We start from the raw sequence: 139,678 nt of genomic DNA on the forward strand, positions 1-139,678 counted from the left end.
CACGGAAACTGCAGGATCCCTGGAGCTTCAGGATTGGGGGCCTATGATACAGGTGGAAAGATGTCAGGCCTGATTTTTTTTATATTAAAACCACAGAAAAACAGGGCTGGCAGGAGGTCACATCACACCACAGCAAGATCAGCCCTATCTAAACCGTCTGACCCTGGGCACCGGTTTTGGCACTGACACCAGCCCTGCTCCCAGCCTCTGTTGGAGGCACGTCTGGCTCCGTCTGCACTACAGCAATTCCTCTTGGATGCGCAGCATCCATTAGAGCAGCCTCAAGGTTGCTTTAACATACCCCATTGTCCAGGTAGCTGCTGCATGACAGTATAATGGATCGTTGACCATCAACCTCTCCACTGCAATCATTTCTGGGCGGCCCCCAACCAAGGACAGAGCTGGGTGTCGCGTCGTTTCAGTGCCATGAATTCCTTCAGCCTTTGAAGCCTGGATTGCTTGAGTAAGAGTATTTATGACGCACTTTCCAAGCAAGGGAAATCGGCTTTCAGAACGTGTTCGCTTTGAAAGATGACAATAACCTCCCCCCACCCACCCGCCCACTCAGTCCCACGTAAATTAGAGCAAAGCAAGAGATGCACAATAAAAAAACACCATCGCAAACACTGGGAACGAGACAAGGGGGAAACAAGTGAGCGTATCCCTCAGAGATATGCTCTAAATCTCGTTACACAGTCGCTGTCGGCCTTTTGTAATTAGCAGACGCAGTCAAATCTGCATTTGCAGGGGAATGACAGCCAATATAACAGGCAAGAAGTGGTTGAGAGCCCACATGCGGCTCTCCCGTGACTGCTGGCAACACCAGACAGCCCCCTGCGAGATTCACAAGCAATGCAGGGTGACTGGATCGCTTCCCACGGTTATCCCTGGGGATGCTGCAGCAACCCCAGCTTGGGATCTCAAAGAGATTTAGGGATGTTTCCCAACCTGTGCTGGGAAAGAAGGAAGGACAGATCCTTTGGCTAGGTCAGCACTGGCAGACTCAGGAGATCTGTGGTCTTAACTTGGGTCTGCCACTCACCTCCCATATGACCTTGGGCAACTCACTTTGCCTCACTTTGCTTGGACCGTAAGCGCATCAGGGCAGAGACCCCGTAGCTGCCATGTGTAGTCACAGCATGGGTCTGAACGGGGCCCTGATCTCAGCACGAGTCTAGGGATGCCGGCAATGGTAATACCGGTAATAATAAAAGAAAGATTGTTTCACCCACAGCTACCGTGAGGCTGCCCCTGGGGTGAACGGCAACCATGGCACAACCATCCGTTGTGTCCGGGGTAGGCAACATGCTAAGTGGTGTCGTTTGGTGAGGATGCTGGGGGGCTTCTTTAGCACCTTTTTCGGACACAAAGCACTAGTGGTACTCTGCAAGTAGCCTTGCAGGGTATAGGTACTGCGGAGTCACAGCTGCTTTGCTGTAACTACCTGTGTGCATGCCCTTCCCCTGTGACGTGTAGAAGCTAAATGAAGGTAACTTACCCCGGTTCCACTTACCCCAGGATAAGAGTGTGCACATGGGCTGCTGATGCATGGGAAAGCCCCACTTGCTTTTCCCCACTGTACCTTGTTTGATCGCCCATGCTCTGGGGCACCAGAGGGAAGAACAACACAGGGCACAAGGCAGTGGGGAATCATGACAGCTATGCTGTCACAGGGGGTGCCACGGGGGCAGGATGGTCCAGCCACTGCTTTATTTCTCAGCTAGGAAACGAGCTCTGAAAACCTAGCCCGGCTTGCTGCCTGCTCAAGGGAACCCACGTGGGTCTGAACGGACGTCCTTCTGCTTGATCCTGGAACGAACCCGCTGCAGAGCAACCAACGTGATTGGGGCCTGGAAAGCAAGACGTATGAGGAAAGGCTGAAAGAACAAGGGTCATTTAGTCTGGAGAAGAGGGGACGGAGGGCGGATTCGGTCGTTTGAAGGGAGATCACAGAAAGGATGGAGATGGGCTGTAGGGGACAGGACTAAGAGCCGTGGCATCAAGTTGCAGCAGGGGAAATTGAGGTTGGAGATGAGGAGGGACTTTCTGACCAGGAAGGTGGTCAGGCATTGCAACAGGCTGCCCAGAGAAGTGGTGGCATCTCCACCCCTGGATGTTTCCAGGAGCAGGTTGGATAGACACTTGGCTGGGATGGTTTAGTCGATGATGAACCTGCTTTGATCCAGGCTGGACTAGATGACCTGGTGAGGTCCCTTCTTTTCTCGGATCCTCCATTTGCCGGGGTGGCTACAAGCCGTGACACCTGGTTTGGAGGCCTCCTAGGAGCCAGGTCTTGCATTTTCCAGGAGACTCTCTGTACATGGGGGGTGCAGTCTGGGACGATGGTGCTGGCTGCCTTGTTCCCAAGCAGTAAAAAAGCAGCGGAGGGGAAGAGGCGCCGAGGCACCGAGGCTGTGTCTTGGGATAGGACACTGTCCTACGGGCCAGGAAACGTTTTGCCACTAATGGAGTCAAGTGGAGAGTGTCAGGTCTGCCAAAGAAATTGCAAGATTAGCTTAAAAATCGTAAGATTTTAAAATGATGCCGGGGGGGGTGGTACTTCCGATTGGCCTCCTGGGAACTGAGCCTTTGGAAGAGATTTTCAAGTCTTTCTGTGCGGTCAGGAGTGCGAGCAGCTCCCTTGCTCGGGAAAGGGAGGCTGGAGGCCTGCTGCTGGCATACGCATTTGTGGCCTCTCTAAAGGGAGAAGAATCCCGTGCAAGAGCGTGAGGCTTGTGACCAAACTGGTGTCACTGCCCTGTGCCTCGGTTTCCCCTCTCGGCAGCGTGCGCGTGGCGGAGGCACGTGCGTGCAGCGCACAGCTGGCCGTGATCTCAGAGTTCCCCTGAACGGCAGCTGGGATCGGATGCAGGGTTGCGAGCTGCCAGATGTGCGCGTGCATGCGAGTGAGGTGGAAGCGTGCAGCAGCTGTACGGGCGGGGGCACGCGAGTCCCTAGCCTGGCATGACTGTGCAAAAACCAGGGGCGTACGCGTCAAGCGTGAGTGTGTGCAGGGAGGGAGGTCAGGGAGGGCTGCGTCAGAGGTATGCAGTGCTTGTGCGGTGCACATGCGTGTGCGGCAGCAGGGGTGTGTATCTGCATGGCAGAGGCGGTGAAGTGTCTGCGTGCCTGGCAGGTGCATGTGCGTGTGTGTGCACACAGCAGGTGCATGCGTGTGCGCGTGCATGTGTGTACGGCACTGTGGATACAGGCACACGAGCAGATGGGTGCGCACGGCAGGTGTGCCGTTGCGTGTGCAGCGCTGGGTCTATGCACAGAAGCAGATGCGCGTGTCTGCGCGTGCATGGCAGGTGCGCGAATGCGTGTGGCGCTGGGGGTATACGCGCATAGCAGACGTGCGTGTGGCAGGGCGGATGCGAGCACAGCCCAGCAGCCCCCTGCGCGCCCGCGCGTGTGCAAGGTGTGCATGTGCTCGCGCGCGGCCCCTTTAAAGGCGCGGCCGGGCCCAGCTGACGCGGCGGCTCCAACCAGGCGGGGAGGGGCGCGGAGCCGGCGCGCGCGGGGGCGGGGCACGCAGGGGCGGGGCGGGGCGCGGCGAGCAGGGGCGGGGCCTGCGCGGGGAGCGGAGCGGAGCGGAGCGGAGCGGGCGCAGCGCCTGGCGGCCCCGCGCGGCCCTTCATGGAGAGCGCGGAGCCCCGGCCCCGGCCCCGGCCCCGGCCCCGCGCCGCCGGGCTCCAAAATGGTACCGCGCCGGCGCGCGCGCGCGCGTGCAAGCCGGGCGTGGGGGCTTGCACGCCCGTGCCAAGGGAGCGCTGCTCTGTGTGCGCGCGCGCGCATGTCTGAGTGGATGTGCGTGCAAAGCAGGGGCTGGGGGGTTGCACACCCATGTCAAGGAAGCAGTGTGTGTGTGTGTGTGTGTGTGTGTGTGTGTGTGCGGGGAGGGGGGCACTGGGGGTTGTGTCGATGCCACAAGGCAGGAAGGTGTGCATGCTGGGCGGGGTTTGCACGCCGATGCCAAGGAAGTGGGCTGTGTGTGTGTGTGTGCGTGCGCGTGTGGTGTACAGTGTGTGTGTGCACACGTGGGGGGGGGCGTTGGGGGTTGTACAGATCCATGGCAAGGAAGGAGCGAGAGTGTGCGCGCACGTAGGCTGGGGGCTTGCAGATCATGCCAAGGATGCGGGGGGGGTGCGCTGGGGGTTGTGTAGGTGCCAGGGAAGGGCGGTGCGTGGTGTGCGTGCTGGGGGCATTGGTGGGTTTGCAGACCGATGTCAAGGAGGTAGGGTGCGTGTGTGCATGTGGGGGCGGGGGGGGCCTTGGGGTTGTATAGATCCATGCCAAGGAAGAAGCGTGTGCGTGTGCGTACACGTGCCTGCTTGGAGCACTGGGGGGGTTTGCGGATCATGCCAAGAAAGCAGGGTGGTATTTGCATGTTTTGTGTGTGTCCACACATGCTGTAGTGGGGGGGGGTTGCAGCTCCATGCCAAGGATGGGTTGTGTGTGTGCAGGGGGTGGAGCTTAGGGGTTGTATACATCAATGCCAAGGAGGGAGGGCGGGCACTGGTTCAATGCCAAAGAAGGTGTGTGTGGGGGGGGCAGGGTTGTGTGTGTGTGTGTACATGCAGGGGAAGGGCACTGGGGGGGTTGATGCCAAGGAAGGTGTGTGTGTGTGTGGTGGGGGGAGGCACTGGGGGAAGTGGTCTGGGCCTGTGTGTGTGTGCGCGTGTATATGTATTTCTGGTGTGTGCATGCTAGGGGGCACTGGGGCTTTATAGAGGGATGCCAAGGAAGGGGGTTGGGTTGGGTTGGTCTGTGCGCGGGTCCGTGACTTTGTGTGTTCTTGTGCGTGCCCGCTGCGTGTGCGTGTCTCGCGGGCTGGCCGGGCAGGAATGCGGGCGCAACAATAGCCGGCTTGTTGCGTGCAAAGAGTTAAATTCCTTCATACCAGGCTGATGCCTTGGCTGGTGGGTTAGGTCACAATCCAGGCATTTTAATTGCAAGTTGGTATGGTGTGTGCATGTGTGTGCGCCACTTCCCCCGTCTGCAGCCGTAAGATTTCTGCTTATCAGCCGTGCAGTGGCGATGGTGCCTGAATCCTGCCCCTCCGGAGCCGGGGGCGGGGGCAGGAAGGCCGGGCAGCGGGTCTTGGCAGTCCAGACTTGTAGCCCCTCCTTCCCCCCAGCCCCTTCCTGGCTGCCCCGGCTCTTGCACCAGTTTGGATGGTGGGATCCTGCTTTCCTCCCCAGCTGCTGCAGGGGCAGAGGTGCTGGTGGGACGGAGTTAGGGGCTTGCATTACAGATGTGAGGTATGTGCGTGTGGCGTAGGGGTTGGGGGCTTGCATTACAGATGTGAGTTGGAGGCTTGCAGATGTGAAATGTGTTTGAGGGGGGTTGGAGGCTTGCGTTGCAGATGTGAGGTGGAGGGTTGGGGGCTTACAGGTGCGGGGGGCCGTTGGGGGCTTGCAGCGCAGATGCGACGCGTGTTGGAGGGGGTCAGGCTCTGTGCACAAAGGTATCCAGGACAGGAACAGCGAAACCCCTGGGTGGGGGCGGGATGTGGAAGTGGCTGCTCGGCGTTTGTGTCCGGGGGTGGCTTGGCAGGCGGGGACGGTGTGCGAGGTGCACGGGGAGAGCTGGGAAGCACCCCCGTGCTGGGCCCTGCGTCTTTCCCCTCCGCCCCTTGTGCACATAACGCTGGATCCGGCATGTCGTGTCTCAGCAGCCGTCCTCCGCCCTGTCTCCTTGCTGTTTCCCTTAGTTAACTTCCTTCCCTCCCTGCCTCATTTCATTTCTTCTTTTTTTTAGCGTCTTCCTTTCTGAATCCTTGGTGCTCGGGGAGCGTCCCTGTGTCTCGCAGGGGTTTTATATAGAAACCGCGGATCCCCGAGGGGGTGTCGCTCGGGGTTGGATGACGAGAGAGGCCTGCTCCAGCACAGGCCAAATGAACAGCGAGTTGAATGAGGGGCAGAGGCGTTGCGCGCTCTGCTTTTGGTGGCGAAGGATGGGAGCGTGCACCTCTATCCCAAGTCGTGGGTGCAGGACGCAGCTGGGGGGCTGCCGCTGCCTTCGCGGGGGGATGCAACTGCAGCGAAGCGAGTGGCATCGGGCAGCATCGATATGCCGAGGGCTGAGTTGTAGATGCACGTGAATGTGCCCGCGTGTTTATCATGGAAGCGGTGGTGTGTGGCTCTGGGGTGGCACGTTGCACGGAGGCATTTACTTTATGCCCTGACTTGCTGGCAGGGCAGATCGGGTTGGAGCCTAGCAGCAGCAAGCTCCTTTTTCTGAAGGCGGCTGCGGTTTAAGGGTCCCAAGGCCGGGCAGTTCCTGTCCCGCAGCAAGTCGCTTTCCTCCAGGTCGCAGCCATGCAGCAGGACAGTCGATCCACCCGGCGAGCAGGCCTTAAACCAGACGCGGCAACATGTCGACAGAAAATTCCCCTTATGTAATAAGCGGCTGGGCAGCGTATTCCCCAGGAAATCTGCCGCAAAGGAGGCCGGTAATCCGTGGGTCTCACTAGAGAAATCCTGCCCGGCTCCCTTTTTCTGTCCCCTCGGTAAAAGCGTGCTATTATGTTATTGCCGGAGCGATGGCACTCTGCCCATAATAACACAGTGAGTAATTTGAGTCGCTTTTAGGAAATGGCAATAAAGTGCTAGGTTGGAAAATAATAACAACGTGGGCATATTAGCACGGCATTGACCTGGAGCGCGCGCGTGTGAGACGATGATTGGGATCCGTGTCTCCTGCTTCCTTCAGCAAATCTGCCTGCTGGGCGTGCTTCGATGACCCCCTACCCCAGCAAAGACCCGGCTCCCACTGTGGGGCCTGCATGCTGCGGGGTAGAGGGTCTCTGTCTGTCCCATTGTTATCCACTTCCTAGCAGACAAGGATGTGGGGGGCACGGTGCGGTGGAGGAAAAGACAGCCTTGCGCATGATCCTGTGGGCTGGGAGATGTCTGGACAGAGAGAAATAACCTTTAGTGTTGCTTTGGTGACCTGGGATGGGAGAAGGCTTGCATTGTGTCCTGACTCCAGAGGGGATGTGTGTGAGCCTGGATGGGATGGCAAGGTCTGTTTGGAGCTGTAGTGTTTTCCCTCTCTAGACAGGACGGAGTCCCTCAAAGTGGATCCTGGAAGTGAAATGGAGGGGTTGAGTGTCGCTGGCCAAGTGGACTCAGAGCCGAAGAGTAAGTGGAGGGTGAACCCTGAACGAGGGGGGGAAAACATCTGCTTTACCACCAAGTGTGTGGAATAGCATAGCCCGGCTTCGTAGGGGCGGCTCTTTCTTCCTTAATGTCCTTTCTGGACCTGAAATAAGGTTTTCCTTCGGGCACGCGGTCCGGGTGCTCGTACCGTCTTACTCATTTGGAGTCAGCGTTGAGCTGTGCTGACGGCAGTGGCATGGGCGTTTTGGTTGATGGACTCCACCGTACAGACATGCGTAAGCTTGTGGTTCCATTAAAGCTTAGCGCTGCAGCTTATCTTTGTTCTCCTGGCGAGAAATTATTGCATATTTGAATATTGTGAACCATGTGCTGGACTCATAAAAGTTAAACAGCCTTCGTATTTCCATTTCCCTGAATATGGGCACGGCAAGTAATGGGAGTTCATAAAAATAACATGATGCTGCCTTTTGAAATGTTTCATGCATTGGGTGGGGGGGCAGCAAGGGATGGAGTGGTGGGAGGGGGGAAGTTGCTTGTGAGCTGGTTAAATATTGGTTATTTTTAAGGTACAGAATCAACGGCCGGGAGATCTGCTTCAGGGAAATAAGAATAACCTTTTTGCATATGAACTGAATGTGTCAAAATATCCGCCGTGCTTTGAACACCCCACATGAAATGCCTTCTGAATGCGCCGCGGACGTGATCTGCCTTATCACGTTGGAGGATAAAGCTAATCGCTCTCTGGAGCGGGTGCCTTTCGCTTTTTCGGCGTCAGTGCGTGTACGGGGCGGGCACGTCAGCCATTCTGCCCTATACCTGTATAGAGACTCTCTTTATTTTTTTCCAAATACAGTTGTGCCAGAAATCAATGCGATACCTCCCTGCCTCTGTTATCTGTGTCCCGAGCGAGTCGCATCTCCTGATCCTCCAGAGGCTGCGTGCAGAAAGCGAAATGGCCTGCATGGCTAGTTCCTCTGATTTTGGGAGTGAAGCTAAGTCCGCATCGGGGCTTGAGAAACTACCCTGACCAGCACAAGCTTCTAGGGTTGCTTCTGCATCCAGCCCCACCTCTAATGGGGCTCCCATTGACTGCCTAGTGTGGCATCGGACCTGCCATCTTCCTGTGGTAGTTACGGCTGAAATGCTGCGTGTGGTAGGAGGAAAGGTGGGGGGAGGTATGCGTGTTAGGGGAATAATATTTGTTTCTTCGCTCCCTCATCTGTAGGGTTTTCTCCTGCCTCCCAGAAGTTCGGTCTAGGTGGCGAGGCTTTTTCTCCCACCTCAACGTATCTGGTGATTAATGGGCTGTGCTGGCGTAGCCTTCGGGAGGTGCGATGCTCGTGTGGAGTGATGGGAGTGTGGGAAGGCAAAGCGCTCCAAGGACTTTGAAAATTCACTGACTTCAAAGGCAGGTTGATGGGAGCGTGCTGAGGCCTTGGGGAAAGCCTGCCCCTATCCCTGCTCAGAATCAAAGGTACCACTTGTGAGGCTCTGACCCACCCTTGGGTCAATACTTACATAGCAGGCATGATCAGCAAGGTAGTAAGAGTGGTGGGGACTGCGACCCCAGCCCGTGGAAGGTCTCGCCCGGCTCCCAGTACCTCCTGTTGCATTGACCGAATCAAGGCTTTGGAGCTTGCCAGCGATGCCACTGGAGTGAACAGGGCTTCTGGACTACAAGCAAAGTGCACGCTTAACCTTGTTGACCAAAACGCTGGCTTGCATCCATAGATGCTTCTCGAGCAAATCCCGGGACGTCATTCTCCCCTTGTACTCGGCCTTGGTGAGGCTGCAGCTGGAGTACTGCGTCCAGTTTTGGGCTCCACAATTCAAAAAGGATGTGGAGAAGCTTGAGAGAGTCCAGAGGAGAGCCACGCGCATGATCAGAGGTCAGGAAAACAGACCTTACGACGACAGGCTGAGAGCCATGGGACTCTTTAGCCTGGAAAAGCTCAGGCTCAGGGGTGATCTGGTGGCCACCTATAAGTTTATCAGGGGTGACCACCAGGATCTGGGGGACCGTCTGTTCACCAGAGCGCCCTGAGGGATGACGAGGTCGAACGGTCACAAACTCCTGCAAGACCGTTTCAGGCTGGACATAAGGAAGAATTTCTTTCCTGTCCGAGCCCCCAAGGTCTGGAACAGTCTGCCAGCGGAGGTGGTTCAAGCACCTACATTGAACACCTTCAAGAGTAAATTGGATGCCTATCTTGCTGGGATCCTATGACCCCAGCTGACTTCCTGCCCTTTGGGCAGGGGGCTGGACTCGATGATCTCCCGAGGTCCCTTCCAGCCCTGATGTCTATGAAATCTTGTTGGACTGGAGCCGGACCGGTCGTATCTACCTCCAAGCAGGCTTGGTGGGTTGGTTAGACTAGTTAAGCAGCATGTGTGAATGCAAGCAGCATTGTACCTATGATGCACTGTGCTGTATGGTGCATTTGCTCTGTCTGGCGTGCAGTGTGATGCCCAGACGCCAGGGGAGATGGAAAGAAGCGGAGAGCAGATGTTCTGTTAGCAGTAGCAGGTGCGGTCCGCAGCAACTTCCTACCCTTGAGCTAGGGGTGAAGGAAGCACCCATCTTTGCAGCACGGGTGATTGTCAGGAGCTTGCTGGGCAGATGCATGTGTGACGATCCTCTGGGATGAATGCGCCGTGTCACTGGTTTGAGTCAATAATGCCATCCATTTTTTATTAGGTGTCTCTTCCAGTTCTGTGCAGCGATCTGTCCCTTTCCGATGGAGTGAGGACTATTAATAACCGATCTGATTTAAAAGTCTGTTTCAAAGTTGCTGAATTTGCTGGACAGTGGCAATAAAAATAAGTTACTCAATTTTTATGTGCATTCATAAAATTCTTTAAATTGTTGGGTGCAGGGGCTGGAAGCAGGACCAGGCTATTTTTTTTTTTTTTCCTAGCATGAGGGGGAATTTGACTTGCGTAGCTTAATAGAAAGCTACGGTTGAGGCTTGTTTTAGGATTTCAGCAGGAAGGGAGGGCGGTATTAGGAAAAGACCGATTAGATCAGTCCCATTGCACTCCAGAGGCAGGCACTGCCTCCGTATTAAAGGAAGTAATTGCTCCTGAATGAATACAATGGTTGATCTTTGCAAATGAGTGAGTTGGTGCTTTTAAAAGCCGGGCCAAGGTGAAATGAAAAGGCTGCATGGGGCAAAGGGCTGTGACAGGTTCCCGGCTGGGACAGGAGCTCCTGAAGCCTGTGTGTAGCTTGGTGGAAACTGAGCAGGCCAGCGAGGGTCCAGTTCTGTCCTGGAGCTGAATTCCTGGGAAAGGGCATGCTGAGTCTTTCCCCGCTATAACAATTTTGTGGTCTGGAGCTGAGTTAGGAAATGTAATATATTTTTAGCCACCGAGTAGCAAATCTTGACATTAACTGGCTCCTGACACTAATCAGCACTAGGTTTGGACAAACCTTGGAGGTGCTGAAACGGAAACCGTGGCTGGGTTTTACTCTTCGTTGGTATTAAAGGACTTAATGCTGAGTTGTCTTCGTGGCGATGATGATGAGGATCGGCAGCAAGTTTAGAAGCGGCTAACAATTATCCTTCTGTACTCAGGAGCAGAAGGAAGAGGGAGTCATGTTAAAGACACGTCTGTTTGTTGGGCTGGATATATCACCATTAGAAATCCAGTGTAGATGCTTGGGTAAAGAAGGACTTGACCTCATTTCCCGGAGGGATCAAAGCAGCGTTCCCTCTCCCAGAGCCCGAGGGTCGCTGCGTGGTCCCTAGCTAGGGGCTTGGATTCTGCTCCTGCCGAGCTCTGGGAGTTGGTCCAAATTGCTCCCAATGCCTAACAAAGGGTGTTTGTGCCCAAAAGCTTGCAAAGAACTTTTTTTTCCAACTATTTAGTTGGTCTAATGAAAGATATCACATCTACCCAAAGAACCTGGCCTGCCTGTGTCCTTAGACCAACACGGCTACAGCCAACAACCCCGGTACAACTTCTGCATTTGACTCTTCTGCGCATGTACGTTCCTTGGGGAAAAGGTGCCATGACTTTGATCCTTGTGCTCCCGGTCAGCCTGGCTTTAACTAGTCCGATGGACTGGTAAGACACAGCTGGCCAGATGTGTTCCTTGTGTGTTGCTGACCGCAGAAATGGGCCTGCCTTCCCCGTGCTCACCTGGTGGGCCAACCAATTTTGGATAGACTTTGGATGTCTAGAGCCAGATGGGAGGGGGATAGAGACCCTGATTGTCTTCTCTCTCTCTCTCTCTCTTTTTTATGTCATTTTTCTTTTCTTGGTAAGAGGGAAACTAGCTTATGAGAAAGAGAAACAGATGCAGAAGAGAGATGGGAAGGACGGCTGGTGGCAAACCTGGGCTAGCCAGTCAGTTTAGGACTACGTCTGATGTATACAGCAAGCGCTTCTCTGCAGCACTCCCCCTGCTTGATCTATTCAGGCATTAGAGGGCCAAGCTATGATTAGAAACACCATTGACATTTATCGCATGTATTCAAATCCCTCTCCCTGATTGATGAGCAGAGCTGGCTGGAAATCCAAAGCCTTAAAACTGTCTGCACAAAAATGGTGACCTTGATTCTTTATTTATTTGGGTTTTTTCCCCATTTTGTGGGGGGGGGAAGTTGATTTTTTTTTTTTTTTTTTGCCCCCTGTAGTTTTTCCCCTCCACCAGCAGAGCGTTGCTGCCAGAAAACGCGGTAGGATTGTCAAGAATGCATTTGAAACAGCCACCCTCCACCTTGTGGTTTTTCTATTTCAGGGTCTAAATACAAGGCAAGACCCTCCTTTTTTTAATTTAATTTTATTTTTTTAACAAGGCTTTGGGTGTGTTTGTGTGGGGGGCATCAGCCCAGATATCTTTCACATCTTAAGCCCCTGTGCTGGGCAGGGGGTAGCACTGACCTTTCTCAAACCATTGTTGCCACCCTTGTAGTGAGGACGTTTTCTCAAATAGGAGGTGGATGCTGGCAAAGCCAGTGGCCTCGCTCCTTGCCAGGAGAAGCGTCGTCTCCCAGTGGGATTTTTCTAGCCTTTTATCACCCGTAATACATATCCTACACCCTGAAAGAGCTGGTGACATAGCTGCGTGAATCGGAACAAATGGTGGCTCATGCGATGCGAACTGGAGTGAAACCGGGTTTGTTTCGGCTTGGAGGAGAGAGGAAGTTGACTAACCCTGCCCTGTTGTCCTAATGTAGCCAGGCCCTGAGCGAGATGGGAGCTGCCGCAAGCAAGGGTCTTGCAGGGACTGGTCCCTTGGGAGGTAACAAGCACATGCCTCTTCTCTCCAGCTGCCAGGCATGCAGGGCTCTGGGTCTCTGGCCGGTCCCTGAGATCAGGGGCGCTCATGGCACCCATTGCTTTGGTTCACTAAGGCGCCATCTGCTCATCAGCTTCACTGGCGTCGTGATGTGCAATTGGTTTCTTCCCCTGAATCACCTACACGCTGGTAGTATCAGCACTTGTCCCTGGGCTGGCTGGCCCCAGGCTAAAGGGTTGTGCCGGTGTGGCTCGCTTGGCCAAGCCCAGCCAGCCTAACCCTTCTGGTGCAGGTAGGGCTGCGTGCCTGAGTCATCCGAAATAGCATCGCCTCCTCTGGGGAGGTGACCTGTGCTGCCTTTCCCTTCTGGGTCCAGTGGCTTTTCCAGCTGGCCTGTGACACAGCCTGGTCCGGCCTCTGTCTCCATTTGGAGCAGCGTCCAGAGTGGAACCAGTGCCAAGCCTCTATGGACAGGTCTGGAGCTAGGGCGGAGCGTCGCATTGCTGTCTGCAGGCAAAGGAGTTTCCCCCGGCACGTGTGCACGATGCGGCAGTCGCCCTGTCTGGAGGATAGCGCAGGTCTCCTGCATGGGCTGGTCACCCCAGTTCTCTCCGCTGGGGTCAGGAGGCAAGTTGTTGCCACCCTTGTTGTTTCAGTGGGGCACTGGTAGAGTGCGAGAGAGTTGCTTATTACTGCTTGTCCCTTCTTTTGCTCCCCTCATTGATCTTGTCTAGTTTCTGCATGTGCTGTTTGGACCCCAAAGCTCTGAGGCTGCAGGCGGGAGGCCTGGCCCCTGTGACTTGGAGGGAAAAATGCTGGAATATAAATAGAGAAGGCAAGCGGCGAACGGAGAAGACCCAAAGCAGAGGGAGATCAATCACCTCTCGGTGTCTGGCTCCAGCTAACGCTGGCAACGAGCCCCGCCTGGTTTCAATTACAGCCCGATCCAGGAGCTCTCATCCCTGTTTCCCCCTTGTCCCACAGGCGTGGGCACTGGAAACCGCTGCTCCTTTGCCAGCTCTGGGCAGGGGGCCCAGGATTTTGCATTCTCCCCACATAAGTATCTTGTCATCTCCTTGCCTAGCGCAGGTGCCCCTTCTAGCGCAGCAGCTTTCTTGTGCAGGTGAGGGAGGTGCCTAAACACCCTGGCCTTTCACGTGGACACATCTGTGCCTACGAAGCCTGCGCTGAGCCACTGGGACAGCTCAGGGGAGACGGCTGCAATGAGCCACCGTCTCTGGAGCCTGCAAGTAGCCAGATTTGCCCATCTGAGACTTGTCCAGGCCTTTCGTGGAGATGGAAAGTCACCCCCCGCAAGCACTGGGCAGGTGGGTAGTACGTCGGGACTTCCTTCTGTTTGCTGACAGCCCTTGGTTTGGATAGCTGCTTCTCTCTCCTGCCTGGCCTGGGATTTGAGCATGGCACAGAGCAGGTGTGCTTCTCTGGGCTCCCTTGGTGTCCTTGGAGAGAACGTGGCCCAGTGGCTGTTCCTAGAGGGACGTGGCACTTCGCTGGGCTGTTATCGTGCAGCTTATTAGCCATCGTCCAGCGCTTGGGTTGCTATGGGGTGATGCGCTGCGGGCATGCAATGCTCGGGGAGCATTGGGGGAATCTGGCCTCGCTGCTCTCTGAGCTCCCTGGGTAAGAAAATCCAGGCGAGAGTAGGGAGGAGGCTTCTGCTTCTGCTGCTGGGCTCATGGGCTCTGTTGTAGCGGGTAGGGAGATGCATAGAGGTTGCTTTTTTTTTTTTTTAATATGTGGCATTGCATGGGGTCATCGGACCCTGGAGATCCCGGGCTGCTGGGCAGTTTGCTAGGAGAAGAGGAGCTCCTGTAAGCAACCCCTATATCTGTCATTCCTGAGCTAGGATTGCGTATAGCTGCCTTTGCCCGCGTCCTGCAAAGCTGCCCGTGCTTTGCCACCCGTCTGGCAGGCACGGCCCCAAATCCCAGCCTCTGCCACCTTCCGCCTTGCCGTGGGAGGCCAGGTTTGTTTTAAATGAGCCGTGACACGTGCAGGCCTCTGTGTTTGCCCTGTACGTGGGAGCTGTCTCGTGCCTACGCGCTGGCGCCTGTTGCTTTGCAGCCCGGACCCTGCCAAAAGCGGGGTGCTGTCGTTGTCCTCCTCCTCTCCTACCTCCCTCCAGTCTCTCCCTGCCTAGCCAAGTGAGCTGCTAGCCTTGGCCTCCACCCCCGGAGCCCTCCCGCTGCTTGGATGTCTGGCTTGCAGCCCAGGCCCAGGGGTTAGAGCTGGGTTTTGTCCTTGCTTCCTCCCTCGCTCTTGCTGTGCTCGAGGGCAAGGATGTCCTGGGCCCTTTCGTCAGCTTGTGGAGCCTGTAGCACTCCGAGCAGGGATCGCTGGGTCTACCCTGTGAAGACGCAGGATGTGGCTGCCAAGGTCAAGTCCATGCATGTCACTTGGAGGGGGAACTCAAGGCCTGCGGCTCTGGGTGGCTCTGGGGATACTAATGGTGCCGCTGCTGACTGCGGGGAGATGGGCCTGTCCTGTGGCTGAGCCGGCCACGTGCGCACCTCGCGTCCACGGCGGTTCAGAGCCGGTGCGGTGCCCCGTAAAGGCTGCGCGGTGTTGGCCAGGGAGGATGGCGCTGGGGCGAGGGTCTCGGGAGGGGCTGGGTTCACGTCTCCATCACAGGATCCCTGTGTAGTCTTAGTTTTCCCTTCATACCCTGTGGGTAAAAGCACCCTTGTTCTCACAGAGATGGGGGTAAAGAGGGGCATCTCCGTGCCCGCTTGGGGTCGTGGTACCAAGGACAGACAGCTCCAGTACGTACCTCCAGGCTGCATTTCACTGCCTCCTGTGGCGCTCCAGCACGTCCGGTCCCGGACTGAGCCTGCAGCCGGAGGTTTCTACCCCCCAGGGGGTGGGGATGGAGGCTCCTGTGGGTGGGAGGCGAGGGTCGTCCTATAGCTCTGCTCCTTGCAGGTGTCTGCAACGTGCAGTGTTGCTGCAGCAGCCGTGGACCTTGCGGGGCCAGCGCGGCACTCGCTCCCTTGCCTTCTGCACTGTCCTCTCGGAGATGGCCTGAGCTGGTCCTTAGCACTGGTGATGAACTGATGCTCGCTCTCCAGGAGCGGTCAGGCCTCAACGCAAGCCTGGGGGTGATTCCCGCCAGCTGCCGGGGGCTTTGGGGTCAGACCTTTAGGCCCCTTGGGCTGGGAGTCCTCACGTGGCAGTGATAACCTCCAAGAAATACGAGTTTGTTCTGCATTTAAACAGACAGAGGCTGTCCGTCTGTCTGAGCAGACTCGGTTCTGAACTGGTGGGGCTGACTGCGTCCCTTGAGGTCCCTCCCGAGCAGGTGCTTCTAGGATTTTGCCTTTATTTTCCTTTTTAAACCAGGATTTTGATTTTTTTTTGGTGTTTATTTTATGATCCCAATCATCCTGAGGGCCTCTCAGTCTTTGGATTTATCCTCCTAGCTCCCCTTGGAGGCAGGTCCCTGCTGTTCTCCCCTTCAAACAGAGCTGTGCTGCAGAGGGGCAAAGTGATGTGCCCAAGGTCATGCCTGCTGTCTGTGGCGGAGTAGAGGAACTGGGGTATCCAGAGTGCCCTGTAGGAAGAGCTGCCCTGCCTAGGGCGCATTTAAGGCTGTGGATGCTGGTTGCTTCCTTCGTGAGGCGGACTGTCTCTCCGGCAGCAGCTCGGGGGCTGCTTCTCAGCCCCGGGTGTGCCTGGTCCGGAGGCAGAGGCTCTCCGTTTGGGACCTGCAGGCGTTGTTTTGTGATCTGGGCTGAATAGGGAGTCTGGTCTTCCCCCTGCTGAGTGCGTTCACGGTCAGCTGGCTTCATCTGTTCCCTGGCCCAGGCTGGGAGGGTTTGTTCCCTGTGCCCATGCACATGTGGGATGGGAAGCGCTTCCTGCAGCTCCTCCCTGCTTGCGGCTCGATCCCAGCTCTGCCAGGGGTTGGCTTCCTCTCCAGGCCCAGGGTGAACTGCACGCTCCCCAGCCCCTGTTTCTTTGGTCGGGGCTTCTGCATCCCTGGTTCCTCTCCGGGAAGGGGAAGGTAGCGTAAGCCCTGGCAGAGCGGTGCATTTTTGGAAACATGCCCTTTGTGGGGGGGATATCCAGTACTACATTGGGACTAAGGAGCTTGGAGAGATGCAGTTCTTCCCTTCCTCGTGCCCTTCCCAAGGCGGTCGGCACCAGGTGACACGCTCCAGGCCTCCCCCTGGCAACCCTGGTGTTATCCAGGGTGAGGAGCATAGGGCCCTCTTGAACAAATGTGCTAAAAAAGCCTCCGCAGGCAGGTCGCTCTGAGACGGCTGCAGTAGCAACTGCTGTCATTCCCCGTGATGAACGATTCCCAAATGAGAGCCCCGTGCCAGTCGCTCCCTATTCTTCCTGCCTCTTGGAAAAGTCCCCTGAAAAATGGCTCTTGGAGGGGGGGTTCAGGAGATAAGTGCTTCACCGCCGCAGTCAGGAGCAGCATGACTTCACTCTGCGGCCTCCCAGGGGGATGCCCTGCCCTGCTTTACGTGTGTCGGGGACCGGCTGACCGCGCGGCCCCGTCTCTGGTCTTGCAGGAGGAACGTTGTTCTGGTGCATGCTCCAGTGGTCGGTAGAGGCTACAACTCGGGTCTTTTTGTGCTGGGAGCTGCATGCACTCATAGTAAAAGGGTAGTCCCTTGTTTCTGGCATTGCAGTTGTGCCTGCAAATGTCCATCGTGAGCCAGGATGCCCGGTGCTGTTGAAAGCACGAGGGGGCAGGGGCAGAAAGACGGTGCCTGTCTCATTCGCTCACAAACTAAGCCGGAGAAAGCATGGGAGAAATAAGCCCGCAGTGGTTAGCAGATTGCGTTCGAGAAAGTCCTCCCTGAATGCGGCCTGATCGGTCTGATCCCACGGCCTCGAGGGGGTTACGCGGAGCATGTCGTAACCCTCCTCTGCAGGCAGACAGCCGAGGCTTTTGCTGCCAGCTGCCTCTGCCGGAGGACGGCACCACGCGGGAGCGGCAGGAGCAGGCTGGGCTGGATGCTGCCCTGCATCTCTGAGCTCGGATGCCCCAGTTCCCATGGGGAGAGACGGCGTTGGGCGTGCCGGGCTGTTTGCCTCGGAGGCATGCAAACCTGCGGTCGTTGGAGCCAGCCCAGGGGAGGAGCCGTGCGGCTGGCGGGTTTTCTGTGCTGGCACTTAGGAGTGGGAATGACTGCCCATCTCTGCACCCGCTCCAGACATGTCAACCGTGGCTCCTCACCTCTTCCAGCTCCAGGCGCGTCTCGCACGGCAGAATAATAATTTTAGGGGCCTGGCGCTAGCCGTAATCCAGGCTAGTAGACGTGTTGGTCGCCTCACCTCTCGACAGGTACTCTTGATTGCTCTCACCTCCGCTAGGAGTTCGCTGGTTGGGATGCTCTCTCGAGCAGCATTGCTAGGGAGGGTTAACTGTTGCGTGCAAGACTTCTCCACTCTCGTATTCCCCTGCGTTCTTGCATTGTGGAGTTTGCCCGGGCCTCCTAATTATTGTGCATGTGATAAAGGCTTTCCCATGAGTCTGGAATTGCCCTAACCAGGAGAGTTAAGCCGATCACCCCCTGCAAGGAGGCATGCTAGAGGGAGGACCCACATGGACAGCTTGGAGATTGCAGTCTCCTATTAGTAGTGCAGGTACAGTACATGCAAGGGTAGCATCTGTCCACCAAGCCATTGCATGCTAGTCCTGCTCTGCAGGTAAGTGAGATCAGACTCTAATTTGCAGACTTTTGGCCGCTGCTCCAGAGGGGGAGCATTGGTTTTATACCACGAACAAGACAAACTTGGTGCGTTTATCTAGCGCAGGATGGAGATTGTTGTACGTAGGGTATTGCTTGTGTGACTGTGCTGGATAAATATACTGGGACAGGAGTCGTTCCTGCTGATGTGATTTTGGTGGTAGACCAAAGCACCGAGGCATAGCAGGGAGGCTACCGAGCGCAGGATGCAGAAGCCAGTCTGCCTGCATACCCATTTCGCAGTCTAACATCCCTAGGGTACAGTGCCGTAAAATAACTGGCGCGAGGCATTTGGGGCACTTTTCAAGTATGTCCGTGTCCCCCCGCCCCGAGACGATGCAATAATAAGATGACCATCATTGGTTTAGGTTGGATATCAAGAAAAACTTCTTCCCTAGGTGTCTCTTCCACTGGCTCGCTGCTCTAGCAGTGAAGTTGTGGGCTCTCCGTCACTGGAGACGCTCCAGTGGCATTTGGACAGCCGCTGGTCTGGGATGATGCAGGCATAGCTATACCTATTTTCTGTTATGGGTGTTTCCCAGGCTTCGGGGCTTTGCTGGTCTCCTCTCTTCCCCTTTCTCCTCCATGTGTCTGGGTGTTTCTAAGCCTTCTTCAGAGGGTGTTGGCTGCAGCCAAGGCTGGGGATTTTGGCTGGGCTGGGACTTAAAGCCCGTGTGGTTCCTGGCTGGAGGGTCTTGCCCCTCTGCTCAGGGTCGGACCCATCCCCATCTTTGTGGTGAGGAAAGGACTTTACCCCATGGTCAGACTGCTGTGGACAAGGGGGGATTTTGCCTTCCTCTGTAGCAGGGAGTCTGGCCTTTCCTTGGGATCTCTTGAGTCTGTGTTGACAACGTTTTGCAGAAGCTGGACCTTGGCTCCCCCCGCTTTCCCTGTGCCCGGTTGGGGCGTTGTCGTGTTGCGTCAGGGTTGACGGTAGTTTTCCAACGAGTTTAGACTGTGGGGTTGTACGGGATGGTTTGGATCGGGATGATGCATGACCTCCGCTTTTCTACGATGATTTGATAATCTAGCGGTCTAGTTCCCCATGCTTTGCACAGAAAGCTTCTCCTTCATTTCCCGGGGTATGGGCAGGATTGGCCCCCCAGTTCTAGGGGTCATGTCTCGGGCTCCCCAGATGAAGAGCGGAGGACGGGGCCCTCGTATTTGTCTCCCTGCTCTTAGGACGTTCGTGACGGCCATCGTTTCCCTCCGGGCTGCTGCGGAGAAGCTGGAGCTGAGAGCCATCCTGCTGTCCTCGCCACCCCGGCTCGTAACACCATCTCCAAGCACAACAAAGTGTTATTGTGGGCTGTCCCAGCAAAGAAAAGGAGAAGGATACACAGAGGAGCTGGCAAGGAAGCGGGGGTTTGGAGAAAAAAACAACCCGTCGCAGTTAACTCTCAGCAGCCTGCGCCATCGGCGCGTCCCCCTGCTGCTTCCTGCTCTCCGGGGCAGCGGGAAGGCTTTTGTCCTTGTTCCTGCCTCCGAGACCCTTTGCCCGTGGGGATGTGGCGTGCCGAGCTGTGTTGCCCTGGGCTTTTCCCAGTTTGGAGAGGCAGCAGTGGCTTCCCTCTCGCGGACCCCCTTGGAGGCCTCCTGGTTGCACGGAGATGGATTGCAGGAGGTCTGTCCGTCGGCATGGGTGAAGTTCAGGGCCTGGTGTGCTTCTGCCTTGCAGGGTACAGGCGTGTGGAGTTGAGGGTGGGGGGGGACGTGTCTTTTATCCCTCTCCTTGGAGCCGGTCCTGCCAGGCTCTCTCAAAAATCAAAATCAAAATCTGGCGTCTGTGGAAGGCTTGGACCGACTGAGCCGGGGACATTCGAGTCCCATCGGAGCTCGGTTTGTTCCTGCTGTGGCACCCGCATAATTCGTGATCTTGTGCAGAGGAGCAGACCTCGCCTACCTCGTGCAGACCTAGGGGACTGTATAGTGGCATGTCAGGCCCCCGCCCTCCGTGCTGCAGCTTTGGGAGCCGGTGCATCAGATACCCCAGGAGTTTGCCTCGCTGGGAATCTCCTGTTTCGTCCCCAATCCTCTCGGCATCTTTTTTTTTTTTTTGATGCTCATTAACCTGCTGCAGCCCAGCTGCAGCGAGAGAGCCCCAAGTCCCTTTTGCCATTCCCTCTGCCTGCGATGGGCTCCTTACCACCGTCCAGCAGCACAGGGGGGCTTGCAAATCTGCCCAGCGGATCTTTGCCCCGAGAGGGCATGGGGAGGTGACCACAGGTCTGTGCGACTTCAGCGGGGGGTGGGCTGAGGCTCTGGGAAAAGGGTGGGATGTGGGACGAGGAGGGATGTTTTGGACTTGCTGCCCCCGGCAAACGGTGTGCAAGCCTTCTGCAGTAACTGGAGAGTAGATCTGACATAGTAAAAGGGGGGATATGTGAGGCAGTGCCTGTGACGCCTAGGGACTGGCCTCCCTATCCTTTCTGGTCCTGCTACTCCTGTTCCCATCACTTGCTTATGTCCCTGGCTTGGTGAGCGCGGCAGCATCCACAGACAGCCTGACCTCTCTCCATCCTCCTCCTCTGGAGGGCATTGGAGCAAGACGTGGGGCTTCTGTGCTAGCAGCGTCGCTCTGGTCACGAGCCAGGACGATCAGGGCCTTCTCCCCCTCTGGGCTGGGCAAGCCCTGAAAGCAGGTCTTTGCGACCATGTGCCTGCTTTGCAGCGTCCGTAAGGAGACCCCACGTCTTCGTGCTGTGTGCATGGGCATGCTTGACCTTCCTAGTGAATACAGAGGGTAAGCTTCCTGGGCGTGCACCCAGCAGGCTCGTGCCCCTGCATCCCCGCTGGCTCCCTTGGTGGGCTGGCCGCAGCGGGCCAGGCTCGCCGAGGAGCAGGAGCTGCCTCCCCGACCCTGCGAGCTGCCAGCGCTCTCCCTCCCCCGCGCTCCCTTGATTTGCTGCGAGTCTGGCAGGGGCTGAGGAGCAGGAGCTGCCAAGTGCTCTGAAGCGATGTCTGGCTTGTCGCCACCTGCAAATGCTTTGTGCGAGGGAGCAGCCCCAGGGTGAGGGGCTGGGCTTTGTGGAGCAAAGGCTGTGCAGGGCTCTCTGCTGCGGGCTTCCCGGAGCGGCGGAGGAGCCTCCAGCCTTCCCAGCGTGGACCAGTCGTTAGCCGTTTCCACCAGGCCTTGCTCGGCCGGTGGATCAGCATCAAAGGCAGTGCTAGGCTGGGCTTGCCGGGTCATGCCACGTCGCTTATTCTCTCTGTGCCTCAGTTTCCCCCTCGCTGAGACTGGGGAGAGCGTGGCACAGCACCTGCACAGCGCCAGGCTGCCTGGCTGGTGCCAAGGCAAGCTCCGTGCTCAGCGACACGGATGTTGCTCTGGCAAACGCAAGCGTTCCTCTTGATCGGCTGCCAGCACCGACGAGACCGTGCGGCTCAACGGGCTGCACTGCTCCGGAGACACCCCTGCCCTGCCGGGGGGTGCTCTGTCCCTGCGACCCCCCAGGAAGATGAGCGCCTGGCTGGCCTGCTGGAGTCCGCGGTGGCCCTGCTAGGCCTGGCTTTTCCCCGTAGTGTCTCTTGGATCAAAACGAGGATTCCTGGTTTTCAGTCTGCTGAAAAGGCGTCCTTGCAAAAACCCAGGGGTCTGCAGATACTGTATTCCAGTGAAAAGGAGCCGGTTGTCTCCGTCATTCCCGGATTGCTCACCTCTCCCTTGCCTCTTAACTCCTTCACCCTCCCTGGCCAAGCAGCAGCAGGATGGGACCCCCCGTCCTGGGCCTAGCCCCCGTGGCTTGGGGTCTGTGCACGTGGCGCTGCTTTTGGTTTGTTTTGGCGCTGAGCAGCTTAGGGAAAACGCACCCTTTGGCTGTGCTGGGGTTGGATTAAATGGATCTGGAGGTCCCATCCCTTTCCCCACTATGGCTGTGAGCGTGCAGCCACCGTGGAGAGGCCTGGGGGTGAACCGGTGAGCCCCGTGGTGTCCTGTGCTCTCCGCGGGGCCAGTGGCTCTGCCCAGTCCTTCCATAAAACAAAGTTGCAGAAATGGAGCCGTGAGAGTTTTTATCCAACTAGATGGCTTTTTTTTCCCCACACCACCTATTGGAAGATGCAGATTTGTTGAAAGTGAAGCATTTTGCAGGAATGTGTGGGTCCGGATGAGCCGTCCAACTGAGGGCAGGTGGTTTTTCAGCACCTGTTTCTCAGATTTGCCCTGGAGCCAGGGACCTAAGGGCTTCCAAGATCTCTTGAAGGCTGGGGCGATGGAACAGTATGTTACGAGGTTTGATGAGCTAAAATATTTCCACGTGTCATGAGACAGCTGGCTGGGTAATAGGACTAGGAGGAACAGGATTTTCATAATGGAAACGCGGAGGGATCAAGCAGGGTCAGGCCTCTCTTGCTCTCATTTATGGTTTCATTCGAGTTGTTGGTCCTGTTTGTGTGTGAAGGGCCTGCAGGATATGACGCAGCCTCTTTTTTTTTTTTTTTTTCCCCTCCCTGGCAGGGGCACATGGCTCAGAGTTGGAGCTAAGGTTGCAGACACATGGCATGCTTACTTCAGAGTACTGGTTTTTATTCCAGGGTAAAAGTGGAGCAGACCCCCGGTGTAAAGCGTTACAGCACTGTAAATCACTCTACTCTGCAATCAAGTTAGCTCTCACAGTGAGAAGTAGCTGTAGACCAGAGTAAGTACAGTGTGTCTGCTCCCCTGGTCAACTTGAGTGGAGCAGGTGTTGTCTTGCTTGGTGCTAGCTGACCCCTGTCACCCTTGGCCAGGGACTGTGATAGCACCTCTCGCTAGCGGCCAGCTTGTGGGAGCTGGTTGTGTCCTCCCCCTACTACAGAGTAAATGTGTAGCTAAGTAAAATCTGGGGTAAATTGCTGCCTAGTAATAGTGTTGTGTGTCGACCCCAATTCCTTTCCTGCAGAACACCGTAAGCCATTTCTCCTTAAATACATCCACCCATGACACCTTGGGGTCCCTTGGGTGGCTAGTCCATTGCCTGGCTGGACCTCGGGGACCCTTGGGTGGCTAGTCCATTGCCTGGCTGGACCTCACTGTAGGGAAAGACTGTCTTAATCTAGATTGTCCCTCTTTTTGCAGCCTCGGGGCCATTGTTTCCCATCTTGCACCAGGCCCCATCGCTGTCCATTCTTCATCCCTTTCTCCTCTTCCCTTCTGCTTTGCAGAAGAGCCGCAGCTCCATGTGCTTGCGTACGCAGGGTCTGATTTTTATGGTATTCCTCAGCGGCTAAATGCTCCCTGCTCTCGCTTACCTCGCCCAGTGCTGTGTGCGCCAAGCGCTCAAGCCCTTAGCTCATCATGCCCAGCCTCATCCAAGGATGTCTTTGCTGTATCACAGTAAAATCCAGACCCTGCCAAAACCCAAAGGTAGTCAGTAATGTGCTTGGTATGTAACTACACCCCAAAAGTTGCTGACCTTGGAGGACCTCCAGAAACAATGAGCTGTCCTACTTTAATGGGTGCCCCTTTGGCATTAAATCACACTTATTGCTTGCTAGTTTTAATGCGTTTTCCAATCATGGCATTTATAATTTACCTCCAGACACATCAATCAATTCCTAAAGCCTCCCAGTTTGGAGCTTCACCTTCAGCCCGGGCATGATCTTTCTCAGATGGGCACATGCATCTCTTCCCTGCCACACGCACGTTTCCCACCAGACCTGAGAACTCCCTCGTCTTGCTGTGAAAAAGTTGTCTTCTCACATCTTCCTGCTCCTGCATGCTCTGTGGAGGGCTTGGGCCGGGAGGGGAACAGGGTTCGCAGACACAGACTTGCCCCTGTGCTTGGTAATCAGTGCCTGGAGCAGGTGAAGAAATTGGGGTGCTCTGCTCTGTTACACTGGGGTAGGAAGTAGGTAGCGGGAAGGAGGGCAGAGCTACTCGCTCTGCAGAAGAGCAATGGGGCAGAGCCCTCCTGTGGACAACAAGGGCTCTGTTGGACTTGCAGGTTTGAGTTTCTAGGAAGATCAGCGGGACTAGGTGAGGGGAGCCTGGCTATGGGCAAGCTGGAAGGCCCGAGAGATGAAGCCCTCCCAGCAGGGAGAACAGGGCTCTGGGCAAGAAGGGGCACAGTTGGCTGCCAGTGGGCTGAGAGCTTATGTTGCAACTGGACGGCATGCACGTTTTGTTGGAGTTGATTCCAGAGGAACAGTTTGAGCTGAGATACTGTGGGCCAAGGGTTAATCGGCAACACCTGTAAGGCATGAGCATGGTTTAAGGGAAGGTTAGAGCCACACAGGACCCCCAAGGTCCCATGTTGCCAGTGCGTTAATTGGCAGGGAGACGGTGAGCGTCCAGGGCAGCCTCCTGTTCTCCAGTGAATCGGTAGGAGCGAAGCAGGCGAGAGCAGACGGAGGAGTGACGGGGAGCCCCGAGGGGAGCAGACGGCTCCTCTTCGCTGACATGCGGATGGAGCTGCTGCAGCCTTCTCTACACTAGAGCGGCCACTACAGGTGCTCCTGGATCTGGCTGAACCGGTGGGGTGGGAAGTGCCTGTGAGCCTTTACGACAGGCCTTTGCTTTGCTCTGTAATCCCTGCAGTGGTGCATGTGCGTGTGGCCTCGCTGCAGGAAGCCTGAGTCTGCGGGGTCTCGTCTGACTCTCCTAATGCTGCCATTACCTGGGTGGAGGGAGGCTGCTCGTGCTGCTGAATTTCTGACAAGGTCCTTAATTTCTCCATGCCTCAGTTTCCCCAGGAGTTCCCCGCGTGCCCTGTCTGCCTCGGTGCGTAGCTGCGATGACCTCCTAGGTGATGTGTGTACGAAAGCTAAGGCATTTTGTCGCGGATATTTGCAGGTAATCGTGATTACTGTAGTTTTGGCGTCCCCTGTGCTAGGCGCTGTATGTGCTGCTTGTGAGATGCAGTCCCTGCCTCAAAGGGCTGACCGTCTGAATAGACCCAAGTGCTGGAGGGCTGCTAGTCAGTGATGGAGCAAGTGACATGCCCAGGGCCAGCTGGGGAGTCTGTAGCACGGCTAGCAGAGACGCCCAGGCTTCTTGCATCCAGCTGCAGTGACTTAAGCGCATGTTCCCCCTACCTCTTTGGGGAGAAATTATTATCTTGGCCTGTGCATCGCTCCAAAGCCATTAGCTGGCACAGTTTGGTGGGAAGGCAGCCCCATCTGTAGCAGAAACGGCCAGAGTAAGACCAGCATAGCCTTTATAATTGCTGCAGTTGGGCCTGTCTCTGAGTAGATGTCCCTTGGCATAAAAGAAAGGGCAGGAAGAGGTGGAAACGGCTGCAGCATAGCTGGGGGAGGCCTGGCATGCTCCCACCTGCACTGGAGGATGTCTTTTGGGGAGGGGGTGGCGAGCGTGCTTGTGTGTGTGTGGTCGGGGAGGAGGATACAGTTCACTTCCCAGCAATAGAAACCGCGCTAATTAGCAGAGTTTCCACAGCTCTTCACACTGGTAACTGTTCAGGCCTGACAATGGTTTTCCCGGGGGAGGCGGGGGAGGCGGGCTGGGCTGGAAGTGACCTTGAATGGCACAAGAATAACGCGAGGCACTGCCAGGGCTCGGCCGAAGCCGAGCTTTCAGCTGCCTTTGTGGCTTTGCTGCTTGTTCTCCGGGCCCGGCGGGGGGCGGGGAGGCCCTGAGCAGCAGAGATGAAGTCATTGCTCTTGGAGAGGGATGGTGGAAAGGGGCTGGGATGCTCCTTGTCTGTCAGACTCGACGTCCTTCAATCCCTAGCAGGCCAGGGCTAAAGAGCAGGGAAGGTCATCAGACCCGAAATGACTTTGGAGCCTGCCTCCCACTTTCAGGAGTGATTTGGGCACCCAGGGGCTCCTCACAGACCTCGGCCCGTGCAACTTTTATGTATAACGCCTCCTGTTTTGAGCATCTGGACGTGCTCTGGAGCACGAATGATCCTCTCCGTGCGTCCGGCAGTGGTGGGCAGGAATCGTCACCAGGTTTCTGATGACGGGGGGAAACTGAGGCATGGGCAGGCATCGGGATTCCCCTGGGATTTCACAGCCTGGCTCCCCCTCCAAAGGCTGGTTGTCTTCTGGGGTCCTGATGGATCCTTCTTGTCTGACTTGCTGTTCATACCTAGTATCTTATTGCATCTTTGCTCTGTGCCTGGCCTCGGTTAGTGCTTTGCACCCTTATAGCCCAGCTTCAGACCTCTAAGATCTGCTCTCTCGCAGTGTCCAGCTCTGGGTATATCCTCCCTTTCATTTGGGTACTATCCTTCAGTGTAACAGCACTTATACCACTCCTTTGATTTTTCTTGCTTAGTGGGCTGTGGGTGGAGGGCAGGCAGGAGCTGCTGGGAGCAGAGGAAGCAGCTGGGGTAGCACAAACTGGGAACCTGGTGTTTTTAATCCCAGCTCTGCTACTGGCTTGCTGAGCCATCCTGGGGGAGTCTCATGCCCCCAGGCCTCAGTTTCTCCATCCGCGGAGACGGGGATACCGAGCTGCTTGGGTAAAGCACTTTGAGAAGCAGCCCTGTGAGAGCTAGGGGATCTACGCAAGCTGTGCAGACCCTGCAAAGGGTAAAGGGTAGAGACTGATTTTTCACGCTCTGCTTTGTACAGCAGCATGAAGCCCGGATCTCCGTCGGGGCTGCATGCTGTAATGCGGCTCGCTGCCGGTGAGAACAGAAAGCCTCGGACAGAGGGCGTGCAGGGTTGGACTCCCTGGGGTGTACCCCTTCCTGTGCAAATGCACCCAGAGACCACTTCTTCTGTACCGTTGAAGCCAGACCGGCGATTGCAATGCCCCGTCCGCTCCGGTGTCTCAGCAGAACCGATTTTAACTTGGTTTGCTCGGGCCAGGCCCGGCCTTGACCTCTCCTGGCTGCGGTGGGGTGTGGGTGCCATCTGAAATGAGGGTGTGGAGGAGGCTCTCAACCCTGAGAACAAGCGGGCTGCCCCTCGGTAGGGGCTTCCTTCCATTGTATGCTGCTGTGTCGCTGCCCTTCCTTTCCTACCCCTGCCCACCCCGGGATGCTCTTTGTGCTAAGCATGGACAAAGCACGCGCAGGGGCTTTGGGGAGGCAGAATCGGGCCTTTGGTTCCTCCTGGTGACCGACCGTGCAGGCTCAGGGGAACCCGCTGCAGCCTCGGTCGTCTCCACCTCTTCCTTCGGGGCCCCAGGGCATCCGTGTGGCTTAGGCGCAGAGCCCTGGGATCCCTTCGTAATCCCTGCAGATAATGCACAATGGGTCCAGATGCACATTTTTAAAGGACAAAATGAAGCGTTTGTTTTTCAGGGCCGCCGCGATTATTTTTAGGGAACCGCGTTTCTCTCTCCGTGGACACCAGTCTATGCACGAGGGCCGTCTGTAGGCATTTGCCTGAGGGGGAGCTGAAGCCAAGGGGCAGCACATGCTCGAATGGGAATACCCTTGCTCAAGGTTGCTGTGAAGGAGGAATCGCAGCTGGAGGGACAGCCGCGGTGGAAGGAAACGGGGCCGGGCAGCTGGCTGTTCGCTGGGGACACAGAAAGCCTGTGGGAGATCCCATGTGGAGATCCCAGTCCAGCAGGGGCTCGGAAAGCCCACTGGACATCGTCCTTTCGTCATCCCTGTAAGCCTTGCTGCCATCTCGCTCCGGCCAGCTTTTCGGCTTCCTTTGTGCTAGTGACCAGGCACGTGGGCATCGGGTGACGCTCCTCGCTCTGAGCAGGGCCGAGGCTTGGAGAGCGGGGGACGCACGGCCGCGAAAGCAGGCTGGCTTGAAGCACCTGTCTTGTTAGCAGGAGGGAAAACGCACGCTTCGGTTTGGTGTAATTGTGTAGACAGGATGATGCGAGGCCTGGGCAAGGAGGCCTGGACTTGGCTCGGGGCACGGTCTCCATCCAGGCACTTCACCTCGCCTCGATTGTCTTCCCACCGGCTGCGTGGGTCCAATCAGACCCGTATTCCTCGCAGAGGAGTGCAGCTATAACTCTTGGGACAAGCGGCAAAATGCTGGCAAGGTGGGAAGGGGCTTCCTGGGACCAAAAAGATGTCGCTGAAACCTAGCGCTGAGACCTTGGAGTGAGCAGCCTGCCTGCCAGCTGTGCCAGAGGTTGGCCTCGCTGCCGTGACGGTGCTGGTTGATGTCCTGCTGGAACGGGACCAGCTTTGTTTCCGTGGCTGGTTCAGGCCCTCAGGCTTGGGTGGGAGATGATCTAGACTCGCTGCCCGGGAGGGTCCCTTAGGGTGGGCTGCTTTATCGGTCCCAGCTGGCCTGCGTGCCTCGAGCCTCCTGCATCCTCGCTGTCCTGGCTTCAGCATGGTTTGGAATAACCAACGAAGAGCGCCTGGCCTGCCGTGGGCTTAGGTGATCCCAGGCCTAGATAATCCTTCTCTGAGGGATTTCCAGGGTGGAGGTTGCCTGCCTCTCCCCTCCCGCTCTCCACCGGGCCTTTTTCACCCCTCCCTCCTCTCTCTCGTGTAATCAGATTATTCCTCCCTGACCTGCTGTAGCTAAATTCAACTGTAACCTCCACATTTCTCCCTCCTGACTCTCTTTTTCTGAAGGCAGGCCAGCACTGTGATGGCTGGGCCATCTTGGCTCCCCCCTCTCTCTGTCTTCATGGTCATTGAGGTTACAGATGCAAAGCTCTGTAGGAGGTGGGAAGGGACCTCTGTGCTCTGGCGTGCCTGTTTTTTTCTCGGTCGTACTGAAATAGCTGAAGCCAGAAGCTGCTTTATGTATATTCTCATTGTTCCCAAGGCGTCGCAAGCATCCTCGCTGCAAGGGCAGGCTCCATGTAAATCAGCTATAGTCTCCCCTTGGGCTTCCAGCCCGTGCGTTGGTCTTGGCTCGTGTCTTTTGTGTTTCGTGATTGCTCTGATCCTTGAAAGACTTAAAAAAAATTAAAGTGCTCTGCAGCACTTAATAAGGTCTCAGAGGTCATTGAAGACCTAGTGATTTCAGATCCTCTCCTGTGCCTTGTTTGCTGCAGTATCCAGAGCCAGCACTGTGGCTTGGAGGGACCTAACGTGAGAGTATGCCTGTTGGAAGAGTGTGATGCCTAGTGGGTAGGGCCATAGACTGGGAGTCGGATGTGGGTCCTGACTTTGTCACCGAGCTGCTACGAGACTGGGTGAGTTGCTTAGCTTCTCTGCTTCTGCTTCCCCTTCTCTCCTCTTGCATGTTCGTATTCAGGCCAGATGCTCTGAGTATTTAGACAAGACTTAATGGGATTTTGGTTTGAGTTGGAGACACTCAGATGTTCATTCCTATAATGTCTTCTGTCTCGGCTCGGGGATCACCACCCCCTCTCCTCTCCACTGTCAGTCCTCGTGCCTGTGTTTCTCCAAGGCAGCGCTCCTTCTCCCGACCCGGGCCCGGGACTGCAGCACTGTCTGGATCCGCCACGCTTCGCTAGCAAGTCGAACGGTTTGGGCTGTGCCTGACAGTGGACTCCATGGCCAGGCAGCTTCTTGAAACCAAAGCATCGCTCACTTTGCAGTAGGAAAGAGCATTTGGAGGAAAACAGAAAGAGCGCAGAGCATCGAGTTTGCCACCCCCAGCTGGTAGCATCGATGCCCCCATCTCCTGTGTGTGCCCAGTGGGGCCTGCACGTAACCTGGTCCCCCTGAACAACTCCCCCATCTTGAGAGCATGCTCCCCAGGTCACTGCTGTGACCTGTCGGGTTCCCCAGCTCGACCCTGCTCCTCTAAGCCCGTTTTCTGCAAACGGACGGGAGCCAGGAGGTGCAATCCTCCAAAAACGCAAGGGTTTGAGCATCGTCTCTTTATGACCCCTAAGGGTTTCACTGGGGGGGCAGCTTCTTTTGAGCCATTGCTTCCCTTCCTGCTCACTTTCCCTGGTGACCCCCTAATTAACCTGAAAGAACCATAAACATCGCAGCCTCCAGGTTGACTGAACCGGGGTGAGAGATTATTAACGAGCTGCTCTGCATCCATCACATCTCTCTCCAGTGAACTTGGAGGCATTTCCCACACTGCTATCGAATGGCCGGTGCCTCTCGTTACCCCTGGGCCAATGTCAGAAACCAACATTAGGCTGCATAGGGAGTAGCCGGGAACGTGGCGACAGCAGGATAAAGTACGGCCGTAAATCCGCGGCATGCCCTCTCTGGGATTATTATAAACCCTTGGTTTTTCCATCTCCATTGAGAGAGGGTTCATAGGCAAGGGATGAGCATGGAAAAACTCTCCTATGAAAACAGTGTGACATCCTGGGGAAGGAGACCCGTGCCTGGGAAGTGGTAATGGACCATCTGTGGGAGTTGATCCAGGCACCGCTGTGCTCAAGAACAAGGTGACCCTTTTATGACGGATCTCCAACAGCTAGAAGGCCGCATCTACACTGTGCAGTCATTCATGCATAGTCATCTAGTACTTGCATAACCAAGTACTTCATGCGCAATAACCGGTGTGACCACGGTAGTGTCCCCGCGCGGCTTCCAGGTGATGCCGACTGCGCAGTAGCGTCCCGTCACAGTTCGTGCCCTGCACCGTTACTGCGTGGTACTGCCGAGCCACTGCGCAGTAAACGTCTCCTGTAGACGTGGCCAGGATGTACTTTCCTGTTTAGCTTGCAGCCATCCTCTACTTGCCTGAGATCAGGGTTTTTTTTTTGAAAGGACGTGTCCATTTTGCTTGTAGGTGTCAAACCAAGGGAAAGAAATTGTGTGAGGAAATGGTACATCTCGCATGGGGAATTTGTAGGGTTGGAAGGGATCATCAGGGTCACCTGCATGAATACAGGGACACCTCTCCTAAACCGTTCCTGTCCAGTACCTGTCCAACCTCTCCGAAGGTTATAGCAGTAACTGTTGGAGCTGCTGCAAACTTTTCAACAGAGCAATTCCTTGTGGGGTGGGGGTAGCCGGTTTTTTGAAAATCTGCCAGTTTTGACAAATATTCCTCCATTTTTAATGAGACTTTTTTATGAGGCTTCCTGCAGTATTTCATTTTGAACGATATCAGATGCAACCAGGATTTTTGGGGGTGATACCTTATACTGGACCAACTGCACGTTTGGGACGTAGACCAGCTTTTGGGTACCACGGCGCCGTTCCTTGGATCTCACCGAGAGCCTTTCTAGACCATTGTGGTTACAGCATCACTTCAACAATACCACACCAGGGGACATGACATCCAAGTCATGTAACAGCATCAGTTCTTCAACATTTTTTAGGTTCAAATAAAACATTTGAATTACCATTTGGGAATTTTTGCTATGTGGGAAGATTTGGCTTTTTGTTCCGGCTTAGAAAGAAATTTTTCAGGAGTTGCTGGAGCTTTTCATGGAATGGAAATTGGGCTTCCCCACCAGCTCCGTGGACAGACGTCATCCATGTCGCCGGCGGAAGTGAAGAGCAGTCTGAGCTCGTGCTTTCTGCAGTATATTTTAAAGTTGTTGCTGGTTGTTCCCTTTTGTACTTGGTGTACTTTGAAGGTCCACCCAGCTGTTTCATTTCCATACCAGGTATCCTGCAGGCCCTCCCGTTGCAGGCTGCAGGGAAGGTCGTACTGTATTTTAATGCGGAAGGTGATCTTTTTCCACTCGCCAGGCAGTGATGTCTGCGATGGTCCATTAACTCAGTGTCAAGTGGTATTAACGATCTTAAATGCTACGGTGACGAGTGTAATAGGCATGGCTATAAATAAATAAATATGCAAGTCTTCGAGAGGCAAGCTAATGTCAGAGTTGGTCTTTAATAGAGTTGCTGGAACTGTGTGCATATAGGATGGGTTTTTTTCAGGAGGACCTGTGATTGCTTGAACTCTGCTCCCATTGGGTTTGGTGGGAGCTGACCTGTATTGGAGCAGGCTCCTGCCAATTTTGAAGGGCTTTGAAACTCTGGCTCGTAAGGGCAAAGCTGTACTTTCTCTCTGCAAAGTGTTCTGTGAATTCTCGTACTCGCGGTGAGGCACCTATGTATGGCTGTAGGACCGGTGGGGAAGCTGAGGCATGGGCAGAGAGACTGATATGGCTGCGGGTGGATTGGGAGCTGGTGTTAGAGTTGGGATGCTGCCAGGGGAGGTCCTGGCTCCCAGTACAGTGCTCAGAACCTGTCCGAAGCCCTGCTCATGTAGTTGGAGGTATCCCTCGCTAACCTGGCTTCTCCCCCTGGCTGCCAGCCTGGTCCCTTCTACGTTGTGCTCTCCCTGCACATTTAATCTATCAGCAAAGGAGGAAGCCTGGACCTGGGGCCAGTAAACCCTTGCAGAGCTTCGGGATGCTCTTTCCACTCTTTCAACATCTTTTGGGGGTTGGACTAGATGACCTCCTGAGGTCCCTTCCAACTCTAATTTTCTAGGATCATAATTTTGTATGATTCCCTTCTCCAGGCTCTATCTCATCCACCCCTGCTGTCAACGCAGGCCCGGGCAGTCAATTCGTCCCATGCTCTGATGGAATTTAAATTGATCGACTGCTTCCGCTCCCTCCAGGGCCGAACCCGCCATGGTTTGGTAACACCTGCCTCTTTGACGGTGCTTTGTAGCAGCATCCCTCCGAGCACGGTACAGAGGATGTCGGCATCACTGATTCTGCCTCGCAGAGGCACTGATTTTGCTTAAAGCCACCCGGCCGGCCAGTGGTGGAGCTGAGTTGAGTCCAGGTCTCCATGAAAAGGCATCACCCTACTAGATCGCTCCTTTTCCTCATGCTCGGTGCAAACTATCCCATCGCTCTTAGGCTCTTCTCCTTCCCGAACCGTGCACAGCAGTAGGTTTCCTTATGCGTGGAAGCGAGGGAAGTGGGGAGGGGAGGAGAGGGAAAAAAAACTAGGGCAGCAGAAATGTGAGTCAAGGCTGCGCTCAGCAGCCTGGTGACAGGGTCATGGGGAGGTTGTGGCCTTAACTCACCCCATCTCCAGCTCGGGGAAAACCGTATTGGACTTTCCACCCTGCTGTTTCGATGCATCTCTCTCCTGTACTATTACCAGCCCTTATATAACTGCATGCAGCCAACCGGCCGTTCTTCCCACTCCTGGGAGCCTTGTGCAAGGTTGCAGGTCGCTCTCCTCCAGGTGTTGCCCAAGGTGGTACCCAGCTCCTAGCGTGCAAGGGCACGGGACCTTCCTGTCTGTGTAAGAAGCCTCTTTCTTACGCAGGAAGCTGCTGCTCAGGTTTCTGCTGATCAAAGAGCTTTGGTCTCCTTCCCTGGGCTGGGTCGAAGCCTCCTACCGGTCCTAGGAACCGCTGCTTCTCCAGGTGCAACAAGCTAGGAATACCCTGGGTTTTCCTGCTATGTGGGGAAGGAGGGGAGAGTCCTGCAGTGGTTTGAAACCGAGGTGCAAGCCTTGACCTTCTCGGAGAGCTGTAGTTTCTTTAGTTTGCCCCGTGTGACTAACAGCCACCGTCATAACAGCAGTGTTGTGTGTGCTCTGGTGGCATTTGCTGCATGCATACGTTGAGCCGCTTCAGTAGCAGGTTGATCAGGAAATGCAGGCAGGCGGCAGCTAAAAGAGCACCTTCTCAGCCCTTCTAGACAACAGGAAGGCAGTTAAAAGAGGGGTGTTTCTTGGCTTGCCCATGAGGAAATATAAGTGCCTCTGAATTTTGGCTTGGATCCATGACCTGAGGAGCTCATCAGATGGGTTCTTCATTGTCCAAATTGTTTTTCATGGGATCAGGTGTCTGTGCACTAAGAGCGCAGAGGTTTTTGGCTGCGCAGAAGTGACCCAGGAAGCCAGGGACACTGATGCACAGATATGGAGGGTCTCAGATAATAGAGGCCTGCCTGTGCCTGTAGTAAGAGAGGCTTGTCATATGCCTTTATTTCTGTTGGCATTTTCTGTGGTGTGTGGCTGGCTGTGCAGCTTTTGTTAAGGGGACGCAACGCTTGGGTTGACGAAGCTGTTGGATATCAGTAGATTTGCCTCTGGTCCTGAGCTCCTGAAGGGAAGGCCAACCAGTATGCAATCGGAGTTGGCCTCTGGTCCTGAGCTCCTGAAGGGAAGGCCAACCAGTATGCAATCGGAGTCGGACCTGTCAGTGCAGGAAGCTGTAGCTCAGGATATGGTCTAAAAATGGGGAAAACAGGATGATTTTTCACTTCAGGGAGGTTGAGGCAGGAGAATGGGTGAGGGGTTCAGCAGCCTGGACATCGGCTTGCATGGAGGAAGGTGGTTTGGCTGGCTGTCTCCTGACCCTGCTAAAGCTATGCCGATGGTCAGAGGAAGATCAACGGGGTCCCTTGTCTTAGCTGTCATCCATTTTTGCTCACCCTTATCTTGCACAGGCCTTTTGGTCGTCTCTGTTTTATGGGGGGCAGGGGGGACTGAGGCATGGAGCAGTGAGGTGACCTGCCTGAGGTCACGTGGAGGGGGAACCCAGGTCACCAGCCCATAGCACTCGCTGTCAGGCCGTGCTGCCTAATGTGATCCAAGAAGTCCACTGGCCTCCAGTGCTTCCCACCTCCACCCCATGTCTTCTCTTCCCTCTCTCCAGCTGTCTGAGCAGACTGCCTTTGGCCTCTAAGATCCTCTTTCCCTTCTAGTGGGCTTCCTCAGCAAAGACCGCTCTTGAAAGGGATGTCTGTAAACCAGGATCCTGCCAGCTCCTTCCCAGTGTATCCCAGTTGCATGCCTTGGTGCTTCCTGCCTTCCCTCCGAAGCAGTAGGAGACATGCTGGGCATGCACTGCATGCTCTTTCTTTCCTCCTGGGATCAACCTGGGCAGTGGGGAAGGATGCTGTGTCCTCTTATCAAACTGATTCCCACTGAAGAAGAGGCAGAGCAGGGGAGGAAGAAGAGGCTGGGGGTGAACCTGGGACAGGGAGATGGGAAAGCTGGGTTCCCACCTCCATCGAGTACCTGCCAGGCAATGTTTAGACAGGTCTGTGGAGGCTCTGGCTGCAATACAGCCGCGGCAGGGGCTGCTGCTAGCGGCGTAGCCACCACAGTAGGCTCTTGGGGCCTTTGCAAAGTGCTGCAGGGGGCAGATACAGTAAGGGCTTGCCTCCATAAGGAGAGTGCTATTCCAGGACCGCCCCCGCGTACGGACACTCCTATTGCAGGACAACTGCCCTTTCAGTTCACTCCTTATCTTTTACCTGGAACAACTTGAGACGAGTCTGTATGTAGGGCATCAATGAGAGGGAAATTCTCAAGGGCCCTGGTGAAATGGCAGCAGAAGGGGATCTACATGCATTGCCCCGGGTTCTCCATGGTCGAAAATTGGCCTGGCACTATAGAAACTGCCAGCACTCCAATGGCTTATCAGTCCCTAAGGACCCAAAGATGATGCAGCAGTGCAATTTGTCCATTGTTACAGGGAGGAAAAGAAGCAGAGGGATGGAGTGCAGGAAGGAGGGACCTGACCTGCGAGTAGAAGGAGGGGGAGACGCTCGGTCCAGCTGGGTCAGAGGCTGGAGGTGGAGGAGAAGGCATGTGGGGTTGTATGGGGGTGATGAGCTGGGTTTCAGTTCCATCGCAAGGACGAGGTGCCTGGAGGTAGAGACCAAGTGGCCTGGATGGAGTTGGAGAGTGGCTCTTGAGATGCTCTGGGAAGTGAAGTAACAAGCCATAATTGCACACAGACAGCCTAGTGCAGGTTGGTCCTGTGGTTATGCATGCTTGCATTGAGCCTGGGGAAGTGCACTGCCATTCTCAAGTCCTCCAGGTCAGATCCATGGCAGGTGCAAGTCGGCACAGGCCCCGGGCATCAGTGGAGTTGCGCATGTCTATAGGGGACATAAACCAGGCACTTTTTATTAGGACCCCCTTGTCATCATGCCTGACTTGCAGACCAGACTCCTTGTCTCTTTGCCTCTGGATCCACCTTGGTGAAAGCTGCTTTCTCCTTGCTGCCTCCTGCACAAGCCTTGCTTGCTGTGCTCCAGAAAAGCAAGCTGCTCTCCTGCGAATGAGAACACCCTTGACCTCCTCTCCTGGCTTCAGTGCCTCTGAGCCCACTGCTTTGCCTGAGGAAGGACAGTTGCCTACTACCAGCCCCCACCCTAGCGATACAGAGCTGGTCTAGGAAGGGGTCAGCAGAAAGCGATGCTTACTGCTTGGGCTCTACTATATTGGTATCTACCATATAGATTCGAATTTAAGACCACCCTGAATTTAAGATGCCCTCCATAAATAGGTTCTACACGTGGAAAATGTATAATGTTGTTCATTTTCCGTGTATAGAAACAAATGACTAGAGGGTCATCTCTTATTCATCCCTCCCACCACTGCAGGGGGCCAGGCAGTGGGGAGGCAGGTGGTATGGGGAGGTCAAACAGCTTGCTCCCAGCTTTGTGCCTGCCCTCCTGCCACCTCTGTTCCCATTTGTCCCTCAGCCTCTGCTCTTCCTCTGCTCTGCTGTGCCGGATCCAGCAGGCTCCCTCCCTCCCTGTTCTAGCTCGGGGCACTGGGCCCTGCCCTGCAGCAGCCATGTAGGCTGCACACCACCGCTGCAGCGCTGTGCACAGTACCCTAGGCTAACGTGTGCGTGGAGCAAAGGTAAGGGGGAGAAGGAGAGGGGCAGGCAGGGGAGCAGAGGGTACGTGTGGGGGAGGTAGCGGGGTGCAGAGGTCTGCTCTCCTGGAGTACAGCCCAGCGTGGGAGGGAAGGAAGCAGTATTTCAGGTCTGGATAAGGGAGCTGCGAGGCTGCCCCAGGGCCCGTCTGTGTCAGGCTGAGTCTTGCAAGTTCTTGGCTCCTTTCTCGTGCTCCAACCACATCAGATCTCTGAAGGGGAGAAGAGTTCAGAGCTCCCTGAGCCGCCGTGTCGTACCTCCTAACTAGCTGGGGCATCGACCCCCCCCCCCCAGAAGTGTCCCTTGTCACCGTGCAGGGAAGACAGTACCTCGCTGTGCATCAGGGGTGGACTATGGTGAATACCCCCAGAGGCATGGGCCTCTGATCCAGTGAGCTGATCAAGCAGCCAGTCCAACCCTAGCAGGCGATTACAGCCACAGGAACTGGGCTGATGTTCATCTAGCCTATACCGGTCCATATCGGGACTTTTTTTTAAAAAAATATATAAATCTCTAATTAGACCCCAGTTTGCTGCACCATCGCTGTAACAACAGAGGCTCCTCAAAGAGGCTGCCCACCCTCCTTGTTAGAGCAAATGGCTTTTCTAGTCATAGGGGACTTTGGTTGAAATCCTTTTCCCTGGTCATTTAGCAGTGCCCTTAGCACCACCAGCCCACGGTGGTCTCCGTAAGTGAGCAAGGAGCCAGTGGTTTCTTGGCCGAAGAAGGCAGGGTGTAGCAGGTCTCTCTGATCATGTATTTGAATGTCTGTTCTGTATTTTAATACTCTTTTGGTGTAGTCTAATTGCCCATTGGTCTTCCGTGGGATCCAGCGCGGTGTCCTAGAGGATCTGGCTCTGCTTTTTTCATAACAATTCTTGGTAGTCTTTTGCAGAGCATGAGTAATACCCTAAAAAGGAGGAGGCTGAGAGGCCTAGGATAGAGTAGAGGGAGGTGTGTGCTGAGCTCAAGTTGTGGGAACACGTTCCAGCCGCTGTGCAGGGTGCAGAGGTGTCTGGAGCTGCATCCTGCCTGCCCATCCGGTGCCAGATCACAATCGTAGAAAATGAGGGTGGAAGGCACCTCGGGAGGTCGCATCTAGTCCAATCCCCTGCTCAAAGCAGGGCCAGCCCCAACTTCATCATCTCAGCCGAGGCTTTGTCCAGCCCGGTGTTAAAAAACCTCCAAGGATGCAGACTCCACAGCTTCTCTGGGTAACTTGTTCCAGCGCTTTGTGATCACTTATGGCAGGAGTTCGCTTACCGTTAGACGCTCTGGGGACGTTGTGGGACTTTCACATAACCACAGACGGGGTCTGAACCCTTAATCCTGAGCACCCCGGGCTCTGCAGGGCTCCTGTGGGTCCTCTTTGGGATTAGGGGACTTCGGTATTTCACCTCCTGGGTCTATTATAAGAAGTTCTCGCTGGGCCATAGGGTGCCCCAGACCCATGCACCCTGGCACCCAACAGGGCTCGCAGGTCCTTGCCCCATCTCTTCCCATCCCATGCACTTAACGAGTTGCAGTCGCGTCTCTGCGGTTTAATTGCTGTTTCATAATGCTCACTGGCAGCTGCTCTTTCTTTCAGCAGATGGCTTTAATAACTCCCTCCCCTTTCCCCCTGGTTGAATGCGTTAAATTCTTCCCTCCCTCCCTCCAACTATTTAAAGTATAACATAGTTACCCAACATAATAGAGTTATTAAGATTCCTGTTAACTTCTCTGCCGATCTGGGCATGCTGTAGCGTTTCAACGGCCGAGTCAACTCAGGCCAATGGCTGGATAGGGAGAAAGTCTGGCATCGGTCCCACCAGCAGAAATGCCAGCAGGGCTGTTGGATCAAACGCAGGACGTGCAGCAATCTCGGGGGTCCTCAACTTGTAGGAAAGAGCGCCAGGAACATGCTTGCTCTTACTCTTTCTTGCTTTGTCTTCGTGTAGAGTTGAGCCAAAGCCAAACGTTGGGCTTGGATGCTGATTTAGTGTTTCTCGTTCCTTCCCCATCACCTGTACTTACCTACAAGCAGAGCACGCCTGCGTTCATCCTTTGGCAGCGATTTGGGCTTGGCTCGGTGCTGGTAGCTTGGGACTTGCACCAGAGCAAAGAGGGAGAGCGAGTGTCAGCAATAAAACTGGCGATGCTGATGTTCTGGGATGAATTAAGTTGAGTGACAACAGCTGGATTTCTAACAATAAATAAGTTAAAAGTAGCCTCTCTCCACTTCGTTGCTATGCACTGCAGGACTGGAACGAGCCGCTCCCGAGTCTTTCCAAGTCGTGATGAGGCATGCCGGCAGGGACTTGCGGGCTGAAGGTCACCGCTCCTTTCTGAGCTCAGGATTTTGGTCTCGGAGGCTGTCATTTCCGAGAGCGGTTTTGCGTTGGTGGAGCCCGGTGCAGTGGAAATCTGGGCAGGTGCTCGTGGCATGGAGCGGAGAAATAGTCTCCCCCCTGCTGAAGACGGGGCCAGCCAGCTTCTACTTCGCAAGGGCTGTTGCTGCCAGATGTTTGCTTTATGGCCCAGATGGAGGGCCCTCCATGCCAGGGCTGCTTTTGTTCCTGCCGAGCGAGAGACTAAACAAAAGGAGCAGACAAGATGTGTAACAGCAGCGCTGGCCAGGACTTGGATGTCAGCAGAGTCCCAACCAGGCCCAGGCCCATTGTGTTACCGGGAGGGAGCAGGTTATTGGGCCGTCTCATAGACATTCGGGCTGGAAGGGACCTTGGAAGATCGAGTCCAGCTCCCTGCCCGAGAAATCAGCAGGGGTCATAGGATCCCAGCAAGATTAGCATCCACTTTGCTCTTGACGGTGTTCAAAGCAGGTGCTTGAACCACCTCTTTCTGTTGAGATTCAGCATCTTCCTGGAAGATGGGCTTCAGTTCAGGGATCAAATGTCCAGCCCAGAGCTGGATGCCCAGGGTGGAGTTGGGAGGACATGTTTTTATTGTGGTTGGTCAACACGGGGATAAAACCCATCTCTTTTGGCCTCCAAGCCAAGGAGCTTGCAGGGGGACTGCATAGGGCATCACTTGTCTGCCATGGGTGCCTTGAATCCAGCCAGCCCAAGGGTCTCATTCTGCAAAGCATTGGGACATGAAGCCAATGAGGGGGGGTTCCAAACCTTGGGTGGATGTGGCCATCATAGCCCTGTCATGGCGTTGGCTCGATGCAGAGGAATAAGGAGTGAGAGAGGAAAGCGCCAGACAGCCATAAAGAGCAGCCCTCCTGCTGCAAAATAAACCTTAAGACCCCAGCAAGATGCAGCCAAGACATGGCTAGGGCTGGGATTGATTAGTGCAGCCAGGCGGGGGTGAAGTGTGGGCGAAAGGTTGCAGATTTAGCACATGCAGAATGAATTGATTTGAGCTTTTCAGATGCAGCCTCTGACTCGAAGCAGGCGCTTTGGGGAACATGGGCATCATGAATAGCCTGGCGAGCAAGGGGGCATCGGGAGAGGAGAGGAACCCGGCCGGCGGCAAGGGGGAGGTTAGTCGTGCTTGAGGAATGAGTTTAGCTCGTGCCAGATCATCGACTGTAGAAACGCCCTGGGAGATGAGGCTGTGAGATGAGGACTTGCTCCAAGAACAGAAGGGCATGTCATGCCCCACAGGGTAGGCTAGCAGCGGGACGATGCTGTTGAAGGAAATGGGCAGATGACGAGGGAATGGCCATCAGGACTCCTGGGTTCTCAGCTGGGTGATCTTGGGCAAGTTATGCATGTGTGCATGGCCTCTTGGAGTCTGCCGGTGGGAGCCAGGAGCTCAGTCCTTGGCTTTTTGAAGATTTCTTGTTATAATACAAACCTGCTTTGCCCTTGCAGACCTGGGAACCCTTGCTCGCACCTGACGGGGCTCCGTGGGAATGGGTGATAGGTGTCCAGGGGGGTCTTGTTGCTGGCTTTTCCATTCCCCCTTCCAACCCTGATCTTTGCCCAGTCCTTACCAGCTCCTGCTTGCTAATAGATACGGGCTCATCCAGTACCGTTTCAGGGGCCTGTGGTTTGCGCAGCACCTCGAATCCTAATAGCAGAGCACGCGCAGCAGCGCTACAGCCACCACGCTGCATTTGCTGCATCCAGTAGGGTCAGCCCCGGGCATCAGAAGTCATGAGTTGGGCCCTGTACCAGTAGGAGATTCTTAATCATTAGTTTGGGGTTTTGTTCGGGTTCAGACTTTGAATCGTTTTGGTGCTCTTGGTGCTTTCTAAAGGAAAGCAGAGGTGCTTGGGCATTAGCTGGACGCCAGGGCTTTTTAGCAGGACTCCAAACAGTTGGAGAGTCATGATTAGACGGCCTGACCTGCAGTGCTATGCCTAGTTATGGGTACCACGGGTGATGGCGGACATGGATGAGTGGGCGAAAGCCCAGAAGGGAGCAATAGTAGTGATTTAGAGGTGCAGAAACATACCCCGGGAGGAAAGCCTGGAAAAATCGGGATGCTTTAGCTTGAGGAAAGGAAGCCTGGGGGGTGGAGGAGACTTGATCACAGTCTTTCAATAATGAAGATGATCAAGCATTCTCTTTATTCACTGGGGACAGAAGAAGTAATGGGGATTTAGCACTGTGCACGTCGAAAACAGGGCCAGGAGTGTAACAGCCCAGGAAATCGGTGAGCCTTTGGTCTGTAACGTGACGTTCTCCTTCCCCCCTTTGCAAACTGCCCGGGCAGAGCATGTGGCTGGGAGCGTGCCCTGCTCTTCACGCTGGAGGTTGCTGTGTTGACCTACCTTATAAGGGCCGGATCCCTAATGGGGTTAGATGGGCTGAGCCTCCTGGGCGTCAATGGAGCAAGGCTGATTTACGTTGGTAGAGGACTGAGGAGCACGAGTGCCGAGAAGCACGCGCGTGATGGCAGCTCAGAGGAGTAGAAAAAAAAAAAGAGGTGGAAAAGAGATCTTGATGGAGTCGTGAAGGGTGAGGAGACCTCCCTCTCTACCAACAAGTCATGTCTAGTTGTTCCTACTCGCACATGCCCATCCCTGGCCTGTGGATAGAGCAGATGGTCCTGGGACCACACGCAGGGAGCCTCTATGCCATTTTTGCTCTCGAGGGGCTGTGCATGGGGCCAGACTCTCAAGAGCAGTTCCCACCTTGGCAAGCAGGTAATACAAGCACGACCCGCCCTGGGGGTGCCAGAGCGGTGGTTGCAAGAAGCCGGGCAGCCCTGAGATGGCAGCAGCATGAGGGCAGCTTCTGCATATTGTTTCCTTCCCAGTGTGCCAGAGATGGGTTTAATTTCTCAGTGAGGTTTTTTTTATTTATGCAGGGACATTCATTCAGGTAGATGGTCTTTCTCCAAACTGACCTAGCCTCCCAGGTGCCTTCCTGGCAAGCCATCTGTATCCCAGATTCTCCCAGCGGGCAAACAGATGCATATTTTAATAATGACGCAGCACCACGTACATTGGCAGCACTCGGCTACTTAAGAAATTACCCGTGTAGCTTTTCAGCGGAGAGCGATCCGCGCGTCCCACCTGCTCGTAACCCTGGAGTTGAAACTGGAGTCGTCCATCAGCAGCAAGAAGATTTGACATCTTCTAAAAATGTCTTGCCGGTCTGGTTGTCTTCGCCACTGTTGCAGGTGGCCGGATCGCGCCAGGCAGTGTGATCTACACGTGCTCCAGAGCAGCAGGATCTTTAAATGTCCCCTGTGAAAACTGGTATTCCCCTAAGTTCTGGCATTATCAACAAAGCACGGGAATTTCATGCCTCCTGCACCTCTTCTTGTCCCCTTGCATCCTTCCAGTAAACGCAGCGGAGAGATGGTAACGAAGAGCAGAGTGTTGTTCTTGCCCAGTGACTTTGTGCACAGATCCAGTGCATGGACATCTTCCAAGTCCCTTTTGCACGGAGCGGAGTGGAGAAAGCAGACACGGAGTACTGGCTCTCTTCCCCCATCTTCAGGGACAGATCCTCGTCTTCAAACTACAGCTGGTGAGAAGGGATTATTTTTGTTCCCGTCAGGAATTTTTTTTTTTTTTTTTAAATTAAAAAAGGGTTTTAGTCTGAACACTGACTTTTTTTTTTTTGAGTTTTCTTTCTCTTTGGCAAAAGAACAAAGCGATTTCCTGCTGAAATGTCTGTTTGGATGGAAAAGTCATTTTTGTATTTAAAGATGAAATGAGAAACACCAGCCAGCTCTACTTAGCCTTGTGTCTCTTTGACAAAAGAAGGACTAGGGGTAGATGGAGGAGGCACTAGACTGCGAGTCTGGACTCCTGGTTCCCATCCCAGCTCCGCCGTGGAGCTGCCGTGTGAACTTCGCCCCTCTGCACTTCTGTTTCTGCTTCTCCCACTCTCTACCTGTCCAGCTTTTTTAAAGAGTGTGCTGCGTGGGGTGGAGACTGTTAATCCATACAGCCCCTTGCACAAGCACCTCTAGGCACTGCTGTAACGCCAGGAAAATACATAGTAAAAGGCCCTCGGTTCTGGCCCAGGGAGCTGTTCCTGAGCTGAAGTAGGAGAGGCCTCGTAGAGGTTTTTACTGTCTGAGGTGCTGCTGTAGATTAAAACGTGCTGAGATGGGCACGTTTCACAGAGAAGGATTTGCTGTAGAAGAACAGGCGTGTGGCACCCAGGAGCTGGAAGGCACACTCGGGTTAGGAATAAGAGGCAAATATTTAATAGCAAAGAGAGCAGAGCTTTAAAATCGCTTTTAGCTCGGTCTGCGGTGGCTGCAGTCATGTCACCAAGGGGAGAGGACAGATACAGCAGCAGCCGGTGGCATCCCGGTGCTCGGCACTGTGGCAGCCAGCGCTGCCCCAGGGGTCCCACGGCTGCCCCAGGCACGGAGTTGGCAGGTTGCACGTCTGGGCGATTTTGCACTGTGGCTTGCAGGTTTTTAAGCCAAGACTGGCTGCCTTTCTATAAGACGTGGTATTACTCGAACAAAAGGGATGGATCTGGAGCCAGAATGATGGAGGTGAGGGTCTCTGACCGCAGGCTGCGCAGGGCAGAGGATCATAGTCCAATAACTTTTTATTCCTAGTATTTTTTTTTATTCCCTTCTGTGCTGCCCTGGCTCTGCGCTCTGTCAAATGGCAGACTCTTAGGACGGGGCTCTTTCTTGCTGGGCACAAATAATTGCAGGCCCTGCCCCAAAGCTGTAAGGCTCTTCCTCAGCTCTCTTGACCTTTACTGCTCAAGGAGACGGTCAGCGCAGATGGCCCTCTCATCTTTTGAGATAAGGACAGTTTGCTCTGTTCTCCTGCCTGGGGCTGCTACACCAGAGCAGCTACGCCACTTAAATTTTTCCAGGTGATGCCTCTCCCCTTAGCAATTAAAAAAAAAAAAAAAAAAAAAAAAAAAAGGAATAACTTAAGTCACCATGATCAAGCCAAACAGCTTCATGTAGCGTAATGCACTAATTGCCTTCAAAAGGCACGTGAGTTGGATTGGCAGCATTGAGCGCTTGGAAGAGACGGCTGCAAGGACCAGCTCTGTCCGAGAGCGGAGAGGAAGTCAGGCCTGATGCGCTTCCAATTAGCAGCAGAGCACCCGCTGACCTTAATGGATACGGGAGCCCACGCCATCCAGACGGGCGGCTCGGGGAACCAGACTTGACTCGTGCAGCTGAGTAACATCTGCCACGTTCTCCATTAGCGGGAGAAGCAGCTATTGATTTGTTCCGATGTTTTGCTGACCCTGCTGAAGAGAGAAGCTGAGTTATCCTGATCTATGGAAATGCAAGAAAACCACCCCGCTTGCTGCCTTTTACCTTCCACGCTGTTATTTCCGTCGGTGCCAAACCAGAACCTTCTTGCTAAGGGCCATCTCATCTCATTCTTCATGGTGGCACGAGTTGGGAGGAAATGCTGCTCGCTGGGCATCGTGGTTGGTTTGTACTATCTGAAGCTTCTAGCGTTCCCACTGTTGGGAGCTGGGATGGGAGTGCCTCCGTGAAAGCAGACCCACCTCAGTGTCTTTGGACTGGGAGAAGGTGGCAGGACCTTCTGGAAGGGTTTTTTTGGGAACCCTGATACTGCGCTGCTGGAGTAAAAGCTCAAATTGACCAAGCTGGATTAGGACCCGGGCCCACCCAGTCCAGTACCTTGTCCCCGACAGCGACCAGCCTATTCAGAGAAACCTTTTCCAAACACCGCCATCTGCGAGGGGATGAAGCCTGGAGGGTTGGTTATGCTCCTTGGTGGCTTAGTGGGGCTCTAATAAACCTACCCGGTACGACCTGTACCACCCACAATGTCCACTTCCTAAACCAGATGGAAACCCACAATTTTGCATGGGTTTTCAATGTCCTTTGTTTGAAGAAGTACAGAGTATTGGGTATACAGGGTCCAGGGCTGTGTGAAATGGTTATGTTTCATTTTGGATTCGGTGTTTCGACTCACTGTCCCGTTCCGATTTGGCTGAATCTTGTTTCCAAGTTTTGAAAGTGTTTCGGCCATAGGCTGTAATGGGGAATCACTAAAATGCCTATAACTTTGTCATTTCTTGCCTGATTCAGATGAAAATTGCAGGGATGGTAGCCCCTTCTGAGGGCACGACAACTGGCAAGTTTCAAGGAGGTAGATGTAGGGTTTTTTGGGAAACTGCATCTCAAACTGTTCAGAGCAAAACAAATATCAGTTTTGGCAGCGGCCACATGTTGTCATCCTGCACGTAGATCCGGGGGCCCAACCCCCCTGGCGGGAGTTTGGCACAGCCCCGCAGCCCTCCTGGGGGATGTGGGCCCCTGGACCTGTGCGTGGGATGACAGCATGCTGCCAGCTGGGGCCAGCGCCAGCACTGGACTCTTCCCAGGTCTGTGCTGGGCAGACTCAGGTGCTGGCACTGTCCAGCTGTCATTGGCAGCATGCTGCCATCCACAGAAAAAAAAAAGCCCCACACTCACTGGCTGTAGCAGCAGTGATTTGTGGGCTTGTGGCAGTGGGGATTGTCGCACCCAGCACAGCAGCTGCCCTGTGGCATGGGTGCAGCACAGCTCGGTGGGGCACTGTGCACTGTATGGGACCTGGGGCAGCTCCACCTGTCAGCCCTAGTTCGATTCCCCAGCTCTCTGGTATCCCACCAGCTGTTCAAAGGGGGGTGTGGGCTCCTGGATCTGCATGCAGGGTTTCAGCAGGCTGCTGCTGCGGGCTGGGGAAAAACTCAGAGCCGCCGCCATCCCCAGCTGGCTTTGGCAGTCTGCTGTCATCCTGTGTGCAGATCCGGGGGCCTGCGTCCCCTGGGGAGAGCTGGAGGAAGCAATCGGAGAGCCGGGGAATCGAACCAGGAGCTAGATGTCAATATGAGCGCAGTTCTTCCTGCCCTCTTCCCCCTCTCTCTCCTTAGTCTTTTGTTTCCCTGCAAGCCTGGCTCCGAAATTCTCCGAAACGTTTCAGAGCCTTCCGTTTCGAGTCGGATTCGGTGTTTCGGGCCCCAAACTACTGCTGAAGTTTCGCAAAGTCCTAATAGGGAGGTATTCAGAAAATACCCTGGTTTGTGTTGGCAGGGGGCCAGGAGCTAGCTATGCATTTTATCCCATGACTGTTACATACAAAATGCAGAAACACCTTTGGAGCAGAACCCAGCACCCCTTTCCCTTCCCTTTCAAGGCAGCACCGCTGAAACGCAGCCCCTCTGCCTTGCTCTTGTGTCTGAGGCTGCTGGGCCAGCTTTACAGTATGCCAGCTGCCTTAGTCATCCAGCAGGCTTAGGTTTTGTCCCTTCGGGCTGAAAAGACTTAGAGACTCAGACAAAAGAGACCTCTGTTTTCCCAGTCCCTCTTTTAACAGGCTGCAGTGTCAGCTGCTGGGCAGCCTTCTTGAGTCATAGCCTCCTTCCTCCCTCCGTGCCGGCCTGGCCCCGGGAGATGTTCCTAAACCAGGTTCCCGAAGCCCCATCCGAGTTTTAACCATGTTATAGCCCCACATTGGCCAGACGGGTGAATAGGATTTCCGTTCCTTACAGGGGTGTTGTAAGCTTAAAGACTAAAATGCTCAAATGCCCTGCCAGTCTGGGCCAAAAAGGTATCCATGGACTTAGTTACCCAGAAAAGCTTTGCCAGTCGTACTAGCATAACAACGATTGACCTTGTTGGACCGATTTGGAAGGGTTAAATCGAGAAAGACGCGGCGTGAGGTTGATTTGGGGATGAGCTGCATCTCTGCAGGTGGGGCAACTGCTACACCTGATGAGGGAGGCTTGATATATGGCTGGAAAGAATTAGGGAGGTTTGGAGACGCCAGGCAGACATGGCTTAGTTTGGGCAGGATACCAGGACTGCAAGAAGCAAGTTTAAAGTGATGGCGTACCATGATTTAGGACGCAAAGATAATGTAGGTACCTAATACCACATAATTAGGAGGCAAGTTTGACATGGCTGGTGCATTGATTAGTTTGTAAATGCATGATCGGGCCCTTGCTTATGTAAGTAACTGCGCAACAGTTTATGGTTGGCTCGGTGTGTACTTACTTACACGTGTATAAAAGATGCGTGATATAGGACGACTTTGCATGCGCATACCCTTGCACCTGTCTCTTCTGTTGGCCAGCCTGATGACCTGACTGCCAAGGCACAGAGCTAATCTCATTGTACTTGCTGTGGTTTTTTGATCCGTGTTGCAGTAGGAGTTGAGAGCCCCTTGGGTGCAACAGCAGCCCACCTCTTTGTCCTAAACTGAAACAAGGCTCCCTTATACCAGATTAACGGTGCAGATGCACCTACCCAGCAAAAATGTCATCAGAGAGGTGACAGGTGACTGGCTACCCAGTAAAAGTGTAATGTACAGCACCGTTCACAGTAGATTACCTCAATCCAGAGCCAAGTTACCCCGTGAAAATTATGTAGTAATCTTTCTCTGTGGGGGAGTTACTTGGGCTATGTCACCTGGCTGGGCTGGTTTAGCCAGGGATGGTCCTGCCTTGAGCAGGGGGTTGGACCAGATGCCCTCGTGAGGTCCCTTCCAGCCCTGCTTCCCCGTTATCTTATGATTTGTCTGCTCCCTTGATCTGCTTGATTCTGGGATAGGGATCTGCCCAAAGTAATCTGGTTTTCTCACCATCTCGTGGCTCCGTGCTGCAATAGTGCCTACTGCAGGCAGGGAATTTTGGATGGCGCGTTGTGCTGGCTCCTTATGACAGGCTAAATTTACTGCAGGGTAAAGTCCAGGGTTAACGACTGCCTAGTAATCACGTCTGTACCCTCAGCAAGTGCCTGCAGGTGAGTTTTTACAGGTGTCGCCAGTTTTTGCTTTGGTTCCACCCGAGGTTATATTGAAAGAGTTTTTTTCCCAGGCATACAAAGCAAATTCTCAGTGAGGGCAGACCCATAGCTGTCTTTTCCCTGGAAGCAATGGGCCCAGGGATCTAGCTCCAGCTCCTTGTGCAGCCTGCCCTTCCTGCTGCCCACCACGCGGCGCGCGGCTGAGGTTTCGATGATGTTAAGCTAAGAGATGCTAAGTAGCAGCTGAAATCATTACAAGCTGACATGCTAATTTAGGTCCTTTTGTGGTTTGAGGCACGAAGCCAAATTGACTGCCAGGGTTTTTCTTCTCCCCCCTAACTGAGAATTCCAGTTCTTGGCTTTTAATGTGCCTGTTGGTCCCTGCCGACGGTCTGGTGATCGATATGGTCTGCACGCCGGCTCTCTGGTGACTGGATGCAAGATGTGTGCAATGTGCTGAACCCCAAAATCCCACGGGGGAGCCATTCGTTCCTCGCTGGGGAGAAAACGGCACCTGCAGAGCCTGGCACCTCTGACGTCCAGGTGGTTGTAGACTGGGGTGGGGGTTTGCCTTCCTCTGAAGTGGGGGGGCATATTTTAACAACCCTTGTAGCAGCAGGACACTGACCCTTGCATCTCTCTGCTTTACATGTGGCCGGCTAGGTGCCATCCCATGTGGGTTTGTGATCAGGTTGATTGTGTAGTTTTAGTTCATAGGTTAAACCTGGATTTATATGGGTGGTGATGACAGGGGTCTGGACTAGCTGTGTTTTCCAGCAGTGTCTTCCAGCCCTGCATCCCTCTGACTCTGTAATCAGCCTGGTCCCAATTCCCACGTGCCTCTCGTGGCCCCTTGGCACCACTTGGGCGATTTTAAAATAATGGCCTCTGGGTTGATTTTTGGAAGCTCTTACCCTGAGCTTGTCACGGACACGTGCGGTGCCTTGCAGCAGTGAGGCAGCACGGGTTGCGCCCGTCACGAGCTCTGTCCTCCGAGAAGGGTCACGTGCAGCGGGGCGGCTTGTAGGGCTGCTTCACGGGTTTTTTGCAAGTATTTGGGTTACTGTGTTACGCAGGCTGGAGAAGGCACGTGCCTCGGACTTGAAGCGGAAAGGAGTCCCATGGTCCAGGGTGCAGCGAGAGCTGGGCCTGCGGTCTGCAGCGGGTTTGGCCTATGCCTCGAAGGGTGAACCCAGAGAGCAGGCCCCGTTCTCCTCGGTGTGCCCCAGTGATGCCTGGTAACTCCCAGCGGTAGGGACCTGTGCTATGAGATCACTCTCTTCCCTCCCCAAAAGGTGCAATCAGCCCAGATGGAGGATGAGAGCCCGGTCTGTTTTGTTTTCTCACCTTGCCCCTTTCCTCTTCTCCTGTGTCCACGTCCCCTCCGCCGTACACGAGTGGCATGGCCGGACACGGGGCGAACGGTTCCCAGGGTGCCGTGCCAGGAGACATGCCCTCGCTCTGATCTGAAGGGGTTGGATGAAAAGGGAGGATCCACTTTTGGGGACGGGGCGGTTCTCCGAGCCTGTTTCCCCCTCCCCTTTCCCCTTTTATAGTGCAGGCTGGGCATGGAGCTACCGACGTGATGTGCTGCTGTCCAACCAGCAGCGTGTTTTCCTGTTTCCTGTGACCCTTTCGGTGTCAGCACTTCGTTGACCTAGTGCCTGGGAAGGCTTGTCGCCCTTGGAGTAGTTCAGCGGGGATGTGCCAGCTCCTGGAGTCTGTAAATGAGGATTTGACATCCCTCTAAAAGATGGACACTAGCTTAGCCAAAGTCCACGGGGACTGAGGCAGGGATTGCGGGGCAGAGTTGTGGGGTCTGTGTGTTTTTAGGCAGCAGCTGAAAACATGATCGCTAAGTTACAAAGCCTCCCCCAGGAAAGGATGCTGACAGCCGGTACCCATGGGATGCAAACCATTGGTCCTCTGGGAAGTATGGAGGTGCCTGTAAGCCACTTTCCTCCACAGGTCTGAAACGTTGAGCTGTGGCAGGTTGCTTGTGGGTGACTGGGGGGCCTGGGAGGCAGAGGGTTGCAGGGATTTGATGGGGGCTGTTGCAGAGCAGGGTGTGAATTCCCCCCAGGGACCCACCGCCAAACCATGCAGCTCTGGTCCTGCCTTTGTCGGCGCAGCTAGCGCCTAGGCTCTCGGGTCCCACAGGGCAGAAAGCCAGCACCGAGTGCCAAGAGAGGCATTGAAACGTGTCATCCCCTTGCTGATTTCTGCCCTTCTCCAACCAGATGCTCAGCACCCTGCAGGGCAAGGTGCGTTGTCTGGTCCCTGTGAGTTTGTCTGCCCCGAGAGGGATCTGCCACTGGTCCTGGCAAACCTGGGCAGCTGTAGCTGCCGGCGTTGTTACAGCACGTCGCCTAGACGTATGCAAATACTGGAAAAACAGGGAACTTCATTGCAGGCTCATTTACAGAGGGAAACGGCCCAGAAAAGTTGCTGGGAAATGAACCGTGCTGCAGCAGCAATTCTTGAATAGCTTCTCATGTGGATGCTTTTGTTCCAGATTAAAAGTATGGATTCACACCTTTGTCTTATTCCAGAGTTGCTGCTGCCTCGTGCGGAGAGGTTTTAAGCTTTTCAGCATAGGAGGGTGCTTGATGAGGTTATAAGGGCAGAAAAGGGGTAATATGGTAGCATTGTGCCTGAAAGCAGGGACGTGTGTGAGATCTTTGCGGCTTTGCTTTGACCTCCTTGCATGACCGTGTACAAGTCGCGTAGTTGTCTGCACCTGAGTTTTCCCCACCACTGACATGAGATCCTAGCATTAAAATGGGATTCTGGCTTTCTGGTGTAATTCAGTCAGATCGGTAAATGGTAGCAGAAAAGGAGTGCACCGACAGGTTGCCTATTTGCATCGTGCAGTGACAGTCTGCCTGACTGGCATGTGGGTGGTCACCAAAACGCACATAAAGAACTTGCTGAAACAGTAAGGAGATATCTACCTTTCCTCTGTGCTACCTGGATAGTAAAGCTGGAAAGAATAGCTTTCCTTGCTGGCATTTTTTTTGCCAATGAAGTCTTTACTTAAACACTGATTTCTGGAGCGGGTACCCATGTGATCTTAGGGAGGGTTTTTGTATTCTGGAGTGTGCGCGCGCCTGTACGCGGGGTATATAACCAGACCCTAAAACACAGATCTTGCTATTTAGTTTGCACAAACAAAGGAGAAGGCTTGAAGGCTGCTGGATCGGTCTTGCACTGCATGTGATGGCTCCCTGTCCCTTTCCGGTCTCATTCTGGATTTATTCTTTCGGTACTTTGCACATCAGTTTTGAGTGATCATTCGAGCCTTTCCCGCTCTGATCAAATCCAGCCACGCGGCATAGCAGCTGGAAGCTTTCCCCTGTATTTGCATTGCTCAATGTCCATGGAGATGGAGGGTTGGTGGTTTCAACCCGGCTAACCTGATGCACCAACACCGTGCGTGTCGCTTGTAGTGAGCATCTATATAGGTAGGCCCACTCCTGAACTCCTCTCGAGGTGAATGGTGTAGGTTGGTGATGGTGTAGAACGGTGGTTCCCATCTTGCCCCAAGCTTGTTGGGGGGAGGTCACAGCATTGGCAAATGGAGGGTGTGAGACCTGGGGAAATTCAGGTGTAAAAGTCAGGCTTCTATGGAAAGATTGGGAGCTGCAGGTATAGCTGAGATTCGCCTCCTTGACTTCTTGTCAGCAGCTGAATTGTGTAAGGAGCTGGGAGTCAGCCGGGGCTTTTCACCTCGTGGTACCTAGTCTTCGACATTGAGCAAGAGCTGGTGCTTTTAGGTCCAAGGGCTTCAGGTCCACCCCATAGAAATGACCCAGCTGAGTCCAGGGTCATCCTGTTGTTTCAGGTCAAAGACCACCGGCGGGGGGGAATAAAAGGGAAACGGTGATAAAATTTAGGCATGGGAACTTGGTTTGAGATCCCTGCATGGAAGTAGGCAAATATTGTCTCCTCTGCCCGGTTGTGAGAAGGAAGTGGCTGGCTCCAGGACCCGAGCCGAGGAAGGTCACCAGCCACTGTGGGTCCTGCCACTAGATCAAGTGCTGTGACTACTAGGTCAGACAGCCTCCCTTGGTGTCTGGGTGGGGCGCTGCGCCAGACGAGACGGAGGCTTTTGGTTCTGAATTCTCGTCTCCTCTCTCTCCCCACAGCTGATAGTTGAAAAGACGACTGACTACCCTTCCACTGAATACTCCTTGGTGGAGGATGTAGCACTCCACTTTACCTGTTTGATGGACAGACTGAACGAGCAGCGCCTGTTTCAGCCAGACCTGTGCGACGTGGACATCGTCCTGGTGCAGCAGAAGAGCATCTTCCCTGCCCACAAAGGGGTCCTTGCCGCCTACAGCCAGTTCTTCCACTCCCTCTTCACCCAGAACAAGCAGCTGCAGCGGGTCGAGCTCTCGCTGGAGGCCCTCACCTCCCAGGGCTTCCAGCAGATCCTCAACTTCATCTACACCTCCAAGCTCCTGGTGAACTCCTGCAATGTGCAGGACGTCCTGAATGCCGCCGCCGTGCTGCAGATGAATAACATCGCTTCCTCTTGCCAGGATCTCATCAACACCAGGTCCCTCAGCTTGGCCATGGCCAGCGACATGGCCCTGCCCCCCGACAGCTGCAGCAGCACTGTCCCCCCTCAGTACTACTGCGAGATCAAGCAAGAGGTGGATTCCCCGCACCCCAAGATCTATGCCCGGGAAGGCAACGATCCCTACTCCGTGCGCGTAGAGGACCGGGCTGGCAGCGGCAGCAACCAGCACCTCCCCGCCATGCCCCCCAAACAGTACTACAAGGAGGAGAACGATGGAGGCCCAGCTGCCATTTGCAAGATGGAGGGGGAGGACTCTGAGGAGGACCCAGACAGCCAGGGCTACAACCGGGAGCAGATCATTGTGGAGGTGAACCTCAACAACCAGACTCTCAACGTCTCCAAGGGGCTGGAAGGGAAGCCGAGCCCCAGTGAAGCCGCTGCAGTGATCAGCCGGCCTGATGGGGATGGGCATGACACCGAGGAGGATGGGGAGGAGGAGAATGAGGAAGGGGAGGAGGAAGAGGAAGAGGAGGAGGATGCCGAAGTGGGGGAGGAGGAGGAGGAAGAGCATAGCGAGGAGGAAGACTTGGAGGAAACCACAGAAGAAGAGGAGGAAGAGGACGACGAAGAGGAGGCGCCCGAAGTAAAAAGGGAAAAGACTGTGCCGCCCCGCCGGGGGAGCAGGGCATCCAAAGCCACCAAACCGGCCGTGTCTGCCTCCTCCCAAGAGGTGACCAAGGTGGAAGACGAAGAGGAGGAAGAGGAGGAGGGCCAGCGTGGGAGGAAGAGGAAAAAGGAGCAGGACGGGCTGGGCCAGAAGGTCAAGCTGGAAGAGAAGCAGCACTACCCCTGCAAGAAATGCCCGCGGGTCTTCAACAACCGCTGGTACCTGGAGAAGCACATGAACGTGACCCACAGCCGGATGCAGATTTGCGACAAGTGTGGCAAACGCTTCCTGCTGGAGAGCGAGCTGCTGCTGCACCACCAGACGGACTGCGAGAAAAACATCCAGGTGAGCTGGGCATTGCCGACGGCAACGGGGCGCACTGGGCCGCCCGGTATCCTGCCCATGGGACTCGGGCCTGGGGGCTTCTTGTGGGCCTGGGTGACGCTGTTAGTGGGGTTGGGGCTCTCCGTGCAGAGCCAGATGTGAGGCTGGGGGTACTTGGGGGCCTGGGAGAGCGCTGTGTGGGATGCTGAGTTATGCAGACCTTGGATGTGGGGCTGGTCCGTCAGAGCTAGGCGGGGTGCTACAGGTACCTTGCAGTGGTGGCTGCTTAGGGGAGCAGGGTCCGTGAGCAGCTCCCTGGTGCTCAAGGGGAAGCAGCTCTTGCTTCACCTTCCCGCACCCCGAAGCATCTTGATCCTCTGAATGCAGAGGGGAGAGATAATGAGGCTGTCTGATGCCTTGAGGCAACAACAAGAAACAGCGCAGAGCTGGAAGGGATCCGCAGACGTCATCTAGCCCAACCCCCTGCCTGAAGCAGGACCGTCCCTGTCTAAACCACCCCCTACAAGTGCATTGTCTAACCTCGTAGCAAAACCACGCTGTCGACCCTGACACGACCGCACGACATAACAGTGTAATCGGTCACAGGTCAAGCCAGGGGACCGCGGTGGCTAATGTCCTGCCACTGTGCGGGTCGTTAAAATACAGGCGAGAGATCCTTAGTAGAGCGCCATGCCCCGCCCTACAGAGGAAGGCAAAACTCCCCGCTGTCTGTACCACTCTGGCCATAGAGAAAAATTCCTTCCTGACCCCAAATGTAGCGATGGGCCTGGCCCTGAGCAGAAGGGCAAGGCTCTCTACCCAGCAACCTCTGATTTTTTAAGTCCCAGTAGGAGCACTAGCATGCTTCGGTCATGATCCCCAGCCTTGGCTGTAGCCAACACCTAATGCCTCCGAGGGATGGCTTAAACCCCTTGACACACGTCGCAGCAGAAGGGGGAAGACTTCCCTCCTGGATCCATGTCATGAGCAGCAAAGCCCAGATCCGCGGGAAATACTCACAGAAAAACAAACAGATGCAGCTCCTCCTAGATCATCCCTGCCCAGTGGCTGTCCAGCCTCTTCTCAAACACCTCCAGTCGTGGAGAGTGCACCATTCCCTGGGTGTCTGTTCCACTGCCTCTCTGCTCGAACGGGGCAGAAATTGTTCTTGATACCGAATCTAAATCTTGCTGCAACTTCAGGCTGTTCATCTGCATCCTCCTCGCTTTTAAGCAAGAGAGAAATGGTGTTGTGATGCACGCCTGGTAAGGTTACTGCAGTGTGCAGAGCTACTGCTCTGGGGCAGTGGTCAGCAGCCTTTTGAGGTCCCAGTGGGGGCACGGGCAGATGCTAGACGCCAATGCTGCTTCTCTCTGCAAGTGCCACTGAGTGCCCCCAGAGTCCCTTGTCTACGGCAGGGCTTGGAAACCTACCACTTGCAGAGCCATGTGTCTGCACCAAGAGCAGGCTGAGCTGGGTGCTGTCCAGGCATCCCAGACTGAAGGCCAGCGCGAGGGGTTGTCCCTGCAATTCTGGACTCGCCAGTGGGAGCGGCTGGAAAAAAACCTGAATCAGGGGGTTGGAAGAGGGGCATCTTGGGAGCTCCATGCCTCGAAGCATCGCTGAAAAGAGGTTTGTAGTGGAGAGGAAAAGACTGGCCCTCGGGTGGAGAGCATTGTCACGGCACCTGAAGCCAGGTGGGCACAGAGAGGGCATTGCAGAGGGAGCTGGGGGATCAACGTAAGGCTGTGCGATGCCTAACAGATGGGCTAGTTTAAAGTCCGGTCCAGCGGTGGCTCTGCAGGCCCATGGCTGTGCCATTAGACAGCTCAGGGGCGCTGGTCTGACGTTTCCTGTGCCACGGTGAAGCTGCAGTGCCAGCTGCTGGGGGAGGCGCAAGTGCAGCCCGGCGGTCGCCGTGTCCGTCCACGGGCTGCTGTTCAAAATGGAAGTGGAGCCGGCAGGAGTCAAGGGACCTGGGTTTCTTGCTTCAGGGCGCTGCTCTCCTGAGAGCACAAGGCATGTGCCCTCCCCGTCCCCGATCCTGCACACCGTGGCCAAGTCTGCATAGCAAGGGGCTTGGGTGGCAGCATCGTAACGGTGAGCAAAGCTGACCAGGGAGTTCAGTTATTAAATGGAGGACAGAAAAATCCAGGCTAACTTCTTCCAGTCTGTCGACCCAGCTCATAACCGGGTTCATCCTCAGTTTTACCCAAACGCACACAGTTTGGAAAATCCACGATGCCGCTGTAGGTATGCGCTTGTCGAGTGTTTCCAGTTCGAGGTAGTCCTAGATCTCGAGTATGGTAGGAAAGTTGCACCATTTGAACTGAATCAATGTTAACAACTGATCTGCCTAAAGCAGTGCAAACTCCTCATACAGATTTGTGTCAGATGGGTTAGAATCATAGAAAAATCACAGAAAATGCAGGTTGAAGGGACCTCTGGAGGTCACATCTAGTCCATCCCCCTACTCAAAGCAGGACCAGCCCCAGCTACATCATCCCAGCCAGGGCTTTGTGTAGCTGGGCCTTAAACACCTCCAAGGATGGAGAGTCTACCACGTCTCTGGGTAACCTGCACCAGTGTTTTACTACCCTCCTGGTGAGAGAGTTCTTCCTAATCTCTAACCTAAATTTCTCTTGCTGCAACTTGAGACCATTGCTCCTCATTTAACAGGTTTAGGGCTCACTTAAATCGGTTTAGCTTAAGTTGGGGATTTGCTGATGCGAGCCGAGATAGTTTTGATCTTGGCTCTCCCTCATTTAATTTTGTCAGCAAACTTCCAAATTAAGCTTAATCCAAATTAAATTAATCCTCGCTTCCATCGGTTTAGAGTCTGCTCATCTTCAGGGGTTTGTGCTAGTTTAATGAGACCTGATTTGAATCGTAAAATGAATTCAGTTAAACCAATGCAACTTTCCTACTAAAGACGAGTCTTTCATTGGCTGAATCAGAATCAGAGTCATTTATTGGCCGGCTGCCGCTTTCTGACATTCCAAGGTGACCTGAACCAATCGGGAGCCAGGAAGAGATTCGTTCGTTGAGTATGCTGCAGTCTCATTGGCTAAGCCATAAAACGGCACGTTCTTTTAAAATCCTCCAGCTAATCTTCTAATCTTCACTGGACTGATTTGTATGATGCTGTCATTGCCAATAAAATAATAACAATTTTCTAGATGGCCTCAAATTATCCTTCCGGTGCTGCAGCATTTTTTTTTTTTTTTTTTAATTAATCCAGCTCTGATCTTTTGTGGCGTATTCCTAAAATTATAGCTGCAGGAGCTAAGGGTGGCGAAGCCATTTATAATTGGTGCTCTTGGCCTCCTGCGACGAAGGCTAATGAGGGAGTTGGCGCGAAAGATGCAGGAAGTACAGGAGCGCAGGGAACTTCAGATGAGACTGGCTCGCCAGAAGCATAAATAGGATATTGGTGATAAGCAGTGTTATGTCGGTGGCTCTGCAAGTGATGAATGAAGGATGCAGGTTTGAGCATGGGTCATTTGGGATTTAAAAAACGAGGGGCTGTTCTTGGTGAAGATCTTCCACTGTTGTAGCCCACAATTTGGGCCCGTCTTCGGATGCAGTTCCTCTGTTTCCTATTCCGAACGTGTGATGTTACTGAGCTGCGTCTGCTGCTCTAAATGGTTATATGTCTCCACTGGAGTCGCATCAGTTTATATCGGCTGGGGATGAGACCCAATGGGACCACTCGTGGCATACGATGGTACTCAGCATGAATTTGAATATTCAGATCTGTTCACTTAACGGACAGATTAAACCTCTCTTCTTCTGGAGATCTAATTACACCGAAAAAATTAAATTAAAGGGACAAACTAGCTTGAAATCAAGCTCTTTTAAAGGTTAAGAAAAACAAGAATTAAAGTTTCATGTGCATGGGCCTAATTTGTCACCAGGCAAGATTTTCTTGTGCATCAGAGGAGGGAGAGGCCTGTGCGGATTTTTTGTTTTATTTTTAATAGTATGCGATCCTGTAATTAAAGCCCGTGCTATAATCCACATGCATAAAAACACTGAATTAAGGTTGTGTGGGCAACCTTGCTTCTGACACAGCCTAAGTCTCAAATGCTTGACCTCGACCTAAATGTCAGTGACTTTTTTTTGAGAGTTTTTTTCAAGCAACTACCTTGATTGGGTAGAGTTAAATTGAAGTTATGATTAAATATGAAACGCTGTGCCCATCCAAGATTTTTGTTTGGCATTATTTTATTGTCTAATCAAACAGATGTCAGGGTTTTTTTGTTTTTTTTGTTTTTTGCAGTTTGTAATCTGCATTGATGAGATTTAGGAAGAATCTGTATAAAGTTTATGATCATTTATTTTTTCATAGGATGAGTAAGTTTGAGTATATGATCCAGTGTCTTTTCCTGTGTTTTACAGTGGTGCTGTCCTTGGACCTTTGGGAATAATAATAGCGGTTTGCTATTGCCATGTGTCTGAAGGGCAGGCGTTGGGTTTGGAGGTGTTGGGCTCTTTGGTCCCTGCATGTTGTGGTTCTGCCATCTCGTGGCAAGTGCAGGTATCTTGCAAGAAGTAAGACCAAGAGAGGAGCTGGTTGGCAAAAATTTATCCTTTATTCATTTTTTTTAATGAAACATGTTTTCTTGAATAGCAGGAGGAGTTTGGCTGGTGCTCAGGGAGTGAATTAGAATTGAGTGGCTGAGGATGCTCTTGTCTCTAAGAAAGCCGGAAGTCAGGAGGTACGACGTGAACGAGGTAGGGGCTTGCAGGAAGAGGAAAGGATCGTCTCACGATTAAAGCAGCTGGAAGTTGCCAGGTTTCTGTCCTTCCTTCTGCCCCAGGGTTTCTGCGTGTTGCTGGACAAGTTGCTGACGGCTGCATTTTTCCAGGTGACCACTGCGCAGCCTCACGTTGCAGGCGTCCCTCTTCAGACACCTGAGGCATGACTTGCCCAAGGGTCTTGCAAGCCGAGAGCTGTGTTTTTGAATGCATGTGCTGGTACGTGATGCTAAGGACACAGAAGAATTAGGCTCCATGCGTCTCGAATCGGACACCCAAAAGTCATCAGTGTTTTTTGCACAATTTTAAGCTTAATTTCTCTGTGTTGTTTTCTCGGCTATATAATGTGGATGGTGCCACTCTGCCTCACTGCGCTATTGTGGCTGAACGTTGATACCGGTGACGTGCCACAGATTATCCACGAGGACATGTACACCGTGGGTCCCTCCGCCACGTTACTTCTGTGGGAGGTGCCAGGAGGAGAAGAGACTGGTGAGAGCTGGGAGCTGCAGATTGGGGAAGGGCCAAGATCTGCACTGGCCAGCCTGTGACGGTCAGGGAGCTCTCGAAGGAGGGTTTGTATTCAGGAAGGGAACCAAAACCTCAGTGGTCAGGCAGGTGAGTTTGGTGTCAGCATGTAGTATAAGACCACTACTGTGGGCTACAAGCTTGGGGAGGGTATCGGGAAAGGGAGCTGAAGCAGTGCGTGTGTCGGATGCCAAACCCAAATTGACCCCGGAGTTATAGCAGTGACCATAGCAATGGTCTCAGTGGCTCGGGTGGAAAACGGGGCGCAGTTCTCCACCGACTGCTCAAGCAAGACCCGGACTTGGTAGAACAAGATCGGCATTGCTGAGCGGTACTTGGGCTCCTTGATTTAACCAGCCCATCGTTACAGCAAGTGCCAGGGGATGATCTGCACTGCCCGCGTTCCCTTCGGACCAGCACAGCATCCCGATGTCGAGGCTTTGGCTTAGGCTGTAATGTGTAGAGCTGAGAAGAAGAAAACTTCCCCCCAGGTTTCTTTTTTTCAGAGGAAAATGCAGTTCTGGCAACCCCCACATCTCTGTCTTTGTGCTGTTTTCCCTCCAATACGAACATTTTCTGGAAAAACCACAAAACAAAATTTGAAAAAAACAGACAAGTTTTTAATCCAAACAGCTTTTTTTTTTTTGTAAGAAACTTCCTTTTTTTTTTTTTTGCTCTAAATTTCCCTTTGATTTCATTTTAAGAGGTTAAAAAAAAAAACACCCCAAAATTTGAGCTCCTTTGGTGGAAACAAAATGTGATGCTTCAGAGTTGCTGTTCTCCATTGTTCACCCTCCTCTAGTAAGACGTTGCTCCCTTCAGCATCCGCAGCTAGCCTTGGAGGTCTTCCCCTGCGTGTACTGGCTAAATCGGATCCCATTCATCTTCTGGCCCATCCAAGCCTTGAATGGGGAAGTGGGAAGTGGAGGGATCTGATCAACTAAGAAGCAGAGGCGATGTTCATCACAGCAGCCCTGACCTCTCTTAGATTTCATAGACATCAGGGCTGGAAGGGACCTCGGGAGATCATTGAGTCCAGCCCCCTGCCCAAGGGCAGGAAGTCAGCTGGGGTCATAGGATCCCAGCAAGAGAAGCATCCAATTTACTCTTGAAGGTGTTCAATGTAGGTGCTTGAACCACCTCTGCTGGCAGACTGTTCCAGACCTCGGGGGCTCGGACAGTAAAGAAATTCTTCCTTATGTCCAGCCTGAAACGGTCTTGCAGGAGTTTGTGACCGTTCGACCTCATCATCCCTCGGGGCGCTCTGGTGAACAAACATTTCCCCAGATCCTGGTGGTCACCCCTGATAAACTTATAGGTGGCCATCAGATCACCCCTGAGCCTGCGCTTTTCCAGGCTAAAGAGTCCCGTGGCTCTCAGCCTGTCATCGTAAGATCTGTTTTCCTGACCTCTGATCATGCGCGTGGCTCTCCTCTGGACTCTCTCAAGCTTCTCCACATCCTTTTTGAATTGTGGAGCCCAAAACTGGATGCAGGACTCCAGCTGCGGCCTCACCAAGGCCGAGTACAAGGGGAGAAGGACATCCTTGGATTTGCTTGAGAAGCATCTATGGATGCACGCCAGCATTTTGGTCGCTTTACTAGCCGCAGCATCGCATTGCAGGCTCATGTTCATCTTGTGGTCAATGATGACCCCCAAGTCTCTTTCTTCTGTAGTGCTATCCAACGTAGCACTGCCAAGCCTATAAGGGTGCTGCAGGTTTTTCCTCCCAAGGTGGAGACCCTTGCATTTTTCAGTGTTAAACACCATGAGGTTCTCATCTGCCCATTTGCTGAGCTTGTCCAGGTCAGCCTGGATCACCCGCCTATCTTCTGGCGTGGATGCTTTGCCCCAAAGTTTGGTGTCATCAGTGAACTTGGCCAGTCCACTCCTGACTCCAATGTCCACATCGTTAATGAAGATGTTGAACAGGATGGGTCCCAGGACAGAGCCTTGAGGGACCCCACTGGTCACAGGGCACCACAATGAGTGACTGCCATCAATCACAACCCTCTGGGTCCGACCACGGAGCCAGTTTCCCAGCCAGCGGATCGTGGTGGAGCCAAGGCCACAACTGGGCAGTTTGGCCAAGAGGTTATCATGGGATACCAGATCAAAAGCTTTTTTGAAGTCGAGATATATGACATCAATCTCTTCTCCCTTGTCCAGGTGATAGGTCACCTGGTCGTAGAAGGAAATGAGATTGGTCAAACAAGACCTACCCGCAACAAACCCGTGCTGGCTGTCCCTTAGGATGTTAGCCTGGGCCAGTCCCTCAAGGATGGCCTCCTTAATAAACTTTTCTAAGATCTTCCCCAGGATAGAAGTCAGGCTAATGGGCCTGTAGTTAGCCGGATCCACTCTCCTCCCTTTCTTGAAGGGCGGCACCACGTTGGCCTTCTTCCAGTCTTCAGGCACTACACCAGAGCGCCAGGAGCTCTTGAAGACTCGTGCCAGGGGCTGGGCTATGACGCTCGCCAGCTCCTTGAGTACCCTGGGGTGCAGGTTGTCAGGGCCGGCTGACTTGAAGGTATCCAGCTTCTCAAGGTGTTCCTTCACGAGGTCAGCATTGATGGAGGGTAGGGGATCCCCCTCACCCAGATTTCCCTGTCCCATAGCAGGCATGGGCATCCCATGTGACTGATGAAAGACTGACGCAAAGTACCTATTTAATAGGTTGGCTTTTTCCTGGGCGTCAGTTGTCAGTTGCCCCGTCTGGTTTAGCAGGGGTCCAACATTGCCCTTGCTTTTCCTCTGGCTCCCCACATATCTGAAAAAGGACATTTTGTTGTCCTTGATGCCTGAAGCTAGTTGGAGTTCAGTTGCAGCCTTGGCTTTCCTGGTTTGGTCCCTCTTGATCTGTGCTAGCTTCCATGAATCTTGAATCTGTGCTTAATTTTGTCACTGAATAAGACGGATACAAATTTTAGGCATGCTGATGAGATGCAAGGGAACTGGGGTGGCCACTGATGGATGACACTGCCTGCAGGATGTGACGGGAGGTGGTGTCCTCGTGTCGCAGTGAATCTCTGCTGCTGGCAAAGCAGGGCAAAGACAGCTGGCCGGTGTCTTGCTCTTTGTGGCGGAGCTCTCCCGACTTTAATGCCTTCCTGGTAACAGGAATCAAAACTCGTGGAAGAGGTGATGTCTTTTATTAGCCCAACTAGATCTTTGCAAACAAATAATTTTTTTCATTTGCAAGCTTTCAGGTACGCTCACCCTTCATCAGGCATAGGAGGGAGCAGAGATCGTAAAAGTCCTCCTAGGTAGAAATGAGGATTCACCTTGCACAGGAGAGCTGAAGGTGTGGTATAATCTCCTAGTTGGAATAGCTCATTTAGTTCCAGGTTAGGCGCAGAGAAAGGCTGACAAAGTCTTGTTGACCTCAAAGTTGTCTGGTGGCAAGCAGGATGTAGAAGCGTATTTCTTTCAGGTTATGATGTTTCAGAGACGTGCTTCTGCATCCCGGTGTGATTTGGTGAGGGGGCAGAGCATCCTCGTGCAAGCCGCAGCCTGCAGGACTGAAAGGTGCCAGCGGTGTCAGGTTATTAGGAAATTCTGTGAACTCCTCTCTTTGCTCGCTCTTGTGCTCTGTCATGGGGTGGCTCCTTTGAGCTGTCATTTCCCTTCATGGTCACTGCTCTCAGCAAGAGCATCTGAGTCAGAGCAAGAGGGAACATTGCTTTGTCAAAAAAAAAAATGGTATTGATTTTAATTGCAATGCAGCAGCACATGCATATCAATGATGTTAACTCATCCATCTGAGAGGCACGTGTCTATAATAAGTAGTGGGAAAGGAAAGATAGAGAGGGAGGGATAGCAGAGGACAGGAGAAGCATGTAAAGAGCAGTAACCTCCTAAAACTAGAGTCTAGTTTTGTTGTTGAAATAGTCTAGAAAATCTTTCGAAATCGCATGAAATGGTTCAAAACTGTTATGCCTGCAAAGCGTGATGTTAGCTCTGCCATTTCATTATAGCAGGTTTCAATTTTGGGGGCTGTCCTACTTTTCCAGCGGAGTCGTAAGTCCTGCGTGTCACTAATAAGGCCCATTGCAGGAATGCAGTCTGGGAAGTTTGAGTGCCTGTATACCCCCAAATCCACATTTTTGCCAGGAGTGGACATCACTGTTGGTGCCTGTCCTCCACTTTTGACACCCTGGTTCTCGATGAGTCCCTCAGCTAGTGAAATCCTGACTGCTGTGCTTGCCTCTGGGCAGGGCGGGAACCTGCCGGCTGCCGTATGGTAAGATTATAGAGGTAATCGCTCTCTGCTCGCTTGCAACGCAGAGACGAGCCTAGGCAGACACTAAGCAGTTACACCGCATTGGCAGTGGACAGTCATAAGACCGCGAACCTTTTCAGAAGGGAGGAAGGAGGAGATGTATCATTTGGGGTCACGCGTCAGCTGAACTATTGTAATCGTGCTGGGTCCCTGCTCCTAAACCAATATAGCAGAGATAATCTTCTGTAACTTTAAACTTGAGTGGAACAGGTTTAAAGCAACCAGTGTTTGACCTTGGTGTAGAGCAGACAGATGAAAGTTACAGTCGGTCATCTGCTAAGCATCGTTATTTTGAAGTACTTGTTCATCTGAGCACGTCCAGGATCACTTTTGGTCACTTTGCGTTAGTTTAAGAGCCTCGGTCGGGGGTCGCAACTGTACGATGGGAAGCGCCGTAGGACTGGGGAATGCAGACGGTCTTGGTGATTCCCTTCCCCGTGTGATTCTGCTCCTGTATTGGGTCTGACACCAATGCCTTGGTGCCCATCTTTGGGATGCTGCTGCTGTGATGGTAGGTCTTGAGCCAGGGTGAGAGCTGATGTATTCCTGAAGTCCTGTAATGTGCGCCGAGAGGGAAGATGGCGTTATCCAGAAGCTGCAGGATCCAGCCAGATTTGCTTCTCTCTGGGATTTGCTCAGTCCTCGTGAGCTCAAAGCAAGGATGACGGCAGTGAAGCTCCAGTCAGCCCTGGACAAGAGGGTTTGGGTGTTCCCCTGCAGATAGAGGCCAGTGAGTTTTGGGTTGATTTGGCCCTACATGACCGATGGCTGGAAGACGCTTCCCGGCACAGCTGGTTTCCAGGCATGAACAGATGACACACTTGGCATAGAAAAAGAAAAAAGCAGCTGGCAGACGTTGCAAACCCCCTAATCAGAGGTGATTTTGCCAAATCTGGCAGAGGCCTTTCCCATGAAAGAACTGGGTTCACATTGGTGTACAGAAACAGCCTAAATTACACTGTACTGAGACGTGTCCATCTGTCTGTCCCCTTAGAGGCCATCACAGGCTTGCTAGGCTGTGGGATACCAGGTCCCCGGCTACATGGGTTGCTGTATGGGTTATTATAACCAGCTGCTTCTAAGTCTGAGTAAAAGAGACAGTGCCCTTTTTCTAGGGTGTAGAAAGACAGGATCGTCACAGCCCGGCCACCACTCATCCACTTCTCTCTGTACCCCCACCCTTGGTCTTGTTCACCGCAACCGTGCCAGGGTTGCAAGCGGGTCTGTCGAAGCTGAACCGTAGTGTGCAAGCAGCCCGTGTTGCCTGCTCCGAAGCCAGGCTGGTGCAAAACTGGAGGGTTCACGATGGCAAATGGGGTTAACTGAGTCAAGTATTTGGCCACTAACTTGTTAAGTGAACAAAAATCAAAATGTTACATGGAAAATCACGACCTTTTCCTCGTTTGCATCAACATTTTCCATGGAGGTGGGAGGGGGGCAGCGTGTGGGACATCCCTTGCTCCAGATCCTCCTATGACGATGCAAGCCCTGTGGGGGCCAGCCAGCTGTGGGGGCTGGTGTAAAGGAGCAGGGCTTTGTCTTCTCCGTGCTTTGCCCTTCCCCATCGGTAGCACTGGCCTTCTGTAGTCTTGTGCGCAGGTGTATGATGCTTGCCTGGTCATTGTGTGTGCACCTCGCTTCCCATGATACTGTCCCAGGGGAGGTGTCAGTGTATCCCATGGTGCTGCTTGTCCTTCATCCCAAGTCCTGCTCCCAGGCCCTTTCCCCGCTTCTCCACCGTTCTCGCCTTTCTTATCCCATTCCTTGCCTTGCAGTGTGTGACCTGCGGGAAAGGGTTTAAGAAGCTCTGGTCGCTCCACGAACACAATAAGATCGTCCACGGCTATGCCGAGAAGAAGTTCTCCTGCGAGATCTGCGAGAAGAAATTCTACACCATGGCTCATGTGCGGAAACACATGGTCGGTGAGTGTGGTGGGGGCATTTTGTCCTGGGGCTGGGGGCTGTGGGGCCGTCACTCTTACCAGATACGCCACCTAAGGGCATGCCTAGAAAGGACTTTCAGTGTCCTTTCTACGGCTGATGTAGGGAGGCCGGTGCGGTGTCCCTTATTCTCATAAAGCTTCTTGTTCAGCATCAGAAGAAAGATGACTCTTTACTGCAGACAGGTGACGAGCTAGCACTTTTTTTTTGGTCTCCAATGTAGCTTTTGATGCAGCTGTCTAATGGCTTGCGGCCGGGTTTACGTGCTCTGAAAAGCAACCCTGCCGAAATAACTTTCTTAGCTATGGCTCTTTAGCTGGAGTTAGTCAACTAAGGAAGACCTGAGTTTTCTGTGCAGTGCTCAACACAGCCAACAGCTGCGAGCGGAGGCCGTAGGATCTTTCCCTTCTCACGCTGCTTCGACCGGAGTGTCAATTCAGTGACGTTTCCAGGGTCCGGGTCTGCTCTTCCGTCACTGAGGAAGGACAGCAGGGGTTGAAACTACGGGGGGGAAGGGAGAGGAAGCCAGGTTTGATTTGTTGGTTTTAACATATGAGAAAGAAAGACGCAGATGGACCTTGGAGTCCGGGCTGAGGTTGCAAAGCAGATAATTAGTAAAAACCCCCTCTTCATTATTGAGCAGTTTTGACCTGGGTCTATGGAGAGAGGATAGCTAAAGCACCTTCTCTTTCTCACTAGTACAGGGAAGCAGCATTGTAGACAGCTCTGGTACTTTTTTGAGCAGCACTAAAACAGGGTGATGAATGCAAACAGTAAGAGAACAGAGGAGCAGCAAGGTGACACGATGATGACTTCTAGACGGTGCGTGCATTGGTTAAAAAAAATCTCCGTTTTATTTTGATCAGTCTGTCTCCCTTGCCCCATCTCTTCTCAGCTCGCTCGCTCTAACACCATGCAGAAAGTAGCTCCGTTCCTCCTCACCCATGCGGGGCACCTGCATTTTTCTGCCACCGGTAGTTGGTACTTGCCATGGCAATATACATTTGCCGGCTGCAGTGGTGAGAATGTGTTAAAAGGGTGTTCGTTTTGTCTTTTTAGCAATTAAGGGCAATTTTCCCCAGTGCCTACTGCTGCTCTAGGGGGAATTGGAGGCTGGAATAATTTAGGGTCAATTTTTTTAACTTCAAAGCAGAAGCGTTTCAATTTGGGATGATTCCAGCAGCATACGAAGAGGACTTTCCATGCTGTTGTATGTGGGCTAGAATATGAATGTCCTTCGTGTCTCTGTTTTGCAATGACGCTGTTCTGGAGTCCATCTCAATATAGAGCAGCCCTTTGTGTTTTGACACGGGTGATTTCTTTCTTTGGAAAAACAAAAGCCAGCAGAAATGATCGAAGGATGTAGAAAAACAGCAGGCTGGAAGGTTCTTTGTATTGTAATAGCGCACGGGGACTTTAATTGGGCTAGAGCATCGTGTGCCAGGTGCTGTACATGCAAGGAGCAAGACGGTCCCTACTTCTCAAGGAGCTTCCTGATGAGGGGGAGAGGCGGCAGCAAAACTCGGCTGGGGGAGCCGAAGGCAACAAACAGCAAGAGGGCTCTGATTTGTGTGATAATTGTGATGGCAAACCTAGTCGGCACGGAGGGTTGTGTGAGCATCGTGCCAGAGGGGTGTCCTAAGGAGAGGTGTGAGGGAGGAGGAGAAATTGGTTACTCAGTTAGCAAGCTGTCAGTACTCAGCTGCCCTGGCACACTGGAGCCTAAGCCGTCACTGTGCTTACGTGTGTTGTTTTGCAACTTGTGTACTGCCATTGGGGTCCTGACCAGGTACAAACACAGCCCCCTGCAGTGCCAAGTCTGGACAGCCTGGCCTTGCAGTGGTGGGGATGAGCCCCACCACCATTACAGGGTATATACCACAGCTGTATTGCCCCCCTGGCCAGCCCAGCACTGGTGTTGAGAATCAAGCCCAGCCACAGGTCCCAGAGAGTTTCAGAGCTGCAGCGGGGACCCCTGTAAGCCATCTCGTCTTTTTGGGCTTGGGCTTCATGTAGCACGAGTGAGCATGTGGTGCCTCATTCCTGGCGGCACCCCAGACCCGACACATGGCCACGGCCTCTGCCTCGATCCCTGCCCGTCCTGCCTTAATGCCCTTCTGCCTTTTCAGCTCACACCAAGGACATGCCTTTCACTTGCGAGACGTGTGGGAAGTCCTTCAAACGCAGCATGTCCCTGAAAGTCCATTCTCTTCAGCACTCTGGGGAAAAGCCTTTTAAATGTGAGGTAAGACCCTTCCCCCTCTTCGTTGTTCACAGGGGTGACCACATCTCTGCCTGAGCCTCCCCTTGATTGCACTTGATCCCCTTGCTTGTACCCGCTCATGACAAGCCTTCCTCCACTTCACCCTTTCCTGCCCACCTCCTCAGTTCTTATAACCAGTCTTTCTTTGAGGCCAAGGGCCCCAAACCCAAATACAAGCCAAGCCTGAAACAAAGCCCTGAGAAATAATGATAATTAATAGATGTTGCTACCTAGCAGACACCACTCCCCTGTACTGGAGGGGTTTTGAATGAGCAGCAGCTTTTGGCTGGAGCATGCTATGGTCCCTGAGTAGCTGGGGTGGGTCACAGATCATTTACCCACTCTACAGACAGGGAAGCTGAGGTCCCAGATGCTGACCGACTTGGCCAGGCTTGCATGAGGACGTGGCTGCACTGTGGAAGAAATACATGAGTCCTGCATCTCGGTCCTTGTTTGTAACCCAGCTGTCTGTTACCAACTTTTCTTTTGAGGCCTTAAGGGCATAGGCCAACTTGTAAATAGGGCTCATGAGTATCCTGGGGGTGTTTTATTCCATAACTGCTTAATCTCGGGGTCCTTGAAGAGAGCTGGCCGTTCCTGGAGTCCCTACATGGCCCACAGCCACGGTCCAGTACGATTTGGTGCATCTCTGCCCCATTCTTAGTGGACAGGCGTCTGCGCCGCAGAATGAGCAGCTCTAGTCCCTACCTGTACTGCGTCTGTGAGACGAGGCGCCCCAGGCGTGAACAAGCAAGAAGAGCAAACAACTGTCTCGCCGGCTGAGGCGGCCTTCCAGCTTTGCGGGTGAAGCAGGTTGATAAGGGAACCCGAGGGTAATTCGCACTGCTTCTGCCCGTGGCAGTGTTGATCGCTATGGTTTTGGAAGCCCTGAAGCAACGAACACTGCTACCACTCCCCTGCCACTAACTTTTTGGATCCATGGGGAGCCCTTGGGCTTCACGTGTTGGATCAAACCAGCACATGGGGTTGGACTTGGTGCATGCAGTCTGACTTGATGCGTGACCCCAGACCTGGTGCATGGGGCTGGACCCGGCGTGTGGCTCTGGATGCATGGGGCTGGCTTGTGGGCTTTTATTTTGTCCTGTTGTTGTTCTGATCCAGGCATTGGTGCTCAGATAAAATCCCATCCGGGGGAACAATCTGAGTATTATATTTGTATTCCCATAGCGTGAGGACTTTGGGCCTAACCAGCATCCATCCCAGGGTGTTTGTTTCCCTCCCATGGTCGGGTGATAGAGAATTAGAACCTTCCACTTCCTTCAAGTTCATGAACTTTTGTCTCATCCTCTGGAGCTCTGGCCCTAATCCCTGGTGAGGACCCTCCCAAAGGGGGATGGTTGGAGTTTGATTGACGGTGTCAGTAAACAGGCCAAAATTTCCTTTTATTACATCTAGAGACCAGTGGCGACTATACATGTAGCTTGCATAAATGTGCTAAAATACTATAACAAATACCAACCATGGATGAGCTGGCAGCGCTCCTGCATTTATTAATGACTGTGCCCACACAGCACCTACACTGACAAGCATTTGATGAAAATACTTGCAACTGGGCTAGAGAGAGAGATTCTAGCTCTCCCTTGCTGGTTGGCTTTGCAAATCCAGCTCACGCCAGCAAAGGACCCTTCTCTCTTGCTCTATTTGAATCCCTTTAGATTTCTCATCCAGGAATGGATTAAATTTAGCCCCCCTGACTCCCAGGCAGCCTCTCTTATTTTTTTCCCAAAATAAACCACCTACTCATAGTTTACCCATAATCCATTCTCAATGGAGCTTCACTGACTCCTGTCTGTCACCTTCCCTGCCACCTTAAGGTATCTATAGCAACTCCTTTCCTTTGTGGAGGGGTTAGCACCTTCCACCTTGATAATGCTGGCACTTTTAACTGTCTCTCTGTCTCTGCTGAAAACCATGGTTACCTAAAGATTTGATCCATGCTTGTACAGAAGAATATAGTCAAACATCCCATTGCCTGTTACATGTAAACTTCCTTAACGTATAACATGAGTTAGTCTGTAAAGCTAAAAGCAGAGGACCAGCTTAATCCAGAGGTAATTAGTCCAAGATTTGACTCCTCTCAAAACAGACATTTATGTGTGATCCTTAAAGGGCAGTTAACTCGAACTAGTGATTGCTTCAGGACAAAGTGTTAATTCAGATGCTTCACAGGTACTTAAATGTGGGACCATGGACTTGTTCATCTCTAAAGTTTGCTGCCAGACAAAATGCTCGCATCTGAATCCAACAGGTTGTCTGTTTCTAGCTTAAGCTGCTGCACTGCTTTGCCTTCTGTCTGTGAATCCTATAGGCACTGTACAGCTAATGGGTCCTTATCTCAGTAATACAGCGCTTCTCAGGTCCTGATGAATTTGCAGATCGCTGACTAGCAAACTTGGGGGCTTTGCTATTTGGATATCAGTGTCAGGTGGAAGTGAGGTCACACCCTGTAGGAGTTGAAGAGATTCTTCCTAAAAGCGTGAAGGAGAAGACGGGCTTTAGAGACTGCCTAAAGCCGTGGTTTTCAACCTTCTTCATTTGCAGACCCCTCTGGAAATTTTGAATGGAGCTGCAGCTCCCTTTGAACGGTCAGTGTAGGCATTCACATACTTTTGATTGATCATGGTTATCTTTCATGACCCCCTTGGACATTATACGTGGACCCCCCAGGGGCCTGTGGACCACCGGTTAAACATCACTGGCCTAGATGATCATAGAAGCGGATCCAGTATTTTGTGGGAGCAGCGACTGGTGCTGTTGGGGTGTCTGCACCTCACCCCCTCTGCTCCCTGCTTTCTTCCACACCCCTCTCTCTATCCTCCTTGCATCAGGGTGGGCAGACCACATTGCAAGAACAGTAGTTGGGGCCTGTTTTAAACAATTGCCCCTTCCCCTCCATGCTCAGAGGCTTGTCCCCTTCCCTCCCTATCTCCCCTCACCTGCCGCTGCCTCTATACCCAAGGACAAACGGCACTCCAGTTGCCCCTGCCTGCTCTTGGGTTTCAGGGAGGGTGAACGAGCCTGCCCTTGCTGCTGTCCCAGGCTGAGCCTGCCCCTGTCCAGCCCAGCTAGAGGGGCAGGGGTAAAAGCGGCAACTGGGGAGGAAGACGAGAGAGAGGGAATTAAAAAGTTGAGGAGTGAATTCTGCTCTCGTAACGTGCCGTTGGTTTGGGGGCCTGGTGAGCACGCACAGAGGAGAGAAAGTGTGGACCACTGGTTACGGCACCAGTATAACTGGCCTTTACAGCACCAGAAATGAGAGGGCCCACACAGTACAGCTGTATGCTGGTATAACTTAGAAGAGTTCAGTTTTGCATTTGAAACTCTTTTGGCCAGACACTGCAAAGGTGAAGGATTGAGATAACAATGGCAGTTGTTTTAAATAATTCCTGCAGAATGCCCAGGTTTTGGAATGGGCGGTAGGTCGGTAAGCAGCTCTCTTAACCACAAGAATACAGGTGGTAGCTTATCTTTATGTTGCGTTCTCCCCTCCCGTGTCATCACCCCGATCTGTTTGCTCCTCCGTCGTCTGCGGTCACTTCTCGACCTCTTTCCTGGCAGGGGAACTACCACGACCACGATGGTGGCAGGGCTAATACCCTGACCAAGGGAATGCAATTAAAATGGGGCTGTGTAGTGGAGGGTGCACCCTCGTCTGCTTGCAGACGACTCCCTGTGAGAGCTTCATGGTTAGCTCCCACTGGCCGGCTTCCAGCAGGAGGATCTTGGCTGCATGCTGACTTTATGGAAATGGGAGACTCCTCCCTAGCTTGCTCCTGCTGACATAGGGCTGAAGGCAAGCCAAACTCGGGGGCACCCAAACCTCAAGCCTCTGAGCTTGGGCTTGCACCTAGGATGACTGTTCAAAGGATTTGGAAGTATCTGAAGCCGCAGGGTGGGGTGGAGGATACTTGCCAGTAGCAGGGCCACATATGGTTCTTGAATGATTCAAATGGATTTGGACCTGATCTGGCTAATTTGACCTGGAGCATGAAAAAAATTCCTTAAAAAAAAAACCCAAAGCAAAACAAATAAATAAACCCCTCTTTCAGTCCCATAAAGGCAGGTCTTGGTGTCCTTGTTTCTAGAGACACTTTGGTGCCCCCCAGGCACCATGCAAGGATTCAGAGATACATTTGCTTTATCCTGAATGTCACATTGCTCAGTCCTGGAGAAAAATGCTAGGAAGCTGTAGCCCACTAGAACCATCCACAGGGTTTATGGATTATGATGTGGTCTCAATTCTGCTGTCTCTAGGTCAGCACCTCTATAGCACCCTGTGGTCAGTACATATTAAACACGCTTGAGTTCAGTATCGGACAGATGCAGAAGTCCGGATCGTCAAGCTCAAGCAATTAGTTTATTAACAGAAGGCAAAAATTACACTTCTATAAAGAAGGCAAATTACCTCCTGGGGGAGCAGCGTCACAGAGTTTGCCTCATGTCAAAAATCTGCCCCAAAGGAGATGCTCAGAGGCACTTATTTAGGACCTGGTTTCACCAGACGGACTAGCAGAAGTTTCCCACGTTGGCTGTGATCTGCCTCTGTGCTTTACCCACGGTATCTCAAACTCAGCATGCAGTTTATTTGCTGGAGCTCAATGCACTCTGGTACACGGTCTGCAGCTGGAACATCAGTAGAGCCGTGATTTGTCCGAGATACGCTGTCATCTCAAGACTAGCTTAGCCCAAGTGAAATGCATTCTGGGATTATAGTTCATAGTTATTTACTTAAGTACAAACTTACTGGCAATATAATGGATTGACTAACCAAGGCCATATTGAAAGTGGAATAAGAGCTAGATGAAGCCAGGTAAAACCTTGACGCCTTAGACTGAGTCAGGTTCCCTGAATTAGTTCAGGATAGCTTTGATTTGGAGGGGTCACAGCCCTGCCACTGACTCTTTTTGGGACCTTGGGCAAGTTGTTGGTGCTCTTGGCATCTCAGCCCCCCATGTGCCCACAGCAGCTGCTACCTGCCATCGAGACTAAGTGAACCAGTGTGTGCTAGAGAAACTCCCTCCTTTCTACTTGCTCCTGCTCCCAGCCGTGTCCCTGCCCTCGTCTCACCTCGCCCTCTCCATTTCAGAATTGCAACGAGCGGTTCCAGTACAAGTACCAGCTGCGCTCTCACATGAGCATCCACATCGGACACAAGCAGTTCATGTGCCAGTGGTGCGGGAAGGACTTCAACATGAAGCAGTATTTCGATGAGCACATGAAAACGCACACAGGTGAGACCTCCTATAATGCCTGCCCCAGCGATGAAGTACCAGGGGCGTCGTGCTGTAGCTTGCGATCTCCCCAATGTACCTCCTAGGGACATGCAGCACCGACCGTCTCTGCTGCTCCAGACTTGTGCGTGGCTCCCTGCCTCATTCCAGCGTTTTGGGGCAGATTTGGATTCTGCTACAAACTGCTTGAAAACGGTAGCATGACTAGGGTGGGCAAGGAGGGCATGAGGTCCCGGGGTTGACTAAGGGAGGTGGGGGGGCACCCAACTGCAGGGCGCCTGTAGGGGGGTTCAAGGCCTATAGTAACTTTAGGCTGTGGCTGCATTGAACAGGGGAAGGTGTCTCCCAGCCAAGTAGCTAACCCCATTGACTGTCCCCTTACAGCTGCCGCCAGGTTAAAGGGTTTTACATCGTTGCTCAGCATGGGATTCTGTGGGGCAGGCAAGAGACTCAACTCTGCCAGGGGGATGCTTCCTCTTGCTCCATGCAGCTGGACCCTGCAGCTGCCAGGAGCCTCGAGCCCCACACCTCTACCCATCGAGTCCTAAAAACAGCTGCCTAGGGCACAAACCCTGCCTGGAGCACCTCTGACTGGACAGTGGGTTGATTTGGCAGGTTAGCAGGGTCTAAGAGACATAGAGGATAACTGCAGAGAGGAGTGGCTTGAAGTTGCAGCAAAGTAGGTTTAGACTGGATATCAGGAACAACATCTTCGGTGTTAGAGCAGTGAGGCTGGGGAATAGACACATAAGAAGCTATGGCGTCTCCGTCATTGGGGGTCTTCAAGTTGAGGTCGGACAGCCACTGGTCAGGGGATGATCCAGGTGACCCGTTGTCTTCTATGGGTATTTCCCATGCTGCTGGGCTTTGCTGATTGCCACCTGGCACCAAAAAGGATTTTTCCCCCTCTGTTGCTACATGAGGCAAGGTTTTGTTTCACTTTCCTTGGAGGCATTGGGCATTGGCTGCAGCTGAGGCTGGGGATTTTGTGCTGTCCAGTGCTCCTCCTGGGACTTAACCCTGGAGGGTCTTGGCTAGAGGGTCTTACATCTCTGTTCAGGGTCAGATAGATCACCACATTTGGGGTCAAGAAGCAGTTTTACCCCATGGTCAGATTGGTATGGGCGGTGGGGGGGTTTGCCTTCATTTGCAGTGGGGGACACGGCCCCTTTCCTGAGATCTTTAGAGTGTATATTAGCAACCTTTACAGCAGCAGGATGTTGGCTGCTGTGGTCCCCCTGCTTTACCTGTAGCAGGTTAAGGTGTTGTATTGTGTCAGAGTTGACCATAGTTTTGCTAATAGGTTAGATAATGGTTTGATTAGGGATGATCCTGTCTCAGGCAGGGGGTTGGACTAGATGTGACCATTGGAGGTCCCTTCCAGCTCTACTTAGCTCTGAGTTTCTCTGATAAGGTCTCAGTGTGGCCCTGCTGAATTTTATTTTATTTTATTTTATTTTATTTTTTGGAGCACAGGCTAATCTTCAACAGGATCTCCAGCTCTGCCTACTGTGCCCATGCTTGGGGAGGGGTTTTATGGCAGAGCATATAAGACATTTTACTATGACTCCACCTGGGTGAATCATAGGATCAGAGAAGGGAGCTCAGGAGGTCACATCTAGTCCAGCCCCCTGCTCAAAGCAGGACCAGCCCCAACTACATCATCCCAGCCAAGGCTTTGTGAAGCGGGGTCTTAAAACCTCCAAGGATGGAGATGCCACCACCCCTCTGGGTAACCTGTTCCAGTGCTTTACTGAAACTCTTGTGCCTTTACCTCCACTAAGCCTAGTGAGCCACTAGGTGTAGCTCAGGTTGTCCAAACAGTGGCCTACGGACTACATCCAGGGTTAACACACTGCCCGTAGGCTCCTGGCCAGCAGCTGTTTCCCCCATTGCTCTGGCTGCTGGGGTGCCCGGGGTCTTTGCAGCAGGGCAGCATGGTGGGAAGGGGCCCTGGGAGCCGACTGCCTGCATGGCAAGGAAGCTGCTCGGTATGGCATGTGAGCCCATGGCTGTGCAGCACGCAGCTCTAAGCCACACAGGCCACGGACAGCGTTTGGTTAGGTGAACCTTGATTCCTGGACATGTTTTTTCCCGGGTCTGAGCTGAGAGCCACAGCAGAGACGGTCCTACGAGAGCGGTGCATTGGCTCTATGGGGCTAAAACCCCTGGCTTACAGGGGAAGAGATGAGGGAAGGGCCCAGGCCTTTGTTGGGGGTGGGAGTGGACTACCCACAGGCGGAGGCAAGAGAGGTCTGTAACTCCCCCCTCCCTCGTCTCCTCGCTCCCCTAGGCGAGAAGCCCTACATCTGCGAGATCTGCGGCAAGAGCTTCACCAGCCGCCCCAACATGAAGCGCCACCGCCGGACACACACGGGCGAGAAGCCGTACCCCTGCGACGTCTGCGGCCAGCGCTTCCGCTTCTCCAACATGCTCAAGGCCCACAAGGAGAAGTGCTTCCGCGTCAGCAACCCCCTGGCTCCGGACACCAACAGCACTGGCGGCGGTGGCCTGGCCCTTCCCCAGAGCACCGTCTCGCCTCACCTGCCCTCGGGCGCTGGCATCTCTCATGCGACACAGCACCCCCATTCGCTCTCCTTGCCGCTGCTTCACCCTCTCCCTCAGACCCTCCCTCCTCCTCCTCACCTACCGCCACCGCCTCCCCTCTTCCCAGCCGGGCGGATCAACTCGAACAACAATTAGGCCCTGCACGGGTGCACACAAACTGGTCTGCCCGTCGGCGAGTGCCCAGCAGGCGTTTCGTTCCCATTGCTTGGGATGGGAGGGAGGAGAAGGGGGCTCGTTCCCTCTCTTCCCCCACTCCTCCTTTCTCATTGTTTTTCTTTTGATTTATGGGGGGGATTTTTGCTCGTAAGCTTTCCACCGAGGGGACGGGCTCTCTGGGCCAGAGCTCATGTAGCAGGAACAAGCTCCCAAGCAGCTTGGAGTGCACTAAAACTGGGGGGAAACACGGTGTTTAAATAACAGTGTAGACAAAAGGCCCTTTCTTCCCCTCCTCTTCTCCATGGTTTCATCTCTTGTGCTTCCCAGCCCGACCTGTCCTCATGCCCAGCTTGCTCAAGGGTTTTCCTGAGGTGACTCCCCTACGCGGCAGTGCTTAGTACCAGGGTGGCTTTGGCCCCTACCTATTCTCAACCACAGCTGCTGCTTGTTTCCATGCATTTGTCCATGTTCCCTGCCATGATATTAGACGATCAGAGCTTTGGATTTACAACGCACGCCCCCTCCGTCAAGCCGTTCCCACTCACTCCTCCTAGTAGTGGATGTTTTCAAGTCTCCATCTGGTTAACAGCCGTTTTACCTTGTCCGAGCTCTGCAAAAGGGTTGGTAGCAATCGCTCTCCACTTTAATATGCACGCAGGGCTCTGTTTTAGTCTGAAGGGCTTTCTGCTGGGAAGAATACTGCATCCTGTGGCCTGTTGACTTCATGGGCTGCCCCGATAACAACTGCTACCTTGCGGCCTTTGGCAGTAGCTGCTTATAAGTGAAAAGCGTACGAGACAGATGCACACGGGTGCAAATGTGCAAGAGAATTAGAAACACTTTTTGAGACCTGGTGAGGGACACTGAGGCCTTTTTTTTTTTTTGCACTGGAGGGAGCTACGAAAATAGGCACAAGGAAGGAAATAGATACAGGTAGGGGGGTCACCAAGTGATGGGCTCTGAAAATGGGGTACCGTTTATTCCCGTTTCAGAAAAGCTCCATTGGTCAAAGCAGCAGTGGGAGTTTCTAGGTGTAATCTAGGCATGTCCTGTGCTGGAGTCATTCTGCTTGAAGGCTGGCGCAGCACAGAGGATCTTGGTGTGCGTTCATCATTTCGTGCATGTGTGTCAGCTACTGGGCATGGCTTTGCACTAACGCAGTCAGTATGGAGAGGGTGTTGCCATTACCGGGAATCTCCAGTGCCCACAACAGGGATGACCTGTCTGAGGGCTTCACAGTGCGCTACTATGCTTAACAATAGCTGTTGAGGGAGCTGTTGCATTTTATCCTGCCTTCTTCCCACCCATAGCCTGTGACACACGCTCACAGTTTGGTAATCTAAAGCACAAGCCCCAGGCACACCTGCATCCCGTGGAAGCGGTCACTGGCTGTGGTTCAAATACCAATTCTTCGGAGGAGAAGAAACCACCTAGGCTAGGAATTTGGGTAGTTTTTTGTGGAGGAGGGGGCGGTTACCAACCAGGGTGTGCAAAACAGTTAGATTCCCTACTGGCCAAAGCCAGCAGTGAGTCTTTATATGCAGGAGCTGAGCTGGAGCTGTGTGTCCCATCACACAGTTGTCCTCCAGGTGAGTACTTGGTCGGCTTTTGGTTTTAAGACAGGTTAGAAGGTGGCTCCACCAGTCCCAGCCTAGTCCCACACATCCTCCTAGTGCCTTATGGGGGTGGACAATAAATCTAACTGGCTTGTAAGCTCCTGGCTGTATGCACAGGGCTCTGGGGGTCCTGAACTCTGCAAATCAGACCTGCTAACCTGGATTGTGCACTCAGCGAGGGCAATAATTTGACCCTTTCCATTCTCTTCTGTGAGGTCTCCTGCCCCAATTTGTTGCTGTCCTTGAAGAGTCCAGGTTATTCCCTCCCCTTCGTGGCACCGAGTTGTTGTCTTTGTACAGAGGGAGTGAGCTTGGCTGTCTGGCTCGCGCTGCTAGTATTCAGTTGCCTTATTGCCATGGGCTTTCTTATGGGAGAAGGAGCCTTAAGAAAATGGACATGCACCTTATGAAACATTGAAAGCCCACGTGTACTTCCAGTTGGGTAGAAAGTTGGCGTTGGCAAGCATAATCCCCTACCCCTGGTGCTGTGTTGCTGTTTGCCGGAGGTGAGCCTCTTCCCCGTAACGAGTGGCCTGTTGAGCTAAGGAGAGTTAGGGAGGCCTTTGGAGCATACGCTGAGTCGGTGGTATTAGTCAGTGGTGGTGTCTCTGTGCATTGCCTACAGTTTCTTTGTTCCTTTGCACAAATTGTGTTGAAAACTCCTTGTTTGGCATTTTGCTCGTTGAAGGAGTCTTTGGTGCAGGGGGTGCTCAGTCCATGACCCTGATGTCATGCGACTTGCACTACAGCGAGTGACTCATAGTAGCTGGTTCAAGGAAGACCGCTCAGGCCCTGTTTTTTGCTAGCCCCTGATGGCAGGAGATGAGTTTTCTTCCTGCAAAGCCCTGTTTCACAGCAGCGGTGTTTACATGTCAGCAAGGTTGCAATGGTGTAACTACTGTAGTGATGCTATAGCTTCCCTCCTCTAGGCAAGGAGGAGGACATCCACGCAAGCACCCTCACTTCCCATCGACGGTAAGGAGGGACTTGGCTGCATTAGGTTGCCGCAGGAGCTGCTTCATCCCTTGCCGAGTGGCACAAAAGCAGCACCAGCCGCAGGGCACGGAGATTGTCCTGCTGTTGATCGCTTCGTGGTGTGCATCTAGGATCTAGAGTGTGCTAGGCATGAGGACAGGAGCCAGGTTCGTAGGGATGAAGCAGTCGTGGTAGAGGTGGCCATTGGGTATGAGAGAGGGTGCCAGAAGGAGGAGGAAAGCACACGTGGCTGGCTACAGAAGCCATTTTCCATTAGACTGTAAGGGCTTAAGTTGTGGCATCTGTGTGCTGGTTTAGGAAGGAGCCCTGATGCTCTTACCTCTATGGCTTCAGCTCAGAAAAGCATCCAAGCGCATGTGAAGCCTGTCTGTGTTCAGCGAGGCATTGCATCTCATGGAAGGCAACGGGGTTTAACCAGGTGCTTAAAAGTTAAGCACATGCTTCAGTGCCTTGCTAAAGGTGGGTAGGGTAGGATGCTGTGTGAGAAGTTAAAGGGACGAGGAGACTGATACGCAGGGGAGCCCCTTCCCTTTGCATTAAGGGGATTTAAATGACTGATGACTTCACTCCCACTTTAAACACCAGGTGCTGGCTTCTTGTCCCTAAAGCTCCAGCTTGTCTTTGGGCTTATGCATCTTTCACCTCCCTCGCATCCACAGCTTCTGTATTGAAGTCAGTCAACGTGTTGCAGGGCCTGGCTTCATTCATGCCGTGGAGAGAGGAAGGCCACTGCAGAAATGGCTCTGTACCATCCTTCTGCAGTAGGTGCCACTGCCCTGCTTTCCTGCCCCCAGCCCAAATGCACTGGCCTTTGTCAGGACCATCCCTCATCCCCTGCAAATCACTTGTCTGTAGAAGGCTTCAGAGCTTGCGAGTCAGCTGGACGGTCCTTAGGCACCTGGGTTATTGGTAAGAACCCAGTCCATGCTACTGTGGCAGATGTTACCATCAGAGGATGGCTGGGGGTGGTCCATGCAGTAGATCGTCTCATTCAAACCCACCTTCACCCTTGTCCATCGTATCCGGTCCTCATAGGAACTGTAAGCAGAAGCCAGGGTATGAATGGGCACCTGTTTCCCCAATGCTATCTAGGGTTGAGGCTGGTTGGCAGAGCATCGCGCAGAGAGCTTCACTCCCCCCAGATTCATTCGGCTGGCACCTTTTCCCAAGAGTAAGCCCGCTCCTTCCCATTCGCTCGAGGTAACAAAACGATCCTTTCCCTAAAACCAGTCTTCCTGCCTGCCCCTGCACTGAGTTGGGGCGTCCCTCTAAAGCCGGTGGAGTCATGCTGCTATCCAATGCATCACCGAAAGGTGGGTCTTAGCTGCTTGGAGCTGCCCTGGCAGCAGCTGCCTGGCTGAGATGCAGGTGTAGGGATGAACCCGCTCACAGCCATTAGTCGGGGCAGATTCACTGCAAGAGGCCGCCCAGAGAGCGGGTTCGGGATGGCAAAGCGTGGCATGCACACAGCACTTTGAGAACCTGACGGCACCCCCAGGCCAGGCCCAAGACGCGCTTCCAGGAATCCCCCTGGTCTCTGACCCCTTTTGTCTACACCTTTATTAAGCCTAAATGTGTCCTAGGGATCGATCTATTTTGTTACCGTACTGAGAACTGAAGTGGAGCGGTTCCCCAAATGCATTGGCATCATCCCTAGTCAAACTCCCATCAAAGCCTTTGGAGTTGGACTGGCGGGGAGGGGAATGGGCCCATTGCGTTCAAGCGTTTTGTTGTTGTCGTTATTATTTTTTAACTCTTGCACCTTAACCCCCTTCACGTCCCTTCTTCAGCTGACCAAGAGTGCTGAGAGGGGCTTCATTTCCATTAGCCATTAATGCACATTCTGCAAACGACCTTTCCGCAAGCAACTCCACGCGCTCGTGTCCCCGCGCGCGCCTACACGCCCCGTCTCTCCAACCCGCTTTTCTTTCATTGCGTTGGGAAAGGGGGTTGTTTTGTTTTGTTTTGTTTTTTTAATTCCCCAGGAGTCTGGTAGCACAGACCAGTTTGCCTCGCGGCCTTCACGAAGCAGGGCTGGCCCCGTTGGACGACAGCCATAACAGAAGCGCAGCAAGAAGACAGCGGATCGACGGGTTGAAAACGGCTGTGACAGTGCAATAGAGATTGGCCTCAGCTGCTAGCAGCTCCGCTGATCATGCTCTTGGTTTGGGAGCTGAGCCGAGAGATGGACCCTTGGCTCGTGTGGACAGAAGCAGTGTTGCGGCATGGCCCTGCCTAGTGACACGTCATTCACGGGGGGACGGAGCGATTAGGACTAAAACAAAAAAAGAAAAAACCCACCGTGGTAGCATTGAACTTGAAGGAGACAAACAAAATCCAAGCACTCCACTTGCCTCAAAGTAGTTTCTAACGCCTGACGTTTGGCTGTGTATTATTTTATGGCATTCAGTATCTGTTGCCCAAACATGCCAAGTTTAAAAAAAAAGAAAAAAAAAAAAAGAGTGTATCGGTGGGTCTACTCGTGTGAACAAAATAAATGAAGCACTTTATTCTGTATAGTTATGGGGGAAGGGAGGGAGGGAAGCGGGGTGAGTTCGGATGCTTTTCGGAAGCATCTTAAGTCATGTTCTAGGAAATGTATTATTACTTTTTTTTTTAATGACCATGTGTAATCAATATATGTTTATCTCAAGTCCAGTTACAGCAGTGCTCTGTTTGGCATGGTGCAATGTGTGGGAAGGGTGGTGGCTCTCTTACACTGGAGAAAGTCATGGTCTAATGTAGCAGCACCAAATCCTGCTCAGCTGCGGATGGTTGTTGGTCACAGCAAACAGCCTAAAACCAAATGGGTCCCAGATGCCTATAACGTGGAGGCGAGCCCTGGGGAGATAGCAGCCCCCAGCGCGCATCTCCATCCTGAGTGGTTTTACTGATGGCGGAGTTGGGTTATTGCTGGCACCTGCTGCCTGGGCTGGTGCAGCTACTTGCATTTTGTGCCTCTCTGGACTAAACGTTTGGTGACCCCGTGAGGTTTGCTCTTGACCTCCTACCAGGGAAATGGGGAGCGGCAGCTGTTGCCACGCGCAGTGTAGCACCACCGAAACCGGTGTGAGAGCAGGATTGAGTCCTTGGTCTGCGTTCTAGCTATCTGGAAATCTTTTATGATTGTTAAAGAGGTGGTGAGTGGGAGGACTGAACCAATAAATGAATCCGCCTTTTATAAAAGAAAACATCCCCTGTCATTAAAGCGCACCGCTTGGTCCCTTTGGCCCCATTCTGGGGGATTGCTGTCGCCAAAAAGGGCTCGGCAGGACTGGCACCTTTGCAGGCATTTGGCACGCCTGCAATTCCTGTTGATGGTGGTGGAAGGTAGTGGAGCGTGGGGACTAAAGAGCCAGGCCCTTAAGCGAGCAGCATTTATTGCTGGATGGTGGTTTGAGAAGGGAGGGCACAAATGGGTAAAGATGTCTCTGGATTGTTGGAAGCGGCTGTGGGGTGTGGTGGCGGGTAGAGCCCTTGGGCCTACTTCATGGGTTGCAGCAGGTGTGGAGCGGCTTTTCCCTCGCACACCCCAAATTGCAATGCAGTTGTATATCAAAGCTGGAGAGCACGGCCGCATCGGTTCGTGATTCTGCCCAGAAACGGGGCTCTGCAAAACGGCGCCGTTCTGATTCGGCTTCATTTCGACAGGGCAGTGTTTCGTTTCGCGTTTCGTTTCATTTTGAAAGCACTGTTCTGTTTCGTTTCCTCAAATCTGTTTTGGTGATTTGATGCTGTTTCGATGTTTTGCCCATAGGGTATCATGGGGAATCATAAAATGCAGCAGGCAGGTAGATCGGGGTCTCGCCTACACCCCCGGGAGTGCTGCAGGGGCTGTGCCGGAGTCCTTCCAGGGGTGCAGGGCTCCAGTCTGCCTGCCAGATGAAACTGGGTGCTGCCACCTGGGACCTGCTCGGGAAAGATTGCTGCTGTTGCTGACCCTGGGCAGCAGCATCCTGCATGCAGGTCGGGGGCGCGCACCCCCGGGAGGACTCCAGCACTCCCGGGACCGGCGGCAGCACCGCTCTTCCCCGCGCCAGTCGCAGGCGGCAGCACCCGGCTCCTCTCTGGCAGGCACGTCGGGGGCTCGGACTCCGGCACAGCCCTCCCGGGGGTGCGGGGAGCCTCCCATCTGCCTGCTGGATGACAGGAGGTGGGTGCTGCCAGCTGGGACTGGCGCTGAACCTTTCGAAATGTTTCAAGTTCCCTTGTTTTGTTTCGAAGAGGTTTTGAAGGCTTTTGTTTCATTTTGATTTCCCTGTTTTGAGCTCAGAACGTGTCGAAACAGCTTCGAAATGAAACACCGGGTGAAATTTTGCTCAGCCCTAGTGCCTAGCCAGCAATGCAGAGGTGAGCTGCACTGGCTTTTCCTGGGGCCAGCTCCACTTGCCCACTACCGCCTGGCAAGGAGAATATTATGGGCAAAACTTTCTGCTGGGGATGAGCTGGCATGACCCTACCGACTGCAGTGCAGAGGCACCGGTTCTCCCCAGCTTCTTGTTCCCATCATAAACGTTTCTGGACAGCACCGATCCCTTAGATCAGTGGTTATCGACCACGTTGGACTCAAGGCATCCCTCGAAACTCAAGAGGCTCTCAGAAAATGCCGAGTCTTGTGGTTTTTTCACTACAGAAAACAGCTAGAGCAATTCTTCTGTTGCAAAGAAGCCAGAAAGACCACGGCAGGGCAGAGTGTTTTTGCATTCTCGTTTGAAATCTCGGGGATTTTTTTTTGTGAAACCTGTTGGCATGCTTAACACTGCTAATATTAGACACCCTCGGGAAGATTTCCAGGCCCTCCAAGGTACCTCGGCACCCTGGTTGGGAATCGCTGCCTTCAATACAAATCCGTAGTCCCGATTCGGGTGTCTGGTCCTTTGCTGCTAGTGACACCTCCGGCTGCCACCTCCTATGGCGTCCAGACGGCACGGGAGTCTGCTCTGCCGTGCCGCAGACGGGGCTGCGGGTGAGCCTTTGAGGATGCTAACGCAGGCGTCTGCGCCCTGGGGACTGCTGAGATCTGAAGTTTCATGCAAAGCACAGAAAACTCCCACCAGACTTCAAAGCAGCCGCAGTTGCGCTTGCAGTCCACGGAGCGACGTGCTGTTTTGAGAACTGAACAGCGGGCGTGAGAGAGACGTTGCCTTACTCTTAAGAAAGGGTGTCAGGAGCTGCCAGTTTAAATGAACTCTCTCCCAGGATAAATGCAATGCGCGGTCACTTCTCTGCCTGGCGCTGGCAGCCCGAAAGTTGAAACCGATTGATCGCGCTTTCCGCTCCGATTCTTCTGTGGGAGCTCGTAGCTATGTTGACCTCCTTAATGTCCTATAATATTATGCCTAATGCAAGCTAATAGCACGGGGAAGGGGGAGAGGAGGGAGAACCAGCCTGGCCAGCCTTCAAATAGCTCTTCCTAATGGAAAGCAGCACTTGGTGACCTTGATCTGTTCTTCCCTTGCAGCTATAGCGTCGCACCCTGTGTCTGGTCCTTCCCACGTTGTGTTAAGATTGCCTAGGGTTGCGGTCATTATGGAGTGGTTACCTAAATGCGTCCTTCCAAGTGGCGGCACCGCGCGCTGCGTGGTGGGTAACTTCTAAAGTCGCACGCGTGCCCCTGGGCGAGGAGTGGGGAGAGAAACCAAATGCTGGTGCCGTGTCAGTTCAAAAGAGCATTTCTGCGTGTGGCGGGGGGAGCCGTTTCCATACGCGAGCCTGGCTCCCCGGCGTGGCGGCGCGACTGCGAGCAGGGGGGCAGGGACCCTGCGAGGTCGGGTAGTCTCGTGCCTCCAGCTGTGGGGTTTGGTGGTTTCCACGCGCTGTGCTTGCATCACAGGGGGCAGCATCAGCCCCCGCCTGCGGGATAGATCACCAAAGCCAATGGCACACGGCGTGGCTGGAAGCTGCTTGAAATGCTGCATCCGTGGCCTCGTTTGCAAAGTGGGCATAGCAGGAGTGGTGGGGGCTCAGTCTGGTTTGGGAATGTACGGCCACCCCCACTCGGGAAAGCAGCTGCCTGGCCTGTCGTCTCTGGACGGGGGAGCTTTAAGGTGGGATTTGAAGGGGGGGTGTGTGTGTGTGTGTGTGGATTATCCCCCATGAGCTGTGCACTTCATGTATATGTGGTAGGGTAACCTCTGTACAGTGTGTGTGTAGAGTAGGATACTCCCCATTGGCTCTGTGTGTTTGTGTGTGTGTGTGTGTGTGTGTGTGTGTGCACATGTGTTCATGTATGTGTGGTAGGGTAACCCCTGTGAGATGTGTAGGGCATCTCCTATGGTGGGTGTGTGTAGGGTATCCCCTCTGGGCTCTGTGGGTGTGTAGGGTATCCCCCAGTGGCTGTGTGTGTGCATGTATGTGTGGTAGGGTATCTCCCAAGGGGATGCATGGGTGTGTGTGTGTGTGGTAGGGTATCTCCCCTGTGTGTGGGGGGGTATCGCCCATGAGGGAGGGTGTGGGGGGGTGTTAGGGTATCCTCCAGGGGCAGGGTGCATGGTTTGAGACCACCAGTAGCAGACCCTGAGCCCACGATCAGGCCCCACGGAGGAGCCCGTGGGGAATTCGTGGTCCACCGGGGCAGCGCGCTCCCAGCTCTCCGCAGAGCAGGTGCCCTGAGGGTTGCTCCTGTGCATTTCTGCTTCTCTGCAATCTGTGTGGACTTCCCAGGAATTTAATGGCGAAGAAAGTGCCATCCATGCTGTAGGCCAACTTAAAAGAAAAAACCCTTCATAAATGAGTCCACAGTCCATTCAAATTTGCCAGCTTTCAGAGTGATCTCCATTATGGTTTCTGGCCTATTCTGTGAGGGATTTCTCTCTCCTGGGCCTTTCATCTCTTTGCAGAGCTACATGGCCGAGACTTTGACTCCAAACCTCCCCAGACCTGTGCTTTCCAACATACGTTGCCCCTTGTAAATGAAGTGGTATATTTGAAAAGGGCAGGAAAATCTGCTTCAGCCCCATTTCGTCCGGGTCAGGGAGAAGAGAAGTTGCTCGGTTAATTCTGAACAAAACCATTTTGCTTTAGTCCCATTTAAGAATCTCTTCTGTGCAATGGCTCAGCTTTCCAAGTGCCTCGTGCAGCTGAGAAGAAGTCCTGCTCGTGGTCCGGACTGAGGAAAAAAAATGCTACCGGGAGTCGCGGCCCCAGGAAATATGTTGGTGAGCGGCTCTCACATCGTGGCTCGAGAGATTTTATATCCCAAAGGCCTTGTCCAGCACCTCTTGAAGCTGAAGGCTGTCTTTTCCATGGGATACAGAGGATGCTTTAAGTGTCCTGTCCTGCAAACATTGCTAAACGAGATGTTTCATTCCACTGGGCCACTTTCTGCCGCTCTTGCTCATCTCTGCACATACTGTCCATGGGTTTACGTGCAGCAGAAGGGGCTGTTTAGCTTCACTATGGTTAGGAGCATGGGGCCAGTGACTTTGATAGATGGTTCACAGCGGAAAGCACTGTCCTCAGCAGTACAGGCTAGCAGGATGTAGGCATGCAGTCCCCAGCTGGGCACGGTGGCTTCCAGGAGGTGACCTTCATGCCAGACCCTGCTTGCTATGCAATCTGTCCTGTCCCCGCTGGGTAACGAGGAGGAAGCTGCTCTCCCCTCCTCGAGAGCAGTCATGTGAATAGGCAGTTTTGCACAGATGAATGCAATAGGTGCAGAAAAGACTGGTTCTGATTCGGGTCTTGTATTGACGTGGGAATTTGGAGTGATTTCTGACGGTGATGGTGCTACCTACTAAACGGTATTGATCAGACCCACTTTCCCTGGGGTAGGGGTGGGGAAATCAAGCTTTACTTCATCCACCTACCAGTTGGGTTTGGGGGTCTTCTTGTGAACCTGGAAACCCATGTTACTAAAGCCAACTTTCTGCTATCTCAATGGCTCTCAAATTTTTTAGACTGGTTCCCCTTGTTAGAGTCAAAGCACCTTGGGACAGCACCAGCTCTCGGCTTTCATCGGTTTTTCGACTACAGGAAAATTTATATTAGTATTGCAAAAGAGCTCAGAAAGACCACGGCAGGTCTGAATGGTTTTGACAGTATAGTTCCTTATTCGAAATTTCTGGAGTGATCTTAAAAAGGGTGTGTCGATGTTTGCATGTATAACAGCACTAGTATTTTGTGGCACCTACCTTTGAATCCCCTTCATAGGATCTCACGGCACCTCAAAATATCCTTGCACCCTCATTGAGCATCACTGTCTTATGAGTAAAGCGGCATGGTGGGTATGTGTTTTAATTCGGATGTTTCCAGGTTTCAGGTGATCCATTTGTGCATGCAGAGCCCCGCAGAGCTGGCTCGCATGTGCGTAGATGCTCCAGCATAAGGAAATACATGCCCCTCTCTATGCCTCATCCTCAGCTGACAGGTTGCAAGAGCATGGCAGAAAAAAATCAGCTTGTGTCCGAACCCTCAGCAGCAGGAGGTGCTATCATGCCATTGCAGTCAATTATTTCTTTTCTTTTCTTTTTTTTTAATAGCTAGACACAGGAATTTCTCTTTTCTGCTAGGCAGCTATTGTATGTCGGAGGTTTCCACTCCAATGAGCTTTGAAACCCTTGAAAGCCTCCTGCAGAAAAATTCTACAGAATTTCAAAGAAAATCGCTTGCTCTTTGGCTTATTATTTTAAAACTATCAGATTTAAAGACACCAAGGCAACTTGAATTTTTTAGCGAGGAGTTAGTTACGGTACTTCTGGAGAAGCTGGACGTGTTCAAGTCCGCTGGTCCGGACGATCTTCACCCTAGGGTTCTACAGGAACTGGCTGAGGTCATTGCGGGACCCCTGGCACGGCTCTATGAGCACTCGTGGTGCTCTGGCGAGGTGCCGGAGGACTGGAAGAGGGCCAATGTGGTCCCTATCTTCAAAAAGGGAAAAAAAGAGGACCCGGGAAATTACAGGCCAGTTAGTCTGACCTCAATCCCGGGGAAGCTCTTTGAAAAAATTATCCTGGCACACGTCCAGGAGGGCCTTGCGGGGGAATGCATGCTCAGGGGCAACCAACATGGGTTTATCAGTGGCAGGTCTTGTCAGACCAACCTGGTGGCCTTTTACGATCAGGTCACCAAATCATTAGACGCAGGGGTTGCTGTGGATGTAGTCTTTCTGGACTTCCGGAAGGCTTTCGACACTGTCTCTCACCTTGTCCTCATCAAAAAGCTGAGAGACTGTGGTGTCGATGCCCACACAGTCAAATGGGTCGCCAGCTGGTTGGAGGGCCGCACCCAGAGGGTGGTAGTGGATGGGTTCTTCTCGACCTGGAAGGACGTGGGCAGTGGGGTTCCGCAGGGCTCGGTCCTCGGGCCCGCACTGTTCAACATCTTCATCAGTGACTTGGATGAGGGGGTAGAAAGCACCCTGTTCAAGTTTGCTGATGACACTAAGATGTGGGGGGATGTGGGTGCACTAGAAGGGTGCAATAGGCTACAAGCTGACCTTGACAGGTTGCAACGGTGGGCGGATGAGAATAGGATGGGGTTTAACACTGACAAGTGCAAGGTGTTGCACATGGGGAGGAAGAACCGGCACCACACTTACAGGTTGGGGAACTCTCCTCTTGCCAGCACGGAGACGGAAAAGGATCTTGGAGTCGTCATTGACTCCACGATGAACATGGGCCGGCAGTGTGGGGAGGCAGTCAAGAAGGCCAATCGTACCCTATCATGCATCCACAGATGCATCTCGAGCAGGTCCAGGGAGGTGATCCTCCCCCTCTATGCGGCACTGGTCAGGCCGCAGCTGGAGTACTGCGTCCAGTTCTGGGCGCCACACTTCAAGAGGGACGTGGACAATATGGAAAGAGTTCAGAGGAGGGCCACTCGTATGATCAGGGGTCAGCAGGGCAGGCCTTATGAGGATAGGCTACGGGACCTGAACCTGTTTAGCCTCCACAAGAGAAGGCTAAGGGGGGACCTTGTGGCCTGCTACAAACTGGTCAGGGGGGATCAGCAGGTATTGGGGGAGTCCCTGTTCCCCCGTGCGCTGCCAGGAGTGACCAGGAATAACGGTCACAAACTGGCGGAGGGTAAGTTTAGATTAGATATTAGGAGGCGCTACTTCACAGTCAGGGTGGCTAGGGCCTGGAACCAGCTTCCAGGGGAAGTGGTGCAGGCTCCTAGCCTGGGGATTTTTAAAAGGAAGTTAGATGAGCACCTTGCCGGGGTCATCTGACCCCGGTGCTCTTTCCTGCTAAGGCAGGGGGTCGGACTAGATGATCTACCTAGGTCCCTTCCGACTCTAGCTACTATGAAACTATGAAACTATGAAACTATGAATTTTTTATATTGAAAATTAAATTTTCTCTTGAGCTTATTTTCCTTTAAATAGACCGCCCCATGGCTGTTTAGAAAAAAAAATTCTTAAAAGAAAACCAGGAACCAGCTCTTGATCCATTCGTTCGTGCTCAGTAATGTCACGCCCCACGAGCGCTCCCATCGCCTTCAGGGAGATCGTTTGCTGAGTTAATCGCCGTGCTGTTTCTTGTCACTTGTACTGCAAGTCTTGTGCTATTTAGTGGGGTTTACTTGCTTTTTTAAATTCCCAGCGCCTGACATTATGTGGTTGTGCAGTGATGCCGATTTTCTTGTGCAAGCAAGACTGTAGCCCTGGCCATTGCAGGGGAAGGTGTGAACCCTGAAGGTTCATAATTGCCACTGACCGAGTCAGACCCGTAGGTCCATTTTTGGCCCAGTCTCCTGTATCGCACATGGCAGAGAGCGGATGCTGAAAGGCAGAGTTGAACTGGGTCTGTTTAGGGGTTTTTCCACTCTTCCTGTCTTTCTTGCAGGGTCGAGGAAGTTCAGAGGCCGTGCCCCTCCCTTCCATACTGATGCCCCTTTCCTCCAAGCATTTCTCCAGTCCCTTTTTGAATCTAGCTAAACCGCCAGCTTGCACCACACCTGGAGGCTAATTCCAGGAGGAAGAACAACCACCTCAGATTTATCATCTCAGCATCTCCCGGTCTCTGATCACGGAAGGCAACCCACGCGACCGACGGGTCAGTGTAAGTGGATGTGGCAGAAGCAGCCAAAGGATTTTTTTTTTCCTGCTTCTTTTTCTGCACTGTTTCATATCCAGCTGCTTCTCAAACCTCTCGCAGTTCAGGACCAACCATTTAGAGGTTGGCTGTGGGCTTTATTTCCAAAAGTGCTGCTTTTCCACCCAGCCGGTTGGAGAAGTGGGACTCAAATAGCTGAGGCACTTCTGCGCTCCCATATAGCTGTTTGTAACCCCCCTCACCTTGCATACCCTCATCTTTGCAGGGGGGGTAAAGAGCCTAACCTGGGAGATATCCGGGTTTTACTGTCTGTGCCTTTTCCTGGAAGCTGAGGGGGCTGGACGTGCTTCCCAAGCACAAATGAAGTGGACTGGGCGCTCCCAAAATAAATCATTGGGAGCAACAAAGAAGAACTTTTTTCCTTTAAATCAGTGTTTCATTTTGAATGGTCTCCTAATGATGGTTTGATGCAGAGCTCTCGATGGGAGGGAAGGGGCTTTAAGCCTTAAACTAAAATATTCTGGACAGGCTGGTAGGTTGGGCGGGTCAGAATCAGACGAAGTTCAGTGTCGAGAAATGTCAAGTGCTCCACTTGGGGATGAGCACCCCCCAACACATTGACAGGCTTGACGGCACCAAACTGACCAGCACCACGAAGGAAAGGGACCTGGGGGTAATAGCAGACCGCAGTATGAAGATGAGCCGGCAGTGCGATGCTGTAGCCAGCGGGGCAAATGACACTCTGGCGTGCATCAATCGATGCAGCGCCAGCAAAACCAAGGAGGTGATTCTTCTGCTCTACTCAGCACCGGTGAGACCGCAGCTGGAGGACTGCATCCAGTTCTGGGCACCGCACTTTAACAAGGATGTGGACAAGCTTGAGCGAGTCCAGAGAAGAGCCACCCAGATGATCGGAGACTTGCACAGTGAGCCATGCGAGGCAAGGCTGAGGGACCTGGGACTCTTCAGCCTACAGAAGAGAAGGCTGAGAGGGGACTTGGTAGCAGCTTCCTGCTACATCAGGGGAGTACATCACAGGCTCAGCGAACAACTGTTCCCCAGGGCACCCTTGGGGAAAACCAGGAGTAACGGCCACAAACTCCTGGAAGACCATTTCAGGCTTAACGCTAGGAAAAACTTGTTCACACCAGGGTGTCCAGACTGTGAAATAAGCTCCCTCCAGAGATGGTGCAATCACCTACCCTGGACATCAAGAAGAGACTGGACGGTTGCCTCGCTGGGGTCGCTTGACCCCAGTTGTCTTTCCTGCCTGGTGCAGGGGGCTGGACCCGATGATCTTGTGAGGTCCCTTCCAGACCCTAACAGTCTATGCATCTATAAAGCCAGGATTTTTTAGGGTGATAAGACAGAGATATTCAAAATACGATGAAAAATAAAACATCCTTCCCTTTGTTTAAAAAAAAAAAAAAGCAGGAACAGTAAGCATCAGCTGAGAATTTGGGTTTCCTCTCGTCTCGATGTGATTTTGCTACGGTCGCAGTTTTAGTCCCAATCTGTGGATTGGCTCACTAGGTGCCAGGCCTGGGAGATGCTGACCTTGCACCTTGCTGGGTTGGGCCCTCGCTTGCTTTAGTCCCGCGCTGCCTGCTGCCCAGGTCTTCGGACTGGACCATGTCTCCAGATGTCACGGCGGGCTCGGATGCCACCCTACCCCCAGGTTTGGCGCAACTACGATGGAGTCGCTTCTAGTTGGTGTTGGTGGGTGGAAGTTTTCCCCCTCCTGAAGGAGCAGAGAGCCAGCCAGCAGGATCTAGGCGAGAGCTAAATTGGGCTGGATCCACGTAGTCCTGGATTCCCCTGACAAATGCAGCCGGGGGGATTCATGTGTCTGGTGTCTCGGGCTGCCCTGCCTGCATGCAAGAGGGAAATCGCTAAGAGCTGCCTGAGCCATGGGAGGACTGAGCTGCTCTGGCAGGACCAAATGCACCCCACCCACACTTTGCAGCCATGCTCCAGATGGGAAAGGTCGGGGAGGCAGCTCCAGGCTCGACCCCATGTGTCTGCCCGTGAGCCCTCTGGTCCTGGCAGGCCTGAGAGTGGGTGCTGGAGCTGAGCCCAGAGTCTCCCCGGGGGGTCTGGAGCCATCTGCTCCCGGCTTGCCAAACACTTGTGCTGTGTAGCACGGGCATCGGAGGGGCAGGACAAGCCATGCACGGTCTATTCACGGGGTTTGGCGTGGGAGGAAAGCGACTAAAGCGGTGGTGCCTGCGCTCGGACAGTCCTGTCTTCGCCCAGGGCCAGCTCCCTATGTGTACGGTGCAGCCCGTCTCAATGCGGCGCTACTGGGCACCGTAGCGAACGGGATTATGTTTCTCCGGTGCCAAGCACATTACTGTGGGACGAGCCGTTTTGAACTCCAGCAGGAGACTGGGACAGCTCTTGTCGCACCAGCCAACCGCACCTTCATGTGAGAGGGTCGTGAGGCAGGCTTTAATGAACGTCACCAATGAGAAGACATTTTATTGTTTTCTGCGGCTTTGTTTTTCAGGGCAAAGTCTAGAAGGGAGCAGAGAGAGGAGCAGAGCAGGAGGGCCTGGACGCGGGACCTGTAACACCTCCATTGGGGTGGCTTATGGAAGCCAAAGGGATTCAGTCAAACCCTGGGCTATAGGGAGGCAGGGCACGCTGACCTGGTCCGGAGGCAGCTAGATGGGCCAGGTTGTGCGTGGCTTTCTCTCTATGGCTGGCCAACTCGCACTGGGACATGGTGGAGGTGGCAAATCCCGGCTGCTGCCTTTCAGCCATGTTGTAGTGACACCTTGAAGGCTGGGAGTGCTGCCCATCGCACGGACAGGGCTCTGGCCGGGGGAGCTGGGCTCGATTCCCACCTCTGCCACAGGCCTGCTGTGTGAGTTTGGGCGGTCATTGCACTTGCACCCCCTCCATTTCCCCTTCTTTGTCTTAGGTGAGAGGTGATCCCTGTCTAAATGGCTAATGCAGTGGGGCCCGGATCTTGACTGCGGGCTGGGGATGTTACTGGGATACAAATGATGCACCTAGGAAAGGCTGGTTATAAGAGCTTAGCTGGATGGGTATTACGTTATCCTTAAAACGCAGGTGAGCTTAGAACAAAGTAAGTTCAAGGCCATCGGACGAGAATCAAACTGCTCTTCCATAATGCTAGTGTGCAAACCTTGCAAGAAGCACGGCCTTATTTAGGCCTTAGTTTGACCGAACTGCCCAGTGGCGAAGTGCAGTCACCCGTCTCGTGATGTTTGCGTGTACATGTGCACATGCACACCCCACACGCGTGCAACTGGACATACACAGGAAGTAACCCCTTTTATTTTACACCAAAGCACAGATCAAGTAACACAGGCGTCATTAGACTTTCACTGGAAGAGAGATTTCTGTCCTATCAAAAATCATAACTGAAAACTTAAAAACGAATGGTTCATCGTTAGGTTGCTTCAGAGATCTCGATCTACTTTGCAAACTGAGTTGGTATTAGAAAAAGAAAAAAGAAACCAAGTAAGAACATTACAAAGTTTAGAGACATCATAAATATAAAAATACAATTGGAAGCGATGAGGGCTGGTGAAAGCCATAGTGCAATTGCTGCTGTCTGTGATCTGCTGACTCTGTTGCTGCGGAGGAGAGGTGGGAGCCTGAGGTCATCAGCAGGGATCTTGACTTTCTCCGATTTAAACCAAAAATTGGGGATTTTTTTTTTTTTTTTAAAAAAAAGGAACTCCAAATCCACATTTTTCCATGATTTGAATGAAACACCACTGATATATACAGATACATGTATAGTGGTGTTTCATTTTAATTATGGAAACATAGATTTGGGGTTACTTTTTGAAAAAAACTGGAACTAGGGGATTTTTTTTAAATTGGAGAAAATCAGGATCCCTGGTCATCAGCCAGCCTGGCCAGTGATCCCACTACCCAGATGAAGTTCCCCCCTGTTTTATACCAAAGCTTTCCCCATTGCGTCTCTGTAACAGCTGCTGGAAAGGAGCAGGACCCAAGCACTGGGATTCCCCTGAATGCCAAGATGAAATAAAGCCAATGGAAGTGAAATTCAAAAGGCTGGCGCAGAAGCGAGTTCATCCCAGGGGTTGCGGGGCTGTCTGGGACGCCCCGCGTTCGCGGCATGTGCTGCGGTCACACCAGTGCTTCGGTGCACGCTCGCTTCGGTCCTGTCTTCCTAACATCCTCTGCCACGGCAGCCCGAGGAGTTTCTTCTCCTTATCCCCACACGTACACTTTACTCGCCTGCTGCGTTTCCTCTCCGAACAACCGCCGAGGCTTACGACATGACCTAGCTCAGCAATCTTCAGACCTGCTCCAAACGCCTTCTGCCCAGCTCTCCTCTCCTTGCTAGCCCCGATAACTCGGGCTGTTAAGGCTGCCTGGGAGTTACCGTGTGGGGGGCTATTTTGATATTTTCTTGCACGGTTGCATCTTGTGCTAATTTAGTTGGTTCGTTCTGTTCTAGTGAGATCCATCTCCTGCCTCCCCCGTTCAGACAGGCGGCTGAGAGGGAGAAACTGGAGAAGGGATCCATGCGAATGCTTGCAAGCCTTGAAGAAAAAAGGGGTATAGCTCCTGTCCAGACCAGGAAGAGCAGAAGGCGTCCGATTTTGGAGACAAAACAAGTGCAACCGTCCCAGCTCATCGACCCGGCAGAGCTCCCCGATGCCCCCAGGTCTGTGTTTCTAGAGTAATGTAACCCCCTTCCAAGCTCCCAGAAGGCGTCGATCTACTGCTTCCCTTTCCCGACCGGGTGAAGTGAAATGACAACCGATCACAGATGTAGCATACTACAGCTCAGCCACTGAAATCATCCCCCCCCCCCCCTTTGGAAAAACAAGGACCGAACCCCCCCCAAAACCCGGTGGTGTCATTTACATCTTTGTTAACCGTAAAATGTTAAGGCGGACAGGCAGGAAGGTGGCACCGGAGGCATACTGGATCTCTCTGAGGACGCCTTCCCACTTCTTTTCTTCTTCGTCGTACCTGAAGGGAGGAGGGCAACAACTCGAGTGAGCCCCATGCCCCGCGCTCCCCCTGCCAGCCCCGAGTTCGGCAGTGAGGGCGGCTGCAGAGGGGTTTTTCCTTGCAGACTAGGGAACTCGGGCAGCCGTGTGCAGGCTTTTGGGGACCGTGAGGTAGCTGGTACACAAAAGACACCAAACTGGAACGCGAGCCGCGTGGAAATTAGTTGGATCGCATCTGTAGTTGCCATTTGTTGGGCTTTTTTCAGGAAGGTTTCCTGTCTGGAAGGTGAATCCGTTTTCCCGGGGCAGCTGTCAGTGCCGCCATGCAGCATTTTTGGTTTGCTTTTTCTTTTGAAGATGAATTTCGGGCCTGATTTTGAAGCCCCTTGATACCAGCAGCTTTCCGCTGACCTTAGTGGTCTCTGAGTGCTGACAGCAAATGCCACTAGAAAACTGCAATCTTCCTCCCTAGAAACTAGAGGGCCAGGCAGCAGCCAGCAACCGTCGCCACTCTGCCCTGCCTTGAACGTGAGCACAGACCCTGGGGCGAGCTGCCTTAGCGGGAAGAGCGAGGGCAGATTCAAACGACTGGCGATCAGCCGCTTTGCAAGTCGGTTCTTTGCTGGTCTCGGACCAAAGCAGGCTGAAGGGCACCGGCGGTAGCCACCGGCTGCCTTTGCACCCTGGGCTCCTTGTGTTCCTGGTGCTAGTGAAGTTGGACCCAGGGGAAACTATTTGTGGACTACCTCGAGTGTCTTGGGCAAAGGGGTTGAGTTTGACCCCTTTGCCTCTGTCGGTAGGAAACGATAAAAAGCAGCGCTGGCTGAAGGTAAGGGAGTGGGTTTTAGACTTAACTTGGGTCAGCGTTTCATTCTGGGTAAAAGACCGGACCAGAGCTTTTAAGGACTGCAGGGACCATTGCCATCATCTAGCACCAGCCAGAACATTTCCCCCAGGGGCCAGCGCAGGTTGAGGTCAATGGCTTGTCTGGCTGGAAAGCATCCTCCCCAAAAGGCAATAAGACACCAAGAATCCCCCGCTTCTGATCAACCCCACCGCTGCTTTCCCCGGGTCCTCTGATCGCCTTACCTCCAGATGTCATTTAGCTCAGTTGGCACCAGTTCGCCCGACTCGGTCTCCACCGTGGCAAAGCCGCCCAGTAAATAGAGAGCGCCGCCCAGGCTGACCAGGCTGACGGAGCTGCGCTCCTGGGGGAATTCGGTGAAGGCCTCCCACCTGCCGGGGAGAGAGATCAGACACGCTGGAGGGCATGAAGGTCTCCTTCTGGCCCTGCAGATCAACCACTCTGGACACAACCGAGGGCCCCCCAAGTGCTGCTGTGGACACAGGCTCTTTCACAAGTTCCTTAAGTTTTCAGCAGCATCCCCCAGCTCCGCTCCCCGGGGCACGTCAGCAAGAGTCTGTTCTCCAAAGGCTCTCGTACCAGTGTCTGCAGCTCCCTGCTCAGAAACAGTCTCACCCGTTCTCTGCACTACTAGCCTTATCACTAGGGGATTTGAGCACCGCACAGTAGTGCGTTAAGCACCGTGATTGGTGGCGGATTCAGCTTAGGAGGAGGAAACGGGGCTGTAGGAACAGGCTGGAGAAAACCACGCGCTCCAGCGAGGGTTGCTACCATGTTGCAGAGGCTTCCTTCCCTTCCCACTTGCTAGGGCAATATGGCTTACATACTGGGAGGTATAGGGGGTACAACCAAAGCCCCAGTGCAAGCAGTGGGGATCAGCTTGCAAGGGAGCAACCGGGAGCCTTCAGCGAGCTGGCGCTTTTTCCCAACCGTTCTGCCAGGCTGAGAAGGGAGAGGCGCTCCGTGAAGCTGCCATGCAAAGGGCATGTGAAATATCCCTGCTATCTACCAGGACAGACCGTCCAGCTCTTGTGACCCCAGACCTTGTCTACGCTGGCATTGCAGGGGTGGCTGCAGATGATAGAGGCCAGCTCAAGCTAGCATGGGTGCTGCTGGCAGCACAAACCTCGGCGCAGACTGCAAAGCCCACCCAGCACGCTGGATAAACATTTAGGCCGTTAGGCCAGGCTGAACTCCAGGCTGGCATTTCTGTGCTGTTACCAGCACCCGAAGTGGCTCCGGTATGTCCCTGTGAGTGGCAGTCTCACTTGATTGCCATCTAGTCTCCAGCCGTCCCTATATTCACTGGACCCTGGTACTGCAGGGTGCCCTTTGGCTATAGATGATGCAAGTGCTAGTGAGCAGCAGTAGCACCAGCTGAAGTGCCCAAGGAGTTGGCTGCCCGGGGGCCAGAGGTTTCATTCATGCCCACAGCTGCTCCCTCGTGTCCATCCTGGGGCAGAAGGCGGTACGTACTTGTTGGCTGCAATGTCATACACTTCCACGGAGTTAGTCAGGCCGGAGTCGGTCACTCCTGCTGCCACGTAGATCTTGTCGTTGTGCACGGCTGCCCCGAACAGAGAGCGAGCAGTTTTCATGGGAGCCAGCTCCTTCCACTCGAACTTGGTGGGGTTGTAGACGCACATCTTGTTCAGGCACTTCCTGCAAAAAGCATGCGAGAGAAAAGCAATTTCATTGACTTGCTGGGCGGGATCTTTGCACTCCCCTAAGTAATGGGGGGTCTGGGGTATGGGCCTACATCTTCAGCAGATTATGCTTGCCAGTGCGTTTATTAGTGTATGTTCACAACCGAGGTAATAGATGTCTTTGTGGTGCACGACTTGACTCTTCCTTGTGTACACGTGTTCAGATATGAGCACCCAGGCCTCTTGGTAAGTAAGTACATGTCCCTATGGGGGACTTGCCTGCAAGCACACAGCAGCGGCTCTTACGGATTGAGTGCTGATGGTACAGTTGTGTGTTTTGTATGATGTTGGTTGAGTCTTCACCCCAAAGAGCTGCCAATTGCTTTCTTTGGATAAAGAAAGTGATAGTCTCCCTCCTTGGTCCTCCCACCAATCCCCAACTGATGTCAGTGCAGGTGTGCAGGGGGGCCACGGAGAACCTGCAACCACCCCCTGAAGGCTGGATGCATGCCAGTGGCCTCAAAATGAAGACCTTCGTGTGCTTTACTATGTCGGCGGCAGAGCTCAGAGAGAACTGGTCGACCCTGGTCTTCTGCTGAAGGCCAAAGCTAGAAGTTCACCAGATGGGGGGTCACGAGCAGGAGCTGGGTCCTGGAGCAGCCTCTGTGGGGAACTTCCAGCTCTGGAGCACATCAGCAAATTAAGCAGGCAGAGAAGTCCTCTGTCTTATCTTCCCCAAGCCCTGATTTTTCTACTCCTTATTGACCGTTATCCTAGAAACCTTCTTTTGTACAGAGCAGAGCTCCTTCTAGCAGGGGACCTTGCATGCAGAAGCAGCCAACCCCACTTTGCCGTGCGAGATGCGCTCCCTTCTGCTTTTAACCCCTTGCTCTTGGATTTACCTGTCGCTTCCTTTGCCTCCTATGGCGTAGACCAGATCATTGTGAGACACCACAGCGTGGCCGTAGACTGCATAGGGAAGTGGTTCTGACTCACCCCACTTAAAGGACCTAGGCAAGGAAATGGCACAAGAGGATGGTGACGATTATATCTAGATGTATTATATTATTGCTGTTGCATTGGTCATAGATCTACACACTGCAGCTCCTGACTTGGGGTGCTTTGAGCTGACTCGGGGTGCTTTGAGCACCTTTCAAGGGTGCCGCACCATGTTAGCACTGCGTGGTGTGTGCGGGCATGACTCACGAGATCAACCCAGGGATTTGAAATAGGCACCCATGGCATTGAAACCATTCTCCCCTTTTGTGGTCTTCCTGAGGTCTTTGCAACAGAAGAATTGGTCTATTATTTTGGAGACACAGAGGAGGGGCCTTTGGTGACTTGGAGGGGGTACTGATGGACTCGCACGTGCATGCCTTTAGTGCGCAGATACATGGAGGGGTCTGAATGTGGAGCTGAGGGCTCATCCCTATGCATTACTTCAGTTTTTTAGGTGCGTTTTGTTGCAAGAACCAGCCCCATTGCATCTCTTCCCCGAGCAACCCCCGCCCATGGTACTTACAGCCGGTCGTAGCACATGACCGAGTCCAAGGTGCGTTCTCCCTCCTTCAGCTCTTTCCCCCCTACCACTAAGATGGAGTTTTCTGCTTCTCCCAGCCCAAAGAGGCAGCGTGGGGATGGCAGCGGGGGCATGCCCAGCCAGTCGGAGTCCAGGTGATCATACTGCAAGGAGATGGAGACCTGTTAGCGTGCGGTAGGCCGTGTCTTGCTCCTGCTCTAGTGCAGCAGGAGCGGACTGACTTATGCTGTGAATTGGTTTAATCAAAGCACCAGGGGCCAGATGTGGTGAAGGGAAGTGCTAAGTTGTGTCCTACCAGTCCCCTGGGGCATGCCCTCCTCCACATGTTGCTGCAGAGAAGTGCCAGGCTTAGTTCTTGGCAGGCCTGGTCTCCCTCCACTCCCTGTCTGTATTTGTCTGTTGTCCGCGGTCTTACACTTGGGGCATTTCTTTGGGCCAGATTGTACAGCACCTAGCATGCTATGGCTCCCATCCAGGATGGTGAGAACCAAAGTGGAGACGGAGTGAGCTGCGCTTCCGGTGTGAGGGTTTGGTGCATCTATGTATAGCTCAGTTCCCCTGGGATGAAGCACGCTCAGGCTTTTCTTGAGCAAGCACTGAGCTATGAGGAGCAGAGCGCTAGTGCCCCAGGAGCAGTTACTACAGGGATCTGACTTGGGGCTCAGTTTCCCAGTCGTCAAAGACACCAGGCGACAGCTCGTCCTTGAGCGCTGACTGTCCATTGTCCATTATCCTGGCCATGTCTTTTGAGGAAGCTAAGAATAAAATGTCCTTTTCCTGGCTTGTGTTGCATCCTTTTCCCCTTTGTACTCTCCTTGTTTCTTCACGTCTCTCTCCAACTGCTTTCCTGCTTGTGCACAGTAATTATCTGCACTCTGCCAGGAACACAGTGTGCTAACACATTGTTTTTTGGAATGATTTTGGACCTCTATAAAGTCTGTGTGTGCTTATCCATGGGGGTGTGTGTGTGTATGTGTGTGTGTGTGTGTGAGCAGAGGCCTGCATATATACCCACATATGAAGTCAGCCTATTAGTGAAAAGATCAAAGACCTTACATTGCTGAGGGCATTGTTGTACCCATTTTACAGATGGTGAAACTGATGCCCAGAGAACCGGCGGGTCAAAATCAGCAGGTGCTGTGCCTACCCCATGCATGTACCAATGCAGGTGCCAGCGGGCACTGAAAACCCCTGGGCCCTTCTGAAAATGTTCCGGCATGTGTGAGCTTCTGTTTCGGTGGTGACAGGCTGTGTTGCATGCTAGATGAGAGTGTGGTCCAATGGTTAGAGCCCCTGCCTAAGTCTCAAGAGACTCCCTGCTCTGCTGTGGACTGTCTGCCTGACCCTTTGTGCATCTTTTTCTGGATGCAGCCCTGAGGTGCCCTGTGCCTCAGTTTCCCAGTGTAAAATGGGAGTGCCAGCATCTCCTGACTTGTGGGTGCTGGAAGGCTACATACGTGGGAAGCCTGTGAGATGCTCAGTACCACAGCGATGGGTGCTGGATGGATACTGTAGCCGGATAGTTTGCAGGGCTTTGTTAGCACATCAGGCTGTTTTGGAGCAGGGTTCATCTTGTTCTCTCTGCATCTGGCGAGCTGCTTGCTTGTGCTCAGTACAGCTGACCACAAAGCAGGACTGTCTGCGAGTGACCTTGCACAGGTCAGCAGTCATTCCAGATAAGGCTGTGAGAACCCACAATACATGATTTAGCAGCTGCCCAAAGTATTTCTCATCACAGACTTCTGTGTAAAGGTCTCTCTAAAAAGGAAGATGCTAATGATGACCTGGTGATCTCCAAGATGGAGCTGGCAAAGTTTCCAGCCTCAGTATGGCTGTTCTGGCAGGTTTGTAAGGACCAGTCACTATAATGCTCAGCTGTTGTGAGAGGCAGTCCACTGTCCTCACAGAACTCAGTCAGGTCCTTGGCACACGTTGCAGTTACGGCCCGATTAACATATGAATCAGGCCATAAATGGCAACAGTGCCACACATTCACCCAATATAAGGCACCATCAAATGGCAAACCGGGCACAAAGGTGTTCCACATATAATATGGAGATGTCAAACGCCTTTGTGGCAGGTTGGGAAGGCACTTTTAACTGAACATGTCCATCAGAAATTGAATGTGTCCAACAAGAAAAGCAGGAGGGCAGGTCTGGGGAAACCAGCAGGAAGCCACGTGGGAGATGTTTGGGTGGGAGAATGGAGAGCACAGGAGCTGTCTTTGGGCAAGTTGAAAGTGAGGGGGCAGCCTTTGGGCAGAAGATCCACAACAAAGAGAGATGGATTTGAACCAAAAATCTGGAATTGGATTTCCCCTGTATCCCACTAGTTTCCCCAGGCTGATAATTCAGCTGCATAATGGGCCCAGAAAGGGGAAGGCCAGTTGTTGTCATCTCTGTAGCACCTGGCCTGTGGATATTAGGATGCTACCGACCTACAGACACAACCTGGAGTCCACTCCAGGCCTGGCCTTGCCAGGAACAGCTAAGTTACACTGAGTTTTCTCTACTGATCCTAGTGCGCTATTAAAATTGCACAACCGTAGAAAAGGAAGGGATCTCAGGAGGTCACATTTAATTCAACTCCCTGCTCAGGCAGGGTCACTCCAACTGACCCATCCTGTACAAGTCCCTGTCTAACCTGCTCTTAAACAAAGAGGCAGACTCCATAACCTCTCTGGGCACCCAGTTTAAATGCTCCCAGTATCCGAGGTGCCTGCCATGAGTTGCTTCCCAACTATATATGCTTGGCAGTAAAACAAAGGATGACAGGAGAGCTCACTGGTTGGGAGGGAAGGTAGTGTTCTTAGGAGGGTGCTATTTTTTGCCACCGGTTATATAGCACTACAGGCAATGGTCTGTCCCGAGAAAACACTAAACCTGCTTCCAGAAATTCCCAGAACCTGTTTGCAAGGCCTGCTGAAGAAGGACCCACCTCCACCATAGCACTCAGCTTCTGCCAGGAGCCTTCGGTGGCTGCTGACGGCACATGTCCCTGAAGCTGTAAACAAGCATCTCATTTGATCCAGGATTGATTGTCCCGGGATTTGAGCCAGATTAAAATGGATGCAGCACAGACCTGCACATATATCACCGTTTCAAGCTGCCTTGCAAATCAGCATTTTCCAATGGGAAACTGTTCCACTGGAAATGTTTTGACCAACTCTGTTTGGTCCACCTGCATACACTGACTAATACGGCTCTCGTTGCGAAAAGCCTCGAAGCCCCTGATCTCATCTTGATTTCTGCGGGTGATGCCTATGGATAACTCTCATCCTCTGCTTTTAATATTCATGGCATGTGACTCATCACCTGATATCATTTTCTCTTTCTGGCTGAGCGGCTGAAATATATGTCTTTGAGAAGAAGACATGACTAAGAGGACATAATAATAGTGCATTTCTGGGTCTGAGCTCTCAGTCGCATCATCTTTCATGCTAAAATCTGCGTGGTTTCAGGTGTTCACGAACTGTTATTTTTATATCTGTGTGCATCCAACTTGTATGAATAAGACTATCCCTGGCCTATCTATCTTGGGTCCAAAGGCAGCAAGCTTGACTCCTAGTTGCCCCTAACCATAGAAGCACAGCCAGCTGTTGATAGACGCGGATACATGCAAGTAACATATAGCTATAGTTATAATATTTTTAAGTAGAGCTTTCCTTCTAGGTCTGTACGACATGCCAGCTGAAAAGGTCTCTCTGACAATGAACTTTTTATTCATAATGAAACTGTCAGCTAAGAGCACAATTCAATAATCATGCTAATAGCCCAACGTGCATGTTGACAGCATTTTCTATTCAGGGACTTCAAAGCACTTCTCAAACTGGAATTTAGCTGTGAAGCCGTGTCCGGACAATTGTTCCCATTTTATGGCTGGGACTATTGAGAGATCAAATGACTTGCTCAAGGCTTCACAGAGAACCAGTGGCAGGACTGGAAGTGGACTGATGATCTAGAGCTCTTGCCTCCCAGGCCTGAGCCGGCAAGGCTCTGAGTTAGGCAAGAGAAGCCTACAGGTTAGACAAGGCCTTGCTTGCAATGCTGGGCTGAGTCATCCTAGCTGATATCAGGCAGCAGAGAGTGAGAAGTGCGCTTTATTCCCTGCAGGGCTCGCTACCAGGCGCCAACCTCCCTAGCTGGCATCGCAACTCTCCATGTCAGCACTGCTCAGGGGAAATGTGCCTCTGCTGAATAGGAAGCTATTCATTTATCTGTTCCCCGCAGATGACCAACGCTGCCTGCGTTCCCTCTGTTGGCAATGGGCAAAGAGCTGGCCAAGATGGTAAATGGCTGTGCTGTTATCACCGCTTTCTTTCCCTCTGATTCTCTTCCCTTGGTTTTTTTCCCTCCTTTTATTTTGCCCTTCTAGGCAGCTTCACGACCTCAGCTATAGTGGGTGAAACTCTCAGCTGCCTGGCCTTGTGCACAGGTCCCCTCCATCTGTGCATAAGACCCCGGGATACCAGAATAACAACGCTGATGCTTGCCTTGGGCAGGTGTGCACCCTAAACGGGGTGGAGGGAAGAATCGAGCCCATCAGGCCTGTGGGGTCCAGATGCATGTGCTGCTATTTCATTCCTCCGGCTTTTACACAGCTGCACTGTGATCTCTGAAAGTTTCTCGAGCATACAAGATTGCTGATTACACTGCTGGGTATTGCTCCCTGCTGACTAGATGATAGCGAATTAATTGGATTTCTCAAAGGCCAGGGATTAGCAAGTGGGAAGGCAGGCTCCTTCTGTAAGAGGCAAATCGTGCTAGCTTGCATCTCTCTGATCATGCCTTTGGTTACTTCTAAGTGCCAGCATGCTACAGAGGGACATGCGTGCCCTGCTAGAGCAGCAAATGACACCCCTACCGCAGTTTCCAGAGGCAGAAGACCGAGATGAATGGAACGGAGAGGTTATGTCCACATGGTACAATTATAACACACGCTAGTTATGCTTGTGCCAGCTTAATCTAGTGAGCAAGGGTAGCAATAAGAGGGAACACGTGGCAGCATGGGTGTTAGCGTGGACTGGAGCCCAGAATATGAAGTCTCGAGGGGTCCTGGGCATGTACTTGGGTTCATGCTCTGCCACTGTTACCCAAGCCAGCTGGATTGGAGCAGCACAGGTCTGCTACCACATGCCACACTCGCACTTTTGTGTAGACATACACAGGTTGCAAAACCAGCCGATGCTTAAGTCAAAGCCATCGCCCCTGCCAGGCTCGAGACCTGCCTGTGCTAGGGATGGACAAACCAGCTTGCTCGAAATAAGAACTTCATAAACCATGAAGCCAGAATGGGCCATCATAATCATTTGTATGACCTCCTGTGAACCATGGGCCACCTAATAACTCCATCATCAATTTTTTTTTTGGGGGATTGATGATGTCCAAAGAGTCCAAACTCTTTGCCATTCAGCAATCCCTGCCTCTATCCATTTATCACGGGGCTTTCACTCTGCTCTCTAAGCACTTCGAAGTCTACATGCCTCTCCTTAACAAACCATTGTCTTTGCACATAGCAGAGAGCAGGACTGCTGCCCCAGGAGATGGAGGGACTAGTCTCCAGCAAAGCGAACAAAATGGTTTACTTCAGTTTGCAGCATGGATTTTCCTAAGGGGTGCACAAGATGAACTTAAGTATCCTGGGCTGGCGGGTTTCCTTGGCTTTGCAGCTAAAGACTATAGGCTAGTGTCTCAGCTGCCCATGGGAAAAAAAGGAGAATCAAAGTTGGTACCTGCAAGAAGTAGGAGCTCATGGGGTCTTCCTTGTTGTCCTCGTTGTAATAGAGTCCACCTACTACGAAGATCTGGTTCTCTCTGGTCACCAGGCTGACATGATTCTTTGGGATCTGAGCCGAGAGGGAGGCGAAGTAGCACTCGTTGGCGGTGGGGTCGTAGGCCACGGCCCCGCTGTCGCTCACCATGAAGATGAGGTCGTGGAGGAACATCCCAAAGCGCATCGTGTCGTTTAAGATCCCCGGGAAGACGTCGTCCTCTTTGTCGTCCTCCTCGTCCACCGCTCCATTGACGACGGCGTCCTCGGGTTTCTTGTCGCCGCTTTTCTTCACCTTTTTCTTTCTCACCACGGTGAGTTTGCCCTCGTGAGCATCCTTCACCATTTGGAGCTTCTTGAGCAGGTCCGGGCTGGACTTGACGACGGCTTGCTTCTCCACCTGGTCCCGCAGGTAATCCTGGGGCATGAGGCGGAAACGTATGCTCTCGAACACCACAGGCAGGGCCTTCACCCGGTCCTCTTGGTCCTTGGCTGCTGCCCACTTCATCACCACCTCGAAGACGGTCTCCTCCTTCTCGATGTTGAGGGAGTCGTTGGAGATGATGGCGATGAGCTCGTCGGGGGAGAGCTGCTTGAACTCCTCGTCCCGGGAGATCAGGGCAAAGCGGTCGCATATGAAATCCCGGGCCGCCACCGCCAGCCGGGCGCAGTCCAGCATCAGGCCCAGCCTGAAGATAGCCAGGCAGTTGCTGAGACAGAGGCGCTTCTGCAGGAAGGAGACGCAGATGGTGAAGATGGAGGGGATCTGGAACATGTTGGCCACGGAAAAAATGTCCTGCACGTTCTTCTCCGTGATCTCCAGCTCGGAGGTGTAGATGTAATGGAGGATCTTGCCCAGGACGTCGGGGTCGACGTTCTCCAAGCTGATCTCCTTCTTCTTACTCTCTTCCATGTCTGAGAGGAACATGGCCCGGAAATACGGGCTGCAAGCTGCCAGCACCAGGCGATGGCAGGGGAACTCCTGCCCCTTGACTTTCAAGACGCAGTCCAAGAACTTGTTGTGGTCCAGCATGTCTTTGAGCCCGTCCTGGAGGAGAGTTTGCTGGTAGAGACGTAGCTCTTCTGCATGATCTATAGGCGCGGCCATGCTGAAAAGCAATCGCTCGGCCGGGTTGTTCTTCTTCCTTTCCTGTCCCCCACTAGAGAGGCTTGCTCCGGCGATGGTCCCCCTTCCTCCGAGGCAGCCTGAGCCCTAGGAATGTGAAACGCTGGCTGGGAATACAGCTGGCTATGTGGCTCAGCCTCCAGCGAGGGGCTTTATATATAGCCACGGCATTAGGAAGCTCAAGGAATCCATATCGGAGCGTGTGTAAGCCGATCACCCTTTAATATGACACACTGGACAACCGGGAAGGGAGGGGAGCTGGGGGGCGTGGGCTGGAACAGCTGTACGCGCAGCTTAGGCCCGTCAGGCCCGGTCTGTCAGCTTATGAATCACGGCTGGAAGAGTCTAGGCTTTTCCTCATGACCTGGTAGCGGAGTAGTCAATGTCCCGGGGATCGCACACGTGAAACAACTTTTCCTCCAGCTGAGTCAAAAGGAGAAAACTGCTTTCCACCTCACCGAATATCCCTTCTCGGCCCCCGCCAGGCCCCGCTTCTAAATCCAGCGCAGGACAGGCCCTGCTAAAAATATACGATGAAGTCAACGCTGGGGATAAACAGCCAGGCGTCGGATCGTGCAGTCGTTCTGATGCACCAGAGGCCATCCGGGTCATCTGATTTTCTGATGAAAGGCAAGAGAGCCATTGTCCCGGTCTGCGGTCACGTTTGGGGGATAAGTTGCTTTTTTCGTTCTCTCCTGTGTGTCACAGGCCTTATACTGGAAGCAGCTGATGGAGGCACAAGGCACCTCGAAATCATAGAAAAGTGTGGTGGGAAGGGACCTCCAGAGGTAACCTAGTCCGACCCCTGCCTCAGGCAAGATCGTTCCTATCCAAACCCATTTTCTAACCTATTGCAAACCTACACGGTCAACCCTGACACAACCGCAAGACGTAATACCCTAGCCTGTCACCGGTGAAGTAGGGGGACCGCAGCAGGCAACGTCCTACAAAGGTTGTTAAAAACACACTTGAGAGGTCTCCGGAAAAGGGCCGCTTCCCCCACCACAGGGGAAGGCAAATGACCCCACAGTCCGTACCAATCTGGCCATGGGGTGAGAGTCCTTCCTGACCCCAAATATAGCATCGGTCTGACCCTGAGCTAGGGGGAGACCGGGTTTCAGTCCCAGCAGGAGCATTGGCACAATCCCCTAACCAGCACCAAGTAAAGCCAGACTCTCACCTCCTCGGGCTGGCAAATAATGCTTCTATTAATGCATCCCCAAAACTGTATTCACCTTTTGAGCAGCTATATCACATCCTCTGCTGAGGGCACGGGGGCACCAAGCCTCCATTCTCCGTATCCATACGGCTTCCCGTTACCATCAGGGTGCAGACAGAAGTGACAATTTTTGCCTAATCTGGCCCTGGAAAGCAGTCTATCGCTGTGACCAAACACAAGTGCATGGCTGCAACTGAGTAAAAAATGGCGGATGGAATGAAAATCTCATCCCCCATTGCATGGGGGGTCAGATGAAAACGTTTCAAAACAGACCGTCTTCTGTAACTTCTGTCTGTGCTGCCTATGTCTGAGCACCTTAATGCTTTGGCTCAATCTGCTGCCTTCGGCAAACTCTAGGTCTTCCCTATTGAGCGAGCTCTTCAATCGGTCTCTGTGCCATAGTGGGACAAACTTTCAACTGAAAAGCAGATACACACGGGTTTAAGCCTTTCTTTACTTTTCCTGGTTCGCGTAAAGGAATGACAGTCTGCAAACAGTACAGAGTCAGAGACAGAGAAAACGGCTTTTCCCACAGAGCTTTTGATAGGATTAGTTCTGGCAGAGGAAGAGAGTAACTGTCCACGTTTAGACTTACGATAACACTGGTCCGTAAATCTGCCCTGTTGGCATTCGTGACTATAAAGCCTTGTGCTGGTCTACACACAGAAACACCACCGGTATAATTCAATCAATTTACTAAATCCAGTATAAGGGTATCAGCCACGCTGACTGGGCTAGGCAAAGCAGTATACATCTATCCACCTTCCCTGCCTGAATGTGCCTATATTGGTATAGAGGTGCTTTATACCTGTCCGGTTGTTCCTATACAGGATAGGGAAAAAGTTAGAGAGATTTAAGACATTTTTATACTAGTCTCATTTTATCAGCATGCCCCCCACACTTCTCTCCTTTTCTGCTACATGTGTCAGGGTGTTTTTAAGCTGCAACCAATGCTGGGGATTTTGGCTGGGCTGTGACAATGCTCCTTGCTGGGGCTTAAAGCTGGCACTTCCTAGCTAGAGGGTCTTGCCCCTCCTCTAAGGGTCACCCTAATTGTCGTATTTGGGGTCAGGAAGGAATTTTACCCCCTGGTCAAATTGGTACAGACTGTGGGGGGGGGGTTGCCTTCCTCTGCAGCGGGGGGCATGGCCACCTGGGACCTCTTCAGTGTGTATTAACAACCTTTTATAGAAGCAGGACATCGGCTATCACAGTTCCCCCCTCTACCTGTGCCAGGTTTGGGTGCTTTGTCTTGTGTCATGTCAGGGTTGATGGTAGTTTTTCAAAGCATTTAGATTATGGATTTGTATGGGATGGTTTGAATTGGGACGATCCTGTGGAGGGTTGGACTTGCTGACCTCCAGAGGTCCCTTCCAGCCCCAGTTCTCCATGATCCTGCGGTGAACACAAGGTTTGCCCTGGTGTAACTATTTCAATAAATGCTTGCACCTATAGCTGTTATACCAGTACAAAACACAGGTGCAATTTATATGTAGACTGGACCCAAAATCTGAACTAACCGCTGCTTCGGAGTTCAGATCAGTGCCCGCAAGACGTTTCCAGATATCAGCTGGATACAGTTTAAAGAAGGCTTCATTATATAAGAGGGCAGGAAGTTCTGGAGGTCAAGTGATCAACTGGGGACAAAATCTCCCAAGAACAAAACTCATGAGTTTTTGGCCCCATCAGTGACAAGCTCTTGGTTTGCCCTGAAACGCCGAACCCAGAATTGCCCCCAAACGTCGAGCCCAGAATTTTGAAGATCCTGGTGCAGGTGACCGGCCCAAGATGATGTGCAAAATGGGTGGCTGAGACAGATGTGGAGCCCTAATCACCACCTGACTCTAGAGGATGACTTGTCCAGGACCCTGACTGTTGACTTACCTGGAGCACGGGAGATCTGGTAGGTACAAGCCCCATGGGCAATCTCCTATGAGGGAATGGGGAGAGAGAGGGCATGACTTGTGCAGCCAAGAGCATCTCTGTGTCTTTTGTTTCTAGTGTGCATTGTTGCATCTAGGGGCTGAACCCAGCCCAATCCAGGGCTTGATTTTTACCTGTTGGGTCTGGTCTGCATTGGCTCTGTCGTCACAGATTACCTGATGTTGTGTTGACACCCCTAGGGATGGCAATGGGAAATGACAGATTAGACTCTGGCCCTCTGGATTCCCAGCCATTGTCATTTTTTGTCTTCCTGAAGCAGGATAATTTTTGCCTTCCAGACTTGTAGGGTTGTAAGGGCTAACTTGGTAAACTGAGCTCCTATCCATCATAGCAGATGGAGGGCTAATATTTCTCTGAGGAACAAATGTAACAGCGGCTCAGACCCAGACTCCAACTATTCTTCTACGACTGCCTAGCTGAGTTTTGGATTATTTGCCCCATATGTATCAGACTGCATTTTTCTGGTCTAAATTTGTTTTGCCTCTGTCTTTCATCTCTCTTCTTCCCTTTCTGTATTTGTCCTGACTGATGCCGAGTAGCCTTTGAGGTTCATGTCCTATTTCTTTGTGCTTCTAGCTGTTCCAAGAGACTAGAAGTAACTCGGTCCTGCAGACAGGACAAACGCTGCAATATATGTGGGTCGTGGCTTTGTTCGTCCAGGTCCCCCAGGCAGTGTAAGAACAAGTCTGTGCTGTATTTGTGATGAATTCTCCATTGATCTCAGTTGCTTTGGATGAAGCAGAAGGGCCCAATTTAAAACCCACTGAAGTCGAAAGGAATCTTTCCATTGACTTCAATGGGCTTTCAATTTATCAACAAAGAATTTGGTCTCTATGATACAGTCTGATTGTTGTGGAGAGCACGTCTGCCCTGATGAGAGTGTGTAATGAGGGAAACTTTTTTTTTGTATTTGAGCCCACAGATGGTTTATAACACCTTCTCCGGGTGCAAACAGGCAGCGTCTTGCTGATAGATGGGAATTTTCTCCATGATGCTGGGGTCAAACGAAGCCTTTCCACTCGTTTGGTTTCTGTGGCTTAGTATTTGCCAAGTATTGGACTGTGATTCCTTGGCTTGTGCTTACAGCACCTGAGGTTTCTCAGTGGTCTCCTATCCAACGTAGGACCGCTTAGCTTCGGAGATGGGACAAGCTACGTCCAGTCTTAGCTGAACAGGGTGAAAAATGATGTCGGTATGTAAGTGGGCGTGTATCGACTGACATGCATTGTCCTCCTACAGCCTCTGCAGGTCGGTCTACACTGCTCTGACAGCAGTGGAGTGCCCCATCAACCCCGCTTTCAACTAGGTAGCCCAGGTATCCAGTATGGGCTGAGCAGCCACGCGTTGTCCCAGCTTCTGGAGCAGGTGCAGCAGCCAGCGCCCAGTTCTGCATTCATCTCTGGCCGCGCGTGCCGAGGTAGTCTCACCTCTGAGTAAACCAAGACCGACCGTGACCTGCCAGGGGTGGGTGGCCAGACAGCAGTGATGCATCTACTCTGCTTGGCGCTGCGTCTGCTCGCTCCCACGATGCCACGGAGCTGATTTCCGACGCGCGCCCGAAGCTCTTCTCGGGCTCGGGATAGGGTAGGGGCATGTCCCCAGCGCCGCGCTCGCAGCGTGTCCTATCCTGGCAGTGTAGACAGAATCTGGGTCCCCCCCTTGGCTCTCCACCGTCCAGGCTTGGCGGTCATTCAGGGAGGCAGGAGAGGAGCTAACCTCATGCCAAGAAGAAAGAAGCACCATGAGATCTTTCACAAAATCTTTCTCCGGCACACGGCTGGCTTCGCCGGCATCTAAGATTAGCCCCTTCTGTCAGTCCCAGCAGGTGCAGCTGCAAGCTAAATTTAGGCCCTGAGGGAATGGATTATTTTCTCCCCAAGTGAAGCCAGCACCTCCCCGGCACCGCCTCGGAGCGGTGCCCCTCCAGTCTGCCACATTGACGTGAATGGAGTGGCCAGGGCCCTGAATCATACCCCAAGGATACAGCCCCACAGCGTTCACCCTAGCCCTGCAGTGCCCAGGACAAGATCTGCCTCTTATGATCGTTTCTGACTGCAAACCGGGACTAAGAGGATGCGTTGAACCCCTCAGGGCCTGGTTCTTGTGGGGCAAGCGGGAGCACCTCCATTCAAGCCGTTCCTTTCCCACCTTTTAGGTGCCGCGGTGTGGCCCGGTCAAGTCCCTGAATAAGTGTGAACATGCTCGAGTTCACAGCAGGCCGTTGTCCATGCCCCGAGACTGCTGCAAGAAGCAGGGGGCAGGAAGAGGACTCAGCTGCCTTTTGTGGAGTGAGATCACAGAGCGGCACCTAAGAGGTAGATAAGGACCAGACTCAGTGGCTTTTGGTCTTGTGAGTGCAGGTCCCATGGGTTTCTCATGCTGCTTCGCTCCACAGCAATGGAGCAACTCCTGATTCGCATCCCTTTCTGAGATCAGAGTCAGGCCATGTATTATTCTGCACCGGGAACTCCCTCGAGGACTTTTCCGCTCCATCAACACGTCTGCAGGAAGCCAGGCTCCGGAGGGCTTGGGGAAGAGTTGTTCCTGGTTTGCCCACAGGAAGGCTGATACCTTGACTCCACCAGGGCTGCCGCGTGGCCCTGATTCTGGTCTCATTCCCTCAGTGTAAATCTAAGCTGAAGAAAGTGATTTGTAATTGAGATCAGGCTCAAGCTGAGGGATTGCACTGGCGAGCCAGGAGTGAGACCCGGGTTGCACATTCCCAGGGCTTTGACAAGAGGATCCTCCTTCTCCTTGGAGATTTGTGACTCTGCGTGACACATGCACATGCATTCGTCCAATGTATTTCAGAAGAGCACCTCCCAAAAGCCGGGTCTTCTCCCCCACCTTTGATTTTGAAATAGCGCAAGGCAATTCCTTTGGGTTTTGCAAGTGCCTCTCTCCGTTCATTCGTCTCACAGACTTAGCTTGTGCATCCTGCAATTGCTAAAGCTATGAGCACGGGTTCAGGATGACGCAGAGCTGAGGAGCTGTCGCTGGATACGGATCCATCACCTGTCAATGCTGTGCAGAAATTTGATCTGAAGTCTTTTCAGTGCCTCGGACAAAACTAATGAATGGATCTTTGCCGGAGGCCTAGTGGATAGGCGTCTATAGGAAAGAAAGGAAAATGAGAAATGTCACAGCGCTTGCACTGCTGTGTCAACGCTATGGGTGACACCCATCACTTTGGGCTTGAGGTAGTGTGGTCTCGGTGCACCCGTTTGGAGTGAAGCATGCAGGTTGTCTGTAAGGCCCCTTTCCTCGGCACTCGGTGCCCTTGGAAATGCAACCAAATACGTCGAAAGGGGTGTATGCATCGGGTCCTGTTTTTCACTGATTCTCTGATTTCAAGCGTCACGTGCTGTCGGCTGCCTTCACGAGAGAAAAGGGAGCTCTGGCTCTATGGGCAGGGTGTGGGGTATGCGGGGCTGTTTGCTGCCAACCCTGTTGCAAGACTCAGGGGAGAGTGTTTGGTTTGTCCCACGCTTTTGGCCTCGGCTGGTTGCCGCACGGAGCCAGGAAGGAATTTGTATCGCAGCACTACCCGTGCCACCACCTTCTGCAGAAGCGGTGGTGGTTGGCCACAACTACAGTTGGGTATTTTTACAGGGATAAGGTGATGCTCCTATGGGGAGAGGGACTTGGCTACAGGATCTTGATCCTCTGTTCAGGGTAGGACCAATTGTCACATCTGGGGTCAGGAAGGGATTTTACCCCACAGTCAGATGGGCAGAGCTCACGGGGATGTTGTTTGCCTTCCTCTTCCTTGGCTTCCTTCAGCGTCTTTTAAGTCTACTTCCTGTCATTGCCGTGGCAGGACATTGGCAGTGCCTTCATCCTCTCTACTTTACTTGTGGCAAGTGGCAGGGTGTTTGGGGCATTACACCTGGCAGTTGTGCGCGAGGGTTATTCCCAAAGTTTTTAAGATTAGGCAAACACTCAGCTGGGTGGTTTGGAGAGGCACGATCCTGCCCTGAACAGGGGGTTGGACTAGACGATGTGACCTCCCGAGGGCCCTGCCAAGCTCTGCTTTTCTAGACTTTTACGATTTTGAGTTTTTGCAACAGTTTTCCTTGCAGACAGTGGCAGGGAGATACCCCCTCCTTTCAAGGCTGCACTTTGTGATCTTTATTCTTACATAGCCTTGTTATTTTTCTAGCCTATGTTATGAAGGGATTAGGTTGATGTGTGTGTGTACATATGTATGTGTATGTGTTTGTGTGTGTGTGTGTATATATATATAGTGTGTGTATGTATGTATGTGTTTGTGCACGTGTGTATGTGTTATATATATATAGTGTGTGTGTATGTATGTATGTGTGCATTTATGTGTATGTGAGTATATATGTGTGTGTGTGTATATGTGTGTGTATGTACATATATGTGTGTGCATGTGTATATATGTATGTATGTGTGTGTGCGTATATATATATATGTGCGTGCGTGTGTGTGTGTGTATATATATATATAATGTATATGTGTATGTGTGTGTGTGTATATATATATATATATAGAGAGAGAGAGAGAGAGAGAGAGAGAGAGGGAGAGAGTAGTGCAAGGCCAAGCTATTTCATGATGCAGATTATAAAGCTGTGTTGAGAGAGGATGAAGTGTTGCATGTGTTGGAGTAGAAGCTGAGTAGTTCCTGCAGGGATCTGAAAAGTGCTCGCCTTCTCGTGGTCAGCCTAATGCACCCCAGAGAGAATGCCTTCTTTCAAAGCGTTGTGTATTGAATCGTGTGGGGACCCCAGATGCTCTATCCCAGCTAGAAGCCTAGAGGTGGGAAACGACGGGGGATCTGTGCTCTGTAGGAGGTCACACGGACTGGTCCCTTCTTGGTCTTAAAATCCATGAAAAGGACTTGGGGGTCTAGAAAGCCCATTAACATCTTATAGAAAATCTTTTATTTAAACTTTTTTTTTTCATTAGAGCGATTTGTACATGGACGAGATCCGTAGCGTGATTGCAAATAAAGCTGGGGAGCCCAGAGTTACAGGCATCTCAGTCTGGGTGGCCAGGAGAAAGAGATGCTGATGTTTCTGGGCAGACCCCTCTCTCGTCTCTACTCTGTCTTCTCCTTATCCCCTTTCTCCTCTTCTATAGCCTGGAGGCGCTCTCTCTCCTTTATCAGCTGCACGCCACAGTAGGTGATGAACCAGATGGACAAGGTGCTCGTGGGGAAACCTGAGAGAGAAGCAGATAGAATCAGCCTGGTTTCAATGGTCATCTGCAGGGAAAGGCTGTTCTCCAAGTATGCTCGGTCAGTGAGGAAGAGGATCCTAGGAGTGGGAGACCTACAGAAGTTGTGTAGGTGCCAGATCCAAGGCTTGTGGTACTCCGTGGCATTTCTCTATTGCCATCAGTGGGTGTTGCGTCCAGCCCAGTGCTCAAGACCCCCCTGTTGGGAAGAGCTTAGATGAAATGTGTGCCTAGATCCACCAAAATATCATGGGCTTCTAGCAATAGCAGTGATCCTCCAAGCTCTGACTCTTCCATCTTCACTGGAGCGTGCATCTCCTCTCCCCCATGCTCAGACTGCTTTCTCCCAACATCGCCAGCTCAGTGCAATCCTGCTTCCTGTCCTGGCCCTCTGTGACCTCTGGACTGGAAATCCCAAGCACACCTTGACCCACGTCACCCGCGTCTTTTTCTCATGGGTAACGTGGGCATTGTGTGCATGCACGAATGCAAATCATAGGTCGGGAAGCAGCCTGATAATGGGGATATCGCTCTATTGAGCCCCTGCAGGCTGAGAAACCTCTAGAGCGGCTCCATAGCAGAAAGGAGGCCATCCAGGCTTCGTCCCTGCTATAACACGACCTCTAAAAGAGGAATGCAACCAGCAAAGCCAACGAGCTCAGCTGTCCGGAGCGTCTGACATGCTGAACCCACCACGTCACTAGCCGAAGCCAGGCCTGGGGCGGGACAGGAAAGGGAGGGCTGTGGGAAGGGTACCAGACAGCTGCTTGGCGTGAGAATACACATCACGAAACTCTCACAATCCAAATAATCCTGCTGGTACAATGGGCCACGCTCAAACTAAAACCTGTCAGAGGTGATCTAGTTTACCATGCTAAATCGACATCTGCCATGATAAGAAGATGTCGATGTGTATTTTTAGCCTAGCAAAATGACACTTTTTGGCACCGTTTCGTGACATGCACCCAAACAACGCATAACGTGTACAAGCGCCCTTCTAGACCAAGCTGTGGGAAAAGCCTTCACGGTGTTGCTGACATCTATTGGTAGAGAAAGGCCCGGACGGGGTTATTTATTGTATTAGGAGGCTGTAGAAAGAATGGGCTTTAGCAGCAGGAGCGACCGGGTGGAGATGCCGAAGAAACTGTTAAGAAGAAAAGGTGAGGAAGGAGGAAATGCATCTGTCACATGTCAACTCGCAACGCGAAGAGCTGCTGACACGGAGAGGAGGGAAAGGCAAGTCAATCCCGCACACCAGCCAGGGGACCATCGCCCAGGCATGGAGAACGGGGCTTGGCCCCTGGGAGACCAAACCTCCTGCACTGCATTGAAGGGTCTAAACCCAGGGCCCAGCCCCACTGTGCACCGGAGTCCAGACCAGTGTTTCTCAGCCAGGGTGCTGGAGCATCCTGGGGTGCTGTGAGATCCTATTAAGAGTGCCAGGGGCTGCCAGGAGGTATGCAAACACCTACATACGATTCAGGAGATAAACCCAGAGATTTCAAATAGGAGCCAATAGTGTCAAGACCCTGTCATGGTCTTTCTGAGTTTTTGCAACAGCTGATTTGCTCTAGCTTTTTGGGTTTTTTTTTAATCAAGAACTGAGTGACAGCATTTCCCAAGGAGTGTCTGGAGTCTCACAAGGTTGAGAACCACTAGTTTAGACTGACCAGAACCGGGTAGAGATGGGGAAAAAGGCAACCGCATTAACTCCATTGTACAAGGGGAGAGCTGAGGTGCTAGGAGATTAAGTGAGGTGCCCAAGGGCAAACAGTGAGTGTATGGCAAAGCTTGCAACTTGCCAGTCCCAGTCCAGTGCTATAACTCTCCTTCCATTAAGGCCGGGGCTCCAGGGCGGGTGGGGTGAGCTTGCTGTAGTCATTTCTGCAAGCCAAGAACTGGCCTTACCCGTCAGGATGATTCTCTTAGCGACGAGCAGTGCGAAGTCCAGGCTGTTCAGAGCCAGGATGTTGTAGAGGATGATGGCCCAGAAGTTGGCAGCCCCGAAGATCCCTCGAATCCGCCGAGACATGGCTTCTGGCATGCTGGCCTGTGCAGAAAAGCAGAGGGGTGGGAGGGTAAAGAGACAGGGACAGAGGTCTCAGGGGGTCTCTTCCTGTTCATCCCTGGGTAATCCTGTCTGTCTAGGTATGCACCGGAGGGACATTAAGGTGGCAGCTGATCTCCATACTGTTTTGACCTTGCTGCACCCCATGAGATACAGCGGTGCTATGGGACACAGAGCAAGTGAATGCTTTTCCACGGTCACCAAATGCCTGCAGCACTGCAGGGACTTGGACCTGGGCTTGCTGAGCCCCAGGGTAGCAGCCTACCTCTAAAATCTCCTCCCTCCTTGCTCTGGCCCATCATTGCTCCTCTCTGTTTGGACTGCAGGACCTTTGAACATTGTGCATCAAAGTCCTAACTGCAAGGTGAGGGTCCTAAAACTTCATGCACGGCCACGGCTGGCCGTCACGGCTGTGCTGGATGCCGACAGAGCCTGCAGTGTCCTGGACAGAGTGGCCCTCGGCCCTGCAAGGCAAAACCTGGAGTGGTTGATGGGTGTCAGCGGAGCTGACAGCAGCAGAGGGTTTGCCCAGGCCACGGATCCCTTGTGCCAGCGTCACCGTGTCTCATGTTGTCTCCAGTGCATGGCTGACAAGGCTTGCTTTTGCCCAGTCTCTGGACTCTTCCCTTACCTGCCTTCCCAGCCCCCTTGTCCGACTCTGAATTTTGTACCCCCTCCGTGCTGCTGCCTGCGCCTCGGTGCGCTCATCCTCTCGCCAAGCAAGCCCCGCTCTCCGCATGCTTCTGGAGCTGATCGTTTTGCACCGTCCTGGCGCTGGTGTGCAGCAGGAAAGGGATGCTGAGGGGAGGGAAGAGCTCACGGGACCTCTTGGGAAGTCACTTTGGCACCTTCTGCCATCACCTGCCGTGATGCACGTGGACCAGGCCTGCACCGCGCCCCTGCTGCTTCGTGTTGGGATCCCTCCGCTGGGCTACGAACAGCTCGAGCAAGGCATGGCCTGGTGGAAGGGAGCCCGGCCAAGCTGCTAAGACTACAAGGCTGACAACAAGATCTGGAGACAGGACTCAGGAGCAGCATCGGGGACGGCACCAGCACCGGCACGCAGCGATCCTAGCGTTACAAACTAATCCCATGGACGCACTTTGAGCCCAGCTCAGACAGACTAGACAGTCGGACCCAGCCTCCGTGATGCTGCGTGCAAACCTGCAGTATTCAATGCCATTTTAGAAGAAGATGCTCGTTGCTGCTGGCCCCTTCTGCGCCCCTGGCTCACAGCGCATTGCTTTTGCAGTGCTCTCACAAGCTCACGACAGTTGTCATTTGTCATGACGGTTGTTAGCATTATGGGCCAATCAATCAAAGCCTCGGAGGGAAGCCATTTCGTCAGATTAAATTAAAAAAGAAAGCCCCCAAAAGCCCTGTGACAGCAGCAGAATGAGAGTCGCTTGCCTGCCTAATCCTCAGCTGCGGCTGCCAGGACTGGAGCAGGGAAGTGGCTTAGCGCAAGCCTGAAAGAGAGCTGACAATCTCCGATCGCCCAGCGCCGCGCGCCGCGGTGCCTCGGGGAACACGATTTCTCTGGCGAGGGGCATTACAATCCGATTAAGTGTTCAACTCGAAGAACAAAAGGGATGATTTGCCTCTGCAGCTTTTGTTTAAAGGGCATCTCTGCAGGGTCAGTTTAGGGCCAGGCATTGGGTTCGGTGAAAAAACAAAACGGGGGGTCTTGTGCCTGCCTCTGAAGCATCTCCTCCCGGCTGCCGGGTCCCCGGCGAGGACGGGCCAGCGGTCCTAAGAGCTGGCTGCAAATCAGAGTGAAACTTCTGCAGAAATTTCCAGTTTTGACCTTAGCTTTTCAGAACAAAACCCACTGGAACATGAGATTTGTCTCTGCGTGACAAGCACAGAGACAATAACGGCGCTTGGAAATGTTAAGCCATCTTGCTGCTGGTTCCCCTTAAGCTTGGGTTCACATGAGCTGCCGTGGGGCCTCGTGGAAATCACCTGCGCCCATATTTTCTCCTTTGGGAAACCCCAGTTCCCCAGATGCATTCAACCTCCCGTGAAGCAGTGGGGTAGCTCAGGCAGGCTTTGGATCAGGCTTCATGGCGTGTGTGTGCACATCGCCACACGTGAAAGCGAGCAGGCGGTCACCGCTCCTGTTGGACCTAACCTTGGTCCCCGCGTTGTGATGGCGTCGCTAAGCCCCATCTGGGACCGGGCAACTGGTCCGCAGCTAATCAGGATGCAAGTGCCATCAAGGCTGAGGATAAAAAAAAGGGGAACCAGGGAAGCAGTCGGGGGATGTCCGTCTGGTGGAAAGGCGGTCAGATGGAGGACCTTCAGGCCAGCCAGTATTGTATCACCCCAATGAAGGGGGTTTAACGTGCGCAAAAGGACTTGAGAGACACGGCGGTCCCATGCAGAGCTGGGCAATGCTCCCCACTGACTCATGGATTTAAAACACCATTTGCAACCAGTTTTGGGGGCTGCCCTGCTACAGCTCCCCTGAAGCCGTACGTTTTCAGGGACAAGCGCTTGACCCGACACCAAATGGCAACCCTCCAAAACGGGCAGCCCAGGTTCTCACCTCCATGCTGGCAAAAGGCGCTCTCTGGAAAAACTTCTGCACCCACAGCTCAAAATTGAGGCCGAAGCAGTTGCAGACGGACCAGATGTACACGATCTCGCAGGGGCCCAGCCAAAGGGTGGTGATGGCGAAGGTGGAGATGGTGGCCAGCAGCTCCTTCACGATGTTGTTGTGGTCTTCTCCAATGTGGTCGTACACGTACCTAGGAGGGGCAGCGGCGATGGTTTTAGCGGGGGTGGGGAACCTCGGGAGCTCCCCCAAACGGGGAGACTGCCGGCGAGCTAGGAAAGAGGGCCTTGCTCAAAGGTTTGAGCAATGAATGGATCGGCCTTCTCGCTACAGCTCGGCTGATGCGTGTGGTTTCACGCTGCTCTCAGCCTGCAGCTGAATTGGGAGTCGAGGTCGCGGTGAACGGGGCAAAGTGCAGAGGGGCTTAAGCAGACTGGAGTTAACTGGGCTGCCCGTGCGTGCGCCCAGGCACTCGGGGGCCAGATCTGATTCCCTTGGTAGGTGTGCACCGCAGACAGCCCTCTGGCTGGGGAGTGAGCGGCTGTGCCAGGCAGGCAGGTTTGGAAAGGTGTGCAGGGGATGTGCCCAGCAGAGACCGGCTCTCTGGAGGACCCGAAGGTAGGACGGAGATTTAGGAGCGTGGCCGGACTGGAGTCGCTCTGCAGCCGCTCCAGCCCCTTTCCCTTGAGTGAAGACCAGGGGACCTACTTCATGTGCAGGGGATGGAGCTGACTTCCTAGCCCCGGTAACTTCTCCAGCTACCCAGTCAGAGGTTGTTCTGGGGTGAGGTTTTCTCTCTGTCTCTTGCTGAAGCTCTTCCACTTTGAATGCAATAATTCAATATTGACTGGGCCAGAGACAGAGGTGTGGGCAATGCAACAGCCTTCTTGGTCTCGCTGGCGAGAGGGGAGACCTGGGCTCTGCTGTGAATGATGCTTAGTGGTTTTTTCCGCCCCCTCCCAGGCTGGTGACCTGATCCAGGAAGCAGAGCTGTGGAGCAGGAGTGCTGGTCTCTGAGGACACTTACCTGCACAGCCAGTCGTTGATCCCTCTGTCAAAGTGCCTGCAAAACCGAGACAGTAGCGTTACAGAGGGGAGCCCTGAACATCTGCATTTCAGTAAATACCTGCTCCAGGAAGGGCTCCTGCTTGCATCTGTTTACACTGGCGTGACTGGACTGACTTGCTCCTGCTTAGTTTACCCAGGTGCTCTCGTGGGCTCAAAGCCCTGGTGTGCACCTGAGCCATCTACCACGCCATCCGATTCTGCAGCTGTTTTGCCCTTAGCTTCTCCCATGCAACTCCCTTCTTTCTCCACCCAAAGCTAAGGAGTCGCATGCAGACTTGGCATTGGCAGGACCAAGGCTCTGGGCCCCTCGCTTGCGGTGCTGTGAATAGGAGCATAAGGGGCACATTTGATATACGTGACCCGGAAAAATGGAGGGGACCCTGTGAATGAATGGGCCCGATGCAATCCTGTTGTCCTAAGGGGGCTGTCATGGACGCCAGAGGAAGGGAAGAGGTGCTAGGTCACTGAATCAATCTCCTTTATGCTTTCTTGTGTCAATGGGATTTTCACCTCTTCCTTTTGAGACAGCGGGGCAATTCCACAGGACAAAACACCTGTTATGTGGACGTTGTTAGTGACATTCAGCCTGAACTCCCCTTTCCTTACACTCATTAAGCTCCTCAATGCCCAACGCAATGCCCCTTTTCGGGAGTCCCCCATTGCATGGCACACCAACCATTTCCTTCTCCCACATTTGCTATCACTTGGGGGAGGGGAGGTAAGGGCCAGATTCTCAGTGGATGTAAATCAGTTTATTAGCACAGACTGCAGTGCCAGCTTACACCAGCTGGGCTTGTGTCCGTATCTGTCTGGGTTTTTATATCGATGCCCCGCAACGGGCCGTGTGAGTACTCTCCATTACCAGCTCGCCCAGGAAGAGCTATGGATTATTTGGCCCTTTGCTTGCAAGCAGGAAAAGAAGGCAAAGTCATGTCCCTTTCCCGCACCTGCCCTTTGCACGGAGCGCGTTGCTTTCTAGTCGCCGCTGTTCCCGAACATTTTCAGGGCACTCACGTTTCTGCAAAGACGTAGAGCATGGTGATGCATTTCGGAGGCTTCGGCGGGTCCAGGTGGTCTAACTTGGAAATGGTGTTGATCACGCCAAACATCACCGCAGCCTTCACCCAGTCATACACCAGGTTGGAGTAGGCCAGACCAGCTGTGTGGGTGTATCACACGTGGGGGAAAAAAAGGAACGGCCTGATTAGATGTAGGACAATCCTAACACGGTGCCACATTAACACTAATCCTATGGGGAAAGCGGGAGGGCTGATGTGGGAAAGCGGGAGAGACACTTGCAACCTGCTTTCGTTCCCGTGGGGAACACCTCGAAGATTTTGAAATTCTCTGCGAAGGGAAATACTGAAAAAAAAATCATTGCCAAATGTTTTGTTTTGACAGAATTGAAACATTTTGGTTCAGCTAAAACTTACAATTGTGTTTTAAAGCTTATAAAGGGGATGGGGACAAATGAGGGTTATAAAGAGGATGGGACTAAACTTCTTTGCAGCTGTCCAGGCAGGGAGTGACCGTCTTACATTTCCACAAAGGGCATTTCAGTTGGCTGTTAGGAAGACCTCTCTCACTCTGAGGTTGCTATGAAATCTCCATCCTGCAAAGTTTTTAAAGCCACGTTAAGAAAAAAAACCCACTTGACTGGGTTGAGAGGATCTTGTCTTGAGCCAGGGGTTATGACAATATATTCATGGTGATTTGATATAACTGTGATTTCAGATTGGAAATATTAAAGCATATCAACCTTAAAAGGTTGAAATGGGCTCTTTCGATATGGTCCAAACTTGTTTTTTTGGTATGCTTATGAACTGAAATTTTGGTGAGATTGACCCAGTTTTATGGAGCTTGTTGAACTGCATATGCTGCATCTAGCTTTGCCTGACCAGCCACGGTTACTACGCGGTGGCTGCGTTTTCTTCCAGCAATGGGACCAGCTGGAGATGTTCTTGGTCTATTAACTCTTTCAGCAGGGACTGGGCCCTGTTTCAGCTACGGGTGTCCTAGGTGGCATTGCAACACATACACACTAATAGGTTTATAATGCTGCTTCTTCTCTTGCACTAACAAACCTAGAAGAGGGACTTGCATTTTTAGCTCGTGGTTTCAATTCTAGCATGTGCTGTACCTAGGACATCACTACGATTGCATGGTAGTGGCACGTGCCAGCTTTCTCGCACTGCTATGAATGCTTAGGCCATGAATAATACTCTGACTGAGTTTTCAAGTTGGTTTATTATCCATGCTCAATCTTCCTCTTCCCTTAAAATCCGATGAGAGAAGCTTGATTGATGGTGATAGCTATGGCCAGGTTCTGCACTCAGAAAGCAGCTGGCTTGGCCAAGGGGCGAATTTCTCACTTTAACTGATACCTGCCTGTGGCTTGGATTTCAAGGCTTTGTCTCTGCTGATGCCTCCACGTGTGCATGCATATGTGCACCTAGTGGGCCAGATTCTGCTTTTCATGACACCGATGCACATCTGGAGTCGCTCCATGCGGTGCCTGGAGGAACTGAAATCAGAATCTCAGACTCCGCCGTAATGAACTGGGTCTTTCTAAACAGACTTGGATGGGCTCGCTCGTCATCTTCAACCTCTGACCTGCAAACACCCTGACCAAAATGTCCAGATGTGACTGTTAATTTGAGGGGCCCCATTAGAATAACGACTTGGCTTTGACTTTTTTTCAGCAGAAGTCGATTCGGGTGGGTGGGTGGGTGGGTGTGGTGGGGAGGGGGTGCTAGGAGCTCGGTACTTCTATCCACAGCTTCCAAACTATTGATTTTTAAGCCTCCACCCAAGTCTAACTATTACGCCCTGGATTTATCTTGCCTTTTTACATAACATTAGGTGCGATGTGTTCGGGCGGCTGTTACATCTAAGGGTCGGGAACGGCTCCGGTCTTCTATAAGTCGTACGAGTCAGAGCCAGAGGAAGGGCGAGCCTGGAGCGGGGCTGGAGCGGCTCACCTAGCGCCCAGTCCGAGAGGCGGCTGACAAACTTCAGGTCCGAGGGAAGGGTGAGGATGTAGAAAAAGTGGAAGAACACATCCACAGCCGCGATCACCCCCAGGTGGACGAGGGCCTGCACACGGATGCTCCACATCTCGTTTTCTTTGCGTCTCAGCTCAGAGGTGGCCACCTGCAGAGAAGACAAGTGGGGAGAGGGTCGATCGGACAGGCAAGGGGATTCATCCCATCGCAGAGGGCATGCCGGGAAGAAGGCACCGAGCCCCCCGGCTTCTCTGTTAGCATTTCCCCAGACCCGTGGGACCTTCTCTGATTGTGGCCACCGGTGCAGTTGGGTCAGCACAAAACCTGCCCTCACCAAGCCACGAGCTGCAGTGCTACAGCTTATGCAGCCTTTAAACAGCAGTGTCTCCTGTCTGCGTGAGCAACTGGTGGGCTGAGCACTCGCGGCGGAGCAAATCCAATGCAGAATCAGTGGCTGTTCAGTGGTCCGGGTCCCAGGAGGGACTAGACCCTGCAATAATGCAGAGATGGGAGCCCGGGTGGGCTCAAGGCCAGAAGCAGCCCCAAACTCAAACCCTGGAGCAGGACAGGAGCAGACAGATGAGAGCTCACAATCCCTGGGGCAGCCTCTCTTGTCTTAAAGGGTAAAGCAAGGGCTGAGTAGCCACTGAGCGACCTGCCCCCGGGGACGGGTCTTTGTTACAGCAAGGCTCGCAGGAACGCAGCCCGTGGGAGCATCCGGCACCCACCGGGACTGACGTAACAGGTCTCATGGATGCGCTCTGTGTTAATGCAGTCGAGGCTATTTATCCGGCCCTTGAATGCTGTGACAGAACAGCCATGGCGATCTGGGCAGGCTGACAAGCTTGGATTTCGGCGATCCCGTGAAATCTCTGCCTTGTAAGGACTCCTCTGAGGTGGATTACTATTTCCTTATTCCCGGGAGAGGCAGGAGTTTTCAGACAGCCCCTTGGAAGTGGCATCAATAGCCCGATCGTCAGAACCGGAGCGATCTTGAGGATGAAAGCATTTGCCGGCATCACCTGTATCCTTTGCTGTCACGTGGCATTTCATCTGGTGAGCAGAGGAATGAAGAGGCTTCCAAGCATGGAAGGAACCGGAGTATAATCCGCCTGGGATCAGCCGCTCCTGGCCGGCTACCCCAAGCGGCCGACGTTTAGCTCATCTAATGACGGGTCCTGGGTGGCTCATAAAGCACTAGTGACATAGGCTGGTCGTCGGGAGAGATGGACGACCCGACTCGCCCTTGCATCCACTGATGCCGCGTGCAACAGCCTTGCGGGTAATTCATGCCGCTGTCCTACGGGGCTAACGGCAGGTCAGCGGCCTGCTATGTGCACTCGTGCCTGATGGAGGGAGTAGTCAAGATGAAGCGTGGGTCAGGAGTGAGGGCACATAGCTGGGAAGTGGCAATATTACTAGTTCTGCCACAGTGCGATCTTGGGCAAGTCATTTAATTTCCCCAGGGGAAAAACTGGCATAATAGCTCAGCCCCCTCTCCTGAGGGCATTGGGAGGCACTTGGATACTGTGGACCGAGGGCAGGGGAAGCTGCGAACACCCCCAGTTACCAAGGGGGGGCTGCCCCTTTTCAGAGGCTTTTAACTTTGGCAAGAGTGCCTGATCTGACACTGTCCATGCTGCGTGGCTGAATTACTTCTAGGGAAGGCTTGACTGAAATAATCCAGTTTTATCTGAGAATACCTTGAAGGGAAAACGCACACCATTCTTTTTGCCCATCTCCAAAGAAACTATTGCATGTGCTTCCCCTTGAGAGAGTCCTGGTGCTTGACCGGGGGTTTGGCCTTTCCCCGTCTCCTTGAACGCTGACCCAGAATCGGTCCTGTCGCAAGCCTCTGATAAACTCCTGAGTTGACATGTGCTTAGCAGAAACAAGCTGGAGTTTGCTAAAATCTCTGAAGTGTGTCTGCCCTGAGCTTGCTCCATCCCTTCATAGCTCCTAGGAAGCAACTGAGCATGCTTCAGCCTCGGGCTGCTGTGGCTGAGCCTGATTTACCCTGCGATTGTTCCTCCTGGCTATGGAGGCACGGGAGCAGAGAGTGGGAGCCTGGATTTGTGGGCTTATCGATGGCCCTTGATCCCCAGCTGGCAAAGGTAACCTGGAGGAGCATGCAGAGGTTGCCTGACTCACGTGCAAAAGGCTTTGGTGGTAGGTGCGAGGTGGCTGTGGACAAAGCTGATAGCGGGGAATGAAGCCAAGGTGGGAGGTTTGGATGCGTGGGGTGTGGGCAGGGAGTGGCGGGAACAGAGGAAGTAGGAAGCAGCAGCTAGGTTGGGAGCTGGATCGGGAGAGGGCAGGAACTGGGGGTGGGATCTGGACAGACATGGGGTGGGGGTAAGGCAGGAGATGAAGGAGGGGATAGGAGGATAATGGGGTGTGCGGACAGGACTGATAAGAGAACCCTAACCCTAACCCTGACCCTAACCCTAGCTTGGGGGTCGATCCAGTGTGACAATCCCTGTGTTCCTGTGATTGTTACAAGAGGCTCCCTGGGATATTTGTACCTTCCCCATACTACTCCGGACTTCCCTGACTTCTTTAAAATGGTGATTTCTGCCCTTAAAGTGTCTTTTAAATGGATGCAGGTGGATAGATTCCTAACTTGAGGGTTGTTCATTTAAAAAAACAAAACAAAACTCCAAAACATTTTTTGCATCTATATGCTTCACAAATCCTAATGGGACCAGTTCATCCCAATTTAAAGTCCATAGCCACTAAAAGTGCACCAGGGATAGTTTTAGCCCAGGGTTAAAGTGAGAGGTTTTTGTGAAGTGTGTTATTTTGATCATGTTGTTATAGATGCATAGAGAAATAGGGCTGGAAGGAGCCTCTGGAGATCATCTAGTCCAACCCCTTGGCTGAGGCAGGGTTATTCCTAGCCAAACCAGTCCTGGTTTAAGTTTTTCCTCAAACTGCAGCTAGCCCTGTGGCACAGTTTCAAGGCTTTTTGCCCAAAGACACCAACCTGCCACAGGCAAGGCAAAAGGCTAAACCTGCCACAGGCAAGGCAGGAGGATGAGACCTGCCAGTGTCCAGCTGCTACAAGTTCTTAAAATGCACCGGAGAGATACCGGGGTGAGGGCCATGCCCCTTGCTACAGAGAGAGACAAAATCCCCACAGTCCATACCAATCTGGCTGTGGGGTAAAATTCCTTCTTGACTCCAAATATGGTCTTATCCTGAGCAGAGGGACCTCTGGGTTTTAGTTTCAGCAGGAGCACAGGTCAACCCCAGTCAAAATGCAGCCAACCCCCAGTGCTTCCAAGTCAGGTGAAATAAATACGAACTGTGACATGTGTAGCAGTAGGAGGGGGAGAAAAAAATATTTCCTGGCCCCATGGGGGAACCAGCAAAGCCCAGGAGCCTGGGTAATACCAAACACATACCATTCAGCTCTACAACCTGGGGACTGCAAGCATAAGCTACATGTCCCACCTTGTACAGAGCTTCCCTTTCTGTTGCTCCTCCATATACTGAGAATCATAGACAACGAGGGTTGGAAGGGACCTCAGGAGGTCACATCTGGTCCAACCCCTGCTCACGGCAGGGCCAGCCTCATCTAGATCATCCCAGCCAAAGCTTTGTTGAGCATGACCTTAAAAAGCTTCCAAGGATGGAGCTCCACCCCAGCTCCTTTCATCTTCTTTCATAATTAAGCAAGTTGTGGAGCTGTGCTTTGTTCTGCTGCTGAGCATGGTCTTCTGCAATGTGTACCTCCTATGGACTGCATAGCTTTTCTTATGATCTCTCAGCAATCGGTGTGCTGGGGGCTCCTGGACTTCTAACTGTTGCTTTTTACAGAGAACTTCAGGCATAGCTATGCCTAGGTCATTGTGTAGACCCCTATGGCATCGGGCCCTTTGGTGCCTGTCACTTTAAGGGCTGGGAGCAGCCTGCACATGCAGGCCAGCCCTGATGGGGAGGTCACATGACTTAGGGAGAGCCCTGTGATTGGAGGAGAGGGCTGTGTGGCCTCCATTTTAGATCAGGATCTTAGGGCTGGGCTAGTAGTCTGCTGCCGGCAGCCGGAAGAACAACACCTGGCTGAGTTGCTGCTCTGAACACCCTTGGAGGTAAGGGCAGGAGCGACGGGGTGGTAGGAGGTCCTGGGTATGACTTGAAAACTGCACCCTGCTGGGGAAGGATGGCCTCCTGGGGTTACCCATGGCAGGTAACTCCCCAGAAATGCCAGGCCAGTTGCCTCCCCAGTGAAAAGTGGGTAGGGGTGCCTTCTAACCCCAATCTCACTACCCAGTGGCTCTATAACAGACAATGGGGCCAGGAATGCCTAAAGGTAGGCACCTGAGTCCATGGGGGTATAAGACCCCAAGCCCCAGGGAAGGGGCAGAGAGCAGCCCCAGAGATGGAGCAGAAAGCCAAGGGCCTGGGGAGGGGCTAGTGGCCAGAGTCAGCCTAGTTTTAGGCAAAAGGACCATCACCCATAGAGTAGGCTGCATGAGGCACCTGAAAGGTTGGGGGGGTATCACCCAGAGTGAATGATGGCCCAAGCGGGGGGAGGGCACTCAAAAGAGAAGGGTGGGCTGGAAGAGGCCCAGTGAGAGGGGGCAGAGTGTGTGAGTTGAGTGTGAGAGGGCCAGCAAGGGGCGGCATTGGGCCTCACTTCTAGCCGGAGCTACTGCAAGTTGTGGATGCCATCAGCAAGGCATGGGACACAGTAAGGGGAGGTTGGAGCCGTGTGTAGACCCCTATGGCATCGGAGCATTAAATGGGCAGCCGCCCTCTTACTACTTCCACAAGTTGTGGCAAGAGAGACAGGGTGGACTGCCCTAGACAGAGGGGTGGGCTGGCACAGTGTCTGGCCACATGATCTTCCCCTTATCACAAACATCCCTGACCAATGTTTATCCAACCTCCACTTGAAGATCTTCAGTGATGGAAAGCCCACATCTTCCCTAAGTGTTTATTCCACTGCCTCACTGCTCTACCAGGGCAGACCGATACCCAGTCTAAACCTACTTTGCTGCCACTTCAAGCCATTGGCCCACATCCTTCTCTCTGCAGCAGTGGGAGTAAGGTTTCCCCTCTTCTTTTTGCTAGCACTTCAGGTATTGTTAAGACTGCTGCCATGTCCCAGACATAGATTGGGACAGAACTGTGTTGGGTGCTGTACAAGCACAGAGCAAAGAAGATGTTCCCAGCTGCAAAAAGCTCAGAGATTGACTCTAGCACTTTTAGCTTGGGTAGCAGCTACTCCCATCGAGCTGGTCCTGAACTGGCCTCCACCAGGACATGATTGTCCCATCCATTCTGCTAATCAGCATCAGGGCTGTCTGCAGCTCTCCTATAGCCATACTTTCTGCAGCTGACCTGGTCTGCATCACTGCACTGAAGTTGCATCCTATATGTTATGCAAATGTGGTGGGGAAGAAATCCCCCAGATCTTCTGAAAGCTTATTTCTGGTGGAGTCCCACCATCACTACCATTCTTCTTGTTTTTCATGCATACGACAGAGGCCCCAACATGGATGAGAGTCTGTACGGACCCAGGACATGTAGGAGAGACTCTTACTATAGATGCAGCTCTAAGCCCACTGCCAGCAGTGGCAATGTAAAAACGAAACCTACAGAACTGTTTGGTGCAGACACATCCTGACACTATGCTGGGAAGGGCCAAATCTTTCTTTAATTCCCCTGATAGACATTGCCCGCTGTTGGGCAAAAAAAGATTTCTAATTATTAGCCTTTTTCTGTTGGAACCACAAGATTGCAGTGAGGCCCAGTAGATGGTCCAGCTGTGCAGCCCAATGTGCTGACTATGCCAGGGAGGCAAAATACCCCTGACCATGCCAGGGAAGCTGGAACTTCATTTTGCACCCCGCAACGGGTTGTCTTTATCCACAAAGGGATGGAAGGAGAGTCGTTGCCTGTTAAACATTGTGAAGTCAGTGCTTGAGTCATTTTTGGGATGCTTTTGATTCTCCGGTAAGGAGAATGCTAAAAAAAGGACAGGTCAGGTCCCATAAGGGAAAGGAAGGTTTTGCTCTGATGAGGTTGGTGCCCTGGGAGGTTTTACCCACTTAGTGCCTTGGCATCAGCTGTAGCAAAGCCAATTTTGTCTCTGGGGACAGACTGTGCTCTAGATGTTGCCCTGCGGCATGCCTGCTCCCTGAGCAGGGCTGGGGAGGCGTGGGATTTCCTTTGGGAGGTCTCCAGGCATCCATGCATGGGGGACTCCTAGGCCAGGTTAGGATAGTGGGGCGGGGCGGGGGGTGGAGATGAGGGCTGCAGGGATGTGAGGTGCTCTAGCCGCAATGGCTCACTTGGTGAGGTCCTGCTTTTATTTGGGGAAGCTCCTAGTCAGATCTGTCATGGATGTAGCCTCCGAACAGCCCTGGGAATTCTCTGATTTTTAGGGCCAGAAAGGACTAGTAGCCCATCTAGGCTGAGCTAAACCACATTATGAGTTTATCCAACTTGCAGGTGGGTCAGCTGAGAAACCGAGAGGGCAAGAGACTACTGAAAAGCCAGCGAGGGGCAGGTCCACACCCAGCCAGTTGGCTCTGTTGCAGCCGGCAGTGCACCTCGCCTTGCCCAAACAGCGCAGAAATGACTCCTGGCATCACAATGTAGCCTTGAACTTGCCTCACCTACACCAGTCTGTGGTTAGTGCCCTCTGGGCCAGACTGTCAGCCATCCTCCTTTGGCTCAAGGAGTGTGAATGCGCTCACTTAGCATAGCTTTAACGGTGCAGCTGCCCATTTTCCAGGTGCCCTTAATGAGTCTGTGGACTATAAACTAACCCAGCTCATTATAGGCCCCTGCTATGCCTTCTGTAGCCTTGTGCTGCTGTACCTGTGTCTTTTGTATTCTGCCTTACGGGGCAAATTTATCTTCATCCTCTCTAATGATCTTTCTTTTAATCAAAGGCAACACAGCTTGGAGTTGGCTTTGGAGGGGAAGAGAGGATCCGGAGGCAGGTAGCGACCTGAATACTCGCTGTGTGGCAAAGGCACCAGCCCTCATCTCCCTGAACTGGAGGAAGCTATTGGACTCAGTGCAGGTATCAGTGGGTGAATTTCTGTGCTAGGGGTGAAGCCGGGCTATGGGACCAGAAATGGTCCCGTCTGGCTTTTAAGGCCGTGAGCCCACTGGCAGGGGAAGAAACCAAGAAAGATCAATATAGGCTTGCGTGGGGGTGGGTGAATCTTAAAAATTGGCAGGTTGCAAGGTTTGGGTGCACCGAAGCAAGCCTATAGTTTGACTACCATCCTCCATGGCCAATTTATACTGTTAAAATAGCATAATTCCTCTGGCATCGCCCAGGTTATTTTGGGTTTCCCCCGGTGCAAACGGGAGCAGGATGTGGCGCTGTCACATCGTACGGTATTTTCAGCCGCGCACAGCAGACGCCTGTCTGGCAGCAGCTGTGAAGATTGCAAATAGAGTTTGACGGGGAGTCCCACTAATCACACTGCCTGGGGACGCGTTGGTTGGGACTGTCGGGATCTGTCACTCGGCATCGTGGCTGCCTGCTCTGGCGGCAGTGAGAGGAGACTGGCGGTAGCATTCAGCTGCACGGCAAATCTGCTTTGGGACAAACGCTAGCATTAACTTGGAGAGGCTTTAACAGTACTGTGGGTCACTTCTTGTCTACAGGATTGGACCTGATCTGGTTACCGATGGGTAAGTCCCGAGTATCCTCAGTTGCCCCTGAGAAACTGTTGTAGTGAAACCAGAATCTGGCTGGAGTTGTGAACTGATCCTTTGAATTGCAGCCTTTGCTGTCAGCAACACGTGGTGGTTATCCTGAGTACGATCAACCACGAGAGGGGGTGGCAATACTCAAATGCATCCCAGGGGGGTTCGGCCCTTCGCAGAATAGAGCCCATGCTGCGAGGGAGCAACGAGGTGCCTGGGCTTTGAAATCTCAGGTTCCTGGCCACGACCTGAGTCGAACCAACAAAGCGACAGCAGCACCATTGTGTACAATGAAAGATGCTTCTGTGAGAGCGGAGTTTGATTTAGACTGCGCAATGAAAGGGACATTATCCAAATACAAATGACATTCTTGCCCGTGTTGCCAAACCCATAGAATAATAGAAAATCATAGAAAATGAGGGTTGGACGGGAGCTCAGGAGGTCACATCTAGTGCAACCCCCTGCTCCAAGCAGGACCAGCCCCAACTGCATCATCCCAGACAAGGCTTTGTCTACCAGGTCTTAAAAATCTCCAAGGATGGAGACCCCACCACCTCTCTCCAGTGCTTCCCCACCCTCCTTGTGAGACAGTCTTTCCTAATATCCAAGCCCAATACAGACAGGTCTGAAAGCCATTGATGCTGTTGCACTTTGTCCACTTCACTCAACGCGAACCATTAAAACTTCGCCCTAATCATCATTACACCCTTACTTTTATATTGACAACATCTCATAGCAGCGGGACTGTGGCTGCCGTGGTTCCCCTGCTTTACCTGTGGCGTGTCTTGGCTTGTGTCAGGGTTCATGGTAGTCTTATGTAGAGTTTAGATTACAGTTTCTCTTGGGTGGTTTGGATAGAGATGATGCTGTCACAGGCAGGGGGTTGGACTAGATGACCTCTGGAGGTCCCTTCCAGCCCCACTCCTCCACGGTCAGCATCGATACTGTCACATTCAGGTTTCCAGTACTGTGGGGAAGTGTTTCCTCAGCACAGATTTTCTCTGAATATTTTTTGAATGTATTAAATCTAGTCTATAATGTTATATAGTCTATAATGTTATATAGTTATATAGTCTATATGTTATATAGTCTATAATGCTAGAAATGCTCGTGTGCCCAAATCCTGAATTATGGACCACAGTTAAATTTGGCAGTGTCCCTTTAAGAGGCATTTAAAGGGGAGGGATTATTATCCTAGAATCATTCAAAAAAAAAAAAAGCAGGGCTGCAAGGGACCTCAGGAGGTCACTTAGTTCAGCCCAATCTGAACTGACCCATAAAGAGTTTGTCTAATCCACTCCTGAACATGTCCAGGGATGGAGATGTCACAACCCCACAGGGGAGCTCACAGCGAGGGAGCTCTTCCTGATCTCCGACCTGAATTTCCCCTGCTGGCGTTGGAGACCGTTGTTCTTGGTCCTGTTCCCTATGCTGGCAGAGAATAGTTGGTCTCCCTCCTCTTTATAACCACTCTGCCAGTATTTGAAGACTATCACCCCCCCCAAACAATCTTCTCTTCTCCAGGCTAAATAATCCTAGTTCTGTATGTCTGCCGGTAACCTTTATTGTATAAGTGTAGCCTTGCTTAGATTTATTTAGGGGGAAATGAAGAATTGGCCTTTAGTTTTGGTAACGCACTGATTATTTAGGTTCTTTAAGCACTGGAAAGCAAATCGGTCGCAGGGGAATAAGAGTGAACCCAATGCTGTTTCACCACGTGGCATTTAAATACTAAATGAGAGGCAGATGTCAGCTGGTCTCCCCCCTTTTGCATGCGTTTGCCAGTAAAACTGCAAACTTGGCATGCGCGTGTGATGAGGCTTAGTGTTTTTTGCCTTATTTAGTGTGCCACTGAGCGGGGGGTCCTGTTTCTCTTTCTGAAGATGCTTGGTTATCAGCCAGTGATGAATGGGAATGTGAGGTGACTATGTGTGACCTGGAAGTCTGTGTAATTCAGATGTATACGCCTGTGCGTACACACACGTACCCTCTAAGCGGAGCGCAGGAAGAACCCCTATGTTTAGCTGGCCAGGTCCCGTTATAAAAAGGACGGGAAAAAAAATTTCCATTTGCTTATCTGTGGCTCAACAGCCTCTTTGAGGCTCAAAATACTGGTACCTTCACCTCCCACGAGTTGCAGTGGGAGCTTCAGGCATTCAGTATCTCCGCAGTGCAGGCCCATATCGACTAGTCCTGAAAATCTCATTTATGTGTGGACTTTCTCTCTCCATAGTCTAGAGAACAAGGTGATTGTACTTCTCTGCTTATTTGCACACCTTACAGCCCCACCACACATTCAAATTAAAGCTGGATAGAAACCAGCTATGAAGTTGTTACACCTTTTCAAGCACTGGCTTTGGAGATGGCTGGCTCTTTATAAAACTGGGTGGACGCTTTTATGGTGTGATAACTACTTTGCATGTGTGGCCGGTCTAAATTTTATTGCCTGATTTATTAGTTAATGATGTAATGTGTGGCAGGGCCCTGGTGTATGTTTGACATAGAAGCAAAGGGCTAGAAAGGAGCCTAAGGGTCATCTAGTCCAGGGGTGTCAAACTCCTCTGGTCCCGTGGGCTGGATGAGGGTCTCTGGGCTGGTCTGCGGGCCAGTATAGACCATGGCCGGAGCCCTGTGCAGCATGTGCCCCAGACCGAGTCCAACCTGCTGCACGGAGGCCGTTGTCAATCCATCCACCAAAGGGCAGCAATTGAACCTGAGCCTCCAGACTCTCGGTCTGATGCTGCACCATCAGAGCTTCTTTCTTCCCATTGTTATGGGTGCGAAGAGCTTGTCTGAAAAAACCTTGACCGACTGGGCTTGATGGTGCAGCTGACCTTACCAGTGGTCTGCGTCCACACAAAAGGATGGGTTGAAGCAAATCTAATCGGCAGCCTGTGGTTATCAGTGGCCCCCACTTTGCAAGGGCAGTTTTTTGGGGGGAATACTACATGTTCCAAGTGAGGGGCTGGCCAGAGGGTCCCTTTCAAAACCCAGTTGCTTCAGCTGTAAGGAGCAGGCATCACCCAGCACTTACCTGAGCGTGGAATCGGTCAAAGGTCATAACTGGGCCAAAGAAGAAGAAGGGGAGGTAGAAGTTGTACTTCAGCAAGTCGACGATGGAGTAGATCCCCTCCTGCCTCTCGCAGTTCTCCAGCGCCAGGCTCATGCAGCGCATAACGGTGAAGCCACTTCCTCCATAAAACAGAACATCTTGAAGATCAAAAGTTCCCGTTACAAACCCATTCTGGACAGAAAAGAACAGTTACGGCAGGGACCGGCCAAAACGGTAGTTCAAAAGCTTCTTGGCTGCAGTGGGCAATGCATGCACCCAGGTCTCACTCTGTGCACTTTTTACTCCATAAATGGGCTCTTATATTTGCATAGCATCCCCGCCTAGCTTTTGAGAGCACAATAAACCCTGATGGCCTTCTTGTCTCACTTCCTGCAAAACCAAAGCCTTTCCCATTTTACAGATGGGGAAAACAGAGGCATGGTGAGCCAAACTCCCAGTCATTAAATTTCATTTGCACTCTAACAGAAACACGTCCAGTCCCGATATAAAGGGAGAGGGAGACCCCCTCACAGCCTGGGTAAATTGTTCCAATGGCTAACTACTCTCGCCTGCCACGTCACTTAGGTGTTTGGACCTTATATCCAGAAACAGTACTGAAGCTTTAAATTTTAAATCCATCATAGCATAGCAGCTTAGCACATGTGAGCTGTGAGGCCCACTTAAGTGATGTGTTGGTGTTGTAATGACCTTCAAAACGTGGGCAAACTTCACCCTTACCAGATGTTATACATAGACTCACTTCACCTGCTACTGCCCTGCCGCCTCCCTGGGAAGGCACACAATTGCTAGCCAGCCTACGCATGTGCCTTGAATGTTAGATTGTAGCTGATATAGCTGGTGCAAGGGGGATTTAGATGAGTGGAATATAATTGCCAGAACTGGGATGGGGCTAAGGACACCGGGCAAGCGCTTCTCACAGATGCAAAAGTGCCGCAGAGTATGACTGGCTTTTCATCACCCAGTCCTCTGGTTTACATCTTTAGGAGTTGTGGGCCCAAGCTCAGATCCTCTAAGGTATTTAGGTGCCAGATTCAATGAACTCTTCTCTTACTGCCTTGTATTCCTAGCACGGGAAATCAGTGGGCGTTGGGTGCCCAGATGCCTTAACCCTGTGAAAAAATCAAGCCACACTTGTCTGTGGATAGGCAAAGTTTTGGTCCTAAGCCTTACCGTACTCCTGTAACACAGAAAAGTACCGCTGGCTTTGATTCAGCATGTTACTAAAGGAATAATAATAGCTTATTCATTCATATACCACACACGCTTTCTTCCCGAAATTTAATGATTGAAAATTGGGGTATGTCTTAAATGAGGAAACTTATTCTGAACAATTCTGTGAAAATAATATTTTTTTCTTTATTCCTTCTTTCCAGCACGCATCTTATTTGGGGGATAAATACGGTAATACCTCGTCCTTGTTCAGTATTTTTCATTCATCGATCCCAAAGGGCTTTACAAAGATTAGCATCTGCATTTTACAGATAGAAAAACTGAGGCATAGTGAGGCAAACTGACCAAGGTCACCAGCAAACTAGGGGCAGAGATGGGCATAAAACCCTGATCTCCTGAGTCCCAGTCCAGTACTCTGGCATTAAGCCAGCATTGGGACCATCCGTGGGTTTAAGACTGCTTGTATCTAATTGCTTTGCTAATTGAAACGATTAGTGCCTCCATGTTGAAGCTGACATGGGCTGGGTCCGTCCCAAGGCCAGGAAACGAACCCAGGAGTCCTGACTTCCACCTCCCCTGTGCTGAGCCCATTGCTGCTTTGATTTCTGGCTCGCTCCTCCTCAAAGGTTTTAGCTTGGCCCAGCAAAGCAGCCAGGCCCAGTTAAGCGGTGTGTGGCCGGGCTGCAAACCCAGTGGGAATAGAGAAGAGCTGGAAATGAAACCACCTGCCACCACCCCACCTACCTGCCACATGCTGAAAGGCTCCAGCTTGAAGGAGGCCAGGCTGCAGAGCCCAGCCGCGAAGCACAGCCACTTCTGCTTAGCCAGCGAGACACTGTAGAGCACCAGGCAGTGGGTAAGGATGATCATCAGGTAGGAGGTGCCCATGGTGCCCAGCACGGCCAGCATCCCATACAGCATGTAGACCACAGACCTGTGCTGTGAGCAAAGAGAAGGTGTTTCACACCAGGCTGCACCACCGTCACACCCAGCATCCTTCAGCAACACCTGGACTGACTCCTAGAGGTGTCGGGGGAATCTCGGTCCTAGCGAAGTCAACAGCAAAGCTCCCATGGACTTGAACAGTGATGATAAGATGTCAGCCAGGGTGCATTTAGCTTAGGACATCACTGTACAAAAGTTCTCCCCTTTGCAGTGCTCACTATATTCATCCTCACAACACACCTATCAGATAGGACAGTGCCGTCACTATCATCTTACTGATGGGAAGACCCAGTGATTTGTCTACGGTCTTCTGGGCATGTGGTCGGTCTTTTTCTCCAGTGCACCTTCCTCACTCCCCAGATTATAGTAATCCTGCCCTGTACCTAGAGTATTTATGCTCTTTCCCTCCCCCAAGAGCCCAAGTTCACCATGGCTGCATCTACACGAGACGCTGACTGCGCAGTTCTTACCGTGCAGTCGTTTAGTACTTGTGTATACTAAAGTATACACAAGTACTAAATGAGTGTGTAGTAACCAGAGTTAATGCACAGTAGTGTTGCTGAACAGCGTTTAGGTGATGCTGACTGCGCAGTAGCTCGGTACTACTGCGCAGTAGTGTTGCATCACACTTTGTGCCACTCGCTGCTAGCGGTCTTGTGTAGACGTGCCAATGGGCAACAATCCTGCTGAGTGTGTTTGTCCTGATCAAATAGAAGGTGAAGAGAAACCAGCCCATATGGCATGATTAAAAAAGACCCCCCCAAATAACCGTGCCTCTAAATTGAAGACTAAAGCATCTCTCTGTACCTCTCCTACCCGCAGCACTCAGGTCTTGGTGGCTTTGCAGCTACTGTTATCATTTCCTGCCTTTTATGGTGTCGGTGCCTATCGGTGGATGGAGAGAAGAGACTGAATGTGCCGGGCATTGCACAAACAATAGCCTGGCTGCAGAAAGAGCTTATCAGGCGATGGTGCTGGAAGGGCACTTGAGGTGCCAGTGCATAGACTGGGTATATCAAAATGCCCAGGTATTTAGTTCCTACCGTATGCCCGTGCCCATGGATTCTCAGTGGCTCAGATGAACTTTTGCTTCTTAACCTTGCAGGTCAGAAACAGCATTCATAACCTTTTAGACAACTCCTGGGAGCCCAAGAATTATGGGAGAAAGAGCAGTCGGCCCTGCGTTGATGCCAAGGACGTGGGTGTTCGATCACGCTAGAGCAGAGAGAAGGGGGATCCACCCCCACGCTGGGTCTGACCGTCTGGGCAGTGGCCCTGGCTCACCTGTGGCACTATCATGGAGCAGACCTTGGCAAACAGGACGTGCCCTGAAAGGGCAAAGATGATGAAGTTCCTGAAGGAGGAGAACCACATGGCCCATTCGAAGTCAGCTGTGTCCTGTCAGAGCAAAACCATGTCAGCAAGGACACGCCAGGGGAATACGATTGCTGCGTCTACGCTGCCCGGGATGGCTTCCAGTATAATTAGCCCACGTCCATCCAAGCCTTCAGCTCCCAAAATGTCCTTCTCAGGCCATGCTCCTATGAGGCGCTGGAGGGCTTCAATGCCCACTGATTTCGGTAGGGGCCGCGGGAGCTTGGCACCTCCTAGGACTGGGTCTGCGGCGTTCATCTCCTTCCGACTACCCATGGATCTCAAATCTACACGTCAGCCACAAAGGGATCGACTGCGGTCACCATGCTCCACAGACGCCTGTAGAGCGCTGTGCACACATACCGTGCGACCCGTGGGATCGTTGCCTTATTACTAATTAAGCAGTGAATTAATTGCACGGGCAATAGGGGAAGATTTGCATGAACCAGGCAAGCAGAAACCAGCAGCAGCAAAGCCGGGGCTTGGTTTTTAGCTAGACAGTGCTCCATTAAGCAATTAAAGCATGAGCAATGCCCGCTCTTGCACTGCTTACCATTTTCCTGCCAAAGTAATGCCATCCCGGCTTTATGGCCTCCCGAAAGGCCTTTCTGTTCATGTTATCTGCAAAAGAATGGGCGTTAGGCTGGGGGGAGCCATGGGGATGCCAAAGCCCCCCCTTAGGACCAAGTGACAGGGGCTGTGGGTTATACGTGTGCTCTCAGCAAAACCAATGCAATTGCTTCAAGTTAGAGTCATAGAAAATGAGGGTGGAAGGGACCCCAGGAGGTTGCATCTAATCCAACCCCCTGCTCAAGGCAGGACCATCCGTGTCTAAACCCTCCCAGACATGCCTCGCCACCTCTTAGCTCCTGTTCCACGCCATGTCCTAAGGTGACCCTGGACCTGCCTCGCAGCGACCCTGAACATGCCCAGAGCTGCTCCTGGGGTGTCCGGCTTGGACACGTATGCATAGTTATCGTATGAAAAGTGCACGCAGCCTTGGGAGCAGAGAGCGGAGCCCAGCTGAGCACCCTCAGCATTACCCCAGACCCCAAACAACTGTATGGCCCAGAGGTGGCAAACTCCCCCTGCCCCCAGGCTGGGCCGGGAGTCTAGGATCCAGCCCTGGATGTGGCCGTGCAACCAGGGACAGGGGTTGGCACAGCTGTTGCCCACCCCCGGCTGCTGGCATGCATCCGCTAACAGCTCCAGGACCCTGCCCCTGCATCCCCAGCTCCTCTATGAGCCCCGCAGGCTGCATCACACAGCTAGGACCCAGGTCTGCCATCCCCTGGGCTTTCTACCTGGGGAGGTCCCTTGTGGCCCTGACCCAGGCATTCAAGCTGGGGATTTCGGGTGCATCCTGGGTTTGGTGTTTTCTGCTCCTGCTCGTATGCAGCCTGCGGGGTGTTTGTAGGTCCACCCTACTAAGCCCCCTGGTTCCCCCGTAGGCACGTCCTAGACCCCTCCCGTATGCTCTCTCTATGCAGCCCGCGTGTCTAACTCGGGGCTGTGGCTTCGACTCTGGTTTTGAGGCTGCTATGCTAAATGCAGGTGTTGCCTCCTACCTCCTTACTGCAATCAGGCCCCGAGAGACTCCGGCCAGCCATTTGTCTACCGCTTTGCCTGTGATTGCACAAGATGCACCATTGCAGAAAGGAAAGGTTTGGAGAGGGATGCTTCTGCCTCAGGCAGGGGGCTGGCGTAGATGGCTTCTGGACGGCCCTTCCAGCACAACTGGGGGGCATTTTCTATTCACCTTGCTCAGATGTGGCTGATTCACAAGGCCACTCCCAGCTCTTATATTGCTTCCTTAAGCATAAGGGAAAACCAAAAAGTAAAGGAGCATTGCAACTGGGTGGCCATCGGTTCCTTCTGAGCTCAGGAGGGCTGGGACGGGCACCTGAGGACCCCCATCCCCTAAGCACTGGCTCTCTCTCACATGCCCATCCTCCCCCCAGCATTTTTCTGGTGAGGTTTGCTGAAGACGGTTACCTCTGGATGCTTCGAAGATGTCACTGCTGCTGTACACGAGGGCACAGGTCAGGGCTAGAGCGTAAAACCCCAGCTCGTAACTCGGCAGAGCTGCTTTAATCCCCATGCTGGCCGCTTTCCACCCCAACAGCCAGCTCTAGGCAGATCCAGATCTGGGGTAGGGGAGAAGAGGAAAGAAAAGGCAGTTTAGTCTCCCTGACTTTGACACCCTGCCTCCATGGGGTGGTCCTCCAATGCCGTCAGTGAAGGGAAGGGGGTAAACAGGGCAGGATCCGGCCTGGGATATCCAGCTGGTGCAAAGCTTTAAAACTCTGAATTAAAATAGGGGGAACTGCAGGTCCCTCAGCAGGCACTTTGGGGAAGTTTATGCAAAAAAATACCCTTTCTTGCTCTCTAGCATTATGTTTGGTGCTCAAGCACAGAGGGAGGTGAGCAGGACTTTCGCCTACCTTGGACCTTGCTAGAAGTTTTTTTGTAGCTACTTAGCATTGGAGCAATCCAGTGGCTAGGGCAGCTGGTGTGACCTGGGTTTTTGTAGGTCACAACAATTGGAAGCGACCAGGATCATTTACGGTCCTGCCGCGTCGGTGAATGCAGGGGAAACCTGATGCAAGCGGGGAGATAGAGCCAGCATTTCTCTCCCCGGTGCTTCAACTTTGAAAGAAAAAAAAATCATAAGGGGAATGAGCTGCGATAGATGTGTGCACCACTTCCCTCTCCTGGAACGTGATGGAAATACACAACAACCTCCTATTCTTTGCCCCGGGGGCTGCTGCTCATGCCTACGCTGCAGAGTCGCTCTGGTCTGCAACTTGGTTTTAATTGCTGCGGTCTTGATGTAGGGGATGGGAAACTCCGGTCTGTTGTAAGGCCAGTGTTCGGATGCCATAGGCCTGGCGCAAAGGGAGGGGATAAGGGCTCAAGCTGGCATCCGTAATGGGTGTGGGTCTGGTGCGGGGCAGTTTGCCCGCTGGGAGCCTGTGCATTACATTGGCGCCCGGCTCCACTGCTGTCAGGTAGGTATCAGGAGAGGGATGCGTATGGCGGGCCTGGGAACAGCAAGGGTCCACGTTTCCTGCGTGGTGATGGGAGAAGGCACGTGGGCTCCAGGAGCAGCTCGGGGTCTCAGGTAGGGCTCTGCCTATAACCAGAGGCAGCCGATGGCACCTTGTAACCTGCAGGCTTCTCTTGCACCTGCAGATTGCTCCTTTTTCACCCCGATGGGGAAGAGCAGCAGTGGGGGTGATGTGGGTTGTTTTTTTTTTCAATCCCCTCCCGCAGAGAGAAGGATTTAGAAACCACTGCTAGTTACCAGGCACGTTCAGGAGCTGATTTCAAGGCCGGGCACTAACACCAAGCAGCGTAGCAAGTTCACGCCTCTGCCTGGCGAGACCCCAGAGCCTGTGCAGAGCGCTGCAGGCAGGCCTGGACCCTTGCCGGCTTGCGGTGAGGGCTGCATGCAGAAGCTGCGTCTCTGGGGGCAGGCAGCAGAGTCCCATTGTGCTGGAAGGGGAGAGGTGGGGACCCGAGATGGGTGCCTGTTCACGGCAGGTGTGGGGGAGCTCCCCGGGGACCTGTGCTTTGGGACCTGGAGCCTGCTGCCCCCACCGAGCCAGGCTTTCGATGCCCTTGTACATGGGGTGGGCGTTTAAAGAAGGGCAGGGTGCCACCCTCTCGATCCAGGCGTGCCGAGTTAACCCTGTGCAGACTGGGGGTTGACTGTAGGGTATGGGTGAAGGTGGCTTTTCGACCCCAAATGTGGTGATCGGGCTGACCCTAAGCAGAGGGGCGAGACCCGCAACCAAGAACCTCTGGGTTTTAGTCCCAGCAGGAGCATTGGCACAGCCCAGGCGCGAGCCCCAGCCTACACCCAGGGTCTCTGAGGAAGGTGGCAAAAAATCCCCCAGCTGCATGTAACAGCCAGAGGGGCAAGTCTTTAGGGCAGGT

General features: G+C 52.8%; 3 protein-coding genes across 5 annotated transcripts in view; 1 reads left to right on the plus strand and 2 right to left on the minus strand.

Moving 5' to 3' along the window:
• The first annotated feature begins 3,555 nt into the window (after nucleotides 1–3,555).
• ZBTB47 (zinc finger and BTB domain containing 47) lies at nucleotides 3,556–80,713 on the plus strand. Of its 3 annotated transcripts, none has more exons than XM_090047873.1 (6): nucleotides 3,556–3,703; nucleotides 51,785–53,176; nucleotides 64,502–64,649; nucleotides 66,797–66,912; nucleotides 72,038–72,182; nucleotides 74,476–80,713. In XM_090047873.1, the coding sequence occupies exons 1-6, from the start codon at nucleotides 3,701–3,703 to the stop codon at nucleotides 74,883–74,885; spliced, it is 2,214 nt and encodes a 737-aa protein (XP_089903999.1). In that variant the 5' UTR covers nucleotides 3,556–3,700; the 3' UTR covers nucleotides 74,886–80,713. The 3 variants fall into 3 exon arrangements, with proteins under 3 accessions (XP_089903999.1, XP_089903998.1, XP_089904001.1); XM_090047872.1 differs by lacking the exon at nucleotides 3,556–3,703 and adding an exon at nucleotides 4,826–5,264; XM_090047875.1 differs by lacking the exon at nucleotides 3,556–3,703 and adding an exon at nucleotides 51,586–51,689.
• An 11,086-nt stretch (nucleotides 80,714–91,799) lies between these two features.
• KLHL40 (kelch like family member 40) lies at nucleotides 91,800–104,598 on the minus strand. The gene is made up of 6 exons (XM_090047876.1): nucleotides 103,265–104,598; nucleotides 97,516–97,676; nucleotides 96,896–97,003; nucleotides 95,824–96,009; nucleotides 94,572–94,718; nucleotides 91,800–93,501 (listed from the first exon to the last, which is right to left on the minus strand). Exons 1-6 carry the CDS (start codon nucleotides 104,408–104,410, stop codon nucleotides 93,390–93,392), a joined length of 1,860 nt encoding a protein of 619 aa, XP_089904002.1. The 5' UTR covers nucleotides 104,411–104,598; the 3' UTR covers nucleotides 91,800–93,389.
• A 7,877-nt stretch (nucleotides 104,599–112,475) lies between these two features.
• The window catches only part of HHATL (hedgehog acyltransferase like), a 28,860-nt gene continuing 1,657 nt past the window's right edge, over nucleotides 112,476–139,678 (minus strand). The window contains exons 2-12 of the mRNA XM_090047877.1: nucleotides 137,732–137,883; nucleotides 136,290–136,357; nucleotides 135,647–135,760; nucleotides 134,162–134,356; nucleotides 132,209–132,418; nucleotides 121,471–121,642; nucleotides 119,504–119,648; nucleotides 118,449–118,484; nucleotides 117,413–117,614; nucleotides 114,702–114,843; nucleotides 112,476–112,778 (exon numbers count right to left, since the gene is read on the minus strand). Of these exons, the coding sequence (XP_089904003.1) occupies nucleotides 112,657–112,778; nucleotides 114,702–114,843; nucleotides 117,413–117,614; nucleotides 118,449–118,484; nucleotides 119,504–119,648; nucleotides 121,471–121,642; nucleotides 132,209–132,418; nucleotides 134,162–134,356; nucleotides 135,647–135,760; nucleotides 136,290–136,357; nucleotides 137,732–137,837 (1,512 nt within the window). The 5' untranslated portion in view covers nucleotides 137,838–137,883 and the 3' untranslated portion in view covers nucleotides 112,476–112,656. The remainder of the gene's footprint in view (nucleotides 112,779–114,701; nucleotides 114,844–117,412; nucleotides 117,615–118,448; nucleotides 118,485–119,503; nucleotides 119,649–121,470; nucleotides 121,643–132,208; nucleotides 132,419–134,161; nucleotides 134,357–135,646; nucleotides 135,761–136,289; nucleotides 136,358–137,731; nucleotides 137,884–139,678) is intronic.

This window comes from Crocodylus siamensis, chromosome 5 (genome assembly GCF_052110815.1).
Source record: "Crocodylus siamensis isolate JL-2025a chromosome 5, ASM5211081v1, whole genome shotgun sequence".
Classification (NCBI taxonomy): domain Eukaryota; kingdom Metazoa; phylum Chordata; order Crocodylia; family Crocodylidae; genus Crocodylus; species Crocodylus siamensis.

Coding starts and splice junctions, on each gene's coding strand:
- ZBTB47 (XM_090047872.1), top strand. CDS start 5,178: ATGGTGGGATCCTGCTTTCCTCCCCAGCTGCTGCAGGGGCAGAGGTGC. Junction 5,265..51,784: donor GCTTGCATTACAGATGTGAG/GTATGTGCGTGT, acceptor CTCTCCCCACAG/CTGATAGTTGAAAAGACGAC. Junction 66,913..72,037: donor AAAAGCCTTTTAAATGTGAG/GTAAGACCCTTC, acceptor TCTCCATTTCAG/AATTGCAACGAGCGGTTCCA.
- KLHL40 (XM_090047876.1), bottom strand. CDS start 104,410: ATGGCCGCGCCTATAGATCATGCAGAAGAGCTACGTCTCTACCAGCAA. Junction 97,004..97,515: donor GTCATGTGCTACGACCGGCT/GTAAGTACCATG, acceptor TTCCTTGCCTAG/GTCCTTTAAGTGGGGTGAGT. Junction 94,719..95,823: donor TATGACATTGCAGCCAACAA/GTACGTACCGCC, acceptor TCTCCCCGGCAG/GTGGGAGGCCTTCACCGAAT.